At 42.5% G+C, this 144,179-nt stretch overlaps 2 protein-coding genes across 7 annotated transcripts in view; both read right to left on the bottom strand.

The window, feature by feature from the left end:
* Positions 1–16,964, bottom strand: part of CLK4 (CDC like kinase 4) — a 17,740-nt gene extending 776 nt beyond the window's left edge. The window contains exons 1-13 of one of the 5 annotated variants that reach the window (XM_043491166.1): positions 16,937–16,964; positions 11,970–12,127; positions 10,597–10,822; positions 9,286–9,376; positions 8,829–8,895; positions 8,021–8,137; positions 7,754–7,920; positions 7,543–7,637; positions 4,678–4,807; positions 3,637–3,719; positions 2,343–2,422; positions 540–627; positions 1–435 (exon numbers count right to left, since the gene is read on the bottom strand). The exon at positions 1–435 is cut by the window's left edge and continues 776 nt beyond it. In XM_043491166.1, coding sequence (XP_043347101.1) covers positions 295–435; positions 540–627; positions 2,343–2,422; positions 3,637–3,719; positions 4,678–4,807; positions 7,543–7,637; positions 7,754–7,920; positions 8,021–8,137; positions 8,829–8,895; positions 9,286–9,376; positions 10,597–10,822; positions 11,970–12,127 — 1,443 coding nt within the window. In that variant the 5' untranslated portion in view covers positions 16,937–16,964 and the 3' untranslated portion in view covers positions 1–294. The other 4 variants (XM_043491168.1, XM_043491164.1, XM_043491167.1 and 1 more) reach the window with 4 other exon arrangements.
* Positions 16,965–30,010: 13,046 nt separating this feature from the next.
* On the bottom strand, positions 30,011–142,312 carry RASGEF1C (RasGEF domain family member 1C). Of its 2 annotated transcripts, none has more exons than XM_038413445.2 (14): positions 142,145–142,312; positions 77,071–77,253; positions 74,954–75,076; positions 71,606–71,743; positions 60,143–60,355; positions 57,096–57,170; positions 49,313–49,408; positions 46,878–46,980; positions 46,692–46,771; positions 45,122–45,217; positions 36,661–36,756; positions 33,114–33,237; positions 31,055–31,127; positions 30,011–30,584 (listed from the first exon to the last, which is right to left on the bottom strand). In XM_038413445.2, exons 2-14 carry the CDS (start codon positions 77,245–77,247, stop codon positions 30,560–30,562), a joined length of 1,419 nt encoding a protein of 472 aa, XP_038269373.1. In that variant the 5' UTR covers positions 77,248–77,253; positions 142,145–142,312; the 3' UTR covers positions 30,011–30,559. The 2 variants fall into 2 exon arrangements, with proteins under 2 accessions (XP_038269373.1, XP_038269375.1); XM_038413447.2 differs by lacking the exon at positions 142,145–142,312 and adding an exon at positions 89,156–89,281.
* Positions 142,313–144,179: the final 1,867 nt, after the last annotated feature.

The raw sequence follows: 144,179 nt of genomic DNA, 5'->3' as shown, positions 1-144,179 counted from the left end.
CAGACTAAAGAAAAACGTGGTATTTGTTAGACCTCTCTATGAAAGAGTATAAGTATGCCAACAAGTTTAAAAAATTGCAACCTGTTTCAAAATAGTTGTTACTTTTAATTTTTACATTTTGGTATCATGATTAAGACCATAACTGACCAACAAGATAAACATGGCAGTGATACAAAACATATGGACATACTTAAACTTAACTGTACAAAATAAATTAAAGTTTACAAAAATCTCTGCTCTGTTGACTGACACAGTCTATGTAGTCTCCTCGGAGAAATATATAAGATCTCTGAATTATTTATTTTTTAATAAGTCAAAGAAAGGATGCTGCAAGGCTTCATCAAGAGTAATTCTTTTGGCTGGATCATATTCCAACATTCTGCGAACAAGGTCAAATAGATTCTGATGATCTGAGTCATGACAATGCATTAATTCCTGAAAGAAAGAAAGACTCATTTACATAGATCCTTCACAAATATGAATCCAGCTGAGAAAGAAATTAAAGGCTTTGGGGTGTTTATTTATTTATTTATTTTTACCTTTAATGGTTTACAGCGTCTCCTAACATATCGACCTGCAGAACTATGTTCATCCCAGTCCAATTGATCATGCTGAAAATAGCATTTTCTGCATAGAAAGAGTTTTATTAAGCAATATTTTCTAAGTTTGATCTTGGAAATATCTACATCTTTCTAAGTAATTATGAAACAGCATAAAAATGATGTATACTTATCCTTCTATATTCATATCCTTCTATACCTGGATTCAAAAACAGCTTTATTTTCCAGCTAACATACATGCATGAGAAAACCTTATCTATTGCTATAGCAGAATACTGACAACACAGGTTAATTACTCTGTTTTCTTTGGCATTCAAACCACTAAAACAAACATTTAAACTATATTTACACGACTGACAAGTTAGAGAGCCAAAAGCTTCAAAGAGAGAATGACTTGTCCTCAGCTTAGACTGGTACCTGTAAAGGAGAGGATGTCAGCCTTAATTATTTTTATAACTTTTATTAGTCTTGTATCATAATTTTGGTCTCTTACATTTAATCTTTCTAGTTTTTGAAAAAAAGTTGTCAAAGTGAAATTCTTAGTACAACTGGATATTCTCAAAGTCTTCAGAGACTACTCCAAAAACACCTAAAAACTACTGGGTTCAAATAAATGCTTGACAAATGCACTTGTTGACAGCAAGTAGTATGATGTATTTTTGGGGAGGGGTAGGGGAGGACTCAGGAGTCTTATCCAGTTTCTGCCGAATGAAAGCATCCATTCCGAAAAATAACTTTTGAAACTTATTTGTAAAAGTAACCAACAAGCAAGCAATTAATGTAACTAACAGTGCTATCTTCCTGAATCTACAGAGAGACAGCCTTAAAGAAGAAAAGAGTGAGCTGTCTAGAGCTTAAATCCAGGCACAAGCTGTAGCCCAACCATCCAAGCCTGTCTTCTGGAGGTGCCTGTTGTGTTGTGGGGAAGAAATCCTTCCTTCCCAGATCAGACCAGACCACTCCACAATATTGAAATTACTCCATGTCTATTTCTTTAGTCTCACAAATGGAGTAACTTTTGTGCTATTTGCTCTCACTCCACCCCTCACTCCCAACATGTTTGGAACAGATTGGCACAGCAGAAAATCCACTAGCTTCTCACCAGCTCCATCCCCCAAACCTCACTGTGCACAGAGATGCAGGGATTTTATAAAGAACTAGGCTCTGAAGTCCACCCAATGCACCCCACATCCTAGACCCACTACACAGCAGACCCACACCAGTTTCTCACCAGTTACAACAGTGTCCTCAGACCCAGATGACTTGCCCCAGTAGAATTATGAACAGACATCTTTCATCTCAAAGACTTAACTGTGAAGTCCCTTTCTCTAAATCCATCCATCTTTATTTGTATTCTTAACACTGCTATGTGTTGGAAATTTTTGGAATGCTACAGCTATCACCCTCCCATTCCTGCTACCCAAATTTTGCATGCACTTTAAACACTGTTGGAAAGTACATACATCTTCTGACTGGTGAGTTACTGATGGACTTAGGAATTGGTCTTATGGATAATCACTTGCACAATTTAGATTTTCAGGGGCTGTTTTTTGATGCTCTAGAATTCCTCAGCCCAAATTATAGCCCTTTAAACAAACATCTTGCTGCTTAAGCACAATTTATATCACTTCTCTGGCTCTAGGACTTTCTCCCTGCTGAATTTCAAAGTACTGCAGCAAACAACAGAAACATTACATTTTCTCTAAAAAAGTCACAAGAATCAAAAGTGTCTCACAACCTAAATATAGGGGTTGCTATTAGCTCCCTCTATACCATATTTACCTTGATTTCTTAATCATGTGAGTTGGTAGAGGTCCTAACATTCTCTCCATCATTGCCAAGTGTTCTTTACTATCATGTGTCTGTAGGGAAAAAAAAAAAGTCATTACAATTTATACACTATTTCTTCCCTTCCACTTAAGTATACTTAATCTACACATTAAATGTCATCCATTGCTTTAATCACAGAATCATTACACATCACTTAAAAAAAAATCAGTTATGCAGTGCTATAAAAAGAAAAGGAATACTTGTGGCACCTTAGAAACTAACAAATTTATTTGAGCGTAAACTTTCGTGAGCTACAGCTCACTTCATCGGATGCAGTGCTGTACGTATACACTGTGCTTTCCAGACAGAGTAAAGTGTTCCCTGAACAAAGGTTTATAATCTAAATAAGATTATACATACACATTTAATTATTCAAGTCTTGTCAGTTTCTTTATATTCTAGACTGTGTTTAGGAAATTAATATGTACCCACTTTAGCAGCAAAATTTTTTTTTTAAAGATATTGTAGACAAAAGAATTTTCTGAGTAGATCTATATTATAAGAATTTGAATTTAGAGCGACTTTCATCTGAGGAGCTTAAGTTCCTTTGAACATTAAGCTTAAATACCTGTTCTTATTAGAAGCATTTTACTGATGTATAGTCTGAGAGACAGATAGAATGAGTGATGTGTCTGAGATCACTCACTAAGTCAGAGACAGAGTTTTGACTAGAACCTAGAGGTACTGACTCCATCCATGCTCTAACCCATTAAGACATGTAACTACCACATCAAAGATTCTTGAAAGCATAGGAAGCCTTTCAATATCATATCTCCTCCTCCTCTACATAATTGCCCCTATACTCTCCTGATCATATACAGTATAAGACCACCACAAAGTATATGGACTTGTGGCATATCTAGCAATTCACCATGTTCATCGGCATTAATTTTCTGAAACTTTAACATCAACCAAAAGTCTACTGGAACCTAGTTCTATCTACTTAATTCCTCCCTGTAAATCACCATATCTACAAATAAATTATGTAACCTTTGGTGTTTTGCTTAAGTTATAAAAGCTAAGAGGATTTTAAAAAAGAATAACTACTTTATATTTTGTAAGACATTGCATGTAACATCATGTTATCTTTATATAAATGTATCGCTATTTACACTTTCTATTATAATACTTAAATTTGCAAGTATATTTTATGCCTCTTATATTTACATTCTTTTAAGTAGATTGTATTAGAAAATCAAGTCAAGAGCCCATAATAAAATGGTACATAACTGCTTAACATACATACCTGAAATACCGTAAGACCAAGGTAATATTCAATTAGAATGCAACCTATACTCCAAACATCACAGGGCTGTGACCACCCCAGCGCTACAAAGGACAAACAAAAATTCCAAAGCATGTTTAATTTTTAGCTTAGGCTGAAACTGTATAAGTCACCAAACAACCTCCACCTATTGTTTGCCTAATTCCTAACCCATTTGTCCTTACAATTTTTCTCTCCTTGAAATCATTTTGACAGTACAGAAAACAGAATTTGGCTTGAAAAAAAATGAGAACTGTCAGTGTTTTTAATGTGCAGCATTGTTGTAGTCATGCTGGTCCCAGGATAGTAAAGAGACAAGTTGGGTGAGGTAATATCTTTTATTGGACAACTTCTGTGGGCAAGAGAAACAAGCTGTGAAGCCATATAGAGCTCTTCTTCAAGTCTGGGAAATGTACTCCATGGGTATGTCTACACTGCAACTAAATACCTGTGGGCTAGCCTACGTCAGGTGACTCAGGCTTGCAGGGCTTGGGCTGCAGGCCTATAAAACTGAGGTGTGGATGTACGGACTTGGGCTGGAGCCCAAGCTCTGGGACCATACCCCACCACGGGGGCCCAGAGCTCAAGCTCCAGCCTGAGCCCGAACATCTATACTACAATTTTACAGCATCATAGCCTGAACCAGCTGACACGAGCCTTTAATTACAGTGTAGTCATACTCAGAGTATCACAGCCAAATATAAGGCAGAGCACATGGTTTAGCACAAGTAGTTAACATATATTTCAAGGGGGCGTTCAAAGTGAAATGGCCTGTTAACATCTTTCTGGTCATAGGTGGGGAAAGGAATCGTTAAGAATAAGAAAGCGGCTTTTTGGTGAGCTATTAATAGGGTAAGCCATCATTACCTACTAAATTGTAATCGCAGAAAGGACCATATATTAAATAATTAGGATTGTCAACAACTAGTTAGAGCAGTTTATGGAAAATTATGAAGCTCTGGAGTGAATAGTAGTAAAGAAACAAAGTCCAATAAATGAGAAGGTCTGAAAGTCTCTACTGACCTAAAATAACTTCAGGAGCTCTGTAATGTCTTGTAGACACTAAAGTGCTGTGATGTTCATTATCAAAAGTTGCGCTTCCAAAATCTACAACTTTGATGTCTGTATTTTTTAGTGTGCGTTCATCCCGCTTCTGTAACAATCAAAATGCACATTTGTTACATTTTCTTAATAGACATGCTTATTTAAAGCTCTAGGTTCATACACACAATTTTAAAATACCTATAGGTTTCCAGTTGATCTAATGACATGATAAACTTCCAGCCCAGCCCTATAAAACAACACTTCCTCCCTACATTCACTCCCATTCAGTCCAACTCTAAAAAAACAAAACAAAAAATCCCACAATAGACAAAGCAAAAGGAACAAGCTTTGCAACTTGTCCTGAAACTTGTCAGAGCAAATATGGGCTCTGTTCAGGGTGGATTTGATTTAAATCATGATTTAAATTATTAGTCAGGAAGACTCGATTTAATCATGGTTTTCTACATAGAAGTGCATTCTTGTTGGTTGTTATAACCTTAATACATATTCTTCACAACAACTCAGAGATAGATATAAAGTTTCATTTTTAGAAGGTACACACTATCCATTTTTAAATAGTGATTTATTTTGAAAACTTCAGATTAGTTTTACAGCTATATCAGAAAATGAATGAATGATTGGTTATTTCATTTACCAAAGGTAACTGAAGCAGATATTTATGAAGTCATTGGGAGCTGAACTATCTCCAATTCAACAGATTAATCATTAATATTTGGAGGATTTTCTTGCCACGCTGTATTAGGAGGAGATCATCATCAGACAGACATTTAAATTGTTTTATTTAGCTAAAACAACAATGTTAAGTATTCTGGATTTTTTCTTCAACATCAAACATATAATATTTCAACAAAACAAGCATATGTCCGTCACTTCTCACATTTATCTCCAGACTTCTTCTCCTTGTCCAGATCTATTCCGCCCCCAACAATCTTCTATTCATTGAACTTTTTGAAATTTTGCACTTTTAGAGAGAGGTAAGGGATTGACTCTCTGTACACAAATTTGCAGAGGGACAATAGGGTTGAGGTCTGTTATTTCTCACCTCTATATATTTATTTAAAAACAATTTTGCTGTTAACAAGCATGTTACCTCTGGAGACACAAATCCACAGTTTGAGAACTGCAAAACTAAGCATCTCTGATGGTATCTTCTAGACTGAGCACTGAGTCCCATTGGGTATATAGAAAGATTAACCTAAATAATCTATTCAGAAGATACATAAAATTGGGTCCCTAATCCATGAACTATTGGAACTCATTTACAAAACTTTTTCTTAAACATTTTCTTAAACATTACATGAATATATTGTCTCATACTATAGAATTAGAATTTACAATCCCTATTCCATGATGAGATATCTTTGACCTATAATGTATCTTAATTAAAACTATCTTTCAGTGGATTTTTTTTTTTTATAGAATGCTTTTTGAGGAAAAGAACCTGTTTGATTAAAAAAAAATCATTGATTTTTAATCCATCCTGGTTCTGTTGCTTAGTGCATGTGCACATATGCACTAATGAAAATTCCAAAAATCAACATCCACTGCTGAAAATTCTGTGCCTCTGCTGAGCATATCTTAATATTTTATGCTAGAATGTCCCTATTACACTCAACCAACCAATGAGACATAAGGCATAAAGTGGTTTCTAAAGAATGCATGACCCAAACCACAAAGAGTTTTAGATCAACAACTTGAGATGAACTCTAACTTAACTGGAAGCCAGTGCAATCTTTGAATCACAGACATTATGCTTTCTGGGCGAAGCTCTCCTGACGAAGTGGGCAGCCACATTCTGTACCAGCATCTCCAGGTATAGTGCATAACAGCAAGTCAATCTGGATATGACGCAAGGCATGGATCGCTATGGCAAAATCTACATCCAAAATACAATTACAAAACCTTCTTGCTAAAATGCTCATTCAAAAAGAAGGATCAACAGAACAGGTTTCAGAGTAGCAGCCGTGTTAGTCTGTATTCGCAAAAAGAAAAGGAGTACTTGTGGCACCTTACAGACTAACAAATTTATTTGAGCATAAGCTTTCGTGAGCTACAGCTCACTTCACCGGATGCATTTCTGCATAACAGAACACTGTTATTGTTACCTTACATGGCAAAGCTATTAGGATAAACTGCTTGTCTGCCTAACGCTACGCTCTGGGTCTCTCTCAGAAAAGAATGGAAAGCAACCCTCTCCATCCCTGGTCAGGTCCCACTGGCATACCACCGCCTGACAGACCCAGAAAAATACAGCATGGATACTTGTCCTTGTCAACTACCAGAACATTGACCAACACCACCAAACTGTTCTCCATACCATAACCAAATTGATAGAGGTCAAGTAAATCTGAGGCATCATCACTACTGTCTCTACAACCTTCTAAAAAGGTTCCCTGAAAATGGGAGAGTAGATGCAGGACAAAACTGGCACAATTCTCAACATCGAGAGAGTTTCTTGAGCAAGGACCTAACACCATATCTCCATGCTGGACTTTTGCAGCCAGGAAAAACATAAGTTGAACACTCAGTTCTTAGATCAAAAGTTCTCTGTGAACCCCCAGAACCTCAATAAGCAACACTGGCCATGTGTGAACTATCAGATGATATTCTGCTACTTTATAAAGATCGTTTGGTTGAAATCAGACCAATCTTGCCAGTTAAGAGGAAAGACAGCACATCTCAGTGAACATATGGAAGCTAGGAAAGACAACCTTATTTATTACTATAACTTTTACACATGGCAAGTTAATTTTTAAAAGACCAAAGTAAAAGGCAGTGGTAAGGACAGTCCAATGGGAATTGGAATAAAAGATGTAAATTTACCATTTTAGAGTTGTACTTTACTACATAGTCAGACTCCACAAACAAAATATTTTCAGGCTTCAGATCTGTATGAGTCAACTTATTATGATGCAAAACTACAAGAGAAGGAGAAAATGGAATTCAATATCACACACACACACAATATTATATATTTCCTAACATTTTTTTAGACAGCATGCAGACATTAATGAAAACTTTTAAGTTTACTTACAATTTACAGACTGGCAAATCTGATATGCCATCTGTCTAATGTCATTAATATGAAACGGCAAAAAGCTGTTTTCTTTAATAAAGTCATAGGTACTAAGTCCCAGCAGCTCAAACACAATGCAAACATGACCATGATGATCAAACCATTCCAGCATCTGGACACAGCGGCTTTAAAAAAAGAAAAGGAAGTTAAGTGAATACTCAACTCATATGTAGCTCATTTTGAAAATCCTTAACTCTTTGGCTTATATTCCATGTTTATACTTACAACATGCTGCTGGGATCCATGGTGTTTAAATACTCCAATACCTGTATTTCTGAACGGGCTGCCTCACGGTATCTACTAACATTTTTCACAATTTTAACTGCTACATGCATTCCTCTCCTTTGAAATAAAGATTAACTGTATTAGTTCTCAAACAAACATGCAAAATTCTAATACACCCTGACCACCTGGGACACTGGAAGATTGTGGGCAACAGAGAACTGCAGATATGTTTTTGAGCATTTAATTTTAGCACTTGAAGGCAGGACAAGCGTTATATGGTTTTTAACAGGAGCTCTGGTTAATCAACAGGAAGCTAGGTTTTACACTAGCCTCCATTTCCAGATAGCTTCAAGATTTCACCTCAAGCAGAACATGTTACAGTAGTCTAGTCTCAATAAATTTGTTAGTCTCTAAGGTGCCACAAGTACTCCTTTTCTTTTCACAGTTTCTCTGTTCCCAAATGTTGTAAGTGCTGTGTGTGTCTTTTGCATAGCAACAGGATAGAGAAAAAGGTTAAAGATAGTAAAATATAATTGAAGAACCACACAAAAATTGATGGGCAAACTCAGCAGCAGGTGCAATAGTAACTGAAACTACATTTATTTTTAAAGTGTGACTAGACTTTAGGTTTGTGATGTCCCTTCAATACTGATAAGACCAAAGACTCTTTCTCAGAATATATGACGTTACATTTTATCTGAATCTGCATTTTGTGTCAAAGCAATATAACATTTGGACTGTCATTTCGGATCCCAACCAAGGGGTTTGGTTGAGACAGTGCCCTTAAGAAGATAACTAACATACTTACATATTGTGATCAATGCATTCCACTACTTTTCCAAATGCCCCTTCCCCTAACATGGCAATAATTTCATCTAAAAAGAACAAAAACAAGTCAGAACGATTACTGACCTACTCAACCAATGATGAATGCTATTAATGTAAGATTTTATAATGTGCCATTATAAAAGCATAATTAAACTTAAATCTCAGCATTTGAATATGTTACGTTATTGGACAAGTGTCATGGAAACAATTAGCTAACAACTATCTCTTGTTCTAATCTCAAGCTTCAGTTACTACTTTGAACTTTTGAATAATAGTATTTAAATTATACAGAAAACATATGCAAACGAACAAAAAAGCACAAAAGAACAAAACAAAGAACAATGAAGATTTCTTTAGCCCCCCCCCCGACATACTATTCTAAACAGAGTTTCTGCTGAAAAGCTTTTTTAAAACAAGTGTTGAAAAATGTTCTATACATCTTGCTCTTAGTACGTCTCCACTTTCACAGACCAGGTGACCCTCCTCATCATCCTCTACACTCCTGGATCCTTTCCTTCGGTGACTCTTCTGGAAACGGCACCAAGATCGTCCAGCCAATCAATATATCACAGTGAATTCAGGGCAGAATACGCAATTCATTCAGCAGGGAGATAGTCAGGCATTCAGTTACGCACCAGGGCACGAACAGTTGGCAGGAGCAATTTCAAATTCAGTCCCCAGAAATTCACAGAGCACAGTTTATGTTACAGAAGAAAAACATGGCAAGGAACAGATTTTCAGATAAATACTTCAAGTGATAAAGCAACAGAAAACAAAACACAATTGTCTCTCAAACACTGGTTTAACTGAAGACTAAAAGATTAAGACTTCAATGTCATTATTTAGTAAAAGCTTGCTATTAAACAGGAAAAAATAATTTTTATTGTATAGTATAGATATGGTCTTTTAACCAGGGGAGAATTCCTTGACTGACCAGTAAAGGTTTTAAAACAATGGTTCTAGAAATTAATTTTATCAAGCAATATGACTTTTTTCATATTCAGAGAAACAAGAGAAAAATTTACTCAAATAGCCCTTGAACTGCAGTGTATAATCTAAACACATATCTTTCTGCTTCTACTGAAGAGTGGGGAAGTATGAATAACTAGAATCATAAAACTTAGAACTGAAGATATTCAAATGGGCACAGTAAAAAAATTCAGATAGCATGCTTATCCAATCTTCAATAAAACATTGAACAGCCATCAGTCGGACACATGAATGATCAAAATTATACGAGGAGCAAGATATGGAAGTGAAGTGTCTCTCTTTTAACACATTACAGGCATCAGTTACATGTCATGTTTATCCATTAAATTTAAATACAAGGGTACATTTCAATTCTTTTTAGTACTGGAAATCAGCAGAGTCTCAAACTGGCTGTAAAACAGCTGTTTGGCCACACTGTGACAGTTGCATTGTGAAGCGGGAAAGGTGCCTGCATTTGTTTCCAGAACAGAATTTAGAGGATGGCAGTAACCTAACTATTGGCCAAAGGATCTTTCCAATGGAACCAAGTCTTGGATAAAACAGTACTAATGATAAAATTTTTCCTAGTACTATCTGTTTACTATGTACCAAAATTTTCATCTAATAAGTATATATACACACACACTTTATATATGCACAGGAAGAGATTCAGCTATGACCCTTTATATATAAAATATATCTATCCAAGGTACTTGTGGCTTAGGTATTGAAGTTTTAATCACTAATCTATTAATAATAAAGTTAAAAATTACTCATACCGAATGTGAATGGTGACTGGAGCAATGATGTCTCTTATGCTTTCTTTTATGACTACTTTTCCTGCTCCGACCAGAGGATTTGCTATAGTAGTGATGGTGACTCTTTTCATAGTCTCTGTGATAATGCCTGTGGTCATATACTTCACAGAAGTCATTTCTGTATTCCTCAACATATCTCCGGTCGTGATGATCTCTCTCATTTATGGATCTATCATCCAAATAATGACCGAAAATACATTTAAAGTGAATTTTCTCCACTTTAAAAATACTTATGTTGCGACAAGAAAAATTACTTGAGTTGCTAATGCTTAACTGAACACTTATGGCATTTTTATTTACAGCACGAATTCTGCTTTACACCATCTCCCCCTCTAACAAACATCTAGAGAGATTTTCAGGCTAATTTATATGAGGAAGCTGGTTAAGTCATCTGTCTAACATATATTACCTTACTTTGGAACTGGGTAAGCAGAATAACCTGTACAAGTAACAAGAAATCCAGATCCAAATAGGAAATATTTGTCTCAACAGCTGGCATAACTCCACTCCAACAACTCAAAATGTCTCTTTAAAACATACAAAAATCAAGATAAAGTGCAAACCCACCCTTTCTTTCGTATACACCAATGATCCGCTTCCATGTCCTTAAAACACACAAGCATAAAAGACACAAACTTAAAACCAATTTGCCACCCTGAAAAATCTAAAAGGGAGCTCCTGTTATTAGTACTCTGCATTAACACACTAAGAACCAGAGAGATTTTTGGGTTTAAAACTCTCCCCTCAGAAAGCAGGGGCCATGAAAACTGCAGAGCAAGGAAAAGAGCACCTCATGTTGCTGCACATCCACTCCTACCATTTTAGAAGCAAACTGATGAGCTCTTTAAAATGTGGTCTTCCGCTCTCAAAAAGGAAGGACACAGAACACTATATCCCCTCTTAAAGGAAAAAAAAAAAAAAAGAGAGAGAAAAGCAAGACACCTGAACAATGAATGAAAGCAATCTAACCCATACTTACCCTCTTATGAAGTGTTCTAAGAGAGCAAACCTTGACCTCCTTCCCCATCCTCATACACATGAGAAACATTTTATTTGAAATTTAATACTACATATTGTATTTCTATATAAATCCTTGCTATGTAGGTATTCACAGAAACAGATTACATGTTAATATTTTGTATCAGAGAATCACAATAAAATAATTTAGATCATTGTATCAGTAAAACAAATGCTTTCTTAAATCTGGAAAATAATGAGCCAAATCCTAAAGAAATTACCAGTCTTGTCTGCTCAAAACATTTTTTTGGTTTAATTTAAATGAATGTTATTTACAATTAGAGATATCAGTATTGGAAATCCAAAAAGTCTTTTACCTGTCTGAAACTTCAAGATGATGTGATTTATAGGGTTTGCTTTCTTGTACACTGCTGTGGGACCTCTTTTTGCGTTTATGCGGAGCACTATGCTTCCCTTGATCCCAGCTTTTTCTATCATCCCACTCAAAGCAATGACTTCGTTTTGAATGCCGCATCTGTCATGGAAACATTTAAAGGGAAGGGTTATATTTTAGGATACGCTGAAATGATATAGTCTACTAATCCAGATTCAACAGGCTGGTTCATACAGAAATCACAGTTTACCGCCGCTCGTTGGGGGTGGCTTAATTATACCAATGGGAGAGCTCTCTTCTGCTGGCACAGAGCAGCTACATAGGGAGACCTTACAGCAGTGCAGCTGTAAGATCCATAGTGCAGATATAGCCTAAGAGTTGTATATAGTTAGGACTCTGTGTTGTCAAGATACAAAAATGGTTACAGATTAAGTCCTCATCCTACACTGAGGGCTCGTCTTCACGTATAGCACTGCAGCTGTGCTACTATATTGCTTTAGTGAAGGTGCTACTACGCAGATGGGAGAGCTTCTCCTGTTGGAAGTTAATTCACCTCTCTGTGAGGTGGTAGCTATGTTGACAGGAAAAGCTCTCCCATCGACACAGCACTGTCTACAGGGGGGTTAGGTTGGTATAACTATGTGGCTCAGAGGTGTGCATTCTTCACACCCCTGGGCCACAGTTATACCAATATAGGTCTGTAGTATAGACCTGGCCTGAGATTTTCTAGAGTAGACTTCTGCTCAGACAGAGAGCCCCCACTGATTTTAGAAACTCCACACAGGTGCAGGGGTCTTACAATAGTGAACCTCTATGCAAACTTGGAGCAAAGTGCTTACATACCAAAGTTGGCAGAAACATTTTTAAAAAGCTGACCTATTTCCATTCAACTATATATCGCTCAGGATCTGAAAATTATTCTCTCTTTCTCTGCAGATGGAATCCTGCAAAACTCCCAGGGTAGAATTTTTATCCTTGAAGTGATCAAGATATCCGCCACTCTCTAGACAAAATTTCCTGATATACGTCAGCAACAGCTTTCCCCTTCCAACATAAATTAGCTCCATTAAACAAATTCCATTATTTTGTACCCCTTCAAATCCCTCCCCCGGCTAGCTTGCCTCTTTTTATCCTGTTACACATTATTCAGCTGCCCTCTACCTCCCTCCCAACTGTACTCCGAACTACATGCTATGAAATATACAACTTAATATATCTTACCGTTATTAGAGAAAATTTTTAAAAGACATTTTGGAATATTAGTTCACTTCAAAAACTCAAAGAATGTTTTTCATCACTATGCAAATTAAGGAAAATCTATGGAACACAAACCACTATGGACTTTTAAAATGTGTTATTTACAAAATTACAGGTAGCATCAAACTGTTAAGGGAATACTGAGTAAAACAGAGGTGTGCTGCTAGTTGTGACACAAAGGAATTCTACATTATATAGCGGGGGGGGGGGCACCTTGCTTGAAGGATGTTTGATTAAGCATAACAATTTCAAGTTAATTTAGTGTCTAGTCTTTTTATTGAAGACAGGATTTGGATGAATGAAGATTTAAAAACCTATCATTCACATCAAAGTAACCCACAAGGACAAGTCTGCTATTCCGTTGGGGTTTAAACTTCCAGAGAGAAAAGAGTCAGTGACAAAACAGAAAAAAAATGTCTTTGTTTTGTTGGATTTTATTTTGGTGTATTAGAATCTAGAGAGAATAATTCTTGGAAGGCAGCATAAAATTCAAGTGTTCATTGCTTTTTCAAGACAGAAAGAATACTTTCCTAAACGTAAAATAAGGAAAGAAGTGGTAAAGGCTGGAAAAAACAGGTTATCCTAAAACACTCAGGGTTGAGAAAGTGTGGAAGAAGTGAGTAAATGTTTCCACAAATAACTTACTTGTTTTATATAAATGCTTTGTATTTTATTTTTTATTTTTCCTGACTTCTTTAGACTTGGATGTGTACATAAATCTTTTTTTAACCCTAAACTTGTTATATTTAATTACAAGGAAAAATAAAACAGGGATAAGTTGTCTAACTTATCTTCCCTCAGTATCTTACATGTTATGTTTACACTGACATTTGTCTTAAGTGACGACTTAAGTGACTGAAAAAAATAATTTACTTAATAAATGCAGTCTTCAAATAAAGATGAAACAAAACTGCCCAGATTTATCCCTCATGCCTCCATAAAAGCCAACAGCAATACACCTCCTTCCCTCCAGGTTTCTTATGCAATATAAGTCATTGGCCAGTAGAGGCTCACAGGAGCCCTGTAGGTGGAGATGCTAGTTTCAGGCCTCACATCCATATCAGTATGCCTTGTGGAGAGGAGGAAAAGAAAACCAACTCCTCACTTGAAAAAATAAAGTGAAAGAATCAATTTTTCACTGTTCCTGGCTCCAATTCACTAATACAAGGAAAGTGAGAGAACCCTTAAGTCAGTCCTTTTGAGGAGAGCGAGGAATGGACAAGAATGAGAACAGGCAATGGTATGGTGATCAGGAAAAGACTGTGAGATAACGTACATTTTCTTAAAAATATTTATTCATACAGAACTGAAGTTTATAGAAGTCATTTTTATTTTCAAACTTTATGCCATAAAGTAGTGTATGCTTGTAACTGTTGTTTTTTGTGCTGTATATTAACATGGGTACTCAAAAGTAAACAGTCTTCAAACATTTTTTCCAATAAAATCCACATTATAACAAAGTTTATACAATTAGCTCTTTATATGTTATTTTATATGTAACTAATATATAAACCAGTGACTGTATATGTATTAATTCAGAATACAAGTTTTAAGATATTGCACAGATTTATTTCACCAGTCTTATTGTAACACGGAGCCAGATTTTAGAATTATCTACAGAATCACATTCTGAACCCACTGCCTAGGTAAATATGCAGCACTGCAATACTATAATCCATACCAACCACAGTTCTTAAACTCCATTAGCACAGAACTATGCTGGCGTTTTTCAAGTTGGCTGCTCTGCCAGAAAGTAGGGCAGGAGCAGATACAGAGTTTCTGCTGTCAAGTATTCTATGTAGTGACTGCTGAGACAGGCACATGGCCTTACTGACAAGCAGAAAAAAAAATTAGGGAATAGCTATACAATCATGAAATCAAAGTCCATTTGTACATCAAAAGGGGTCTTCTGAATACATATTTTAAAATGTGGAACAAACATATACATACACACACATATATAGCGTGCTAGTAACTCATACAGTATATTAAGACAAATTCTAAAATTGAAGTATAAAACTAGAATCATCATACTTGAATAAGATTGCAATGAGAAGGCAAGTGAATGACCACTCATTCCAGAAACTGATCACTGACAATTATATCAGCAATTCTGACTTGTCTCTCCACACCTGGAAGCATTTCTTAACTCTGAAGTTTATACAAAGAATATTACGAAGTAATAGCATCAGAATGTTGTTAATTTGATCAAATTCGCTTTTTTTGACTTCTGACAATGGTAAGAAATACTTCCTACCAATTTTCTTTCAAACAGATTTAAAATAAATTCACTTCTATCATCAGTTTTTAAAAGAAGAGAAAGCACAGTGTCACGAGAGGATGAATCAAAAGGTATAAAAATTATGGACTAGATCCCGCAAACGTGGTTAACTTTACTACTGTGAGTAGTCCCAGTGAAATCAATGAAGTTACTCAGGGTACTAAAGTTAAGCACATGCATAAGCATTTGCAGAATCAGAGCCTACCTGACTACATTTTCAGGGAGAAGCCATTCCTCCATATACACCTCCACTCCTCACCTTTTGCCTCCATGCCCTACTCCAAAACCATTCCTCTTTATAGCCACGCCTCTTAATTGAGGACATCAATTTTTCTCTTTTTGGGATGAGGAATTTCCCTCTTCCCTTCATTCAGCTGCAAATTAATGAGGATTCCAGTTTGCATCATCACATCCTAACCAATTCAGGCTTGCAAGAGTGAGGCAGCTGTTAGGCCCGGAGTGCACCAGAAAATTAAGTCAGCCTAACTACTTCATTCAGAGGAGTGAAAAATCCACATCCATGAGTTGTGTAGTTAAACTGACCTAAATCCCCATGCAGACAGCGCTAAATCAACAGAAGAACTTGCTACTGCCTCTTAGGGAAGTGGATTACCTACAGCCAAGAAAAGACCCTCCCATTGGCTCAGGCAGCATCTACGCTAAAGCACTGCAATGGTTCAGCTGTGCCCCTGAACCATATCGAGTGTACACAAATTAAACGCAAAAAGGGACCCAGAGAGTGCCAACTGTGCAAGGAAAAGGAAGATCCAATTCCCCTAAACTGCCTGTATCCCAGGTTCATCACAGGCCATCCTCCTCCCCATGAGCTACCATGGGAGCCAAGGAGCACCGTGATGCTCCTGCGAAGGGCCCCTGGATGGGAGAGCTGTGGGGGCCGATGGCCCAGCATGGGTAGGGAAGGCTCCTCTACTGACGCCTGCTTCCTTTGCCAACCGTGATCTACAGTCAGGGTCCAAGGCCCAAGTCTCCCCGGCATTTCCGCGGTGAGGTGCGAGTGTCCGGGCGGTTTTACCAGCAGGGTTCTCACCCGGGGGGTTGTCTGCAAACTGGGCAGGTGCCAGGGCCACTCCTGTGAGGGCCCAACGAAGCCAGTCCAGAAATGAATCACCCCCACGAGCCCTCCCCGGCCCTTCACCCCCAAAATTACCCCCCTCAGAATCTTTCCCTCCCTCACACCCAGCCACCCAAAATCCCCCTCAGGCCCTTTCCCGCTTCAATTACCCACCCCTCGGGCAGCGCCTTACCCGTACTCCGACCCCTACCGAAGCCCCGCGCCTCAGCGCCCTAGTGACCGGCTTCGAGCTCAGCCGGCTCGAGCCCACCACGACGTCGGCCTCCCCCGGCCCCTGACGAGGAATTGGGATGCGGGAGAGGCCACCGTCGTCACTTACGGCAGGCGAGGAGCTGAGCGAAACCCGTCTCCGCCCTCCACACACACACACACACACACACACAAACAAAATGGCGGCCGCCCCCAGCACTAGATGCCTGCCGTTCGCTTCCCTCCCGCCCCCGTGCGGGATGGCGTCACACGCACTCAGCGAGGGACGGGATAAGAAAGGAACAACGAGACTCCACCTCTTAGCGGGAGCGGCGGCAGGGAAGCAGTGAGGCTCCGAGACTCTGCCCCCTGTTGGGGGGAAAGGGAGAAACAGACTTCGCACCTGGTGGGGGACGGAGGAGGAGCAGAGGTTTATCCCCTGTTTGTAAAGCGAGGCAGAAGGATTCTGCCCTGCTGGAGGGGGGGAGTTAAAGGGAGGCTGTGCAATGGGAGCTGTAGAAAGCACTCAGCTGCCCATAGGCCCTTGTGTGCTGTGGGCCAGAACCTCAAAGATATTTTACACACCTAACTCCCATTGAAATCAGTGGGGTTTGGGCACCCAAATAACTCTGAGGATCTGGCTTTGGGGGCCTAACCCACCCTACTGGACTCATTCAGTTACCCACGGACCCGCACCACCAGTCGCTCTCCTTGCCCTTTGGCAGCCGGACCCATGAGGGAATCTGATTTCTGGTGGAAAACAACCCCCCAGGAAGGATGCGAGAGAATTAATACTGTGATAGCTGCACCCAGGGCAGCTGCTGCTACTCACACCAGTGAATAATGCAGTAACATGTCCCTATTGCTCCTGACCCAGGAGTTCCTGAGCTCCTATGCCCTTGGCTGTGCAGGAGATGGAGATGTTTAGTATCTCCACCATCTCTCTCAGCCGATCTACTTGCATAGCTCTGTCTAGGCTGCTTTCCTCTGGGGACTCATTTTTGCACTTCTCTCTGGGAGGAAACAGTTTTTGCTATTTTGCAGAGAATTTTGCTCAGGCTCCATACTGAGCTGTCTGTGTCTGTGACAGCAGAGCAGGACCCTGAGCGGATGGCTGCTAGGTCAATGCTAGAACCTGTACTGGTGCTGCTCCATTAAGTTCTTGACATGCTGGAAGAACTCTATTCCACAACCCATGCTTTGGATTCACACCCTGCCTGGCTGGTGAAGGCTAGTGGGAAAACACTTAGTCCTTTTCTGATGGAGAATGTCATGACCTCCTTTAAGGAAAAACATCCTGATCTTCCATTTCTGGCTAGGATTGTGGAGCAGATTACAAAGATGCCTCTGAGCTTCTCAATCCTTGTCAGTCTGGCTTCAGAACAGGTTACAGCACCTGAAACTGCACTGGTCAATGATTTTCTGGCAATAGCTAAAGATCTGCTGGCCATACTGATATTACTCGATCTATCACACATTGATCATGGACTGCTGCCAGCTCACTTGGGGACCCAGCTGCACTGTGATGGTTTCATTCTCTCCATATAAGAGATCCCAGAGAGTAGTTTTAGGTAATTATTTTTCTCTCCTGAGGGTGCCACACAGGGCCCCGTCACATCATCCCTCCTCTTCAGTAAAGGTGAAGGAAATAGGGAGGAGACATGGGATGAAATCTCATATTTTCTATATGCTGATAATACTCAGCTCCATCTATCCATTTTGCCTGACCCAGAGAGTGTGGTTTAGTTTCATTCTCAATATATGAGCATGGGAGTGAGCTAGATGATGAGTGAGCTAGCTGAGAAGACTGAGGTGATGATGGTAAGCAAAGGGAAGCAACCAGAAGATAAGGTAAAGATTATATCAGCCCCACTACCTGAGGTTGTGTGATCCTTAGAGCATACCAGTGTCAGAGGGCAAGGGCTCACTGGTATCAGGTAATAGGTTTCAGCTGTCCTGACCAACTCACTATGGTTATAATCTGTACCTAAAAGGTGTCATGTAATAGGTCATTGGAAAACAAATAACTCGCTGATCAGTAATGCTCTTGCATGATGTATGCATGAGTTATGGTTATATGCTGGAATGATGACTAAACTGTGTTTAAACCAGGCATATCAGGGAAAATTGGTAAACAGGTATGCCCTAGATAAAGGAAAGCGTATTTGCTTCTCTGACCAATCTGGTTGTCAGGAAGAGACAGTGAAGGTCCATTTACATATTAGGTAAACAAGGCTATCTTGCTAACAAGTCAGGGTGGAGACAGATTCATAGATACTAAGGTCAGAAGGGACCATTCTGATCATCTAGTCCGACCTCCTGCACAGCGCAGGCTACAGAATCTCACCCACCCACTCCTATGAAAAACCTCACCTATGTCTGAGCTATTTAAGTCCTTAAATCATGGTTTAAAGACTTCAAGGAGCAGAGAAGCCTCCCTCAAGTCAACCATGCCCCATGCTACAGAGGAAGGCGAAAAACCTCCAGGGCCTCTCCAATCTGCCTTGGAGGAAAATTCCTTCCCGACCCCAAATATGGCGATCAGCTAAACCCTGAGCATATGGGCAAGATTCACCAGCCAGATACTACAGAAAATTTTTTCCTGGGTAACTCAGATCCCATCCATCTAATATCCCATCTCAGGGGATTAGTCCTATTTACCCTGAATATTTAAAGATCAATTACTTACCAAAATCCCATTATCCCATCATAAAGCTTCTATCAGGAAGAAGAAACTTTATAAAGACAAGGGGTCTGAACATCAAGTGATTAAAAAAATGGAATCAACTGATTGCCTACAATATTATTGTATTATAAAAGTTTATCAGGTGAGGTGTTTTATGAAAGCTTATGACACACTGGTGATTAATGTCATTGTAAAATGTATGTATTAGCACTATATAAAGAATTACAGATACTCACTGATCTTAGGCTTTACAATCTATGTCCAAACAAAGGGAGAAAGAAGGTGGGGTTGAAATCTCCAGAAACTGAATATAGGTGAGAAACCTGCTTAGGCAAAGATCTTTTGCCTAGGAAGACAAGGCTGACTAGCTCCTTGTGCTTCTGGGGCAGGACCTGACTGAAAGAAAATTAGCTATGGCTGGGAAAAGGGAAAATTGGTGAAAGAACTCATCTTGAACAAAGCCTGGCCTGTATCTTGTCGGATTAAATTTTAGACTTTTAGATGTATGTTTTCACTTTTATTTGCTTTAACCCTTTCTAATTTTGTTCCATTTACTTGGCATCACTTAACCTATGTCCTATTGTTAATACATTTGTTTTATTGTTACTATAAACCAACTCAGTGCTATGTTTGAAGGGAAGGGTGTGTTTACCCCAGTTAAGTTAATAAACTGTAGTGTGCTTTTTCTCTTTTTACAGGAGCAACAAACCTTATTATTTCTCTGAGTGGTCCAGGAGAGGGCTGGGGATTGCAGAATACATGGCTTTGGGGAAATTCAGCACTGGGAGTATGTTAGGGTACCCTTGCTGCTTGTAACCATTCAAAGTTTTTTAGCTCAGAACCAACACCTTAAACCATACCCAGAAAGCAACAGGCAGCCAGTGCAGATCTCAAAGCACTGGTGCCATGCCAATAGTGAGATACATGCTTAACAAACAGTATCTCATGCACTGCATCAGCTTTAGATTCTGAAATGATCTCTTTTTAAAGGCTAAAAGGGACTGTACATCTCTAGCTCTTTATCCGTCACCTAGCATCAGTGGCCAATTTATTACTGTCTTTGTCAGGCTTTATAATGAATTGTACAGTCTAAAAATTGTTATCTCCGTTTAAGTACAGCCTCAATTCCTCATAACAAATTGACCAAACATTACATTCTCTCACTTTGTTCACTAGGTGATTCATATTCTCTGTGAGAGCCAGAGAAAGTTTTCTCCTGTTTCTAAATTCTTCTGTGGCAACTTGGTGTCTAGGTTGACTAATTATATATCATGGACAGACTTAAACAAATGGCTAACAGATTGTCCTCAGGGTTTCTCTCCTACATAACACCAGAAGGCCTTGTAGTAATACAACTGATTTCCTATCTAAGCCAGAAAGCTACAACCACTCATCCTCCATGCCATTATTAGCCATTGGAGAATTGATTGGAACTCTAAATAGAGAGAATATATGCATCGCTCAGCAACAGTGAATCAATGAGACCCTCTACTTTTTATTCCTGATGGGGCCCAAAATCGGTGGATCCAGTTGATTGATTTCAGTGGAACTACTTTCAAAATCAGAGAGGAAGGGTGGCAGATTCTGGTTCCATATAACTTGTTATAGAATAGATCAATATTGACCAATAGGCACTTGATATCCGTGGGAACGTGAAATTTTCGATAATGAATAACGTTTGGTATCCTGCTTCCAGCAGTGATGGTGGAGTGGTAAGCAAACCCTTAGTATAGTGCACCTGACCACATGTACAATTCTGTACACTGGAAAGTTTTCTTCCTGACTCCTGTGGCACTCAGCACACACACAGAGCAGTGTGATTTGATGAATCCCAAACAACCCAGTTTTTATTAAAGAAACACTGCACACTGTTGAAAGAAGGCACGTCCAAATGATAGGAAACTGGACCTGAACTATTGTTCAAACACATCAGTACTCAGACTCATTTATTTACAGTAGCCTTTAAATTTAAAATCTCTGAAGAAATTTAAATCTCTGAAGATAAAGTGGATATATTTGGGATTTCCTTCCTAGTGACTTGTCCACAGAGCACTCTGTGGAGATGTCATCCTTGGCATAGCAGGGCTGGCAAGACTCTGATGCATACTCTGGGATTTGCTTCCCCGGAGCAACACCTTCCCAAACTAGTACTGAACAGCTAAGGTGTAGCATGGCTTTTATTATAACTGACTGTATGCCTAAAGTGAAACATGACTTTAGTGTAGGTGCACAATTTCACTTTTACTCCTGCCAGGTACTAGCGAATAGTCATGCACATATTGTGGACAAGCATGGCATTTTAGCTTTGTGCGAACTGTTTCATTAAGATTAAGATTTCCCTGGAGGAAGATTTCTTGGAGGTAAGGCTTTAAACATGGATCCCATCACACTGAAAATCTCATTTCTCCTCTTGTTCTTCAATATGAAGAGGAACTAACGTCTAGGGGGTTGGAGGATTAATTATTAGTATTTATTACCATTACAATGGCATCTACAATATTTTAAGAGCTTTCCAAACATATGATGACAATCCCTGCCCCCAGGAGCTCTCAATCTCAGAAAACAAGCACTAGAAGGAGAAGAAAAGGAGTACTTGTGGCACCCTAGAGACTAACAAATTTATTAGAGCATAAGCTTTCGTGAGCTACAGCTCACTTCATCGGATGCATTTGGTGTTTTTTTTCCCCCCAAATGCATCCGATGAAGTGAGCTGTAGCTCACGAAAGCTTATGCTCAAATAAATTTGTTAGTATCTAAGGTGCCACAAGTACTCCTTTTCTTTTTGCAAATACAGACTAACATGGCTGCTACTCTGAAACCTGTTAGAAGGAGAAGGGCGAGGAAGAAAGATAAAGCACAACAACTTTTTTTTCAGTTGCAATTGGCCTGCTACCTAGCCAATGCCATTGACAATTTCTCATGAGTATCTTCTTTCAGTGGGTCTCGAGGACCCTCGAGCTTGGGAAGAGGAGAATGTAGTGGCATTACAGACTAGTTCACATGTATGGGTGCTGCAGAAGAAAATGGATAGGTATCTGAATTCTCTTCCTGCCTCTGCCAGTGCCTCTCCTGCAGCTCACTTTACTAGGCTCTCTTATGCTGCCTCATGAGTGGGTTTCTGTACATATGATTGTTAATATCAAAAATGTAGCCACTCATTTAATTGGATAAAGCAACAAATTTGAGAGGAGTACTTCAAACATCGCACCTGTGTGTGCGGTATGCAGAACAAAATGCTTGCACACAAACTGTTACATCAGTTAAAAAAGGATCGTAGTATTAACAATAAGGGGAACAAAAATCACATTTGTTTTGATGATTACTATTTAGTTTTCCTTTCTGTTCAGCAGGTGGCAGTGGTGGCACAGCAGTAATGGGAATCAGGCTGCTGGTATTCTAGGAGTGTCGTATATAGAGAATAAAATCTGTGAGCGTATTTTCATGCAATGTGACAGGTGACATGACAATGCAGGCAGAATTATGTATCAAAGGTGGAAATAGCCCATCTACAAATGGCTTTTTTTGAGGAGGCTGTTAGCTAACCATGAAGAAATAAAAGCAGAGGAGTTCTAATCTTGGCAAGTTGGGGAAGGGTAATGCTACGGGATAGACTGTGGAAGGGGGAGAGAGATGGTGGCAGTGTTATCTAGCATCCCCAAAAGGGGCAGGTTGGAGGGCAGTGGGACTGCCACTGCCACCCCTTTTCTATTCTATATAGGTTCTTATACCGCTCAGTGTACTATCTTCTAGTAACAACATGACTACACAGCTCTCGTGTTATTTGTTCTCTCATCTCCCTCTGCAATCACTAGTTCTTTTGCTACTGTCTATGTCTCATAGCCTGCAAAACCTCACTCACTAGAGTAATATAGCTGAAGACAGTGGGACTTTTCACATGAGTCAGAACTACTCAATAGAAAAAAATGGCACCGTTCACACAAGCAAGGGTCACTTGTGTGAATAAGGATTTGCAAGATTTGAAGTCAGTGATTCAATGGGTAAGGACTACTCACATGAGTAAAAGCAATGCAGGATCAGCTTGCATGTTAAGTAAAAGTAGTACAATTAGAGAGGCAGTGTGATTCAGTGGATAGGACATAGGATGGGACAGGCGACTGGACTTCTATGCCACTGACTGTCTGTGCGACTGGGCACATCACTTTGCTTCTTCAGGGCTGACTTACTATGAATGCTTACCACATAGTAAGCATTTCAATTAGTACTACTGAAATGCAAATAATAATATAATGAAACATGGTCGTATGAAGGAATTGTATATTAAATGACTGTAAAATCTTCAACCTTCATACCACCTGTGAGTCAGAAGTTGTTGTGGGTCTGGGATTCATGTTTGTAGCAACATTTTCTTAAGATCTGATAACTAGTAATCAAGACAATCAGTGTTTTGCTTTTATTGTGATGTACAGTGCAGTGCAATCTCATAACTACATAGGAAAAAATAAAACAGTGAAGTGGAAACCCCAGAAAAACTGCAGAAATTACAAGGCATTTCTCAATGTATCTGTTTATTTGAAAACTGCCTGGTGCAATCAGGTTTGTCTGTCTTTTTTTAGAGGGACTTTAGAAGTAGCAAGAATTTGCTGTCAGTTCTGATTATCCAGTTATTTAAGTCTCCTCCAAGAATAAAATTGCATATGCATAAAAAACTAAACAGCTGGACCAAAAACATTTAATAGATTTTTTTTATTCGACACTCACATTACAAAATTTAGAAACCAGAGACAGTTCAGGCAAACTGTTAAAACACAGTATAAATTAGGTTTGTAATATATAAATTCTATACATAGGTAAATTAGTTTGAACATGACTGACAAAAGGGGTCACCACAGCTGTATAAAAAGGCATCGGAGTGGGGTGGATACAATAATCATGAATGCAGGTTAAGACATTTTCCACAAACAGCTCTAAAGCGTACTGATGACCATGCTATTTTTGCAGTGTTTACGCAAGGTATAGTATGCACATTGCCATCAAAATTATGTAAGGTCTATGTACAGTCACAAAATCATAATAGCCATTTTCAAGTAACCTTCCTGTTGCCTGCCTATGCAGTTAATATAGTGTCAATATTAATGAAGAACTCCTATTTGACAAAGGGTGTTACAGGGATACCTATTTGACCTGAATATGGAGGAACTTGGGTTTAAAAAAAACACCAACAAAAAACAAAGAAACAAGTGGCAGGAAAAAACACAGCTACTCAGTACCCGTGCTCTGGTGATCAGGAGACACTTGCATCTTTAATACCATATTTCTTTCAATGCCCAGTTTGGTTCTTGCTTTATAAAAATATCTATCACAGCATAGTGTCCAGTTTTCTAAGCATAGTTGCGCAGGGAGTTGTATAGCAGAGGGGTAAAAACAGAGTTTTGATAACACCACTGGTAAAATTTGGTAGACAATTGGAATGTAGAGCAATGCTTTTGAGTCCATTTAGGAGCCAGCAGTAGCAGATGCTGTCACATTTCATAAAACTTGCTAAAAGTATAATAACTCTTAAATCAGATTTCTGTCCTATGCAAATTGAATACTCATACTTTTTAAGATTCACGGCATACATCCCAGTGTTCTGACGCCGATTTATTTTCCATAATTTTTACACCAGCAGTTTCACTCTTTTTTTACAGACTGCCTCCTCGGGGAAGTTACTAATTGCACATGTGTGAGAATCATATCTTTAAAAGCTTCCTTTAATTTAATAGCAGTGAGCTTGTCCCTTTCACTGAGTGTGAAAAGTTAATGGGATAAGTAAAGAAATACTGAACTGTAACAATTCATCCCAGTACAAGATCCAATACATCCTATTGCCAGATACAGGCCATAGAAATCTGAGAGAAAAGCATACTGTAAACTTTAACCAGGCTTGGTCTGCTATGAAAACACATAGGAGCCCGTATTCGTCAGCTACCCAGGCTACACCTCCATGGGTGTACATCAAACTCCAGAGAGCCATTATCCGGTTAGTCATTCCAGGAAAACAGGAATGTTAAAAGGTGCTCATTATAGGAGTGACATAGTATTGGTCAGATACAGATTCCTGATAGGGTTACAGCTGTCTGGAAAGTACCAGTGCTCCAGTACTTTCTGTAGTGAACTGGGTTTAGATGGCAGCCCACAGTGCCTTGAAGGGAGGTTGGCTAGTTCAAATATTTGATACAGGATGTTTGTGTGTGTGAATCCAGAGTCTTGCCCCCTTCAGCAAGGCCTGGGAGCTTCACAGAAGAAGGAAGATTTCCTGCTGCTGCACCAGTAGCTGAGCTGGCTGTTTGATATAGCAGGTGATGCTCTGAAGGGAGACCTACCCCTGGGTCTTCTGGGCCATGGACACTAGGGTATGATTACAGAGCCTGCATATGTCACAGGAGGACATGAAATGTCTACTGAAGTTTTGGAAGAGCTGCTTCTTAGGCAGAAGCCCTCCTCAACAGAGGCATAGACATCCAGGAGGAAGTTAGCAGCTTTTCTAGGGTCACCCATATTTCTTCAATTTGCAGGGCAACAATCTGAGTCTGCCCACAATGGCAGAAAGGGAGCACAGATGGGAGTAAGTCAGTCTCAAACAGAAATCATAGCTGAGAGGAGCAGACAGACAACAAGAAAAGTCCCAGGAGTTTTAATTGGTCTGGCCTATTACTTAGGGTGACCATACATCCCCTTTTGGCTGGGACAGTCCCTTTTTTAAACCCTGTTCCAGCTGTCCTGACTTTTTTTTTTTTTTTGACAAAAGTGGGCACTTGTCCCATTTGCTCTTGCCAGCTGAATAATGCGAGCCTAGCCTTGCGGGGGGGGGGGAGGGGAAGGAGCAGGCAGGGCTCGGGTGAGCAGCGACCCCATGAACCGGAACCATAAACTCACTGAACATTAAATCTCACCAAACAAGGGTCAATCCATCCTCATCATCGTATATGCCACACCTGAACATAGCCATTATATGAACAACATACCCTCAAAGCTTAATGTCTGTACTTTGACCCATCAACCTTTTACCCCCAGGCGGGAATACTGCAGATTATGTATTCTTTATGCCACCCAATCTTAAACCGAACTTCGCACCCCTTGATAATCTGTATGTTATTCCCTGATAAACAGAAACTTCTGTACTTAAATTCTGTACCGTTCACTTTTTTTTAAAACATCATCTTAATAAAATTTTTAAATCTGCATAAGCAGTTTTCCCAAATGCAAATCCATTGAAAATAATGGAATTAGAAAGCCATAAGAGTTACTATAAGTGAGTTGTCTAGAAGTCTCTATGCTTTATAACACCTCAGTGCCTGGTGCTACTAGCTCACTTTCTTGTAATTCTGAAGAGTTCTTCACCTGTCAGTAATGGGAAACTATTGGAGATTATTTTTTATTATTTTATTGCTGATATAAAATTATTAAAAAACTTTAGGGAAACATCCACCCCCAAACTGTTAATGGAATCTTCTGTTGCTATTGTCCCCTTACTTATTAAACACGTGAGTGAAGCAAGGCCATCATGCTCTCATCTATTATGGGAATTTATTTCTTGGTTGGGCCATGCATAAATCACAGATGTAATTGACAAATTTAGGGCCTGCCCCTGCTCCTGCTGAATCCAGTGGGAGTTTTGCCATTCATGTCAATGAGGGCAGGGCAGGATTTTTAAAGCCTGCAGGCTGCTGAGTGCCCTCACCTCCCACTCAAGTGACCTTGCAGGAAGCAGTCAGTCTCTCTCAGGCTCAGACCTTGACAGCCAACTTTTACAAAGTGCTCAAAGCCTCATGTGAAGCATGGCTTGTCCTCAATGTTCACTCAAGTCAGTGGGAACTTTGGATGCTCAGCATCTGTGCAAAACAGACCACTTAAACAGGTGCCTCCATATGGATTTAGGGGCAAGGTTTTTAAAGGTATTTAGATGCCTAAAGATACAATTAGGCGCCAAATGGATTTTCAAAATCCCCTCAGCACCTAACTCCAATTAATTTAAATGGGATTTAGGCAGCTTGGTTCTTTAGAAAATACCACTAGCCATCCAATTGCATCTTTAGGTGCCTAAATACCTTTGTAGATCTGGCCCTTAGGTGCCTAACTTTAATCACCAGGTTTGAAAGTTTTGACCCAACCATTGATCCCCACAAGGATCTCCTGAGACTTAATTCAATAGGGTTTGGAAAGTTCTTTAAGTTCTTGAAATGTTTCATAGGAATGCTAAGTATTATTAATTATTATTATTATTATTAGAAAAATAATATTTTTAGTTCATATGTTTGGAGGGATAGAATCTCAGCTATCCTAGCCTCCTTCTGATTGTTAAAGAATGAATAAAATTTCCACTTTAAAAAGCAGATCGAGCGATGCTGCAGTTCCAGACAATAAAAGGAGACCATTAGCACAATGAAGTGATAATATGCCTGGTATAAAGATATATACAGTAAAGAAAATGACCATTCAGAGAATACACATAAGCCTTAGAATTGTTACGAATATGTCTATGAATATTGCCCTGGATTTGGTTGGAATTTAACAGGTTTCTAATATCATTTTGGAAATGGTTCAATTTCAGTAGCTGTCATTTCTAAATTTTGGTTTGTAAAATACACTTATTGACTATTTTTACACTCACATACAAAAAAAACTATTAACTGCATCAAAATAATACTGGTTCCCAGGCTGAAATGATTCTGCATCCTCCCTGCAATTAGCCGCTTTGGGCAAAAGCTTGAGTAAACAGAGGAACTCTACAGCAAACTCAATCTCTGACAGACAAAAAGGAAAGGGAGAACCATGGTCCCTCCACTGAGAATGTCCTGCCTCTAGCCCTACGTATTTAGATCCAGAAACTATTAGAAAAGTAGCCCAGCTGACGTCAAACCTCATGACAGAGCACAGGAGAGTGGTGGTCTCTCAGGTGGCCATGACCAATATCCTACAGGCCTTTAATCGATCAAAATCAACAGCCTGAATTGCACCCCAGAAGCCAGTGTAGCATTACGGGAATAAGTGCAATATATAACCTATGGATAACAATTCAAACAGGCAGTCGCACCCTATACCAGATGAAGCTTCTGAATGCCTTCAAGGGGAGGCCAATGAGGGAGGACCTTGCAACACACACAGGTACAGGTTACTATGGCGAGGACAGCAGTGGGAAGTGATGGCTATAACTTTTCTGGCTAAAGCCATACACAGACACAGCCAAGTTTCTCATGAGCCTTGTTTTGTTTTTTTTTTAAATCCAGCAGCAGTTCTGATAAGTTATGCATATGATTCTTCGCTCTTTACTGGGGGAAAGTTACCATTGACTTCAGTGTAGAACTGAATTCTTTATGACAGGTTTCAGAGTAGCAGCCGTGTTAGTCTGTATTCGCAAAAAGAAAAGGAGTACTTGTGGCACCTTAGAGACTAACAAATTTATTAGAGCATAAGCTTTCGTGAGCTACAGCTCACTTCATCGGATGCATTTGGTGGGAAAAAAAAACACCAAATGCATCCGATGAAGTGAGCTGTAGCTCACGAAAGCTTATGCTCTAATAAATTTGTTAGTCTCTAAGGTGCCACAAGTACTCCTTGAATTCTTTATGTTGGTCAGAAAAACAGACTGGGACAGCTAAAATGCCAACACTGAGCCTGTAATCAAAGGAGGAGTTCAGTAGCATGTGGCATTTTTTATTTCTGTTATGCTTTTGTGTGGTTCTTTTTTTTCAAACCTGACCCCTGCCTATCTTTATGTCCTTATGCTCACAAACAGTACCATGGGACTGCACATGGAAGTGAAATAGGTAAAGTCCTCTAGTTAGCTTTGCTCTAGTTTTAGAGTTCTGGTTTGCACCTGGTATAAGCCCAATTCATTTGCAGTCATTTCATGTTTATATTACAGTAGCACCTTGATTTCTGCGAACACAAAGGCAGATGCGGCCCCCACTCCGAAAAGCAAACATCTCCATGGAATGGAAGTGGTGAGCACAGTCCAGCACATAAAAAGTCAGAATAAAAATGGTGTGTTGCCAAGTCTTTACTCTAGTGCATTGGCACACAGAGGGAAACCTCTTCATCTCTCAAATGCACTGTTGAGTCCACAAATCTAGGCTGCTCTTCCTCCCCTGCCCTGTTCCACTCCCTGTGTCCCAGTATCATGTTGCACTGGAACCAAAGCTAAAAAGTGAGGAGACCGAACAAACCCAATGAGTTTCCTCACACAATCACCTTCTATTACCTGCCAATAAGGTAAGGCGCCTTAAAAACAACCCTCTCAGCATCAACAGAATTAGGGAATAGATTACATACTTTAAACAGAGGTAAGTAGGACTCGAAGCCATTTGCTTCCCACAGCTTTCAGTGTAAGCAGGACATCTGTATTTTGTCTCATCTTCAGTTCACGCCCCAGAGAAGTCTGCCAAGATTCACAGTAAGAAAGGCAAGAACAACTGGAGAAAGAAGAAATGACTAATGTTCACAGTTCAAATCATTCTATGTAAAAATTCATGGGGTTTGCATGACTTTTCATGCTGATGTGGTTTACATGAGTTTTTAATCCATGGGCAGCTTATCTTTGCTGAAATCAGTGCATTGTTCAACAAGGCAGGAGGCTGCTGATGTAAAGTAAAATCCTTCTTTCCTTCCTTAGCAATTAACCAGATTGCTGTTGCATTTGACAAAATTTGATTTTACAATACTCAGAAAGGATTTAGGGCACTGCTGTTTTAAGCACCTGCTTCTGAAATGTGCACGCTGCGTCTTTAGTTTTCCAGTGACAACCATTCTCTGTTGCAGCACCATGACTCTCCTTGCTCTTGTTTTGTTTCCTTCTGAGACAAGGTTACAGTGATACTGACATAGTTTTGGGATGGCCACAAATTATCTGTTGTCCTTCCTCTCTTGAGTTATTAGAAAAGCATAACTGTGCATATGGTAAGTCAATTCTGTTAATTTCAATGGATGAATCCAGTTCATCACATTAAGCAGTCCAAAAATAAAAAGGAAGAAAAATAAAAACTAAATCCCAAATAGGCATCTTTGGAATCAGTAGTGCAAAATATTTTTGCTGATTTTTTTCTTGCCGTACTGCAATAATCTGAGTCTTCAAGTCTTTCCTAAAATAGTAGACCTGCAAATATGAAACATTACAATAATGAAGATGAAACAAAGAAGTATGCATAATTAGTGCTTTTTGGTTTTGGCTCATTCAGAATTATCTGTGAAACTTTATTTTCATTTACACTAAAGCCTGTTTATATTGGTCTGGCAGTATGAAGGAGCCTTAAGGTGGATATAAATGACACTCTGGAAGTGTTTTACATCCACTCCCAGGCACCTTTACACAGCCAGAGCAGTCTAAATAAGACCTGGGCCCTTTTTATTTACAATGTATAATTTATATTAGGACTGTTATTTTATCAGTCCAGTTACAGCTTTGCAGACTAGAGCCTTAAGATGAGAACACCTTCAGCACAATCAACAAGACACATATTTGATGCCAATTCTATTAAGAAATTTTCAAACTTCAGTCAAGTTTAATTCTTGACTATCAATGTAGTGCATGTATTGTAATTATGGTTTTATAAAATGAACTCCTACCTTAAGGATTTCCATCTCTCTTTTTCAATTTGGTTCTCCGGGCTTTCACTTTCATAGGAAGCCAGATACAAACCTAATAAAAAATTGTTATTCAAATATCATCAGGAACCCCAAATCCCTTTACTTCCCCAAACTACAGTCATTCACTGCGAGTTTGCTGGCACACATTATCTTCCTCATCTGTTGTCACTATTGCACCACACAATAAGCAGAATGTCTTTAAAAATCAAGGATGGTTAAGTGCCTAACTCTCACCGAAAGCCCTGGGTGCCAAAATCCCATTTGTGCCTTTGAAAACCTGCCCCCAATGCTTTATCAAAAAGTAAAAAAATCAAGGATTGACAGCTGAAGAGACAAGTCCCCAATCTTCTACATTAAATTAAGTTCACATAATTTAACACTGAATTTAATTCCTCCCCCTCCCCCCATTTTCATCTGTCACCTCTTCACATTCCTTAAGAGACAAGGCATGTTAAACAAATAGCACACTAGGTAAGAATGAACGTACAGCAGCCAGAGCGAGAAAACGCAATGCAGAAATGACACCCTCATGACATATATAATCGTATAAACTGGTCTACGTTTACAAACCTTTTTTGAAGAACCCTGAACTACAGGATGCATTTTATAGTGCAAAAATAAGGATATGCATTAAAGATTCCATCTGCGTGAGCTGTTAGTGCATTACCATCTAGCTTGCTTTATGGACTTTTATAAGTAGGTCATAATTTGTATTCATGGACACTTTTGCATTACACTGTTTAGTTATGCTTTATTCTGTAATGCCACAGTCACCTTTGTATTTTATTCTGTGATATAATTCAATAAATGTTTTAATATTCAAGAGTTAGCCCACTATTACTCTGTATTGTGGCACGGAGAGCTTATTTGTTTTATTTGACCGGTCAGCGCTCTCTTTTACTCATGGCGGGTCTTTCTGCACCGCACTTTACCTTTGGCAGTCAGGGAGTCCAGCTGTAGCCTGGCTTCTACTGAGGGCATCTCATGAAGCCGGCATGAATATGACCCTTTATGTGGGGGAGAGGGTCTGCAAGCAATTAGGGAGTTGAGATCACCATGCAGCCTTAAAACAGCCTTTTTGAGATATCTACAACCCCCGACACATAGTACCCTAAGAACCACCTGAAGCCCCCATTCCCTCTCCTTGCCATACATATTGCTTTAATTATTCCTTTTTGGCAGTCATTCCTCATGGGATTGGAGCTTAATTTTCCTAGCTGTATTTTGACTTCTGATGTGGCCTATGAAGTAACAACTATCTGGTGTGATTAACTGGGATGGTTGTAGAAAACTGCCCATAGAATCAAAAGGAAAAATAAACCCAAATGCAGCCTAGCTTATGGGAATGTAGCTGCTGTCACTTGATATGTCTGACATGATGTAACAGGATGAGAATGAAATAATTCCATATGAAATGAAGCAGTGAGACAACCTAGATTCCAAAATGGAGGGGATAAGAGAGGAGATGAGGAAGAGAGATGGGACAGGGACTAATTTTGGAACAGGAATTTGATCATATTTTAGAGTAATTACTATGGAAGATTTGTCTTAAAATACTTAAAACCAAAATAAAATAAAGTGTTTCCTCATTGGAGCAAAGGACGTGAGTTGGACTCTCACAGCCTGGGGCTCTGGAGAACTTCTGATTGGAGAGCTGAAATTGTTGATTGGTAGGGAAAGGTAGCCCTGACTTCAGTCCCAGACCTGCTTTTGGCTAGAGGATGATTGACATTCATGATAGTTCCTGATGTGACTGCTCGGCCTCATTCCTTGGTTGAGAAGCAGTAACATACTGCAGGCGGAGACATGGTGGAAAAGTGGTACAACAATGACTTAGTGGGCCAGAAGGTCACTCTCGCAGTAGCATGCTGGATAGAGTGGTGAGGAGAAAGTTAAGAGGCTAGAAAGGAGCAGCTTGTAGTGTAGTGGTCAAAGTGAGAGATCACCAGAGCACAGATAAGGGTTTTATCAGTGGTGATGGAGAGACAGTCACATTTATATTATTTTGAATGGTTAAAAATATATATGGATTTCTTACCATCTTCAGTAAAGATGGGAGCTGTATGCAAGTAGTGGATGATGTTATGGTCTTGTTCAAATGGGCATTCCACTTGCTTCCATGTTATAAACTCGCCTACTTGTTTAGCCAGTTCCAGGAATTTCTGCAAATATTATAAAGTCCATTTAGCACAAGAACATCATATTGCCGAAAGGATCACATCTGGGCAGAGGCTGCAGATTTCCTAACGCAAACTGCACGGATATGCATTTGCAAACGAACTCCATGAAATTCAGAAGGGAGCATTTTCTCAATAAGACTTCTCCTTGGTTTCCATACTGTGCTGAAAGGGGAAGAAGCAGGGCTGGGGTATCCTACATTCCATGTTCACATAAAATCCTGGTCTACTCTCAAGTAGAAATAAACAATTTACAGTTTCCATACATAAGGTTTGCTCCAGAATAGATGGCATAAAACCCAGTGCCATTCTGGGATGAGTCCCAAGTTTATTATATCTCAGAGTTTAGAATACTGCTTTGTACAAAATGCTTTACAGGAATATATCATATAAGGTTTCATGCAATATATGATAGAAACGACAAATGCACTGGATCAAAAATGGCGTGTGTAAATTGATGTAAATTAGACCTCCCAGACTAGCACAGGCACCCTTTCCAATACTTACACCTGTTCTACCAAGGCCCAAGGATGCCTTTGGTGTTCTGAGTTAAGCTGCATCTACATTGCAAGCTAGGAGTGTAATTCCCCTGCTTGCATTCACCTCCTTGCAGATGCTCGATGAGAACTAGCGTAACTGCAAAGGCATGGGCAGTGGCAGGAGTGGCATGGCCTAGCTGTGTCAAGTACAAACTCTTCTGAAAACGGTGGGTATGTACTCAGAACAGCTTAGCCATGCTACCACGGCTACGCTACTCTTTATACTTGTGCTAGCTCTCAGAAGCTACTGTGAGTATGTGTTTGCGAGCAGGGGATCACATCACTAAGCTTGTAGTGAAGATAGAGCCTGACTGTAAGAGGTCATCTAACTTACAACACCTTAAGCACCACTCACAAGCAACAGGCTTGCCTCACTGTGTGGTGAAAGCCTTCTGCCACAATGCCTCTAAGGGAGGCAGAAACTGAGAATAGCAAGCAAAAGAGAAAAGATGTTTTCAGATGAGATTCAGAAAGCACCTGAGAGCTGATGGAGCAAATTTTCTTCTTATTTATACAAGGGCAATTGTACAGAAGCTGCTTCATCTCTGCATTTTCACAGAAGCTCAAGGATACAGAAGGGGTGATGCATAACGCAATATTAAAAAGTGGAATGCATGTACATTGCATTCAGCATCCTGTCACATTAGTGCAACACCACCCTCTAGTGTATGGACTCAGAATTACTCAATTATTTATATGCAGTCTAGTTGTAGCTGTGCTGGTCCCATGATCTAGAGAGACAAGGTGGGTGAGGTAATATATTTTACTGGACCAACTTCTGTTGGTGGGAAATACAAGCTGTCAAGCCAAACAGAGCGCTTCTCCAAGTCTGGGAAAGGAACTCAGTGTTATAGCAAAATGGACTGTCCAGAGACACTGGATTTATGGCTCACTACAACTAACCCCCTCTTCTTGTTTTATGACTGTAGAGAAGTTATGGGCTATTCTAGCTTAAATGGTCCCTTACAATATGTGCTAACTACTTGTGCTGAACAATCTAGTCCACTTTGTTTTTAGCTGTGATGCTGGGAGTTCCTTATTACCTCACCCTGTCTCTCAAGTTAACTATTTGTGACTATTACCATCTAGTGTCAGGCCTACGGCGAGGACACATCTTTCTACTGTGTATAATGGTGGTTAATGCAAATTCTCCTTTTGTGTAATCAGTAAAGGCTTCCAAGCAGAAGATCATGAGTTTTAACTCCCAGGCCAAACGTGTGTGATTTACCTGATGAACATGGTGACTGTACAGATGAGGCCTTATATAGTTGTATTCTAATATTTACATAATGTTTGCAATTGGTTGACAGGGTATGCCACCTCCCAAGCAGCCCCTTGTGGCCTGAGGTTGCATTGTAGGCCCCTGCCTCAGTTTCCCCCTCTTCAGAAGACTCCTTAAATACACTCCACACAGGCTTTTTGTGGCAAAGCCACCCCTCCTTGGGTCTGGGTTTATTAACATAAAATAAACTCAGAATAAAACTTCAGATCCCAAGTTAAAGTCCAACAAAAGTCCACACACACAAAAGTTTACTCCTGGGGGAATTTTCTGCACTGGTGTGAGGGTGCAGAATTCATATGGCCCACATTTTTCTGTGCCCCCCATGCAGAAAAATGAAAAAAATAATCTGCCGGGGGACATGTGCCTCTTCCCCAATAGCCTGGGCAGCACGTCAGTTCCAGCATGCCTGGAGCAGCCTCAGAGACGGGGGTGGGTCGGGGCACGCCTGCCTGCGTGGTCATCATCGGGGGGGGGGGAGAGGCTGAGTATACGTGTGTGCCAACGAGAGAGAGAGAGAGAGAGAGAGAGAGAGAGAGACTCTCCCTCCCCCTGACTACTGCAGCTCATTGGCGTCTAAGGGTAGGGCTTTTTATTATACAAGAGGCAGGCTAGAGGTACACATAAAATTTCTTCCGACTCCCAGGTCTTCCTACCAGGGGTAGGGTTGCCGATTTTGGTTGGATGTATTCCTGGAGGTTTCATCACATGATATAATCTTTAATTAAAGATTCATCTTTAATTCCTGAAGACTCCAGGACAATCCTAGAGGGTTGGTAACCTGAATCAGGAGCCTCTCCTGCTTTGGCAGGCCACTCCCAGGCCCTACCTGGCTGGAGTCTTCTCCTTCTTACACCCTTGGAGTCTGTTCTCCCTGGCTCTCAACCTTCTTCAGCCCTCCGGCTCTGGTTTCCAAGTCCAAACCCTGCCCCCTGGTCCAGGGTGCCCTGCGGGAGATTCCTGCTCACAGCAGATCTTGTGCACTCTTGGCCCCAGCTTCCTCTGGTTTTCTCTTCTTAAACACAGATTGATCCCTGCATAGGTGTGCCTACTTCATAACTAATGGCCCCTGGCCTCTATCTCTTAAATGGGCAAGCCACGCTGTTAAAAAGCCTGCTTTGGCAAACCTCCCTATTTTCTTAACCTACAAAATGAGAAAACGCTACTGTCCTTGTACACAAAAGTATCAGGTACTGAACACTGACTTGCTTACCTATGGATACATGGTAAATATATTTCTCCTTTGTCTTTGAAAAATTCCCCTTTCCTTCCAACTGTTTGTATAATCATTGATGCTGCTGAAACTGTATTTATACCAGCTAACCCACAGGACTCAAGTTAGGATCTGCCACTCATTCAGCATTAGAAACTCCTTGTTTTGGTTTTTTTATCTCTGAATGGAATGTTTTTCTCTCTATATATGAATTCTTTTTAAGGGAATCCTGGGATTGGTTTGCCCTTCAAGGAAGGTCACACAAGGTCATCCCTTTTGTAGGATCTAGTCTTTTGTCGGACTGCACTGAAATGTGTGCAAATGGTCTCAGATAGTACTATCAGGATGGAGTAGATAAAGACATTTGCAGATCTTACTTCAAAGTTGACGTGCCCATTCGGAAGGCGATTAGCACATCCTTCATTCAAAAAGTAAATGTCTTTGATCAATAGGCTGAAGAAAGGGATCACAATCTGTGAAGGGAATGACACAACTATTATCTTTATGGCTCCGTATTTTCACTGCAGGAAAGAAAAGTTCAGTCAGAAGGAAAAAAAAAAGATTAACTTCCCAATGTATTGTTCTATTATAAAGCAATACAATGATAGACAAGCACCAGGGAAGGAGGGTACAAAGGTATTTTCAATGATCTGGGGGATGGCTGCACCATTGAAATGAACATTCTGTGGGCACTATGGGCAAAAAATGAAGCAATAATTACAACTACTCTCCGATTCCTTCTTCATATTTCAGTGGCATCACTTTCCTGAGCAAGACAAGACTCTTTTGTCTACAGAGTTGTTTTATAAGCCAATGGATTCACCAACAACAATTTAAAGATAGCCAGGAGCCAGGAGCCAAAGAATACAATGAGGAGGGAGAACCCTTGCTACAGACACAGTTAGGTGAACAGCTAACAATCACACCAAAATAAACAAGCATGGAATAATGAAATCTTGTGACTCAGGGTGTGTCTCTGCATGGATTTATTCTCCTGAATAATTCCATGTGCGGACACTCTTATTTCAGAGTAAGAGTGCCATGTTCTTGTATAGATAAACCGGAAAGGGGCCAAAACTCTTATCTGAAAAGCAGAAGTTCTTATGACTCAGATGACACAGAGTGATTTACACTGAACCTTTGGTATAATGCTTTGCCACTAATGACAAAAGGCCAAGTCTTCAGACGGCCTAGATCATTATTACTCCACTGATTTACAATGGAGTAATGTGGATTTACACTGGCTGAGGATGTGATCCACAACCAGCAAAATTATGGCTTCCACTTTACTTCTCCTGATTGGAGAAAAGTAGTATTTTGACCAGAGGTTCTCAACTAGGGGGACGTGTACCCCTGGGGCTACCCAGAGGTCCTTCAGAGAGTACATCAACTCATCTAGATATTTACCTAGTTTTACAATAGGCTACATAAAAAGCACTAGTGAAGTCAGTACAAACTAAATTTTCATACCAACAATGACTTGTTTATACTGCTCTGTATACTATACACTGAAATGTAAGTACAATATTTATATTCTGTGGTAAAAATGAGAAAGCAAGCAATTTTTCAGTAACACTGTACTGTGACACATTTGTATTTTTATGTCTGAATTTGTAATAAGTAGTTTTCAAGTGAGGTGAAACTTTGGTGTACACAAGAAAAATCAGATTCCTGAAAGGGGCACAGTAATCTGGAAAGGTTCAGAGCCACTGGTTTAGTCCATAATCTGTCAGCATCACAAAACGTCATGGACCCCGGGTGCAACACTAATACATCCCAAGATGCTGGTATGAAAAGCTATAGACTAAAAGGCAAAAGGACCAGTCTAGCACCAATTTTATCAAGGCCACGTGGAAAAAGGAGGCAGTGAAGAGATCTGGAGAAAGAAAGGCATTTATTTTATTTCTGGTTTGGTGGAAATGAAGATGAAAAGTCAGAGACACTCCTGCGAAGGCTCAGTAAGGACTATCCTTGGGAATACTGAAATTAAAAACGTTTGGTATACCAAGAAATGTCAGTAGTGATCAGAGAAACCTAATCAAAGAGGCCTTTGAGCACTCAAAACAAGCACTGGGGATGATTGGGGCAAACTGGAAGACACACTCAGATCCAAAGCCTTCCCTCTAACCAATATGATGCACTATCATCTAGCTTTATTTTGTATAGTAGGGAACTAATTCCTCCTTTAGTGTAAATCTTCTGAACTCATTGGAGTTAGGTTAGAGAAGAATCTGGCATTACAAATTCTAAAATTGGATTTAGGAATAGGGTCCTGGTATGAAGCTTTGAGCATCCTGGTATGGTTATAGACTGCAGTGGGCCTTTCTCAAGGTGGGGTAAGGAGCTCTCATGACATAAGGGCCAAACCCAAATGCTGAGAGCTATGGGGCAGACCAGCTAGTGACGAAGCATCTTTTCAGCAAGGACACCAGAACCAGAGCTCAAGTTTGTGTCTTCACCCTTGTTGTGCGGGCAGACCATACTAGGGAAAGGCCACTCAGAGGGCTTGGTCCAGTGAGTCAGTACTAACCTTAGGTTTCAGAGTAGCAGCCGTGTTAGTCTGTATTCTCAAAAAGAAAAGGAGTACTTGTGGCACCTTAGAGACTAACAAATTTATTAGAGCATAAGCTTTCGTGAGGTAATGCATCCGATGAAGTGAGCTGTAGCTCACGAAAGCTTATGCTCTAATAAATTTGTTAGTCTCTAAGGTGCCACAAGTACTCCTTTTCTTTTTGAGTACTAACCTTGTGAACATCTCTTTGTAGCTGCCACATTTGCAATTTAAGTAGCTGAATATGGGCTCGATCACTGTGAATGGACATAAGAACGCGCCATGTGGGTTTCAATATCAAAGTGGATCTACTGGCCACTTAGTAAATGAGCTGAACTATCTCTTAAGTGAAAGTACAATAGCTTTGAGGAAATGCAAGGCTATGGGAATTGATGACAATGAAGGAACCATTTAGTTAAGTGGTAAAGGTTATTCAGTCTCATGCTGAACAGCAGCTGAAGTGGTATCTGAAGTGGAACTAAGGTAGAATGTCACCAGTGATTTTTCAGTCTATAGCCTTCACAATGCACCAATAGGGAGTGCAAGCACTTGATAGATACTAAAAAGGAAATGTAAGCAAGGACTCCCAAAACCAGAATGCTGCTCTTGTTATAAAAACAGAAACCACTTTCTGGTCCAACTGAGGTATTGCATTGAGTGAGCTGCTGAAGGGATGCGTTCCTGTGAGTTTCTTTCTGTGAAGGTTATTGAGGATTTCTTGAATGTAAATGTAGTGCTCCCAAAGGAAGGCCAGATTGGTTTCCCTGGCGACTCCAATACTATATCGATTCATAGAATGGATACAGTACGGGAAAGGGCACACTGAAAACTCCAACACATTGGGCCTGATCCTACAAAGTGCCAATCAATGGCGAGTTAATGGTGCTTTTAGGATTGGTCCCAAGGCTGGCCAATGAACCTGAAGCCTTCCCTACAGGGAGCAGCCCTGAGGGAAAGAGACTTATTCAGTCTAGGGCAAGTCTGCTAAGGCTACCACTTAATGACAGTTGTGGCAGTCTTTTTGTGATATGGAAACGTGTCCACTAGAAATTGAAGTGAGTCACTTAGATCACCATCTGGAAGTGACTGAGATCACTAGTTCTTTTCACATAGGATTTTAATGGTTGCTCAAAGACCAAAAAACCCCAATAAATGTCCCCAATAAGAGTATATCACCTTGTGTGTTTTAGTTTCAGAATCTCTGTAGTGAAAGCAAATACACTAGAGAGTTATATTTGTAAGGCGGGCTATTATTCAGCCACTTAACTAGCACAGAACTTGGGCTAGAGCCAGAAATTCACATTTCATTCCCTTTTGATTCCCCCCCAAACCATCCAATCCACCCACACGCCCACAGAGAGAGAAAGACAATCGCTTCCTTCAGAAGGAACCAAGTGAAGGAAATCAGACAAGCACTTCCCCGTGGTATCAGATAGCAACAATGTACACAGCCTTACGCTGTACAGAGTCCAACATTTCAAAGCAACTTAGACAAACATCATTAACGCAAAATGGTGATTCCCTGTGGAATGACTTAACTGTGGGGATGACACAGGTCAGCTGACTGCATACATGAAAGCAGAGTTAATTTCCCACAAACATGCTCCTTTGAACTCTGCCCAGAATACAAACCCTTTATTGTCACGTGATCTGTCACTCTGCCCTGTGGGGGTCTTATTTCTATTAACTCTGAAATTAGCCACTGTATCATGTCACAGCTCAAAGGGCTGCATTAGCATACATTTATTTAAAGCCTACTCATTCCTAAGCAAATACAAAATACTCTAAATAAAGCATTTACGGAGGGAGAAGATAGCTGGGTCAATGTAACAAGACTCTGGGCTAATTTCCAGGTTGAGCCTCCATGAGTGTGCTGAGAGGATGGAAGCAACAGGGTGCAGGAAGCACCTTTCCCTCACTACACATATACAAGAGCCAGGCAGAATGCTGACACTAGAACTCCCTGAAAGCAAGGTAAGGGGTGATGCCACCACGCCAGATGGTGCTAGCACCAAAGGGTCCTAGTTAGCTGGGCTGGAGGCTGGGCAGCGTCCACGCCCTGAGCAGTAGAGTGCCTCCCCCAACCATGGCCAAGCTGCATCCCATCTCACTCCAAGGAGGCCATTGGGTCCTCTAGCTTCACTTCTGTCTAGCTGCCAAGAAGCAGAAAGCTCAGCAAACTGAGATGGTCTTAGCTTCTGACACACATGGAGGAGACAAGAGAAAAAAAATACAGTGCTTAAAAAAAGAAAAAGCATGGCACCAATGGTGTTTGGGGAGCTGCACATTCAGTTCTTGGTCCCGCCAAAAGCTTCCAGTGCGACCTTGGGCAAGTCACTTAGTCTTGTGTGCCTCCATTCCCCACCTTAAAATGAGGATAATAGCATTGCCCTGCCTCCCTGGGGCGTTATGAGGAGAAATACATTCAAGGCTGTGAGGTGCTCAGATACTCTGGTTCTGGGGGCCAGAGACATACCTAAAACAGACAGAACAGCCAAAGATATTCCATACACCTAGGTATCGTCAGAGGGAGACGCTAGAGAGCCATCCCATGCACTAATTGCAAAGCAGGTACAAGCAAAAATGCCAGAAAATTGGAAACCACTCCAAACAAGGCAGAATCCATGGTAGCCTCCCTCAGCAGGCAGTTGGTCACTATCCCTTTCACAGTGTTTTTATTTATCTTTGGCACACACCACACGGAGAGCACAATGACCTGGGGAAAACAGTAAGCACAGCCCAGATCCTACCTCATCTCAAAAACTTGTGCCTCTGTGTTACGAGGGTGCAGGAGGCAGCCACACTCATACCGTAGCTGGGCAGTGTTCCTATCTACCGTTCCCTAGCAAGCTAGCTGGACAACTGGCTAACATGAGATATGGTCTGAATGTGCCCTGGACCTTCTGCTCAGCTGCTATTGCTGTTTCCACATGGCAGGTTTGCAAGGATAGGATTTTGCCTCACATTTGCAAAGCTGAAACAGAAAAAAATTAGCAGCCAGGCCCGCCAATAGCAGCTGCTGCCCCACGTCACGGTTTCTGTGGCCATTTCTGCTTTTTGCCAGGCCTCTTTTGGAATGCACGGCACATCAAGTGTGCACTCGAATGTGAGCAGCCCATGTGCCTGCTTAGACACCTCGAGTATCTGTAAGGCAAATCAGGCATTCAATTAAGGTTCTAAGTTATTCATCTCAAATGCTCAGCTCTGAAAATCTACCCTCTGATTTAGTGTCAACCTTTCATTCAACACTTAACATTAAGCAAAGAATAAGGCTACAAACTAAATCCCAAACTCAACAGATCACTTAAATTGAAGTCCAGATTGTAGGGATTTTATTATTTGTTCAACCATTCCCAGAATTAATGGTTTTTTAGACAACTAATCCAATGCAAAGTGTCTAGGTAGGGCCACATCTTGGAAAAGGCAATGAGACCATTTGTATAAAGAAGGCAAATAAGATGCAGTGGATAATGCAGAAATCGGTGACAATAAAAGGGAGAAAGAAAAGGAGTACTTGTGGCACCTTAGAGACTAACAAATTTATTAGAGCATAAGCTTTCGTGAGCTACAGCTCACTTCATCACCAAATGCATCCGATGAAGTGAGCTGTAGCTCACGAAAGCTTATGCTCTAATAAATTTGTTAGTCTCTAAGGTGCCACAAGTACTCCTTTTCTTTTTGCGAATACAGACTAACACGGCTGCTACTCTGAAACAATAAAAGGGAGAAAAGAGGATTATTGATGATTGGGTTGTATATGGACTCAGCTCATCCTGTCCAACCTCAGGTGACATGGTCAGAGCAGACATCACTCTTCTCTTTGAATCCCTCCACTGGCTTCTCCTCCAGTGCATCAATCTCTGTTGCTTTGCCTTTAAGACCCTTCACCAGTGAGCCCCACATTGTCTATCAGACCTACTAAGGTATCAAACTGTTAACTCCCCATCTTCTCTCTCCCAGTGATGCCACTCTCTTGTCCACTTGTCCCTCAGGTTCCTCTGTGCTTTCTCCCATGCCATCCACTATTCATTGGACAAACTGCCCACCAAAATTCATAAACCTTTCCTTTTTAAACCCTCCTCAAAACCTCCCTCTGCCCTGATGCCTGGACCTATTTATCTAGGAACATTTTGGCTATTGATGTTGTTTATCTAGCGCCCTCCAGAACGTATCCCACCGCTCCCGAACAGAGGGTCTATACACAGCCTGTAGCAGTAAACATACTTATTCTGCAAGTGATTGGGAGAAAAACATTACCGAAATAGTCCAATTTGAAAACAAATAGGTTTCTGTGGTTCCCAGAGGTGAGCTTTACTAAAAGACTGACAGAAAACCCTATAACACTTTCCATGGGCTGCGATCACATTCTGTTGAATTTTATCCAATGACAATACAACAAAATATCTTGACCAGGTAGCTCACGTATAACAAGCAATGAAATTAGGAAGATCTGGGGTCTGAATTATGTGCTGTGCCATATCTGGGATTTTAATGTACCCAGCAATGATAAGCCACTGAGCCTTAGGCCTGAACACTTTCTTAAGCTAATATGTTATGTGCACAAAGAAAATAGAAAGTGGGTTTTTTCCTCAAGTAAAATAGATTCCTATCAATCTACTAACCTACTGGCCCTTGGTCTTAACTAGGCATAGATAGGGATGTGGCAGAGAACTTCCCCAGGAATTAAGGTAAAGTAGTAAAGCAGCAGGTTTGAATATATATAACTGTCAGCAGAGGAATAGATTGCACAAGGATCTCAAAATGTCAGGTTCTAGATGAAGCATGTGTGAGCTTGTTCAAGGAATTTCTCTACTCTTCATTAATATCCAATTCATCAGCTCATCCCACAGCCAGGTATTGCTTTTCGGAACAACTCTGCATATTTCCCTTACAACAATGGCAGCCTGTGGACCAGATTCTGATCTCATTTCAGGGTAAATCTTGTGCAACTCCATTGGCTTCAGTGCAGTTGCATCAGATTTGCACAGATGTGACATCAGAATCTAGCCCAGTTCCTCTAGCAATGAATATTTAATTTCACATTATGCTTGTGAATGCAGCATCTGCTTCGCTGCACGCAGAGAGTTTCTCTCTATTTATAACAATGTGCTATCATAACATTTAAAAAAAACTGTTTTAACAAAATAAAAATTAGAGTGAATGGGGAAAAACAAAGAAAATCAGAGAAATACAACAGATATAATCATATCTGAAAAGAGATGATAGAAGAAAATAATTCTGAAATAACAACACACTCATAATTAATTATCTTCAAGTTTCATTCACTCAAACAAGGAATGTGTTATTCAAATGTATCTTCCTCTGGCAAATGCACATTGAGCATTAAAAACTCGGCGGGATTCTCTTTGATTCAGTTTGATTTAAAATTAGGGAAACCTTCCATCTTTTTCTTTCAGCACAGGAGATCTGCTCTTAGATACCCAGGGGCAGCTCTCACTTAGTGCAGTGGGAGTCACTGCGTTAAATCAGAGTTGCATCTGGGTATCTGAAGGTAGAATTAGGCCCCAGGTTTGCTGTAAGTGCCAAACTTGCCTACAGTGCTTTGAGCAAGTCAGGGTCACCTACTGTTCACTAACACTCATCTTTGAGGAGAAGCACCTTTGGCTCACCGTCTCAAGTCAGCCACTACTCAAGACGGGCTTGTCTACACAGGGAAACTGACTGGTATAGCTAGTGCAGAATAACTATTGCACTGTAGCTGCACAGACATAACTCCCCCATCTGGGCCCTTTATTCTGGAATAGATAACACCGCTTCAAAGCTGGTCAGTTTCCCTCTGCAGACAAGCCCTAAGTGAATTTTCAAGGGATGTGGAAATGTATGTAATGATTGGGCAGGAGGGGCAGCAAAAGCTACATGGAACACTGCAGGTTCACTTAAGTCAGGGGTTCTCAAACTGGTGGTCAGGGGGTTGTGAGGTTATTATATGGGGGGTCACGAGCTGTCAGCCTCCACTCCAAACCCCGCTTTGCATCCAGCATTTATAATGGTGTTAAATATATTAAAAAGTGTTTTTAATTTATGGGGGGGGGTATAACACTCAGAGGTTTGCTATGTGAAAGGGGTCATCAGTACAAAAATTTGAAAACCACTGACTTAAGTACTATTTTGAGGTTTGAAGTGGGATTTAAGACTTGTGCATAAGACTTAGGCTGGTGGTGATGGTGGGGTTCACCCTAATGGCACACTGAGAATTCCAGTGATTAACCACCAGCTTTAATCATCCCCCATCCATTCAGAAATAAACAAAACAGGGACAGACCTACCTTCTCCCTGTTGCTGTGTGCAGTGAGGGATCGGTGGGCAGCCCCTCGCAACGCAGTTCTGTAGTTATAAAAATTACCAGTAGGGTCCATCTGATGCTAAGTGCAAAATAAAACAATTCCCGTGTATTTGATCAGAAAGGACTTGGATTCTTTTTTCTCATCAGAATTTAAAACCAAGTTGCAGTAATGGAGATCTGAATATGTACGGTCTAGGGAGAGATAACTTGTCTTCATTTTCTTGTCACATTTATGTAGCTTAATGCTTATTTACCAAGACATCCAGATGTGATTTTAGATTAATAGAGATCATCATAATGTGGCAGTGTGGGAGAGCTCAGCTAGCACTGAATGAACCCCCCGAATCCAGTCAATCCATTCGGTAGGGGCTCAGAGTAAAACCCAAGATGGATTCTCTGAGGACAGTCTCTCCTGTGGTTGTTCCAAAGTCCTGGGCGGAGGCCACACTTATATCCTCAGGAGATACATAATTCCACCTAATTCCCCGTAAGTGCTGGCCATGGAAACAGCTAGAAATCTACATGTATAGATTGTGGTTGTTTTTATCTTTGATTTTTACATTAAAATCAGCACAATTTTATTTGACCAAGGTGGCATATATGGGGTAGATATCACAGCATCATTGTACATATTAATACAGGCCATACATAATTAGTACAATAAATCAGGCCAAATTCTTGCTCCCAAATGGAAAAAAATGATGAATTCCTGAATAGGTAGCGCAAAATTATGCACTGTTTATATCAGGCTGAATCTGGCTGGCATCAGGGTGAATCCCTGCAGTAATGCACTGGCACGTCTCCATATGACACTGTAACAGCCCCCCACAAAAGCTACGTGTCCCTGTGTGCCTTGCTTTCGCCATCTCCACAGTGGAATGGTTCGCTTGGGTGCCATACACAAAGCACGATGGCACTATTGTGCAGTGGGAGTTTTGCCACTGACTTCACTGAGAGCAGAATCAGGCTCATGAAAAGATCCTTTATAGAGGATTTCATGCCAATTACATCCACTTTTGGCACATTCCATCCAAGCCACCCTAATCTGCCCTGGTGAGTGGAGGCAGAATTCAGGTGCTGCAGCTCCTCTCTGCATTATAGTTGTTTTACACCTTCTTGATCATGTGTGCCTCCCCAGAGAGACTTTGAACCCTAGTCTATGAAGATCCTCTACTTTAGGGATTCTCAACCTTTTTCTTTCAGAGGTCCCCCCAAACATGCTATAAAAACTCCACACCCCACCTGTGCCACAATAACTGGTTTTCTTCATATAAAAGCCAGAGCCAGCATTAAGAGGTAGCAACCAGGGCCCCATGCCACAGAGGGCACTGTGAAGCTAAGTTGCTCAGGCTTCTGCTTCAGCCCCAGGTGACGGGGCGCAGGGCTCAGGCTTCAGCCCCATGCAAGTCTAACACTGGTCCTGCTTGGCTGACCCCTGAAACCTGCTCGCGGCCCCCCAGGGCCTCGGACCACTGGTTGAGAACCACTGCTTTACTAAGTATTGTGCACCTGAATACATTTGATTAATACAAATAAAGCCTTTTTTTTTTTACCTCTAGAATAAAAAATTTGGCTGTTTTCACTTTTGACCAGGTCTTCTTTAACCTGGAGACGGGGCTCATGTTCATCCCAGCTAGGAGGAAATAAGAAGAGGGGGAAACAGTTAGGAGTCAGGTGTGCTTTTTACAGAAATTATGCCAAACAGAAAAATTCTATTTTGAAGCATCTACCATACTTACATATGATTGCCATCAGTGAATTAAAATTCCCTATGTTAAAGCACTCTCGGGCAACATCAATGAAGAACTCTATGACTTGTGCTCGCTGTTTCTTTTTCGCAGGCTGCAGATTAAATAAATAAATAGTCATAATGAGCACTTGCAAAATCATAGGCAATGCCAGGCTTTGGTGCCCTACCCAGGAAAATCCTATCTTTACAGCTCTATCAGCTGAGTTTTTTTAAAAAGTCCAGCTATTGACTAATTTTGTATAAGCAGTTTGATTGACTAATGACATTTGTGAGTGGCAGTCTCCTGAATAAAGGCTTTCATTGCAGATGAGGCCAAAACCCTTTCACGGCTCACTCAACCATTGACCTGGCACTGAAGCAGAAAGCCAGCCTCTAGAGACTACTGACTGCAGGGACAAGCTGTCCAAATAGCTCTAAAGCTACCAGGTAAAAAAATTATTACACACCTGGCTCCACTGAAATCTATGGGAGTTTTGCCATTGACTTTAGTGAGGCCAGGATTTCACCCCATACAACAACCGCACCTTTGTTCTATGGAAGCTTTGTCTCATAATGTATTTAAAAACCCTTTCTCCTATCCTAAAGGTAAATTTACTGCTGATGAAAAAGTAACAGAAGTGGGGAGTGATCCACAGATGAAATAGCACTGATGAGAACAGTGCAAGCTACCCCAAATTCTGCCTGCTAATTTCTTTCCTTCTGTTTTTCCTCTCATCTGTCTAGGTTTCATATCACACTCATCACCACAGTATCTGAGCACTTGTCTCAGCCCTGACTTGGAAGAACTACATCCAAGGATGAGACAAGAGTCCACAGGTCATTCAGCTTGGCCTTTCTATTGAGACTTTTCACTAGTGTGCCAATCCGAGTTAATTTGGATGGTGGTTGTGGGTTTAGAGACCCATGTCTAGTGGTAACTAGATTGAAATCACCATATTCTTTTCAACTAGGTCACCAAACTGTCAGCAGATGGTAACAATGCTGAGTCACCAACAACTCAACCTGTCAACCCTGGGGTGAAAGGTTCTGTGTTCCCTTCCCCTTCCCTCCACGACACATCCTCCGCATTTTTAAAACAGGTAAAGCATTTGTGTCATTTACAGAATCTAAATTAAATAATATTGAAAATAAAAAAAACTTTAAATGAACGTTAAATATAGATTACATGTGCCGTCATAGGCAGTGCATCAAAGAACCATATGAAAAGGCCCAATGACACAATGATAACTGTGAGCTGTGGCGCTGATGGTCATTGTCATTCAGCTCCTCTTCAGTTTTGCACTGGGATGAGATTGCCCAGAGACAGGGCACTGAGACGGAAGAGGAAGGTCTTAAGAGAGATTCCGATGAGATTTTCACGGAGAATGAGCGTGGTGAGCCATCCATCAGAAGAGATGCAGCAGGAACAGCCAGAGAGGGAGGAGGGGAACCAAGACAGGATCACAAAAACCAAGGCAGGCCAAGATTGCAGGAAGGAGAGTCTGATTTACAGATTCAAAGGCAGAAAAGAAGTCAAAGAAGATGCAGATGGAGTAAAAGACATATGAGATCTGGCCACGAGGACGACATTGTAGACCAGGGTAAGATCAGACTCAAGAGAGTGGAGAGGGCAGAGTCAGATCAGCAGAGATCCATGATGTAGCCGGAGGAGAGGTCTCAAGGCAACAGATGTAGACAGCATGTTCAATGAGTGTAGAGATGAAAGGGTGAAGGGAGATGAGGCAGCAGTTTGAGTGACAGGAGGGGGTCAAGGGGGCATTTTTTGAGCCTGGGGGACACCAGGACATGCTTGGATTGTGCAGGGAATAAGCCAGAAGAGACAGAGGGGTTAAGGTGAAGGGGTCAGAGTGGAGGCAAGAGAGGTCAAGTGACAGGGAGAAGGAGGAAAGGGATTTTGAGGGGGAGAAGACAAGAAGAGGAGCGGGGAATGGAGAAAGAAGGTTACGGCAGTTGTCTCTTCTCGATGAATGGAAGATTGGAGCAGGCTCATTTGGGATTCAGACACATACAGATTAAAAGCATTTGAAAAACAGAAGATAAAGATTTTTCTGCTTTTCATTCTCACTGGAATCTTTTCAAGGGAGTAAAAAGACTTTCATGGCATCATTCAGATTATTTCTCTTACAGAGTTCATTATTCTACAACTCCACACTCGCTACACACTCACAGCTTCAACAGAATGGATTTTTTTTACTCACTGCATCAACAGACTCCCTCCTTTCCCACCTCCCTGTCCCCTACCCCAACTCCATTTTGCTATCAGTTTGTAATTTACCCGGGTGCTTCTGTGAGCATGTTACTTAAACATATGTGAACAACTTAGCCGGGTCATGAAAAATATATCCCTGGGATTGCTTATTAATGTACCATCTCAAACTGGCACATCAGGCATGTGATAAAACACTGCCACACATTTTCACTTACCATGCAAATTTCTGTTGCCACAAGATAGCAGAGTCTATTGAACCATTTCACATAGGCCTCAAGGTTACTAGTCTTTTTTTGCTCATTGAAACAAGACTGGGGGAAAAAAACAAAAGCACTGAATGACATAACTGTATTTTACTTAGATTTCTTGTTTGTTTATATGCTACACAAAGGGAATGATTGTTGCCACTATTTTGAAACAAATCTCTCTCTCGCACACATGCACACGTTGGTTTATGCATTAAGGATGGAGTTCAGAAAGTCAGTGGGTGGGTGGGTATTGGCAGATATGTGCAGTTTAGCTGAGATTGTTGCTTTATACAAATCAAATAAATGTATGAAGAACAGTCCTATTTTGCTTGCAACAAATGCTCCCCAATGCAATTTATGTTGATCCTTGTTCACTGGAATATTAACAGCCACAGTACTGCAGTATTTAAAGAGCAACATCAATATAAATAAGACAAGGCCAACATTCCAGAACACATTCAGTTTGTTCCTTTGACTCCATGACTTCCCACAGCTCAGCAAATGCAATCATCCACAGCGTTTTCCTGGACCAGAAGACTCTCTAATTGGTTAAGAGAAATAAGGGCGAGCAAAAGAAAAGACAGTTATGGCTCACCTCTTTTTGGAAAAAAAATTGTCTATTTCTTTCTCTTATTCTCTTGTCTGTTTGGAATGTCCTCTCAGTTGACCTGGTTCTGTTTGAAGGTTGCCTTGAAACAGGTCACTTGGATCCAAGGGAAACAATCAGCAAAAGGTATTACAAGAGGTATAATTCCCTCTTTTTCAGAGCACAGTCTCTTTAGGCATGGGGACAGATCCTTAGCTAGCGTAAGCTGTCCTAGCTCCACTGACTTCAATGGATTTGTTGTCTTCAGTGGAGCAAAGACAGTTTATACCAGCTGAGGATCTGTCCCTGAGATTTTGAAAATTCAAGTCTTACAAAACCCAGCCATAACAAATTCTGGGAATTTCTTTCTAGGACTCACAGCTTTCTATATATCTCTGATATAGCTGTACATCTATTAGTAGCCACTCGCCAACGGATACTGATTTTTTATTTTATTAAAGAGGATCATTTCCCACCCCAATGCAGTCTAAAACAAATGTAAGCGGGGGAATAGTCCCGCTATTGTGGGGAACTTTCCTGGCTTCTGCACTAGCCTGGTGAAGTGGGCTAGTGAAGGATCCCACTTCCTTTACCCAGTGGCCCCCCTACCCTTGAGGACGCCCCTTCCACTCTCCTGGCTGGCAGAGTCCTCATAACCCCAACAAGGCTGGGTCCAGGATTCCTGGGGGGCTCGAACCCCAACCCTGATGTGGTCACCTAGGACAGGGGCTAGGGTGTCCCCACTCCGGAGTACTCTCTCTGCACTGGGCACTTCTCTGACCCACTGACCATTACATACAAGTTAAAGCAAATGCAAGTTATTTAATCAACAATTAATTTTAAAAAGAATAAGGAATAATGGGAAAGATTAAAGGAAACACATCAACCCGCTCTGTGGCAGGGAACATCACAAACAGCGTCTCTGGAATGTCAGGACAGTTCAGTCTGTTCTTGTAAGCCTCAGGCCGTGGCTGTGCTGTAGGGATGCTGTGGGTTGGACACTTGCTCTGGTGGCCACACGCTCTCAGGCTCTCAGTGGTAGGACCTTTTTTCCCCAGTGTCACCCCCGCCCTGTTGGGGTTATGATCCAAGCCTGGCCTGCAGAGCCCCTTGGCTGAGGCGTCTCCCTGTGCTGGGCCCGCTGCCCAGGGTACCCCTCGCTCTCCCCAGCTGCTTACCCCACCCAGCTCCGGAGTGCTTCAGCCCCAGTTCCACCGCTCTGTCTCTGCGCTGCTGCTGCTGCTCTGCCTCCAGCTCCCTGGGCTGCTTCTTTGGCCCCTCTGGCTCTGGTTGGTGCTCTGCTCCCAGGACAGGGTCTGCTCTCTCTGGGCTGCTTTTCTGGTCCCTCTGGATCTGGCCCAGCTCTACTCCTCAGCTTATCTTGGGTCCCGACTTTCTCCTTAGCTCGGCCCCACTCTGTCTGACCCAGGCAAATCCAGCTCACACAGAAGACAGGACCTCCCTGGCTTCCTGACTCCCTGATTAGCCTGCCCGCCCTGTCATTCAGGCTGACCTGGAGCATTGGCCTCTCCCCATTGTTCCTGGGGGCTGTCAGTCTCAGGGTCCTGGTTTCCCATAGACCCTTTCCCTTTTAGTACTGGGAGCTAGAAAACCAAAACACCCCACTGAATGTTAGTAAGGGGGCAACAGTCCCCTTACACAAATATGAGTAAGAAAGTCAACACACAGAGCTTATCTATGGGAAGCAAATCTTGATGCCTGCAGAGGGATCCGTTGAAGGCACTGGGACTACCCACAGCATGTAAAGTTAAGCAAACATCTGTTGAGCAATGAGTCTTCACAGGAAGAGGGCCTAGTATAATGCCCAAGGTGATTCAAAAATAGAAAATCCTGATCTATGATTTTGGATGTAGAAGAGTTTAGAAATAGAAATCACTTTACTGTATTTCAGGGAAATTCTTTGCAGTTCTGACATTTCTGTTTGTTTTAAAAGAAGAATATAAATACCAATGAATAAAAGAAATGAAACAAACAAAGAATCTATTAAAGGTGCCCCAAGAGTAAGCAGCAGTAAGAGACACATGCTTTTACAAAATTGTTTACAGTCATTGCTTTTGTTATTCCTGGTGGCAATTCTTAGCCCATGTATTAATAAATCTCTTTGGGTCCTTCTGGAAAATTGGGCCTTTCGTTAAGAAACCCCGTGAGCACTCTCACTTTTGGGAGTGTCTTAGGAATCAACTTGAAGTTTTTGTTTAAAGCCCACTTTTGCAAAACTTTACCATTAATAAAAAAATTTAATTCATTCAAAAAAGAAGTAAACAAAACCAGTTTTTGGTGTAGATGAAGTCATCCCCCTTCAAAGTTTGCAGCATAAGACAGCTGGGTTCCAGTGCATAAGAACTAGTGGGTGTGTCTGATTAGAAATTTACCAGACACAAAGATTTTAGTAGAAGCTTTTCTTTATCTAAGCTGTATAAATAATAATATTTAGCACTTCTAGAACCTCTTTTAGCCGCAGATATCAAAGCACTTAATAAACATTCATTAACTAAGCCTCACAAAGCCCCTGTGAGATAGGTACATTAAATATTATCCCAATTAGTGGATAAGGAAACAGAGGCAGAGAAAGGTTTTAGGGCTCCAACCAAAGCTCCCTTAAGGGAAGGTCTCCAATCAGGGCTCTATAACCTGCTTTGCTCTCACTCCATGTAGGAGACAGGAAGGGGCAGGACACAGTGCACAGGACACTGCCAGATCCTACACAGCTGGTGTAACATACAGCAGCCTTTAGGCTATTCTAAATTTCACCTAGGGCCTCAGCTCAACCCAGGATCAAGAGAGAAGCAAAGTGGCTTAGAGCCATCTTTTCCACCCCATCTCCTCTCCTCAGCACAACTGAGGACTGAGCCCAGAATTTGGTAGTTTCACATTACATGTGAAAATTTTCAGGCAGTTGTCACCTTATTCACTAGACCCTTATCCAGCGGGTGAAGACATTTCCTCCAGCTCAGTCAATACTTCAGTGCAACGTAAGGTTGTCTTCATTCTTTTCTCACGCTGTTATTAAGCACTGCAGCAAAGACTGGGGCTGTTATACAACAATATCTCAATAAGCGGATCAACGTTTAAAGAATATGTATAACCAATAGCTATTTATTCCCTTTGTATTTATCTTGAAAAACTCTTGAAAATTATCTTGGCGGGTTGATACAATTCATTTGGATTCTCCACCAGGCCATTATCTATACTTTTTTCATACTCTCTGGCCTTCATTCTGTACTCTGTCCTGTCCTCTGTACCTGATGTTTCTTTGCATTTGCTTCTTATCCTTAATTACTCTTTGAATTTCATTGTTTCTCCACATTGGCTTTTTGTTTTAAACTCCAGGTATATTTAATGCTAGATGACACGCAAAGCCTTTGGGCACACATTAATTTATCGCTGAACATTTCCTATTTCCCCTCAGTCTTCTTTCCCTCTGTTGCTTCATCCAATTCAATTTCACTCATTGCCACGTTTCCCCCCCATTCTTCCAAAACTCACTCCGCTGAAATTCAGTGTCCTCATTTCATCCCTTTCTCTTTTTAATTTTACTTAGTAACCTAAATTATTATTTGCACCTGTCCATTTTCAGTCATGTCCCTCAAGGTCAAGTTCTTATCAAGTAGTTGAAACCTCATCACAATTAGTTTCTTTACATCAGAGACCTTTTTTTATTGTTTGGCTATCCCACTATATTGAATACAACAGAAATGCCAATCACAGTGCATTGGTGTGGGGGGTGCTGAACGTGGACTGGGATTTTCAATGATACCTCAGGGAGTTAGGGCAAAGGCTCTCAATCTTTCCAGACTACTGTACCCCTTTCAGGAGTCTGATTTGTCCTGCATACCCCAAATTTCATCTCACTTAAAAACTACTTGCTTACAAAATCAGACATACAAATACAAAAGTACAGCACAATATTACTGAAAAATTGTTTCCTTTCTCATTTTTATCATATAATTATAAAATAAATCAATTGGAATATAAATATTGTAATTGCATTTCAGTGTATAACATATAGAGCCATATAATCAAGTTATTGTCTGTATGAAATTTTAATTTGTACTGAATTTGCTAGTGCTTTTTATGTAGCCTGTTGTAAAAATAGGCAAATATCTAGATGAGTTGATGTACCCGCTGGAAGACCTCTGTGTACCCCCAGGGGTACACATCCCCCTGGTTGAGAACCACAGAGACTCTACCAACATAGTTCCTCACCATAGTTATGCCAACAGAACCCCATAATGCAGATGACATTCCACTCATGGTAGGGTTTTCTGTAGGTGCAGGAACACTACCTCCCCACACAATGGTAGCTACATCGACAGAAGCATTCTTCTGTTGACATAGCTGCATCTATAGTAGAGGTTAGGTCAGCACAACTATGTTGTTCCGGGGGTTTTCACGCCCCTGACTGACGTAGCTATGTCGACCTAACTTTTAATTGTAGAGCAGGCCTTAGGTGCCTAAATTGCATCGCCTTTCAATGGAACTTGCACATAACTCCTTTAGCCACCTTTGAAAAATCCCACCTCCTACACCTCAGCTATAGAAAAAACATTAGTTAGGGCCAAATACAGCAACTGATCTACTCTCAAAGCTCCCATTGATTCAATGGGAGTACTGCACACAGAATGGCCACAGGATATTAGTCAACATTAGCCACTGGCTCCAAGACTGAAAAACTTTGCTTTAGCTCCAAGAGCAATACTTGGAGAGATATCAGGCCAAATTCAGTTCTGATCTAAGTGGGAACAACTCTTTCCCCATTCTTCTAAGTATATATTGGTCCCACCACTCCATAAAGGGGTGACAAGGGGCTGCCACAGCTCAGCTGGGTAAGGCAAAGGCCATTGCCACTGGAACAGAAAACACACAAACAAGCTGCTGTCTTTAAAATAAAAGGTCTGGGCTTTAGCGAAGCCCAGTGCTAAGAGCCTGATCCTGCAAGGTGCTGAGCACCCTCAACTCTCACTGAAGTCAATGGAAGTAGTGAAACTGACTGTCATTTTTTTGGTGTTGATATTCTTTTCTTCAGGTTTGGAGATGCATAGGCAGGGCGGCGGGGCAAGCAACTCAATCTCATTTCTCCAGCAGGAGTGCCGGGGGGACTGCAGGTGAAAGGGGGTGGGGAGGGGCCCCAGTTTGCTCTGGCCCAGGGCCCCACAAAATCCTAATCCGCCCCTGTGAATAGGAACACAGGACATAGCACTGGAAGGGACCTCCTGCGGCACTGAGTGCAGACTTCTTCTTTTGCAAGCAACCCGCCCTATAACCCCAGCTGTTAAGGGCAATCCCTGTAATATAACACCCAGAGAGTGAGAAGACAGATAGGCAGATAGACAGACTCATGGGTACACACCACATAGGTTTATCTTTTTAAATTTTCTTCTGGGCCAGCATGGGACTACAACTATACCCAAGTAAGGGGCAGTTTAGTGTTTTAATTTGTTTATGGGATAGAGTCAGATCCCATCAATGCTCCAACTTTTCACTGTGTTGTAATTGCTTTGGCAAAAGCCATGCAATACGCAGGTCCCGACTCAGTTGTAGGTTAAAATGGGGCTTTAACATTTTGCTGTCATTAAATCCTGGCAGAGACTTGTCAACAGAAGTTGCTAAATATCCTGCGTAAAATGTGATAATTTTTAGTCTATCTTCCATGCATTGGCAAAACTTCCTTGGAGACAGGAGAGTTATGAGAGTTACCAAGGACAGAAGAAAACTCCCAAATGATTTTGAATCTGGTTTAACTAACTCACTTTTTGCCTATGCTGGTAACAGATGTCAATTCCCCAGTAATCGAAAGCCCTGGCAGTAATTTTTCCATTAAGAAAGTCTCCTTAAGACACTTCTAAGTACAATCAGGCACTTTTGTGATCACATATTTTTGCAGAATCATTTACATCGATTACTTTTACTGTTCGTGGAGTTCTGACACCTCTCTGACACCAAAGCTCCTTTATGAGTATGAAGGATACTATTAGTTCTTATAGTACCAAAGCAATAATTTCACCCAATTTCACTCCCTCTGAAATCAAGGGTAAAATTCCTCTTTACTTCAATGACAGCTGGATTGGGCCCACTACTACACCTATTACTTGGCCAGCATGGAGATGTTACCGCTCCACTGGAGCTGCATTACAAGCTATTTGAATGCCCATTATCTGGCCAACATTAAAAACAGATTATCTGCTTCTATTTCCATCACTTAAGGGCGAAATTCTGCCACTGTATGTGTGTGTGTGTGTGTGGCGGGGAGGCCCAGTGAACTCAACAGGAGCTCCCATGGAATGCTGGACAGCAGGATTTGGCCTTATCTTGACCTTTTCTTTTTTTTGGTGGTAGTAGTACAGAAACATTTCAAAACTATCACTCTGTAGCAGTGAAGTCACTTTCCTTATTGATGAAGCATCAGCAGCTCTGTCAATGTACTTGCTCTGATCCAAACCCCACAGGAGTTAGTGGAAAGACTTCCATTGACTTCAGTGGGCTTTGGATCAGGCCCTAAAATCCCAATCCTGCATGCCATTCCCTACGATCCCTTGGGCTCCAAGCTGTTATGTAAAGAGAAGAAGATGGTGATGATAATGATGATTACACTCACTCATAACAGACCAATTCATTAATATGGTATCTGGACACATTCTGCGAGTATTACATGTATTTTACAGATACGAGAAGAGACAGCTAGTGGCCTGAACACCACAGAGCTACATACCCAGTGATCTCTAAAGGTGGCCAGTCTGAGGCTGGGACATATTTCCAGCAGGAGGGAATTTCAAAGGCAATGATCCACCAGTGAGAATCTTGACCATGAGCTCCATCCACACTGCATCGTTAGACTAAGGGCTTGTCTACACTACCGCTTAAGTTGATGTAAGTTACTTCACTCGGGGTGTGAAAAAGCCACCCCGCGAGTGATGTAATTTACATCGACTTAAAGGGGTGTCTACAACCGTGCTTGTCGAGGATGTAGCGCGGTAGTGAAGACAAGCCCTAAGCATGTGCACTGCCCTGTAGCGTGGCCCTAATCCATATTCCCCAATCACAGTTAGTTTTACACTCTCATTCAAACTAGTTCATCTAGAACAAACAGTCTAGAACAAAACAAATAATTGCGAAAGACACACTTTCCATGGTGACACAGCCTACCTTGGTACTGTCCAAAGAGTCTTTGTGTACAAACGCCTGCACAAATTCTTCAGGCCCAATGTGACTTAGCCTTTCCTTTTGGGAGACAGAGAAAAAGACAGAGAGAGAGAGCAAGAGTAATCCGCAGTATCTCTTATTTTTGGCTTTGCAAGACTTCAGCTTTACCAGCCAAGTTTTGGCATCAGGTTGAAATGGGACTTTAATGAAGTGCTATGCAGCCAGCAAGTTCCCCACTTTAACTTTCATAAAAACAATCAATGTTACTGCAACAGAAACAGGGAAGTGATAAACAGGGGAGAATAAAATCATCTCACTACCTCCAGCCAACAGAATATAAATAGCTTGTGGTGGTGATAAACCACACTGAAGACCTGTCTGTATTGTACATAAAACGGAGGGCTCATGACCTAGTGGAGAAGTCACTGGGCTAGGAGTCATTAGACCTGGGTTCTGTTCCTGGCTTTGCTGCTGTGCAACTTTGGGTGAGTCACTGCCCCTCTCAGTATCTCCATTTCCCTGCCCATAAAAGGGGGATAAACAATGTGATCTCCAATGATAAGTAAAAGCTAAGTACATATTGCTTTGGCCCTTACTAATACTGCGCTCCTAAGGGGGCCAAAGGTACTGACTGTATGCAAATGGAGGAAATATGGCAATGAAGATGCATGCACCTAAATACTAGGAGACCATCATTCCAGTGTCAAAATTAGAAGTAAATAATGTATCCAACTGACAGTTAAAGGACTAGGGATGTCCAATAGCTATAAAACTCTGGTACACCCTCATACATCTCAACTCTCACTGCCTAGGAGGGACAGTAACGTTTTTCCCCCCCATCATGACTAAGTGTCATTAGAATGGCAAGAGGCATTACAGGTTAAAAAAGAAGCTAGTGTTTGCGATTCTGCCTGCACAGGATATCAATTTAGCTCCCCAAAGAATCAGGCTCCCTGACACAAGCTCAAAGGGAGCACAAAGTAATATTTGCTTGACATTAGCTCTACACGTTTGGTCGAAATGAGACATTTCACAGGGAAAGGATTTCATTTGGAGAGGAAAGATCATTGCAAACGATGAGTGCTCCTGTCCTACAGCTAACAAAGCTTCTCCTTGTACGCTGGAGAGAGCTACTTCCTACTGCCCCATATCTTTGTCTCTAGGATTTGATGTCTGTCAATACATTTCAAATGGATTTAGAAAGCATGAAGTAAGATGTGATATTTTACAGGAGTTGACATCGGCATCACAACTGATTATACCAAGGCTGGCTGCTACTAAGTTCTTAATGAACTGAGCCCTACAGGCCAAGTTCTGATCTTGGTTACATTCGTGTCATTCCCTTTGACTTGTACATGTGCCCAAGGTCACACTTTATCCAATATATGGAAGTAGGATAGAACATTAGTTACATTAGCTACCTCTTATTATTATCATGCCAATGTGGCCTAGTGGGTAGAGCACCAGACTGGGTCTCCGGAGACCTGGGTTCTAGTCCGAGCTTTTCGGTTGGCCTGTTGAGTAACCTTGGGCAAGTCACTTCCTCGCTCTGTGCCTCAGTTTCCTCATCTGTAAAATGGAAATAATGATACTGACCTCCTTTGTAAAGCTCTTTGAGTCTACTGATAAAAAGCTCTATAGAAGAGTGTGGCAGCCAGGCTGGAACAACATCCCTTGCCATGAGCTCAGTGTCAGCCTTTAAATAGTTAAACAATAAACTCAAAATCTGGCTGTAGGTGCCTTTAATTATTAAACAAACACAAATGGTAACTGCTTAGTCACAGTGCGTTATGACCCCAGGCTTGTGGACTAGTACAGTGATTCTCAACCATGGATCACTGCAGTCCCATCATCACATTTTAGAGTCAAGTTGATCTGTGGAGAAAAAACAAACAAACAAACCCTGCCACAAAAGGCTTCCACAGTCTCTGGTGCTGTTTAGTTAGAGCTCCAGAAAGCTGGGAGGGCCAAAGTACATATGCTGAAAACCAACCTTTTGGTTGGTGGATCCTATAGATGGAGCCTATAATTCATGGGTTTCCTTCCTAGATATTCCTCTTTGAGGAGTAGAATATGGCCAACTGTGGGATTAGAATGCTTTTGAGTTCCATAATACTCCCCCCAACCCTTCATCCCCACACGGTTTCACCTTTTTTTTTTTTTTTAAAATGTTATTTTCCATTCAGATGAACAGAGAAAAATAGGCTTAGGGCTCCAGAAGTGAACGGTGCCCTCCCAGGCTTAAGCTGAAGGGTATCAAGAGGTTTGAGGACAGATGCAGCGTTGTGGAGCAGCAGTGAGGTTATGATGCACCACCACATAATCTGATGCCGAAATAAATCTGTTAGTCTTTAAGGTGCCACCAGACTCCTGGGTTTTTTTCAAATAATCTTTGCCACGGGGAGGTAGGACACCCATGCGGTGGACCTGACACTGCATGGGAGAGAAGGCTTCGGATCACCCCACCACCTTGAAGAAACTGCCCCCGTCACCACCAGAAGAGGGAGCAACAATCATCAAAAGCCTGCTGAGGAGTGGATTGGGTGGGGAGAAGGGAGACAGTAGGACTGGGTGGGCACACAGGTACCTGAAGTCTCATAAGTTCAGGTCTATGAAACGGAGAAAGGAAAAACACCAACGAACGAAGATGCTTGTGTAGCAGAGAACTGGTTCTGAGCAATGTAAAAGCTTGAATATCGAACAAAATTGGGATGACAGAGGTCAGCCATTCCACAGCACCTTCCATTCAAGGGGCTCAAAGCACTTTGCAAATGGAACTGAACTAAATTCACCGGGAAGCAGATGAGCAAACTGAGGGAGAGGAAGAGGTTAAGTGACCTGCTCATAGTCACAGGACAAAGCACATACCCTGCTTCTCAGTCCTCCGCTCTAATCCACTAACCATGCTTCCTCCTGCAGTATTAATACTGTGCTAACTATGCTGCAGCAGCGTATGTATTTCACTTGGGTTTTGACGACACAGCTACTGCTGGGCTTTAAAATGCCACCTTTGAAATCAAAGTTAGGAATTCCACATGTGCTGCACTTACCAATTCCACATGTGTTAGCTGCTGAGCCAGAGTGTAGGGGTCGCTACAGACGGTCAGGATTTCTCTCTGAATTGATGGCGGTTTACTTTTAAAGGCAACCAGCTTGTCAGAGACAGCAGCATTGATCTTGACTATTCCTTCTTGCCCATGGCTAAGGGTTGCAAGCTTCTGATTCAGGGCTTGCAAAAGCTGATTCATCCTTTTCCAATAGGCCTGGAGAGAAAAAACAAAAACAAAAACTGAGGAGGAGATAAACATACAAAAGCCACAGGCCTCGACAATGGTGTATTTTAATTTTCCTACCCCAAAATATCCATAAACTAACACTGGGCTACCATCTGATTTTCACCAAGACGATTTCAGAACAGCCAGTCGACTTAATTATAGTTCTGTCCGCCAACTCTGCACCACAGAATCAGCCTCCAGGCAAGTGTGCAAGCAAGCTGTGCTCCTTCGTGCGAGCCCAAACCCATTGACCAGCGCCACCGCAGACTGGCCAGAAAGGATGATAAAAGGATCAGGAAAGAGAGGTGGAGCCACTAAAGTAAGCTGCTCCTGATTTCGACCAATTATAATAGACAGCAGAAGTTGGCCCTTAATTTCCATTTAGTAGTTGCCATGCCAAGGACTCTACTTCTTAGCGATGGCTTGTCATAATGAACATGGCTAATGCTATTCATAGTTCTCTCCATCCCTCTGTTTTGTACAACATCCCAATACAGCGGGGCTCGCTGCTTGCAACGGACGGCCTTGTCAGGAAGAACGGAGCACTTCATAGCTGTGAGCAGTTAATACACAAATAGTTCATTTCTTTAAGCAAAGCTAATATTATTGTATCCTATCACAGCAACACACTCGGGAGGCATAGTCATTCCTGGGCAGATGTGGTGCTGCACGTCACACTGCAGCCTAGAGGAGCTGCGGGTCACAAAAGAGGGGCTGGAATGCTCTTGGAACACACCCATGACTGACAGATGCAAATACTGTAAAACTGAAACACCTGGGAAATGGTTTGATGGGTTCTCTAGACAGAGATTTTCATTTAATAAGGCCAGGCCAGAATCGATGGGAACATTTTGCAGCCGTGAAATGTTCCAAGGATGAAAGTCCCTGGGAGCTACTCAGCTTAGCTGCGTGTGGCCACACAAAGCTCTCCTCTCCCCTGCATCCTGAAGCACCGCAGAGCAGAGCAATCTCCATGGGCTCACCTTGCTGTTGTTTTAAGCATAAGTTATGTGTTGATGTTTGTTGATGGCAGCACATCCCCCGGCTAGGGTGGGCTATTCCCTACTCACTTGCACACACCATGCACCATGCACTTGGGGCATGGTTTGCAGGCTGGCTTATTAGCAACTATACCTCACAGCACATTCTAATGTGCTACAGAGGGATACTTATCTGGCTGCTTGTAAGGAGGAGAACCCCCTACTCCTCATCCAAATGGAGAAAATTTAGCCTACATATATTTTATATGTTACTGAGCTAACACAGTGCATCTCTCTTTGTCCCCCTCTATGGCAAAACTAGGTAAAGCAGTTTGAGTCTGCAACTGCCTCTGAGCTTTGATCCTTCAGTTTAAGCAGAAAAACCGTGAGTTTCTAGACAGAGGCCCTGGGTTCAATCCTGCAGATGATTCATTCAAGGCAGTCACTACATAAACATGATCTGGGATCTTAAACACCGCTTTGCAGTTCACTCACAGCTACACTGTAACCACCGGCAAACCTCCCAAACACATTCTAAGAACATTTCACAAGGCAGTTTCCCCTTGGAAGAGACATAATCAATGTTTTGTATTCCTGGCGCTCACATTTTAAACGGACAATACCTCAGGGCCCAGGCTCAGTGGGTGTGGTCCATGTGCTCATTTCTTCAAGGAATAAAATAATGTGCTTACATCCACTCTGCTTTCACTACAATCAAGGTGAGAGGCTGCAAATCCCGAGCACATCTACAGCACTTCAACACCTGCCATAAGACTTTCATTATTTCTCTGTCAGTTAACGGCTTTTCTAATAGAAGGAATGAGATACTGAGTTTGCTCATTCTGCTCATGTGAGTAGCCTGCATCATTCAATGGACTGCAGCAGGTGAACAGGATTTGGCTTTATTATTCCTTAATCAGTAGCTGGGGAGCCTGGATCAGCATTCACGTCACACTCGCATCAGTACCCAGGCCAGGCCCGGGAAGCTAATGATCCAACCAGTGGACCAAATTCAGTGATGAATTCTGGCCACGTGCCAACTGAGGGCTGTTGCACTTACGCTAGGAAGAATCAGTAGCTGATGAGCCCAGTATACTGTGAAGACCTTGAGGGGTGGGTAGGTAACTCTTGGAAATCGCTGGACACGCATTCTATTTCAAAATAACGCTGCTTAGGTATCACTGGGGTTTTTGCCTCTCTCTTCATTCTTTGGCCTTGTCTACACTACAAAGCAGTGTCAGCAAAAGTTATGCTGCTTTAGACTATGTCTATACTGGCAATTGAGTGACAAAACTTTTGTTGTTCAGAGGTGCTAGCCACCCCAGCTCCCGAAAGACAAAAGTTTTGCCATGGCAAGTGTCAGTGTGAACACGCATCCTGTCGACAACGCGAATGCCACTCGTTGTGGGTAGAAGTACTTTGTCGGCATAAACAGCGGCTACGCTGCCCGACTTTCAGCAGCTGTGTCAACTTGGCCGTGTTGCTAAAAGCTGTGTAGTGTAGACATAGCCTTAATTAAAGTGCTTTAATTAAAATCACTGTTGCATGTCCACACTAGCTCCTTGTGTCAGCAGAGCGCATCCACACTAGCAGCTCTTGCATCGACCCAGAGAGCACAGCACGGTGGGTAGCTATCCCACTGGGCAACTGGCTGCCAGGTGCTTTGGGAAGGGTTTGCAATGCCTCATGGGGCAGAGACAGGGTCACATGATGCAGGTTTCCCGATCCCATCGTTTTGGGAGCATCCTAGTAGATTGTCAGTGGCTTTTTCAACTGAAGTGTGGTGGGGGAGGGAGAGGAGAGTGGAGTGTCTGGGGTGGGGGAGATAAACACCCCCCCACACACCTCAGCCCCCAGCTCTGCTCAGCACAGCAGCCCGCTCTGCCTGTCTATGGTCCTGTGATTCCCTCTGAGTTCTCCCACAGCCTCTGCCGGGAGCAGCATCCTAAGCAACTCTGTGAGCTCTCCGTGCTGAGGAATGTCAAAGCAGCCCAGCGGTTCCCCAGCTCCCTGCAGCAGCAATCGACCCCTGTGTTGCTCTTGCCAGGCAGAACAGGAGCATTCCACATTAATGCTTTGCTCTTTGTTCCCCAAAGAGAGCAGCACACTCAGCTGTCAGATACTTCCTGGAGCTTTGAAGGGGGGGCGCATGCCTGCAGGGCAACAGAGATGGACACAGTGAGCAGAGCGGCCATGGCAGGCATTGTGGGATACTGGTGAAAGCCAGTTCTGTTGACAAAACAACAGCGGTGTCTACACTGATGCGTTGTCGCTTTAACTTTTCGGCAAAAAGCTTTATGCTTCTCATTGAGGTGGTTTGGTTTTGTCGGCAAAACAGCAGAGTTTTGCCACCAATAGTAGCTTTGTAGTGTGGACACCTCCCCTGTTTTGCTGGCAAAAGGCAGCTTTTGCGAACAAAACTTTGTAGTGTTGACAAGGCCTTTGTTACTAAAGTTACTTCTATGAAAACAAGAACCTTTGTTTCTTCAGATAAAGATTTTTCCAGCATGCTGCTTACTGGCTCTGATGCAAGAGAGCTCACCAAACTTCTCTCTCATATGTCACCAGGTGCACAGAAGGCAGAGCTTTTGGTTACTGCAGACTGGGCTGGCTCTGAAGCAGTGAAGAGTGTCTGAACGCTTTCTGTGGTTTATGCCCATATGGGCTTGCACATGTCTCTGCTGGTTTTGAACCTCAGTGAATAGATCTGGTTGAAAAATGGGTTTCTCTCTCCCTGCAGAAAATGTTGATTTTTCAGTAGAAATTCAAATATCTAGACATTTTGGTTGGAAATCAAAATATTTCCATTTTTGACTGAAGTATTTTGGTTTTTGGGCATCTGTTTTTCAGAAAAAAAAATCTACAGAGAGACAATTTTTGGAAAAATGTTTCACTCAGTTGAAAATCCAATTTTCCATTAAAAAAATGTTTTGACAAAAATTTTTTGTATCCTACCTCTAGGATAACCAATTCCTGGCTGTTTTTATGCAAAGCAATAAACCAACCCAGCATTGCTTGAACAATTCAGGAACATTAGCAAACCTTTTCACAAACCTTGGTCTACATTTGTAGTTTCCCCTGCTTTTGTAGTGAACATTTCACACAGATGTAGAAATAGGCCACAGAAAACAAAGATTCATATAAATGTCCCAGATAATATATAAAGAAGAGAGTGACTCTAAACATACATAAGCAGGAATATTTCTAAATAAAATTTCTCCAAGAAACTCATTGAAAAAAGAGAGTTACATTAATTTTGCTCAGTGCAGTCTTCTCCAAGAAGCATTTCCTTGTATTTGTGAACAGCCTTATAGCTTTTGCCATCACAGAAGGATTTCCAGCCTTGTTTAAACTGTAATCAGCAACTGAAAATAGTGTTTTAAATTAGATTCAACACTATATTTTGGAATACTCCTGCTGGTAAACATCTTGCCACAAAGTGACACTTGATGATATGGGAGCTAAGTGCTAGAGTAGAGAGCATGCCATCCTACGCTGTTTTGCTACTAGCTTAACAATTAAAAGAAGAGTGCTATTGTTTAATATTTAAACAAAATGTTTAATTCTTAACTAGGAATCTTCAGAAGACAGAGCCCCGCAGGTGGCTCAGGAGCTCAAAATTTTAATTAAAACTTCTCTCTCTAAATGCAAATCACAACACTTGGCAAGCAACCATTCTCAGCATGTGTACCTTTATAAACATTGCACAGAGCCTTTAGAAACCAGACTGTACAAAGGACAGGAGAATATCCTGTAGGGGAAAATCTTGCAGTAGCCTAAGGGAATGGACTAGATGACCTAATAGCTCCTTTCCATCTCCGATTTCTGAGATTCATAGTGCTGGCAGCTTTCTTTCAAACAAGCACAATCAACAGCAGGGTGCCTCTTTCATGCTGTTTCTCCAAAAGAAAATTTGCATGTGTAGGAAGGGAGTTCTTCCTTAAGTTAATTACAGCGTTTGTTCAGGCGTAATCTCTTGTAATTACAGCTCACGTTAATATTTGGAACAACATATGGGCCTGATTCGGAGATGCACTGAGCTCCCCCGGGACACCTCCCAGCAAAGGGAACGGGAGGTGCAGGGGCTCAGAAGTTACAGGCATACAGCAACTGTTCAGGGCTGGGCCCTTCATTTATGTGGCAAAGAAGTAAAAGTTTATATGCCAAAGGCTAATCTCTCTAGTGTTTTTAGCTCTTTTTCAGCACGGCTGCTTAAAATAAAGTATCAATTTTTAATTAGATGTCTTGCAGCAGAAAACTCGTCTGTTCCTAGCCTCCCTCCTGTTCCTTCCTTTCCAATTTACTCTACGACGTTGACATATTTCCGGCAGCTTGTTCCTTTGACTACAAAAGATCAGTGGACACAAATCCCCTTCTTAGTCAACTGGCAGGAGAGTGGAGTAAACTGTTTAACTATCAGCAAAAACCCTCCTCTCCCCTTAGTCAGATAGGAACAACTCCACTGCTCGGAAAGAGGAGCTGCACAGGTACAACACCGGAATCAGAGTGCTCCCAATAATAATAATAATAAGCAACATAGTGTAGCAGTGGCTACTCCACATGCTTCACTGCAAAGCTCATGGCCTAGTCACCTACTCCTACTGACCTTCAGCACATACCTTTCACTGCGGGTGCCTGTAGAGAAAGAGACGGGATGGGGGCACAGTGGAATAGGCGGGGGGTGTTAGAGCCAGAGAGGACATATGCTGCATGTTGGACTCCAAAACTGGTTATTATGTAGCAATTTGGGAGTCTACCTTTAACTCCACTCCCAGACCAAGCATCTACCTGGGCTGTGAGGCACCCATTCGGCAGTACAGACATACCCAATGTGGCCTGCAGTGACCAAGCAGTGATAAAACCTGGAAATCCCATTCAGAGCATGGAAGGCTTTTCCCACTACATTGGAATCAGGCAGGGTTAATGTGGTCCCTTTAAACTGAGCCTAAAACATATAGGGTAATGTCAACCTTGGATTTTTTCCTGGACTCACTAGAAAAACTTAGAAATAGGAGTTATTTCCACTGTGTATTGAGTTTGAACTCCTGTGGAAGAGACAGGCTTTTTGTAAAAGGGTCCTGTTACAGGTAACAGCAGGTGGTTGAATGTAGGCCAGCTGCCTTAGAGATCTTCCTACAACTGCTGCAAATCTTAAAGACGCGTTAATTATTCCAGCCCAGAACATTCATGAACATCTGACTCTCTTAAGATGTGAGAGTTCTCTCCATAACATGAAACTTCATTTGCCATTCAGAATCAGTCTCTCCCATTCATGTATTTCAGGAACAGGGTCTGATTCTCCTCTCCCAGGTGACTTACATCCTGGAATTATCCCCGTGCAAGTGACAGCAAACTCTGTGCCTCAGAAGGATATGTCCCTGCTCTGTTCAGAATAAGCTTATCAGTCAGTATTCGCAAAAAGAAAAAGGAGTACTTGTGGCACCTTAGAGACTAACAAATTTATTAGAGCATAAGCTTTCGTGAGGTACAGCTCACTTCATATTGTAAGTGCAGATCTCAAAGTACAGTCACAATTTACTGCTGCCGAGCTTTAAATGTTATTTTCTTGCAATGGCATGTTCCTAAGACATTTTCCCTGCACAGAGAAGGGAGGAGAAAGGATTCCCACATCTGTTGGGCCCAGCCCTAATCTCAGAGTGGTCAGTGGGAAAACTTCCAGTGACCACAGCAGGAGCAGATTCTGGCCAATTACAGCTAAAAACAAAGGGAAAGTTCCCCTTTGCAGAAACAATGTTAGAAACCCCTCCTGACCCCAACACAGTTCTCACCCATGCCCATCCCTCTCCTCTGGCATAAGTACACTGGCATGCGAGTGCTGAACAAACTTAAACCGAAGTATAAGAGTCCAGAATACCTAATGAGCCAGACCCCCAGCTAGTGTAAACTTGCACAGCTTCACTCCAGTCAATGTGCCTGTTTGCACTACATGAGGGTCTGGCCAGATAGTGTATTTTTTCTGCATCCCCCCAGGTTGCAGAAGATTGTCTCTATTAGCTAAGGGGGAATCTCCATTAGTTTTAAGGGAAGGAGGGTCCTATCCTGTCTGTAGCCGGCAGTCAACAACAAGACTGACACTAAGTCCTGTCTCCACTCTGCTCCTGACCATGCACTGTTACATGACGTCTCACACCTTCTGATGCAGGTAAGCTGAACACTATGCAATTTATTCTGTGGGGATCTTTGTCCTCTCCAATCGCATGGGTATTAAAGACCCCAAAGCAATTTTTGAAAGGTCAGGGGGTTTCCACCAGTGTCCTGGGCCAAAATTTCCCTGCACTCTACGTGCAGCACTCTGTACCCAGGCTGGGGTATGCGCTCCACCCCAGAGATGGCTGCATTTCAATGGAGTGGTATCATTTATAAGACACACTGCCAGCTTTGGGCTGTTAACATGTACATTGCAATTTATAAGTAGCCGTAAAAAAAGGTCAGTCTGGCTAGTGGTTTATTTGTGGAAATAGAGACAAAGGAGGAGGAAATCTGTGAGAGATTTCCCGTCCCAAACTGTGCCACTGGGCTGGGTGAGGTTCCAGCAAAACTGGCCACAGGACCAGCCCAGATACCTGGTGCTGCCTGGAGTGTCTCCTTCATGGGGGTGGGTCATGGCCATGTATGGGGAGGCCTTTATGGGAGCAGTGTGTCCTTGGTACTCCCCCAGTGCTCCCTTGCATCCAGGCTCCATTCAACAATCACGCAGTCCCCCACCCTCACTCTCTTCTCCTGGCATTTTATTTATGGTGGCCTCCTGGCCAGCCAAACCAGAGTAGCGATGCCAGTGTACAACCAGCCAGTGCATTGTCAGTGGCTATGCCAGCCCAGCCCAACAGCAGCTGCTTCCATTTCTCTCCTGTTTCATGTGGATGGGTGGGGCATATTTCCTTTCCTTTCTCTTTCAATCCTGCAGTTTTGTTTTGTTTTTTTAACTGGATTACCCACATCTGTGGCCTAAAGCCTAGAATGAGCCAGGATGCAGCCAATGGACATTGAACTTCTCCACATCCCATGGTTAACCTAGCAGTAATTAAAGACTCTCAATGCACTATTAGCCCTTTTCCTTATCATCTGCATGGGCTTTGTGCTATTTTTAATATTACTTGGCTTCTGAATTTATTTCAAGGCCAGACCCCTGAATCTGAATTCAAGTCCCACAGGCATCCCATCTCTCCACTGCTCTGTTCCACTCTGCCATGGATAAAGTTAATGAGTTTTAAAGGCCAGAAGGGACTACTATGATCATCTAGTCTGGCTTTCAGCATAAAAGACCACGAGTTTCTGTGTTCAGTTAAGAAGTGCCACTTTCTGCCCCCCAAAGAGGCTGCATTTCACTAAACAGTTATAAAGCACCTGGGAAATACTTCAGGTTGTATTACCAGTCACATACAAGCTTTTATATTCCAGGTCACGTAATGCAACACTCATAAAAGACGTTGTTTGGTTTTAGGCTTTAATTTCTGCCCCAGAAGCATATGCATTTGCAAATGACTTAGAAACAGCAAGTTCACTGTTTATTGCAACTAATTGCTGTACCAGATAAAATCCAGAGGTTAATGCTATCTCCATTTGCAGTCAGCATTTTACTTCACAGGAACCTCTGTGTTTCACATCTCGGATTAATATTCAGTACAATGCAGTAGATTTAGCATGTGATCACCACTTACAGCCAACCACAAGTGGATTTAGGAGCATGACTCCCATTAATATCAAGCGGCTATATCTAGGGCATCACGCTGAAAATTTATGGTCTTACAATTAGCATCTTGTCAGGCCTGTGTATCTAGTGTGATGTGGTGCAATTGCAATGGCCAGGGTGAAGCTCAGAAGAAGCATACACCATTTGTAATTACATTCAAGTACTGTTGTTAATCAGCATAAGGAATAAACTTTGTAGGCAAACTAAGAACCTGCTCCTGCTGTTCTTATGCAAAACTCCCATGGAGATCAATGGGGAATTTTATGGGAGTAGCATCTACAGAATCAGATCTCCCCCAGTGAAAAGAGAGGCCCTTATCCAGACATTTTTTGAAGGCATGTCAATGGGGAGGACGGTCTGTTCAGATTATCCCAAGTGTGGTATCTGTGGCTTCTTCTTTCCCGAGGAATTAAATTTTTAAGTGTACACGGCATTTTAATTGCTATAATCCCAGAGTTATCCTCCTGTCCCTGGAGTGACAAAGCTAATTAATGTTAAGGACAGCAGTGGCAGTGCTGGAGTATTTTCCATACTGGCACACACGGATATGTTGCATGCCACGTGTGAAGGTACAACTTGAATTTTTCAAACACATTTGCATTTTCAGTCCGCTATGCCAGGGGATCTTCAGAGGGGAGCTTCCACTGCCTGTGCTGAATCAGAGACAGGCATTCATGTGTTTTGGGTGCTCTCGGGGGCGGGGGGGGGGAAACAAAAAAATGGTCCCTGATTCTGAGAGGCAGCCTGGGCTAGAGAGCGGGGGTGTGTGTGGATGGGGTAGGGGTCCTGGGGCGCCCATCAGGGAACGTCAGGGGGGGGGGTTGAATGGGGCAGGAGTCCCGGGGGCACCATCAGGGGGTGAGAAGCAAGGAGGGGGAGGGGGAGGGGGCACAGTCTCCCCAACCGGCCCTCCATACAATTTCTGAAACCGAATGTGGCCCACAGGCCAAAAAGTTTGCCCGCCCCTGAGTTAGACCCTGAGCATGTGAGCAAGAACCAGCTAGCACCTGTAAGAGAGGATGCTTGGTGCCACCTGGCCCACCCTGGCCATTGTCTCATCTCCAGCCATAGTCATCCTGGTGCTTCACAGGAAGGAGATTTACAGAAAAAAAACCCAACAGAATACACCGGGAAAAAAAATTGCTTAACGATCCAGCTGAAATCCTGAAATATGAGCTATAGGAATACACGACATAAACCAGAAGTGAGCCGCAGGGCTGTTGAGTCCTGCCCCTACCATCACAAGCATCCCTGTCATACAATCATCGTCATAGGTTTGTCACTAGGCCATGCCCTCTCCCTGCCCAGCAGTGCTCAGATTTCAGGTGGCACTGGTCTTTTACTAGCTCACTCCTAGAAAAAGGGAAATGTAGGCTCTGTGCCCCAGTTCACACCAGCTTCTGCCAGCATAACTCAGGTGTGAATCTGGCCTGATAAGTGCTAGGTATCATTCAGATTTTGTCACTTTCAGAGGAGCCCCTTTCAGCTCATTTTTCAGTGTTTAAAATCTCCCCCAAGCCACTCTATTGAGCCAATAAGAGGGATCCCTAAAACGCTGTCCACTCCTTGATGGTTTTATACTGAGCCTTAATTTGTATGGCCTAAAGTGAACAAGATACAAAATGAGCTAACATTCTGGCCCATTGACCTTTCGGTCTTCATTGTGAATCCCAGTGACATAAGTCAGGCCATGATCCGAATCTGATGTTCTGTATCGGTTCTGTTTCTGGATCCCGCCTCTGCAATATTAATCAGCTCAGTGATGAAATCTCTGAGCCAAAACCCCACTGGGTTTGCTAGTGAAAGAAGATGACAAAAAAGGCAAGGTTCGCAGCCTATAGGGGCAGACACGGAGGGGATAGAAGAGAGATGGAAAATGAGGAATATGGGAGAGGGTACAAGGAAATAAGACTGGAGAGGAACATGGAAAAAAGGGAAGGGGAGATGGAAAGAGAATCAGGAGGCAGAGTATGACTGTAAATGACCCCACATGGCTCTATGAAGACTCATCTTCTCTGGGTTAATTAGCTTTACTTCAAACAACCAAGGATTTTATTTAGCCATATAAAATCAGTTAAGAAGATCTATCCCATATATGTTGCATTAAACACACTTGCATGTTCCATTAGTCACTGCTTGGATAGGAAGGATGGTCTAGTTAGGGCAATGGACTTCTCTACTAGTAGCAGCCTCAAGAGACCCAGGTTCCCAATCTGCGCCTCAGTTCCCAATCTGTAAAATGGGGATAATGCTTCCCTACTTCAAAGGGATGTGGTCAGGACAAAAGCCATTAATGACTGTGGGGTGCCTATTCTATGGCTACATGAGTACCTAGATAGACAGACAGACATTGATTTCAATAGCTCTACTATGGGCTTTACCAGCAAAACAGAGCAGAATCTGGGTTCCCTCGTAAAAGTCTTCAGCAGTAGGAACGGATCAGAATGTGTAAAACAGCAGCAAAAAAAAGAAAGGGGAAACTGGGTAGAGGGGTGACACATTTAGTGTCCCCTGTGGACTCAAGTTCCTGAGAAATCTTATCCTCACCTCGTCACAAGGGGCTATCCTGTCAATCATGTCTTTCAAATGGCCAATCATCCGCTCTTCCTGAAAATCATAGGGGAACGTTTCTGTCCATTCTGTCAACAACTGTAGGAGTTTAGGCCCAAATTTTCTGATCCGCGCCTGGAACAGAGACAAGAGTAATAGATACTGATTGAAAACACATTCAACAAAGTTCTGATAAATACCTGCTGAACTGAGTTTGGGGCCAGATTTTCAAGGAAGGCACTTATGGTTGCACCAGAAAAATCTGCTCATATGCAAACAAGTAATCTGGTGCACAAATGACTCATTTCTGATGCAAAATATACACGTGCCTCTCTGCATGCACAACTGTCTGTTTTACATGCAGATTTATGTATTTTGCACATGCAATTGCCTGTTTGTGATTGGATGGACACATTTTGTTGGTGCAACTGTGATACCTTATTTTAAAAGATCTGACCTTTTTAAAAAATGTATATACATACATTCCTCCCCTACCTCCCCCTCTCATACTACAATCATTTTGCTGGAAAAAAAATGGTTGCAAAGTGTTTCTTGAGTCAACAAACAGATGATTCTTTTGCTTCTTTGCTTTCTGGTAAGATACAACACAGCCAATTTGGCAGCTTTACTGCATCTCCGATTACTGATAATGCTGTCCACTTCTCATAGAATAAGCCATCAGGAAGGAGGGTTGGGCAAGACAAAGAGAACACAAACTCATATCATATGGACCTGCAGGCAATTCTGAGCCGGTCTAGATGTATCTGATTATGCGACTGTCAGACAAGTTTGGGGATATTGGTGGGGGAGAACGTCAGAGCAACAGTTTTTAATGCATGTTGCTTCCAAAGTTTTATATTTCCATAATCCAAGACAACAGGAAGAGCAATTTGCTCTAAACCAGTTATTCTCAACCAGAGGTATGCTTACCCTGGGGATGCATCAGCTCATCTAGATATCTGCCTACTTTTACAACAGGCTACATAAAAAGCAGTAGTGACATCAGTACAAACTAAAATTTCATACAGATAACGAATGACTTGTTTATACTGCTCTATATACTATACGCTGAAATGTAAGTACAATACATATATTCCCATTGATTTATTTTATAATTATGCGGTAAAAATGAGAAAGGAAGCCATTTTTCAGTAATAAGGTGCTATGACACTTTTGTATTTTTATGTCTGATTTTCTAAGCAAGTCGTTTTTAAGTGAGGAGGAACTTGGGGATCGGCAAGACAAATCAGACTTTTGAAGGGGATGGAGTAGTCTGGAAAGGTGGAGAGCCACTGCTGTAAACAGCAACTGCATTTTTATTTACAGAAAACATGGACCAAAACAAACAGCTTGCATAGGGAGCATGCTGCGGGGAAACGAACGTGCACCCTGTAATCAGGAAAAATTATAGAGTTATGCTCCACAGCCTTCTGCTTTCTGAAGAAGTTGGTTAAAATGCGTATTTCAGCTTCCCGCCAACAACAGGTTTCAATGTACCACAGCTCTATCAATAGTCATTGCCAGCTAGCATTAGCAGACACATGCTCAAGTACCAGCAAGTGGCTATTATGGAGAAGGCTCTAGTGGGAATTGCAAGGATTTGGGAGTATTTTTTGGTCCAGTTGGGTAAACTGATGCTTACTAAGCTTACAGACTGAAGGAGAGATGTTTATGCTGGTCACAGGACATGACTCAAGAGAGTGTTTGCTACTTAGCCTGGGTGGGAAGGATACTCATAAGCAGGTCTTCCCAAAATTTGAAAGCTTAGCCCTACCCTAGGAAAATCAAATCAATGGCCCCCCCCCCTTTCCCTGCACCTGGACTAACCAAAATGAGCTCCCTATCAAGGTAGATGGGGTAAATCTTCATAATATGATACTTCCTCTCTTTTCTTACAAGCTCCGATGAGCTGTGGAATACTTAACAATGCTCACATTGAAATGACCGTAAGTGGCACCTGGGTTAGCACCCATGTAAATGAGTACAGCACTTCGCATCTCAGAGCCATTGTTTCAGACTTTGCAAACACAAGCAGATATTTCTACTGTGCACATAAGCAGCAATTTTCATGTGCAAGTCAGGCACTTGGAGAGGTGATTGCTTTTACACATGCAATCAGCAGCCTGTGCAAAAGTGAGTGCACAAATTTGGATGGTGGGGATGAGTATCGGGCCATAATGTAACAAAGTGTTCTCAGGTTAATGGTTTCATGCAGTTGCATAAATCTTGAGCCGATGCAGAGATTACCAATTTGAAAGCAAGAGATGATGATCCTGCCAATAATTTTTATCATTCTGGTATTTCAGTAACAAATGACTGATGCACAGTCTTCTCCGCTCTGCCGTACCTGACATCAACCAACGTGCCATCTGGGACAAAACACACCTGTGACGTACTGGGTTACTCCTCACTGACACGTTCATGAAAGTTGTGATGGAATCTGGCACTGGATGAGTTAATCTTCTCAATTCCAACCTCCTCATAGGCACTGCCAGAGGACGAGTGTGTATGGTTACATACCATATCATGGTAAATGCATCCGATGAAGTGAGCTGTAGCTCACGAAAGCTTATGCTCTAATAAATTTGTTAGTCTCTAAGGTGCCACAAGTACTCCTTTTCTTTTTGCGAATACAGACTAACACGGCTGCTACTCTGAAACATACCATATCAGAATCTGCTACAATTCTCTGGTACAACAGGATGAGCTAAGATGCAAGAACAGCTTGGATTTTCTCATTCTATTAGCGTGTCACAACCTTACTATTACTTAAACATGGTTCCTTGTGTGCTAGATATAGCCAGCTGTAAGAATGATCTGTCAGAACAGAGACTGGAAGGTTAATGGGTAGTTGCACGCTATTATGTGGAGATCACAGTGACAGGTAAGCCCGAAAGGAATTGTTACATACTGTACCAGAAGCAAGAAAGCAAAAGGCCAGAGGTATTAAGTAAAAACGGGAAAGACAGTGGTTTGCTGACATGGGCAATTGACACGTGCAGTTTAAATCCTACCTCCTTGCATCCTGTAGGCTTGATCAGAGCCTTAAAGAAGTAAGGAGGGAGATCACCTGCGAAGTCTGAGACAGGGAAGGGAGGTTAGAAGAAGATTCGGAGGGACTAGCGCCTGGAGCTCTGCTTTTAGTTATTGATGGTATTAATAGGATGCCACTATGTCAGGTTCTCAGGAACAACAATAACCCATACGGAACCGGTAACATTCAAACAGGGAGGAGACAGGAGGACAGATGCATTAAGGACAAAATCAGCAGCGTTTTCCATCAGCCCTAGAGCTCTCTGCTCTTTGCAAATGCCACGAACCTTCCCGTGGTAGAACTGAACTAACCTTATCCAGCACCGGGTCGTCCAGTCGCTGCTGCTCAACGCACTTGTGACAAACTCGGGACAAAAGTTCATGAGGTTCAATGAAGAGTCTTGAACTCAGCAGGAATGTAAAGATATAGGCCTTCTGGGGAAATGAAACAGTCAGTCCCACTTTAAGACAGCTGTACAGTGTGTAAGATTTACCAGAAAATATCTTGAAATCCATATTTAGATTTTCTCCTTGTCACCAGACAGAGATGTTGCTGATTCCTCAGGTTACAAGTATGCAGTCACTAGAGTCCACTCTCTGCCTTGAGTTTACATATTTTTGCATACATAAATAGATACAGGCTTTACTTATGGTTGCCCATGAGACATGTGTAGTCTCCTCACTGGCTAAAGGGCAGAAGTTTAAACTGTACTTTCTAAACATCTCTTCCATTACACTGAAGCCAGTGGGATTGCACTGGTGCCAATGAGAAGAGCATATGTCTAAAAGATGCATGGATTTCTGACCTTGACAACTGACTTTATTACATCTCTCATAGGCCCATTATCATATATCTGAGCACCTCACAATCTTGAGTGCCTTTATTCTCATGTCACCCCTGTGAGGTAGGGCTGTGCAATTATCCCCATTTTACAGATGAGAAACTGAGGCACAGAGACTAAGTGACTAATCCAGGGTCAGACAAGAAGCCTGTAGCAGAGCAGGGAACTGAACTCAGCTCTCCCAAGTCCCACACTAGCACCATAACCACTAGACCATCCTTCCTCTCTTATGTCAGTCTTTACTCCCTGTGATTTAAACCCTTCTCCCAACAGCAGCGTGTGCTACCTCTATAACTCTCACTTCCAACTCTTGCCAGCCCAGGCACCCAAACTCATGGCAATGATCTGTCACTAGATTGCAGGGCTCGCCCTGCCGGCATTTGGTAAGATTTACTCTAGCAACTTTCCAGAATTGGTTTTAGAGGCCACGCTGTATGAATGTCATCAGCAGTCCTACGAGTCACTGCCACTGTGGAGGGGCAGGTCTGTGAAATATGCGGTTCAATTGTTTACAAATATATTTGTACAGTGAGTTTAAAGCACATGCATGAATCTCAAGTGAGAATCCTTAAAATATTGTGCAAAGTTGCTTTGGGTCCACAACCCCCAGGCGGCCTGGGTTACCATCTGGCAGCACCACCAATGCTCCTGAACAGCTCACGAAATATTTCACATCATATTGGGACTACTAAAAACCCAATAACCGAATGTGTCCATTACCTAGTTTAATTGCTTTTCTCATTTTTCAATTAATCTGTTTATGTTCAGGTGATCAGAAACAGAGCAATTGCTAATGTAAGACACTGTACCGCACTGATAACTTTATAACTCCGCAGAAGTCAGTCACACTCTATGATTCTTCATAATACAAGTCATCCCGCTGGGACACATTAGCACTAAAAAGTCTTCCAGTCAAATTCTTCCCTCAATTCCTCCGGGGCTGTGCAAATCCACTGAAGTCAATCGACTGCATCAGTGCAAAAGAGGAGGATTTAGCTTCTTGGAGTAGATTCTCAATGCATCAGTGGAGTTACTCTGGATTTACACTGGTGGAACCCAGATTAGGATAGTTATATGGGCCCTTGGGCCCAGAGACTGTAAGAATGTTGGGCACAATACATCCTAGGTGATTATTATGAATTGTCATGAACCGTGGCTCTATTTTCAATAGGGGAATGCCTCTCACACACAGAAGCCTGGGCAATTTTAACAACTGCTGAAGTTCTGCAAATTTACTGCTGGTTCAGGCTTAGAGCTGTTTTTTGCTTCACTCTAGCACTAAACCTCTCCAGGATGCTCTTCTGTTTTTCAGGTGCCCGCACATGCCAGCTCACTAATTCGTCAACACCAGAGCTTTACATCTTGGTGTCTTATTTAAAGCAACAGATCCCCTAAAGCTCTCTCATGGAAACTTAATCACAAAGCAGTTCAACAGCATTTAAAGCAATGCATCAATTTGCCAAGCTTTAATTGTAGGCAGCTTTAAATAAGCTTTCTTGATTCAAAACCCATGCATTTACATTTTTGCATAAAGCGCTGCCCCAAGTCATCAAAATTAAACTGTTTACTATACTATGAATTGCTTACTTCAGGGTAGTAATCAGTTGTAGGTATAAGATGTTGGATCAAAGCATCAAGAGATGCGGAGGCAAGGTTTCCATCCTGGAAGATCAGTCCTCCTTGATCATCTTCTTTTGCTGAGTGCAGATGAGGACTGAAGCCACAAGGGGTGAACATACTGATAGAACTCAGGGTTTGGGGCATGCCTCCCTGAAACAGAGAGAGATTCATGTCAGAGACCAGAGCGATTTGATCTACTCCCATAAACTGGAACAGCTTCCCTTTCCAATTAAAAGGCCCCCAGCCGTTAATGAGACCAAGGAGGGTTTCTGTTTACAAAACCAGCATGATTTCACGGCTGTGTGATGTCCTTCTTTACACACAGCATTGCTTCTGCACCACATCTGCTTTCGGAAAGTTACTGCTTGAGCACAGAACACTCAGCTCCAGTTTTAGGAAGAGAAGACGACGGCACCTGCCTAGGGCATCTGACTGAAGAGAGCGCCCAAACTACCTCGAGCCCACCCCAGCAGACAGTAGTGGAGAAAGTTTGCAGGAATTTGGTACATCCTAGGCCCTTTAAGAAGATCCTGTTCCCCTCCTGCTTTAGGCCCTGGAGATTCCCGTGTAGGAAAGGGGACGCTTGGGCTTGAAACCCAGAACCTCCCAGGAGACAGTTGGAGGCTGTAGGATGGAATTTCCATGCCCCCTGGAGCAGGTGGCAGCTGGTTCTTCATGCCCCGTGGAGCTATTGCTAACATGCGGAGCAGGAGAAAGGAGAGGGGTTTCACCTGTGGCTTACTGGATAAGGGTCTTGGGGGAAAGGCTGATGATTCTGTGCTTCTCAGGAGATGAGTGAGTGGATGCAGGGTGAGAGCGAACAGTGAGGAAGGAGAAGCACGTCAGGTGGAGAGAAGTATGGTAGGGATACTGTGAGAGGGGAGATGGAGACCATGTTGGGAGGAGAGGCAGAGGAACAGAGTGTGGGAGCCGTAGAGGAAAAAAAGGAAGGAATACAAAGGCAATAAAAGAAGGAAACATGGAAATAGAAGAAACAATAGGAATGTGGGAAAGGACCAGAGAAGGCATTAGCATTATTTAGGCCAATATTTTCAAAACTGTATGCCGGAAATTATGTTCCTAGGTCCACATTGAGCCACATAAGTATCTAATTTCAAAAGGTGCTCAGCACCCAGGGGCTTTAACAACAGCTGCTGGGTGCTCAGAACATTTTAAAACCAGGCAACTTATTTAGGGGTGTCAAATGTGGACCTAAAAGCATAACTTCAGGCTTCCATTGTTGAAAATCCTGGCCTTTGTTCCATTCCTATTCTCTGTGCCGGCTGGTGCTCCAGGGGCATCTCTCCCATTGAGATGTATGGAATGATTTGATTGTTTAGACTGTTGACCAATTGTTTAGTTTTTGAGTTGGTGCAAGCAATATGGTAGATTTTTCCAGGTAGGCCTCCAATACACCTCCAAGCAACCCTGATGACACCACCCAAGGTGTCACTCTAGCCAGAATGGAAGCAGTAGCATCTAATTTTAAAAAGAGTGCAGATGTCCTTGTTAGTAAGTCTGCAATAGCCCTCCCATAGCAAATAATTGCTACTTTTTGCACACTCTTCAGACACTGTGTATTAAATGGCAAAAGACAGCCAAATCCCATCTGTTATTTCTAACACTCTCCATGTTATGTCTTGTTTCTATGGCAATAATCCCAAGAAAGATTACATGTGCGTATAGATCAAGAAATAAATCTCATGGATATGGACTATCTGGGCCAGGAATAAAAAAAAGTTAAAAAGCTGTAAATTTATATGACACATTCTTGCGTCAATGCAAAATACAGAATTTGGGGTTATAATTAATGCAAAGCAATTCCTCACTGTCAGCACCATTTTTATTATCTAATAGAAATGTATTTGAACAGGATATTGCCTGAACTGTTGCATCGTTCTACAGCTAAATAAAAATGGCATGTAGAGTTGTTTTACTTCCTTCTTAAATATTGGTAAAGAATTAAGCTCCACTCCCTGTCCTGTTTTGGTGCTCCAATTAATGTTGTGTCTCATGCTGAAACACACTGGCATCCCCCTTTAAGAGATGGGCCACTGGAAGATAACAGCCTACCCAACTGCGACTGCCTAATGCACTTGCTTTTAGCTCAAGTGGCAGAGGTCTGTGTTGCAGTGCTGAAGCCCCTGGGTTCAAATCCTGCTGATGATTCATGGGAGATGTTGCTACAATTGCAGCAGAGTTTGCATGTGATGAAGGATGACTGTACAAAAGACTAACAACTCTAGTAACAAAGTTTTGGCATAAAACTTCCTTATTCATGCTTGAGAAGGTCACTGTCAAGTCGACTTGAGATTAGGGTACTGACTGAGCTGGTTTCAATGTTTTACAAAACTATACTGCTCTTTCCTTCCTTTTTTAATGTGAGCCTGAAGTATCACTTCATTAGCAATATGGAAAAATGAGAACTTCCTTTACAATAAATCTCAGGCAGCATGTATTTGTGCATTCTATCTAGTTTATGAGCGATGCTTTGGGTGACCTATGCTGTCAGTCATAGTAATGAAGGAAACAAAGAGGAAAACGTTGACTGCAGTAAAAACAAAACAGAAAAGACATTTGTCTCATTCTACTTGCCATGATTTATATAAAGGGGCACATGTCTTATCTCAAGGTGTTGCAATATTGTCCCATTCCTGGAATGTGAAAGTGCAGTGAGCAGATATCAATGTGATAAAATTAGGGCTGTCAAATGATTAAAAAAATTAATCGCAATTAATTGCACTGTTAAACAATTATAGAAAACCATTTATTTAAATGTTTTTGGATGTTTTCTACATTTTCAAATATATTTATTTCAATTACAACATGGAATACAAAGTGTACAGTGCTCACTATTTTTTATTACAAATATTTGCACTATAAAAGACAAAACTTTATTTTTCATTTCACCTAATAAAAGTACTTTAGTGCAACCTCTTTGTCATGAAAGTTGAACTTACAAATGTAGAATTATGTATAAAAAATAACGGCACTCAAAAATAAAACAATGTAGGACTGAATGGACTTGTCGGCTCTAAAGTCTTACATTGTTTTGGTTTTGAGTGCAGTTAGGTAGCAAAAAAAAAAATCAACATTTGTAAGTTGCATTTTCATGTTAAAGAGATCGCAAATATTTGTAATAATAAATAATAATATAAAGTAAGCAGTGTACACTTTGTATTCTGTGTCGTAACTGAAATCAATATATTTGAAAATGTAGGAAAACATCCAAAATATTTAATAAACTATAGAATACCAATTGAAATTTAACAGTGCGATTAAAACGGCAAATTAATTTTTTAAATCATGATTAATTTTTTTAATTAATCTTGTGCGTTAACTGCAATTAATTGACAGCCCTCAATAAGATCAATGCTTCCTTTTTAATTGAATCAACTGCTAGTATCACAACAACCTAACCAACAATGTCTTTGCATAAAAATGCACGGTTAGTCCACACAGCTTCTTCTATGGAGTTTGGATACACTTGGCTGCCTGTGGCAATAGCAACACTAGGGCCCTGTTTCAGGAAAGCATCCCTATTCAGCAAGGCACTTAAGCATGTGTTTAAATGCTTTAGTGAACTGAAACTCAACTATGGCAACCAGCACTTGGCCTTTCCTTTCAGTTCAGGGTTCTTCAGACCTGGAAAGTTCTACAATGAGACTTACTGAAAAGACTGGTGCCCTAATGGTGGAAAAGGAGCATGCTGCCAGGCAGTGGATCTGAAACCAGGTCCCACGCTCCGCAGGCTGGAAGTGTTGTAATAACAGCACATATAGTCTCTGGTGGGGATGATGAGGGCAAAATACCTTACATCTCTTGAGTGACCACCTTGGCTGCTGGGCTCTGGAGAGAGTATCCTTGACAGGTGGTCTTGAGTAAGTGGGAGAAGTCCACACCCCAAAGAAAAAAGAATGAATCTGATACAGGCTTGCAGCACAAATACCAGCACTCAAGCCACTTATGCATGGCATAAGTGGTAGATTTAAGTTAAGAGACGTTGAGCTATGTGCTCATTTCTGATCTATTCAAAAGGACGAGGAGGGAAAAATGTGACATTGGGGCATTTTCCATCTTCCTCTTGATCACACAGAAACCTGCTGTAAAGAATATGCTCAGATGCCACAGCTCTGTGGTTATAGAAAAACAAGGTTAGGGAGAAAGGATGGTTCAGTTGTTGGGTACCAGCTAAGACTTGGGAGATCTGGGCTCCATCCCCTGCTCTGCAACAGACTTTGTGGGAGACCTTGGGCAAGTCACTTAGCCTCTCTCTGCTTCAGTGCCCTACCTGTAAAATGGGGATAATAGCTTTGCCTGCCTCACACAGGTATGGGGAAGTTAAATCCATTCAAGATTGTGAAGCGCTTTGACGAGAAGCACTACATAAGGGTTAGGTGACATCATAGAACGTGGGACACAATAGGGAAAATTCTCCAGTGCTCCACACCTTGTGCACTCATTTACACCACCACCCAGGGAATGTAAATCAGAACAGTAGCACTTTGCAGAAGTATAAATGACCACACTAAGGCACGAGGGGAAGGGGCAATGGATAACCTGGCCCACTGCCACCTGTGTTAATCACAACAGCCCTAGATAGCCAGCCCTTTCCTTGCTTATTTTTATACACTTTACTACTAGGTATCTCAGTGACCCCCAGACACCTGGGAAACAACAGCATAAGCTCTGTTGTGGCATGCTTCTTTAACTTTCTACAATGTTAGGAATAGGATGTATTCAAGGCTTCTCCAATAAGGAGATACAACAGCTCAGGCAATATCCTGTTCTAATACGCTAACAGAGAATAAAATGGAGCTTGCTGGAAGTAAAGAATTACACGGCATTTAACATAACACTGAATCCCGTATTTCCATTGTGGAAGAAATGTGGAACCACTTCTGTCTAATATTAATAACTAAACCATGGACTTTTAAATCACACATCTACTCTTCTCCTCTTTTTCCTGTCTCTCTCTATTCTTTTGACCTTCCTTTCATTAGATTCTTTAGTCTTGTACTGAATATTACATTATAATATTTCACGGTATTACATATAGTAAAAAAATTAAGCTATCTCAACAGAAATAAGAGAATGAAGTCAATATACTGATTTTTAGCTTTCTTTCTCCCCCACCCCATCCCAATCAGGACAACTCCATATTCCAATTCAGAGATTTTTATCCTGTGATCCTTTAAAAGTGGCATCTGATGATTTAAAGTTACATATAAACATTTTGCAATTTTTACATAAAGATGTGTACCAATGAGTTGTGCCCGATTAAGCATAAGCCAAGAAAGGACTTAAGGATTTGAACCATTGAGCTAAAAGAGTAGAACCAAATTCCAACTGGTGCTGTGCAAAGACGCCTATTACAAATTCTGCATATGGCAGGAATGGGAACAGGAATTTTCCACCCCAGTCCTGACTTCCCAAAAAGTCCAAGCAGAAGCCATGCAGCAAGCCTTCTGGGAGAGCAGCGGCAGTTTCAGACCAGCAACGTCTCTTGCACAGATTATTCCTGCTCGTCTATGGGTGTTTTGTGTGCAGAGCCACCGCAGACTGGAATGGTTGCCCCTATTAACCAGGGAGATCAAACAGCTTGCCCCGGGTAAGTATTTGGCAGAGCAGACAGTGGAGAACAGACTTTCTTGCTCGTAGGCCTGTGCTTCAACTTGTTACACTACTTAACGTCAGAAACAAGAGAAAGACAGTGGGCTGAATCTGCCTTTGTTTGTGCCTGTATTTTGTCCTTGCAGTCCAGGAAACTATCTGGCTTCCATTACTGCAGGTTCTTAGCACCTCCCCAAAACATTATGGCTGGGAAGTATTTACAGGATTTACCTCACTTTACAGGTGAAAATTCTGATGCTCTCAGCCCTGTCACATAACTGCACTCATACTAACTCCATTACCAGTGCACATACAGACCATCTGTACTAAATGCAGGTTAACCTTGCCGAGATCATCATTAAAGGCTTTGTGTGAGAGCACGAGAGTGAGAGGAACTTCACGTGTGCATCCGTTTTCTTAACAACCCTGCTAACAAGGGTACTAATGGTTATGAGCTTTTTATATTATGTGGACGCAAAGGTCCAGATTTTCAACAGACTTTAGGCAGTGCTTAAGCCGGTTAGGCGCCTACCTCCTATCCATGTCAAATCGAACCTGATTGGGCGCTTTTGAAAATCTCGGCACATCTTGGTGCCTAAACATGTTTACAAAATCCGGCCCCAAAAGCCCCAACGTAGGGAGCGGAGCAGAGCTCAGATTAACGCAGGGGTTGCAAACCCTTTTCATAGCATGAGCCACTGTAAATAGCAAGAATGCCTCCCCTGCCATTGGCATTCTACACACAGTCCCAGAGCATTGTTCTAAGGCTATGACACACTACGGTGCTGGCCAGAAACTGCCACTTGATTTCCTGGCATCAGTCACATGACCTAAGGCCAAATTCCAAAGGCAAATAAATACCCTGCCCTTGTCCACTGACTCTAGTAGCTGCTGTTACAACAGTCCCTGTGGCAACGACAGCTATTGCTTACATGGGAAAAGTAACATGAGGGAAGCAGTTAATTTATTTCCAGCTGGCTTTGACCTGTTAAGTGTTTTATCCTTTTATCCAAAAGTTAATCAGCAACATCAACTTTTGATCTTCATTTCATTTCCCCTTCTCTCTCTCTCAGAGGAAAACAAAGAGAGCCAGCCTCATGTGAGCAGCCATCTCTTACCATGGACTACACTTTGGGAAGAACTGAGTTAAAGGGTTTTCTCTCTTGTAGGAGAATCATGGTCTGAAAGATGGACTCTTCCGCACCAGCTGGCCAGGCTGGCTGTGCTTCTCTGTACATGGGGTTTAACCCAGTGGATTCATAAAGCGCATAGATATGCTACAGAGATCTCTGTGCACTGCAGAGACCCATGTGCGGCTCACCATAAATCTTTTTCCATCTATTTTATTATTATTTATATTACACTAACACCTAGATCGGGTGCTAGATGATGTACAGACACACTGTAAGGAACTATACCTGCCCCCAAAGAGCTCACAGTCCAAATAGACAAGACAAAGAGTGGGATACGAAATAGGCACAAAGCGACTGTGCCACAGATAGGAAGAGACCCCAAGTCTTCTGACTGGCAGTCCAGGGCCCTATTTATGAGGCCACAGTATCTCTCTAGGGACCGAGTTACATTTGAGATCAGTGCATGAGTGGCTTGGAGAAGACCTTCTCCATCATTGCTTTTGTCTACATGAGCTGTGGTTTAGCATTCTACGTTTGAACTAGGTGGAAACAATTTTGATTCCGAATCCGGCATGTCACTTAGGCATATGTTGTCAAAAACGTCCATTACTTTTAACTCTGCAGACAGTTTCAAGGCGAAAACCTGTGCCAGGATTTTTACGCCATTGAGAAATGCATTACTTGGCAAGAAGATTCCTCCTCACCCCTGGCTGAAGGAGAAACATCTTTAAAAAGCAGCCCAAGCTAGTTTTGACTGGATAAATGTGCCTATTTCAGAGAAGCCATGTTGAGTGCCTGTAGGTGTCAGATGAATACACTGGTATTTTCACCCTGGATTTATAGTCACTTTCTCTCCAATGCCTCACAACTGTTTGGAATTAGCTTGATGTTTATTGTGAGGGCCTATCACAAACATTAGAAAAATCTGCTACACTACTAATCTATTTTCCCTGTTATGCTGAGAAGCAGCAGGGGACTCCACGGGGCTGGTGTTTGCCTGTACAGGACGGTTGGAATAAAGATGCTTTTGCTTTTCCCACTGATAGCTAAGCTAAAATTTGTTAAAGCTTTAGCTCATCTTGACAGCGTTCAAACCTTCTGTATCTTCCTGCAACTTGTATTTCCTTCTTGCCGGCCTCCTTCCATAAAAATACACCTTACTCTTCTCCAGCAGTAGATTTCTGGCTACCACTGCTTCTCTCAATAAAACATGCTCTTGTCCAAAGCCGGATATGAGTTACTGCAGAGTGCAAAACAGCCGCTGTTTACTTGTGTGGTCACTGTCCTGACACCATCAATTTGTTAAGTATTTTTGGAATACGAAAGGTATGGTGTGAAAACAACATGCTAGCTGATCTCTTTTTCACTAATGCACATTCATTAACCTCTCACTGAGTCAGGGTATACGTCTGCATTGTCTCAGCAAAGTTAAAATAAAGCACATCTCGGTGTCATAATGTCAAATATGAGCTGTGGGAGTCAAAGATTTTTGTTTTTAATAAAAGCAATGGTTTTAGAACGTGGTGGTACATTTAGATTTTCTAACACAGTCTTTCCTTGGGTAAATTATCAATGGGAACAGGGGTTTGTTTGCATAAGGACTGAGTGAAAGCTAAGAAAGGACCTCAGGATTTGGCCAAAGTTACTGAATCATATCATATAGTTGCATGCAGTAGATATTCATACTAGGAGGGTCTTTCTTATTAAAGAGATGAGAAAAAATGGAAAAATTCTGCTTCAAGACTCGATGTCAATGACAAAGTTCAGCAAACTCCAGCCCTCAGATGCAGAGGCCAGAGCTTCGCACTGGTGCCATGCTGTGATCACGTTTGCATCTCAATGCATACTTTATCATGTCACTTGCAATGCACCTGACATTTCAATATAGCGTGTCTGCCAGACAAGACTTAGGCCTGGTCTATACCTAAAAATTAGATTGGACCTAGCTACATCACTCAGGGCTGTAAAAAATTCCACATTCTGTGCAATGCCCACTAACCCACACTGTAGATGCAGCTAGGTTGATGGCGAGGTGGATTAACTACATTGACAGAAAACCCCTTCCACTGCTGTAGGAAGCGTTTATGCTGTGGCACTATAGCAGCATAGCTGTGACACCCGTAGCTGTGCCATTGTAGTGTAGACATACTCTTAGTATCAGGGTTGGGCACAGTAGACTAATGGGGCAGTTTCAGGCAGGAGCAGGTCTCCGTGTTAACATAGATCCAGATAATGGAAATGGAAGGATGCAGCAGCATGCATGTTCTGGAGAAATTCATCATCTGGCAAAACACTGAATGTGAAATAAAGGAATAATAGAATCACAGAAGGTTAGGGTTGGAAGAGACCTCAGGAGGTCATCTAGTCCAACCTCCTGCTCAAAGCAGGACCAACACCAGCTAAATCATCCCAGCCAGGGCTTTGTCAAGCCAGGCCTCAAAAACCTCCAAGGGTGGAGATTCCACCACCTCCCTAGGTAACCCATTCCAGTGCTTCACCACCCTCCTAGTGAAATAGTTTTTCCTAATAGCCAACCTAGACCGCCCCCACTGCAACTCGAGACCATTGCTCCCTGTTCTGTCATCTGCCACCACTAAGAACAGCCTAGCTCCATCCTCTTTGGAACCCCCCTTCAGGTAGTTTAAGGCTGCTATCAAATCCCCAACTCACTCTTCTCTTCTGCAGACTAAATAAGCCCAGTTCCCTCAGCCTCTCCTCGTAAGTCACGTGCGCCAGCCCCCTGATCATTTTTGTTGCCCTCTGCGGGACTCTCTCCAATTTGTCCACATCCCTTCTATAGGGGGGCCCCAAAACTGGATGCAGTACTCCAGATGTGGCCTCACCAGTGCCAAATAGAGGGGAATAATCACTTCCCTTGATCTGCTGGCAATGCTCCTACTAATACAGTCCAATATATGGTTAGCCTTCTTGGCAACAGGGGCACACTGCTGACTCATATCCAGCTTCTCATTCACTGTACTCCCCAGGTCCTTTTCTGCAGAACTGCTGCTTAGCCAGTCGGTCCCCAGCCTGTAGCAGTTCATGGGATTCTTCCATCCTAAGTGCAGCACTCTACGCTTGTCCTTGTTGAACCTCATCAGATTTGTTTTGAACCAATCCTTCAATTTCTCTAGGTCACTCTGGACCCTAGCCCTACCCTCCAGCATATCTACCTCTCCCTCCAGCTTAGTGTTATCCGCGAACTTGCTGAAGGTACAATTCATCCCATCATCTAGATCATTAATAAAGATGTTGAACAAAACCAGCCCCATGACCGACCCCTCGGGCACTCCACTTGATACCAGCTGCCAAGTAGACATTGAGCCGTTGATCACTACCCATTGTGCCCGACAATCTAGCCAGCTTTCTATCCAACTTATAGTCCATTCATCCAATCCATACTGTTCCTGATCACCTTCCTCTCCTCCAAGTGCTTCAAAATGGATTCCTTGAGGACCTGCTCCATGATTTTTCCAGGGACTGAGGTGTGGCTGACCAGTCTGTAGTTCCCCGGGTTCTCCTTCTTCCCTTTTTAAAAGATGGGCACTATATTTGCCTTTTTCCAATCTTCCAGGACCTCCCTCCCCTGATCGCCACAAGTTTTCAAAGATAATGGCCAATGGCTCTACAACTGCAATCACATCAGCCTGTTAAGGAACAGATTAAGAGAGAGGAATGGAAGAATCATGACCTTGAGACTGACACACTGGGCTATGATTCAGAAGATTTTGGCTCCTCTTCTGAGAGCTCCCACAGATTTCCTTTGTTGTGACCTTGAGCAAGTCTCCATGCTTCAGCTCCCCATCTGAAAAGTGAGGATAACAATACTACCTTTCTCCTACTTTGTCTATTGTAAACTCTTCAGGACAAGGACTGCTTCTCACTCTGGGTTTCAACAGCACCTACCACAATGGAGCCTCACCTCAGCTGTGGTCACTAGTCGCTATCATAGTACAAGTAATGAATAACAACAGTACAACCATTGGGACCCATAATACGCAAGGCTGGTTTCTTGTACGCACATTTTTCACACTAGTTTCATGCATTTTTAAGCTATTCATCTTAGCAGAGAAAGACAGTTTAGAAAGAGAATCCTGATCCCTCTTCTTTTTTTCCAGGAGGGGAGCTGAAGAAGGGGGAAAAGATCGGTGGTGTTTCAGAAACGTGAAGGAAAAAGTCATATTGTACGAACTGTTTCGGCTTGCCAGGGCTGTGGTTATAAATGGCTTCTCAGCAAGCGGGGGAGGTGTTAAGAACATTATTATGTATTTGATGCTGATGTAATTAGGAAGCTGGTGGCAGATGTTGCTTCCTTTTCACCAAGCTATAAAACATTCATTTTACAGACCGTGATGCAGTAAAATGGCACAAAATTCAACCTGTCAATCCGAATAACGTTGGGAATAATTAAGTGAGCAATATACTGAAACTATACAATTTACAAATGTGCTGGAATCACAAGGGATAAGTAGGGGGCAAACCACAGAGGGGAAACTGACATTCTGGTCTATTTCTCCCTTACTGTGACCCCCTAATTAATACTCATACACCACAAAGAACAGCAGCTGCATATCAGTTTTCCCAGTCCAGCTTCAATATGAGGGAGTCAGGATTTAACCCATGGTCCACAGAGTCCCACAGACTTCATTCTAATGACTTCATTGGGTTATCTCTGGTCCTCTGGATAGTGCTAATGTAAAGTACAGAGGGGTTTTGCTCTCTGATACGTGCACATCACTGCATCTGAAGTCAGTCAATGGGAGATGTATGCTTACATATCTTCCCGCAGTATTTGTTCCATCACTGCAGTAAAATGACAATGATCATAGTTGTCACTGTGTTACAGGTTTACGAGAAATATTTTGCAATCAAAATATTACACTGAAAAACCGACTCCCGCCAATTATCTAAAAATCTGCTGGTAAGTGTGCTACTGAAAGAAGCCCAATTTATAGATGATGGTGAGGCACTAAATCAATTACCAGTACATTGCTTGCAAAAGCAAGGTCACCTTGCTGGGGGAATGTTCCTGTTTACGCTCATATCTGTAAATTTTGTGTGATAGGGAAAAACGAAACACTGATTAGCATGAATTTGGTAGCTAGTCTGAAGCAGAATGTAAATCAGAAATTGGAAGATTTACGGCCTATTAAAATGAACTCCAATCAAAATCCCATCCAGGCAACAGTTCCCCAAGGGTTTCCATTTGTTAACATCACTTTTTTTTTAATAACTTTCTTTTTCGTGTATCAGCAGCAGTAATAAAAGCCTTTGGTATCAAGCAGAGCAGAAAACACATTATTTACCTTAAAATGCCGTCACTGCTTGGAAATATAATGAACTAGAGCCATCAAGTGCAACAATGAGAAAACACTCAGGTATGAATCCATAGATGCCAAACTTCTCTCTTAATCTGGAAAGAAATTCTGTTCTGATTAAACTGATTTAAGTCTGGAGTATTTCCATTGAATGCAGTGAAGTTACTTGAGATCAACATTGGTGTGAGATCAGAATCTAACCCCTGATGTCTATACATTTTAGTTCCTATGCTACTCATACCAGCTAGACGGTCTCAACCATAACTTCGTCTGTGTAAGGAACACAGGATGGGGCTCCGCTGTATATTTGTAGCCAATTATTATTAGAATGATAGAAATACCAGAAAGGGTGCATAAACTCCAGGTGCTCTTGAAATAACTTTAAAATACATTCTAAGTGAAGCAGTACACGTCAAGATAACCTACGATCGGTAGCGAGCGGGACAACTAAAAACGTTAATTCACCGTACAATCTCTCTCCCCCACCTATTTTCAAATGCCTGGCAAATAATCATAGGCAATAAACTAACTGTTCTGGGTGTGTATATGTAACAATGATATTTTTTGTTTTGTTTTAAGGAAACTGAAAATTAAAGCATAAAAATGGGAGAAATGAGAGAGCCCTTGAAAAAATGGAAGAATTTTTACTTATGATTTGGCAAGCACTGACAGTGCACTCAGAACTCTACAAAACACGAAAACATGGGCCCTGGTCCAAGGCATTTACAAACTACGCACTGGATCCAAAGCCCACTGCAGTCAATGGCAGTCATTTGATTGACTTCAGCAGGCTAGAAAAGAAAGGTGCTGAGAAAGGTGATCACTTAGGCCAGATCTACACTATAAATTTATGCCCACACCCCTGAGTGATAGAGTTATACCAACCTAACCTCCAGTGTAGACAGCGCTGTGTTGATGAGAGAGCTTCTCCCGTCGACATAGTTACTGCCTCTTGCAGAGGTGGATTAATGGGAGGAGCTCTCCTGTCAGTGTAGTAGCGTCTTCACTGAAGCACTAGAGCAACACAAGTGCAGCTGTTTTAAGTGGAGACATGCCCTTAGATACCTTTATGTAGACAGGAACGCTGGTGATGTTATATCGACCTGGGCTGGTCTTTATATGAATCATGGAAGAGAGGGGGTTTTAAGAAGGATTTAAAGAGATTTTAATTATGTTTAAAAGCTCTAAATTAAAATGGTCTTGGGACTTGTACAATGATATCTGCTTGGCATGCAACACTCTCCTAATTGTTCTTAAATTAAGAAATCCAACTTTAGAATTTTGATATACTAAATAAATGTATATGATGCACCTACCTTCTGCAGCTTCCGTCACACACAGGAAGCCACTGAATTAACTTCTGTGCTTACGTTTCACCATTACATACCCCGCAACCACTATTACTGAGTCAAAATGAATTACAAAGACATAAAAGCAACTGATTTACTGATTGTTTTAAAGGCAGTGTCTTTTAGCATTATTATTTTAACATTTGAAGTCTGAGTCTGCATTACTGCACTGTTAATCCACAGCTAGCCAAAAGATTGAAAATGTGTCTCCGAATCTTAAGAACACCATCCATTTACAACGACAGAAATGTTTCAGATCATGTCTGAGGACATATCCCTGACCACAGCGAAAAAAGTGATCATTTAACAACCCATTTTCTCTTTGAAATGGCTATTACTTTGATAGTGGGAGCTGTCCCTCCCAGCCCCCCAGTCCCTCCCTTCCATTCAAAGCCTAGTTTCGACCTCTGCAGTAAGTTTCTTCTGTTCTTGTTTAGGTTGCTTTTGACACTTTGGTGTTTGCCTTCGACTACTGGGGCCTGATTCTCTATTGCCTTCCATCTTGCCTGGAGTATAAAATGGCACCAAATCAGAGCAGCCACCAAATCAGCAACCTCCACAATGTGAAAATTGCACCTCCAAGCAGTGTACAGTCAGGATGTGTCTACACAACAATAGCTGCACATGGGGCTAGCTCAGCCGAGCTAGCTTGAACCCAGCGAGTGCAGGTAACAGCAGCACTTCAGACAGTGCAGCACAGGCTTTGGCACGGGGGAGTGTCCCCAGCATGGCCCCCGAGTACATACTTGGCTTGCTAGCCTGCGCTGAAGCCCACACTGCACTGTGCTAGCTGGATTCAAGCTAGCCCGAGCACAGCTTTCGACATACCCTCTGGCCCCTAGTCTCAGTTACACCAATGTAAATCAGGGGGTAACTTTACTGAAATCAATGGAAAGTCACACTGGTATAACAGTGCTATGGCTGAAATCAGAATCAGGCCCCCTTATATTACAATGCTGTCAGCTTTGTAGCCGTGCAGATGCCTCTCTTTCCATCTGAAAGAAGGCCAGCTCCACTTGATGCTTAAAGAAATACACCTGAAAACCCATAAATTAAACAAAAACGCAGCGCTAGGTCCACTCTCACGTCAGCTCAGATAAACAGGCCCCAACAAGTATAAAAGTCTTCCGCACCAAGCAAAGCAATTCTACTATTTATGCAGAGGGGAAAAAAGAAAGCTGTATATCAACAGATAATTACAAGCACAGCTTTATCTGTCCCTGCTGATTACTTGCAGCTAGGTTTGATGATTCTGTCATCAAGCAGCAGGTTGCTCCGAAAGCTGCATGTCACAACACTTCAATCACAGTTCTTTCATTTATTAGCACCTACTGTTACCTGTCTCCTAGTTGAAAATCTTAACATGCATTTGTAAATTGGTCTCTGGAGTCGGTCAGAGAGGTTTAAAAAGCAATAAATCATATTATATATATACACACACACACACCCCCACACACATATTATATATATACACACACACACACAAAATATATACATAAATAACTGCCTGTAAAGATTATTTACAACTAATTACTCACGGAAGAGCCAAATCCTACAGCCCACATACATCAATAATCACTGAACAGCAGCACAAACACTGCTAGGTACAGTATGTCAATTTTTCACTATTGTTAAGTATATCATATTGCAATTCATAATCTGAGCAGTTACCTGATTAGCACGGAAATCCTACAGATTTTGATTTTTTTAAGAATCTCTGGGGTTCGATGCATCCCTTAGATTTATGGTCCCTGGAAAATAAGGGGTCTCCACTGCCCTTGTATGTACAGATGCAGATTAAATACTATAAACAATAGCATTTAGCACTCATCATTGATTTTCATCTGTGACTCTCCAAGAGTTTTACAAAGTATTTTAGAGATGGAAGAACAGAGAGGCTAAGAGACCTGCTCAAGTTCACGTGAGCAAGTCAGTAGAGCAGAACCCAAATATGCTGACTCTGGAACCAAGGCCCTAGCTCCAGGAACACACTGGGCACGACTATACTGCAACAAAAGACCTGCAGCAGGCCCGGGTCAGCTTACTTGGGCTTGTGGGGCTCAGGCTGGGGGGCTATAAAACTGCAGTGTTGACAATCTGACTTGGGCTAGATCCTGGGCTCTGGGACCTCGTGACGGGAGAGGGACCCAGAGCCTGGGCTCCAGCTTGAGCCCAAATGTCTACACTGCAATTTCATATACCTGCAGTCTGAACTGCATGAGCCCGAGTCAGCTGATCCAGGCCAGCTTCAGCTGTGCCAGGGGTCTTTTTTCACAGTGTAGACCAGGGATCAGCAACCTTTGGCACGTGGCCCATCAGGGAAATCTGCCGGCGGGCCACGACGGTTTGTTTACCTGCTATGTCCACAGGTTCAGCCGATTGCAGCTCCCACTGGCCACGGTTCACCGTTCCAGGCCAATGGGGGCTGGGAAATGGTGTGGGCCGAGGGATGTGCTGGCCGCCGCTTCCCGCCGATCCCCGGTGTAGATGTACCCTAAGGGCCAAATTCTGACCTCCACCAATGCAAGAGGGACAGTGCAAAGGGGCTGTGCCAGTGTAACCAACAACAGAATTTGGCCTTAAATACAGATTTCTGTTAACGAGGATAAGAACTTATTTTCTCTTCTCATTCCCCAGAGCATTCCAAATCAGAGAGAAGGTTCCTCTTCTATATGGTTGTAGGCAGAGTCTGTAACAAAAACTTGCTCCCAAGCTTCTGGTCTTACATACCCTTCCAGAGCACCATCTGCACCTGTTCTCAGTGCAGCCACCTGTTAGTATGGCACGCTTCCATCCAGCAGGGTAGAAATGCAGGCTCTTAATGAGCTAGCTAACCCATTGCTATTCTAAGGAACAGCTAGCAAGAAATGATAAAGCAGCAACGTAGTCAGTAACCAGCCTGGAGTTTAAATGTATTAACTCTGTAATACGCTCAGCCCATGCAAGTTAAATGATCTTTCGGTCAGCTAAGCAGTCTTCTATTTTCACAGGCTAGATTAAGTATACAAAGAGACTCGGCTGGCATTTAAAATAATGCAGCAAGTTTATAGCTGAATAATAAACCTCCTCTCATTCCCGGAAGTCTCAATTGTAACCCCAAGCAATGAGTCCTTTCTCTACTGCGGCTCCATAATTAAGGATCTATGACTCATTGGAAACGGGCCCAGTGTCAAAGCAACATAAGCCTGACTTCTTTTAGTGTTGGGGATGTTCAGATCTGCATTTGGGGCAGATTTTCCCCATTGGGGTGCAGCAGGATGAGGGTACAGTGAGGAAGTCTGCTATGGCTCCCTGAGTTTGCACTGCTGATGCAGGTTAGACTGCTAGCTTGTGGTCGGTGCTTGTGGTCCCCATGGAGTTCACTTTTAAAAAGTGACGGTTAGAGAATTGCTCTTTAGTGCAAACCAAATAGATGGGCCACTTTTCCGTGCTCATCACTAGAAGTCTGTCATCAAAAAGGACTGCCAGTATCAGTTCTTTGCTTATTATCAGGGCACAATCTACATGAAATTATGGGTTCGCTATTAGCAACTTGGGTCTCTTAAGAACACAGGCATTGCCAGACTGGATCAGAACTATGGGTCATCTAGGCCAGTATCTCGTCTCTGACATAGCCAGTACCAGATGTTTCAAAGGAAGATGTCAGAATACCACAGTAGGCAGATGAAAGATGAATCTGCCTCCCACACAGGTCTTTAATAGTTTGAGACTTGCTTATGATGCCTGAGCTTTAATAGCCCTTCCAAAACGTTTATCGTCATCAGATATGATAGAGAATTCTGGATATTCTTGATATCCATATCAAAATCAAAATCTTTGTAATCTGACCAGCACCAGCCCTTTTAGATAAAATCCAGTGACCCTCATGAAAGCGAAGTGATAGGAGGAACTGAGTTCAAAAATAAGGGGACAAATCCCTCATTGGTATAACTCCACTGACTTCAGTGGCATTAAAATCAGGGATGAATTTGGCCCACGATATGCACAGGATGAATTAAATCTTGAACTGTAATTGCTGACCGCCTAACTCTTCAGCAGTCAAGATGTGGTTTACAAAGCCAATTTCCAGAGGATCAGACTGCATGAGCACACTGCAAAGATTTTTCCCACCTAATCCACATTAATTCGATTCTCTTTTGAAGTGCTCTTTAAATGACGCTGTCAAGTCATGTATGGCTCCAAAATTCTATAGATCATACTAGGAAATGTGATCCAGAAAACACTGTAGTGTTTTTTTTAACTGACCATTCCAGCAATTGATTTATCTAGCCAGATACAGTACTAACATGGTCTCCTTCACCGTAATATCTGAGTAAATGCCAATTATTTAAAAATATAAATAATCTCTCACTTTCTTTTTCCTCCTTCCCATTCTATAGGAGAAATAGCTAGATTAGTTCATAGGGATTGTGTGTGTATGTTCATAAAGAATGAATTATTAATCCTCCAATATCAGATATCCCAATACATCCAAAAATATAGCATAAGTGCAAAGCTCAGTTTATATATAGGACCTACGTGAAATGCTGCATTGTTCATTTGAGTTATTTCTTGCACAACTGATTTAAAAAAAAACAAACCCACCAACAAGCATTACTCCTTGATACTACCTTAGTAGCAAATTTTGCCTGGGGCCTAAAACAGCTTGATATGAAACTCGAATGAACAGCAAAGTTATTACCTCATAGTTAAAACAACTACACTCAAAACTGTAGAGTATAAACCTCAGCCTGTTGATGTGCCAGTACTGCAGTGTGCACACACGCTTAATTTTAAGCCTATGAGTAGTTCACTTCAGTGGAAATGCTTCGACACCTGAAGATGATGCATGTCAGGAAATAGCTGTAGTATTTGCAGAACCAGGAATCTAAGCCTTCCCACAAAAGGTTGGTACCTACAGCATTTCAAGCACCTGAATTTTCAGACAGTATGTACTTGCAAAAACTTGGATTTCCGCATCTGTGCATGCAAATCAGGTAACTAGATGTGTGGATCACATGCACAAATTAGCCTGGTGTACACACACACAATCTTACTCTTTTCAGAGTAGCAGCCGTGTTAGTCTGTATTCACAAAAAGAAAAGGAGGACTTGTGGCACCTTAGAGACTAACTAATTTATTTGAGCATAAGCTTTCGTGAGCTACAGCTCACTTCATCGGCTCCAATGAAGTGAGCTGTAGATCACGAAAGCTTATGCTCAAATAAATTTGTTAGTCTCTAAGGTGCCACAAGTACTCCTTTTCTTTTTGCAAATCTTACTCTTCTTGAACAGCATCTTACTCCACAGGCATTTTTGACTGAAATCAATCTGACTATCTGTAGAGTAAGGTGCTATGCAATGCAAGTGAGGGTATCAGAATCTGGCTCTCTAATAAGTAAAACTACTTGCAAATTAGAACTGCTCTTGAAAATTTGGTCCAGGGCATCACTACATTCTTGCAAAAGCACTAATGCCCAGAGGCTCAGTCATATGATGTGCCTAGAAACATTTATTTGGTCAAATTTCAGAGTAGCAGCCATGTTATGTCAAATGATCATTTAAAATTGAACTGCATTCTAAGAAATGAGCCAGTCTCCTGCTTCAAATAAAGGACAATGAACAATGTGCACAAATTACTGCCCTCACTGACTTGCTTTCAATTTAAGCCAATGGCTATGAGGTATATAGTATATTTCCAGTGTAATACGTAGGAGTTATGCATATGCAAGGAGGGAAGGATAGACCCCAGAGCCTATTTTGGAGGTATTTAACATTGACATACAAAGATAGGTGAACTCTTACAACAGAAATGTTAACAAGAGTTGTATGACTGGTCCTTACTAGTCCACGTGCAAAAGACTCTTTAATTTTGCCCCTGGTAGAGGACTAGAGAAGGAACCACTCTGGACAAATGTCAATCACATGGCTTCATACTTAGTTGAAAAGTCCTTTTATATTGTAGTGATGGGTCGCAAGCATGAATTTTATGTATGAACCTAGTTTGGTAGATTTCAGCTTTAAAAATCTAACTGTCACCATGGCAAATTCATAAATTGACCCCCTTGGTGCAGCCTGAGAATCTGATTAAGAATAAATACTATCACTGTAAAGAAAAAAGGTTACTGAAACGATTGATGTAATAAAGGCTAAATATTCACTGCCTGAAGCAAATATAATAAAGAGATTTGTTTGGAAAATTCATTAAAACCTTTGGGTAAAATTTTCAAAAGTTCCTAACTCAGCTCCAGGGCTGGGGCTGGGGCTGGAGCAGAGGTGCCTCTCACTGGCCGTGGCAAATCCAGGGCTGGGGCCGGGGGAGAGGCGCCTCTCCCCAGCTGCGCAACCCTTGATAGCCTGCTGCACGGCCGCACATTTAGGGGGAACTTGGACCAGAAGGGGTGTAAATTTTAGTCTGTGTTGGTGTGTTTCGCACTAACTGACCCATGTGGAACCTGCTGGCATGCGTTAAAAGTTTCCTAGTGAGTGTTAATGTAGTCCTGTTTCAAACATACTACATGAATGCACACTATAGAACTTTTAGTGTGTACCAGCAGGGTCCACACAGACCAATTAATGCATGACACACTAATGCGGAATAAAATTTACACCCCTCTGGTGCAGACTAAAGCACCGCATAGAATGCCTGTAGGAATTTATGAGCCTAAGTCCTATTGAAAGTCAATGGGACTTATGCTTTTAAGTGCCCAAGCCACTTTTGAAACTAGGACAGACACTTTTGAAAATTCATCTCTATAAAGTGTGCCAACAAAAGATCAGATCCTCAGCTAGTGTAAACTGGCATTGCTCCCTCAGCAATGAATTTTCCTAAATTGAAAAGCAATGCCATTATATTTTGGGTTTGGTTCTAGTTTGTTCTAGTCTTTGGGAGGGCACTTGAAGATCTGGGATGCTTCTCATACATTCTTTTAAATTCCAAGACTTTTTTTCAAAGCATCAGCTATATTTTTTAAACAGTGATGATACTTCCTTGATGACACTCAATTATCAAGTGACCCTGTTTAAAAGGGAACTAGTGTGCTAACTATCCTGAAACCCCTGGAGAAAAGAATACTTGCTATCTCCATGGTGGGGACGGGAAGAAAAGAAAAAGAAAGTGAAAGCTAATGACAGGATAATTAACAGCTCTCCAGAGATATCAGCTTATAGGACATAACCATAGTATATCTATTAGAACTTGTTTTCATATCAAGAGAATTCAGTGGGAGGTCTGACAGCAAAGTGCAGCCTATGTAAATATGGTTCTCTGTAAAGCTGAGAATTTGTTCAAATGTAAAACCAATCTTCCTAACATTTAACTTGGCAACCAACTACTAAATAACATCAATATGTCTATTTGGGGCAGCTTGTGCTGTGAAATCACTTCCTATAGCTGCTCTTTTCTGTATTCTGCATAGTCTCCTGAGACTCAGAGAAATGACCTGTTCTTGCATTTCTCTAAGGGACTACACAGATGGGAATCCCCACTCTGAATATCAGAGAATGTTGAATACTCATATTTTCATGCAGCATGGTAGAGTTGGGAAGATTTGAAACATTTAACAGAAAGAAATTGAAGCTGCCCAGGAGAAATGCTGCCATCGTATGTTATGGGAATAAGAAGGTGGACTGGAATTTGGTTTTAGACATCAAAATCTCATCCACAGCTTTGTTGGATAGGCCTGCAGCCATATCATCATAAACAGTGATCTCATCAGATCTCGGAACTGTGCAGGGTCAGCCAGTTCCAGTCAGTGCTTGGATGGGAGACCTTACAGAAAAACTCAGGAAGCCATGTTGGTGTTTCATGGTGACACTCCTTCTCTGGAGTCAGTACTTAACCTGTTTTCTTCCTGGAAGTAATGAACACTGTGCTGCTGGAAGTTCTGTCTATCTGAATGAGACATAAACTAAAGGGAAAATCCTGGTTCCACTGAAGCCAATTGCAAAACTTCTATTGATTTCAATTGGGCCAGATTTTCACCCAATTTATGATTATTAAAGATCCCACAGCAATTTTTGCAAGAGCAGAGGTGTCGATCCCAGTGCCTTGGTCAGATTCCAGCATTTACCCCCCCACCGATTGATTCATTTTGATATAGATTTCTTCTTCTATTCCTGTCCTAAGCGGTTTTACAATGTTGCCATAGACTATTAAACAGTTGCCGTTTCTCACCTCAAAGAGTGGCTACCATTCAGTAGTCATTCTTGTTTACAAAAAGCTTCAGGATTGACACTTAAATGTAAGATATGACTGTCATCATCTGTCCTACTGAAAATGAGATCGGGCCAAGACACCAAGATGATCTCATACTGTTTTGACAAGCTCCATGGAATCTTTCACCTTCACCATAACCAGAAATGGGGAGGCAATAAGACATTCAGCTACTGTAAATTATCTAAACCTGGCATCGCTGACAATACTAATGATCAATGTCATGTACTTTTCCCACTCTGGTGGGAAATTTTAGAGTTGTATCGCTATTATAAAAATGCCATAACTCATTTCTGCACATTACAATTTTTTACTTCAATATAGTGAATACCCACAAATATACTGCATAAATAATTGGCTGGGGGAAAAAAATCTCTCCCTTATACATGGTCCAGTCTACCAGTAGTGTGGAGACCTACACAGCAAACTGGATTTCAGAAGCTGAGTCATTTCTGAGTGGAGATTCATCGACCAAATCCTCCACTTTTTAAATGTTCCTTTTTATGTTACAATGGCTCTTCATTCCACTCCAGGGATGAATGGCAAACCACAAAAGGCTCGAATCAAAAGGCTCTCCTGGAACTTGCTCAGTCATTATTCAATGACCACCTTCTACAAAAACAGTAAGGAGCGCTTGGTTCCAATACTATATTAGATAATGCAATGTTTGTGATGTACTGTCATATTTCCATATTCTCGGAAATCTGAACTTTTCTCTTTCACATCTGAGACTCTTGGATAATTTTCACTTTCTCCAGTTCAATTGCACTTTTCATTTGCAAGCAAGTTAAGGCAGGAGTCTTAGTGGATGAGTAAAAAGAAAAGGAGTACTTGTGGATGAGTAGTTTCACTATCTACATTTCACTAACACCTTAGAATTGGTCTCCTTCCAGCCAGCAAGCTTTTAAGAATTCTGAAGAAACCTTTGTATTCAAGACCCTGCCTCCTGCACAATTATGGTATTTTCTGAAGAGTGATGCTATGAAAATGACATCATGGCGTGGTATGCTTGTTCTCCCTCAGTGACTTCTGTGTTTGATTTGTTTTGCGCAGGAGTCAAAACTAAGGTTTTCCTAGGTGTCAGCATCACAAGCCCAGCCTCACAGAGCATAACATGGCATTCAGCTTTCTACTTCAGACATCAAAAACATCAGCAACAATAAGGATTAAGCAGCCAAATCTGAGCTGGCCATTTTTTATTTTAAATGATTCATGAGACTGATTAAAATACATCTTGTTCTTCCATAGCTACATTGGCTCTGCACTGCTGTAGGTGTATGATCTAGTTTCCTCCCTACAAAAAGAAAAGGAGTACTTGTGGCACCTTAGAGACTAACAAATTTATTGAGCATAAGCTTTCGTGAGCTACAGCTCACTTCATCTGAAGTGAGCTATAGCTCACGAAAGCTTATGCTCAAATAAATTTGTTAGTCTCTAAGGTGCCACAAGTACTCCTTTTCTTTTTGCGAATACAGACTAACACGGCTGCTACTCTGAAACCTTTCCTCCCTACAGTAACCTAAGGACAAAGAGGAGAAGACAGATGCAGTAATAAGGAGCCCATTTTACAGTCACTTGTCTGATTCTAATGACTCCTTCACTAACTGGGTCTAATGTGATTATTCATTATGAGCCAACTCTGTGTCCTTACTCAGGCCAAGTAGTTTACTCCATGAGTAATTACAATGAAGTGAATGAGATGACTCACAGAGTAAAGTACTCTTCAACATGAGAAAATGATGGCAGAATCAGGCCCTATACATTTAAACAATGTTTAATAGTATGATAGACACATTGGGAGTCACATTACTGTTGAGGTTAACTGGCTTTTCCGGTCCTACCCCAATGGGAAACACGTTTTTTCATTATAAACCCCAAGATACTGCAGTTTATTACATAGCTTGTTTATTTCTAGTGCTACATGATTGTCAAAGGTGGCCAGGAATCTCTTAGTCCTAAGAGAATGGTGACACAATAAAAAGAAATCTTCAGTCTCTCAGAGGCCAAAAAAAATGTTTTAAAACCCCTTTAGGTCTTAGCACCCAGGAGAAGACTGGTGAAACCAATCACAGCCATGATTTTAATTGCACTGGCAATCGCCATCAGTCCAGAACAAGAAAAGTAGGCAGGGGAAATCAGAGTCGTGAAGAGGCACTGCATAAATCCAAAATGGTGGCGACGCTTCCATTGTGAGATTTCATGGCTATACAGCTGCAACTTCCTTTTTTTCCTCTCTTTTTTTTTTTTTTTAAAGTGTCCACAAGCCGCTGGACTATCAATCCTTCATCCAAAGGACAGCACTGGTTCTTCCATATGAAACCTGGTATGATATACCGCTTGAAAACACACCTTTAAATATGAATTTTAAAAGAGATCCCTCAAAATTTACCATGACAACATTTATTTCTAACCAGTTAAGCCCAAATTTTAATGTAGCAGGGGTGAACTTTATTGTTGTTACTTATTTAATAGTCTATGCTCAGAGGAGGTTCTGCGAAGTCATAGTGAAACACAATTTAATTTTTAAATACAGTTTTGCAAGCCGGTCCTTAGAGTTAATTATCTCCTGATAATTGGGGAAACGGCCTTGAAATGCATGTGTTTGAAAGAGAACTACCGAGAATGAGAAATAACTATTGCACAAACTCTTTTAAAGGTGCCAATTCTCCATTTGTTTAAATGTGTCTTAAGACATCAGAACATTCTCCCCATGACAAAATTAATGCAAATCCATGGGGATCACTTGGCAATGTTGAATTACAATATCAATGCAAGCGTGTAGAGACCACATTATAATGTCAAAATAGTGTCAATGCAAGTATGCGGAGACTATATTATAATGTCAGATTACATTGACATTTTAAATATATGTAGACCCGAGTCACTATTTGACATAGTCCTAATCCCCATTACTTCAGTCTTTTAAACCTGGACTGGATTAGACACTAGAAAAAACTGTATAGGGATTGGGCTCACTAGAGAACACAGTGTAGCTCATCCAATTGAAGCTAATATCCTAGACTCGGCATACCCTGGATTCTGGCCAGGACATGCAACTGAAACCACTTTAGTGGCACGGATGAATGATCTCCCGCTGTCAGTGGATCGAGGACAGACATCTATTCTCATCTTCCTGGACCTCTCCGCAACATCTGACGCTGGGAACAATAAAATATGGCTGTCTTGCCTGAGAGAGGTGGCAAAGGTCCAGGGTAGAGTTGGATGAAATTTTTCACCTGAAACATTTGTGGTGAAAAATACACATTCAGGTTTACCAAACCATTTTGTTAATTTGTGTCCATTTCAGCAAAATTGTTTCAGTTGAAAAAATCCTAATAAAGTAAAAATGCTTCATTCTGACATTTACAAAATGAAACATTTTATTTTTTTCAGGTTGAAACAACATTTAGAAATTTCCTTCCATTTTATTTTTTAAAAAAACATTTAAAAAGACCCCAAAATCAAATCGAAACATTTTGTCTGACCTGAAACCAGTATTTTTTAAAATTTTTCTCCACTGCCAGTGAACCAAAATATATATCTCCATCATACACACTGCTCTTGCTAAGAAAAATGCATTACAATGGTGTGACTCAATCCTGGAGGGATGCACTCGGTGATTAGTGATGGGAAACTTCACCTTCACTTCCAGAGCCTCATCTGTGGAGTCCTACAAGGATCAATTTGCTTGTCGGTCTCCAGTCCTATTCATATCTTCATGCAGCCACTCGATGAACTGGTCAGACGACACAGACTCAAGTATCAGCAATATGCAGATGATACACAGCTCTACCTATCCTTCCCCACGTATGACCATACCCCTACCAAGTTGGCCCAGTGCTTGGCTGAAGAATAGCTGGCTGAAGATGAATCTAAGCAAGACAGAGGTGAAAAGTTTGCAGTCACATTGCAATCTCCTTTGGTTCAAGTTGCACATCCACAATCGGTCAACTCAGTCTTAGTTCAGGAGTGCTCCTGGATGCTGAGCTCTCACATAGCAGCAAGTGCAAGCGTAACACTTTCTACAATGTCTAGCTGGCTAAGACTCTGTCCCATCCTGGCAAATGACAACCTAGCCTCAGTTATTCACTCCTTTGTCACCTTTGTACTGGACTACTGCAACGCAATATACCTGGGCACGAAACATTCACTGCTTCAGAAACTCCAACTGGTACAGAACCCTGCAGCATGTCTCCTCAGCAACACCGACTGCCACGAGCACATCAGACTTGTCCTCCACTGTCTACACTGGCTTCCCATAATCAAGGTTTTGGTGCTTCTGTCCCAGTTGCTCAATGACTGGACTCAGGGTATCTAGAAGATTGCCTAAAGCTCTGGGATGAATACCATGGTCCACAACTTTGCTCCTCTGGCACACTGGAACTTTCTACTGTTAAGGTAAAAAAGTTCCCTGTGCAGGAGACAGCACTTTTTTGGGGACAGATAATTAAGGACCATCACAAATCTCACCACCTTCCACTGTAAATGCAAGGTCCATTTCTTTGACCTTGTCTGTTCTACCAAACACACAGAAGTGTGTGTGTATAACCACAAAAAGTCCAAAACACACACTACACTGGGGAAAGCATGAGAAAACAGACACGTGACAGATGTTAGGCATATTGCTGAACGCACTACTGGAAGGCACTCAGATACTATGGTGATGAGAATAATATAACAACCTACATAAAACCAAAGAGAGTTCAATCCTGCATTGGCCAGGGGATGGTATAGAGCAACATACAGCTCTCTTCTATCTCCTTTCCCTGTATTTACACAGAATATAAAGATCATGTTATAATATCACTTCACAACAGCAACACAATTTCCAAGTAGTTTTGCTGAGATTTTGCTATGCTAATCATGAGCAATAATATCTAGCTTTAGTTCATCACTTGTACTAGAAGACAGTTGTAGAATGTATTTGGACAAAAATCACCAGGATACAGTACATTGTCCAATGTGCTGTGATCTTTTAGACTGTATACCAGTCTAGCCCCTTGGCATAACTTAGAATAATCGGAAGGCCACAATCACACTATCTGGGCCTAGAGGTCTTAATAATGGCTCCTCTTCAGACTTTTATGCAAACTGGCTCATGTTTCTGCAACACTCCATGCCTATTACACAACTATATTTCCACATGGAGGTAGATTTACCTGAAGGAGGCTCTTTTTCAAGAACAGGAGTAGTTAAATACTTAAGAAATCTATGTTTGAGAGCGAGGGACAGAAAGGAACTATACAATACAAGATGGGTTATGATGTTGATTTTGTCATAAACAGATGTGACGAAGTGGGAATGTTCTTAATGTTTTCTCTGAATACTGTGTGGGTGCCTCAGTTTCCCCTATGCAGCTCTTAAGTATCTAGGTGGTGGGATAAGGGTGTGTGATTGCTGTAGAGTCCTAGAGAGCCAGTGTGATGCTGTCTGCACAGAGAATGGCCGACACCCTGTCTCCTGGCAACTGATGGACTGGGCCCCTCCTCTGCAAAGGTGCCAACTGAAGGTGTTGGACAACAAAGAGATCAGGTGGCCTCCTGGCCCTGGAAAGAGACAAAGGTGAGAGGAGGGGCAAGAGAGTGGCAATTTGGAGCTGGCTGAGGAAATGGAGGGAGGCCCAGATGGGGTTCTGGCCTCCCTGCCCCCCAAGATGGACCTGACTGAGGGGTCCTGTTCTCTGTACCTACAAGCTCTGTTTTAGACCATGTTCCTGTTGTCTAATAAACCTTCTCTTTTACTGGCTGGCTGAGAGTCACGTCTGACTCCTGAATTGGGGTGCAGGGCCCTCGGACTTCCCCAGGAGCCCTGCCCGTGTGGACTCGCTGTGGGAAGCGCATGGTGTGAGAAGGGGATGCTGAATGCTCTGAGGTCAGACCCAGGAAGGTCGAAGCTGTGTAAACTTCTTGCCCTGGAGACCGTCTGCTCACAGAGAGGAGGCTCCCCCAGAGTCCTGACTGGCTTCATATGGAGTAGTTTCAGAGCATCGCCAGTGACTCCGTGACAGCAAGATAGGAACATTTCTCTGAAAAGCTGTTATTAAAAGAATGTTGGGAACTTGAAATTTGCTCATTGGTTTGTAACATTAAAGAGGTCCCTGCAGAGATGGATTAGTAGGCAGAATGCAGGGGAGCTGTGGTTCAAAGGTTCATGATAAATTTATGACAGAGCTTTGCAAGTCATCACGTGGATATTACCATTACCAGATATCTGATACAAACTATATGTTATGCCATCCTATGGTTCATGGATGCAGGGCCCAAGCAAGAAGACAGCATCTTTCTCATTTTAAGGCTGATTATGTATCTTAATCCTAAAGAAGAATAGTTTTAATGTTTTGCTTTTGTCTTGATTGTATTCTATTACTAAGGATTCTCCCTTACAGGGCCTGATCCAAAGTCCACTGAAGTCAATGGGAATATTCACTGGGCTTTGGATCAAGCACTGTCGTCCAGCTCATGCACAAAAGTAATGTTTTCAGCACATGCTGTACCTGTCAAACAAAACCCTGGCCTCTGCAATATGTGGATCACTGAGTGCAGATCCGATAGAGCCATAGTGTTCTGTGTCTGAGCACACAGATAATGAGAACAAAGACAGCGCAAAGTTCAGGCTTCATTCCTTCCTCCACCTATACTGAGCTCTCTCCTCAAGCACTTCCTGAAAATAGAGTTCTCTAAAGGTAGGTCTACCTGCAATAAAAGATCCACAGCATGGCCATGTCAGCTGGCTCAGGCTGTGGGGCTATAAAATTGTAGTGTAGGCATCTGGGCTCAGGTTGGGCCCACAAGGGGCCATGGATCTCAGAGCCTGGGTTCCAGCCTAAGCCCAAACATCTCCACTGCTATTTTTAGCCCCGCAGCCCCAACCCCACAAGCTCGAGTCAATTGAGCCAGGCTCTGAGACTCAGCACCATGGTTTTTTAATTGCACTGAAAATGTGCCCTAAGTTCCTTTTCACAATAAAGGGGTGCTATAGTGTGATTGTGCAGCTATGTATCATAACACCTTGCTATTTATTGTGCGGTTGTGAACTTACACTTACATTTGACCTAATGGTAATGTTATGTTTATAATGATACAACTGAACCATTCCAGCCTATTGGGCAGTGCCTCGAGACTCTTTGCTAAGCAGAGTGTTTTCATGCCAAACCTTAACAGCTCCAAAGGATCAGATCTGTTCTATAAAAGGTGGCGATAGCAGTTCTAATACCTGGTTAATTAACATGGCGCCCCTCAGCTATTCTAGAGATCTGTCACGACACTGTAACAATGATTTATGTAGAGAAAAATCACAGGAGGTGTCCATTCTCCTCTTGATGTGCACGCTTAAATCCATTAACCTTAACAGGAATTATGCAGCTTGATAGGAGAATATGTAAAAATCCTCATAGAAATAATATTTTCTTCCATTACTTTAAAAATTAAGAGACTGGATACTCATTCTCTTGTTAGACAGACAGTGACAGTTCATTACAGGGGTTCTTTATATACCTACACAGTACTTTATATACAGGATGCTTTCCTAGAAGGAAATGCTGAGCAATATGAACTATGCTTCCCCCCTGCCTGTCTCATATCATCTTTCCATTATGTGCTCCTCAAAAGAAGCAAAAAGGGTGTCCCTCCTAAGCACTTAGCACATGCAGGTGTGAATGACAATGCAAGGGCTAGGGCAGCAGCTCCAAATCCCAAATGCCTGCAAGCTTGTTCCTCCATCAAGGATGGGTGTAACTTAATCAATCTCTACTGGGTAATGCTGGGTACACCAGCAATTAGTTTGCTTATTATTTATGTTCATCACTACCGTTGTGCCTTTTATGATTAAAAAGTGAATGTCATATTTATGACAGGTACCCAGTTCACAGCCCAGGATACTGAAGCCCTACGTTTAACCACACAAACAGGTGCAACATGGCCGTTGTGGCTTCCTCTCAATCTGGGAGGTAATATGGAGCATCGGTCGGTGGCCCACAACGCCTGCCCTGAAAGCACCACCTCTCAAGGAGAGAGGATTCCAGACTCCGATCCACCAGGCAGTTAGTGCGGGTAGTGGTTGGTTTTGTGAGGCAGATACCTGTTCGCAAGGAATTAGAGAAACACCACAAACTAATTTCACACAGGTGACTGAACAGCTGTCAGAAGACACTGCCTTTGGTTTCTGGAAACCCAGGCTGAGGCTGGATTTGACCTCGCAGCTTTGAACTAAAAGTTTAGTAAGTCCATTAATAACAGCTTGAACCACTTTTCCCCCATAATCAAGACCAGAGTTAAGCATCAAAGCCCTCATTTCTAATAGCAATTGGAATCCACAGACCTGAATTTCTTGTGGTGCCTATATTTTAGTCAATTAACATTGTTAGTAACATGCTTTATGTTTAAAATCATTACAATGACTTGGGAAGCCTTTCATCAGAACAATATGTTCTTCTGAAGCTCCATTGTTTAACAGGATTATTCACATCTCTCCCACTGACAAGCTACAGTGTAGGGCAAACTGGCATTAGAGGGGATAAACGTAACTTCAGTGAAACAAACAAAGTAAAATTCTTACTTTATAGACTGAGCTTTTCCTTAATTGCCTTGTTATGTACACCTGGGGCAGATAATAACCTGTGGATGAACTTGTTTGTTGAGAATATTGAAGTCAGTAGGCAAAAGTATTTCACTGTGAGAGCTCTCTACGTAACTTCTGGGATTTTATTTCAAAGTTGTTTTTTCTTTATCTTCTTGAAGTTCATCCTATTACAATATTGGAGGGCTTTCCATTCCTCTTAAAGGAAAATTACAGTAGTTCAGACAGCTTGATAAACCTTTACTAAATAAGCCTAACTAGCCATATATAGTGATGTGCATGTATGAATAGAACCGATTTTTCAGAACTGTTTCTAGAAACGCCTTCTCTCTCACCATCTCCATAATTATGAATGGGGCTATTGTCTCCAGTCACCAAAATACTACAGATGATTATTACTATTTGCATTTCTCAAAGTACCTACCATAATATCTCCAATTTACCAACCTTAGGGTATCTGTTATGACATAGATGGTCAGAATTTGCTTGGTGTTAATCTGAAATAACTCCACTGAATTTACTGGAATTACTTTGTATTGACTGATGTAACAGAGCGAAACTTAGCCCAGAGATGCATCTGACCACCATTGTAACACATGAGACCCACCGGAAGTTTTCAAAGTAATTCTAAATCATGCTCTAGGTTTTAATTCAACGTTTCAATGTGTGACCATCTTCATGTGTCTCTGGATGAAAATAGAAAGAAAGACAGTTGTTCTATTAAGGCAATAAATTACCATTAGGAGTGAGACGTTGGAAGAATTGGTGGAGATCAAGCAAGCTGTCCTAAGATCTCTAGCTTAACACTGACACTAACACTGGTCAACCAGACAGAACGACTAACCAGCCAAGAAGTTATGATGTTGACATCATAAAGTTCAGTAATTAAACAGAAATAATCCCCACTAAGGCAAAAACACAACTAGACTCAGAATCCAGGTTCCATAATCCACTCCATGCCACACAAGCCAAGATGGGTTAGATATCGGTCTCTTCCTCTCAAGGCGGCTTTCCTTAAGATAGAAGACTGGTGTGTAGCAGCACCACCTACCCAGTCTGCCACCAGAGCTGCTGCTGCCTCAGTTTTCCCTCATACACTTTGGTTCTCTGAGTCTTCAGTGCAGTCAGGTTGCTGAGGTAACGTGGTTCTATGGCTAAATTACTGTAGTCCAGCCCAGGGTGCCAGCATCCAGAAGTACATACAAACAAATCTTCCACCAGGCGGAGTCCTTCCTTCCCAAGGGTCTGTGTCACACTCACATATTTCCACTTTTCTCCTGGGCTCCTCTCTAGCCCTTCAGGGCTCTGGTCAGTTCTCACTCGTCCCCTTAATATCAGGGGGTCACACTATTACACCTCACTAGGTGGGAGTACGGGGATCCCAAACCCACCCTCTTCTATGGGTGACTGGACCTGAGGCTCCTAAAGAGTTGGGCTGTCTGCTCCCATAGCCAAAACCTCACTCTCTTTCCCAGGACTTCTTACTAAAACTACCAACCTTTCTGGATGGCCTCCCACTCTTTATGGAGCACCAGCTCCTAGGGCTCCACACCCTGGAATCCCTCTCGGGAGTCTCTCTTAGGTATGCTCTTTCCTCTCCCAGCAGTCCCTGCTGCGAGTCACCAGTGCCTTTGCCAAATGACATCATTCATTACCTCCACCTGAGGAGGCAAGCTAGATCTGTTACAGGTGCAGCTGAGCCCCCTAATGTCTTAAAGAGCCAGCTCATGCTATGACATGGTTACACTACAGTATTCATTTTTCTTAAGGCCTTCCTCCTCATTCCACAGGCACAGATATTCTGTCAGGGGACAATCCACAGTCCATTGCAGTCATCTGAAAGAGTCCATTGCAATAGGCTATGGATCAGGCCCAAGATCACAATACAGAATGAAAAGCTAGAGGAACTTCCTTATACTATTGCTATAAACTCTAGCTTTTTCTTACAAGTCCTCTGATGTTTTTGGATTCAGCTTTGCCTCTCACAAACTCACCTCTGAATTTGGCCTTCGGTCTATGAATGGTTAAAAAGTCTACTTTAGCATTGTACCTACTGCAAAAATATCTGGGAATGTAAAATCTGCTGGGACCTACGGGAATGAACTAGAATAATATGATTTTTATTTTACTTTAATTAACTGTTAATTGTCTAAGGGAAAATGTGTGTTACCCACAGTGTTTTACTTTATTTTAATAAGAAATCCTCTGGCATTAACCCAAAGCAAGTGGGGATTAAATTGTGCTGACTTGCGTGGAAAGCACTCAACATTTCTCGGTCTCATTGCCTCAATGCTGCATCATAAATAAGCTTGATAAAGTGTGGCTTTCTGGCTCAGGCCAATTTGGAGCCATACCTGAGAGATTTATCTCTAGTATCCCCTGTCTTTTGACGCTGCTGGAAAGTACCAACTTATCACTGCCATATTGTTAGTGTTGGACCCTGGATTGTTTGTAGCATCTATCAGTGGTTTACAGCGCCTGTTATATAGCATCACTATAAACAGATGGAAGCTGATTGTTGCCTGCACTCATCACTGAAGAGGTAAAGACAAGACCTAGCAGTTCTTAGCCTTCCTACACCACATTTTCTACCAAAGGCAATTGGGTGAAGAGGATTTTTCTTTATCACTATGTAGAGATAGATTTAGATTTTTCTGTATCCTAGGCCATGGGTTAGAAAAACAATGTGTAACTAAAGAGAATTTTTTCTCTTAGTATTCTATTCTTGTCAAGATCTCTTTTCTGTGGCTTTGATAATAGCATTAAAATGGCCTTCCCCTGCTTTGAACCCGAGCCTACATCCAAAGTTGTTCAGCACTGTCTCCTGAACAAGTCATCATTTTGGCTTTCACAGTGCCTCTGGAAGGGACAGAGCAAGAAGTCAGCTAAGTCACCTGTTCCGATGAGCTGTAGCTCACGAAAGCTTATGCTCTAATAAATTTGTTAGTCTCTAAGGTGCCACAAGTACTCCTTTTCTTTTTGCAAATACAGACTAACACGGCTGCTACTCTGAAACCTGTTCCTCCTGGTAGATGCTCTTTAAAAACTGACTGGCATTTTCAGGGAAGTTAAAGGGCTACAGGTTTTGACTTTGCCAATGCGTGCTCTGCTAAGAGATATTTGCAAATCCTAGATTATGACAGTCATAGTCTGCTCCATTAATTCACTGTTGAAAGTGAAGAGAGCAAGACAAATAAGGTCATGAGATTCTAAGCTTCTACCACAAACAATATATTAGGGGTTTTTTTCCAGGCAGATTCAAACTGATACAGATAAATTGCTAACTGTTTTCCTTTACTCTCATAAAACACGACATTTCAGACTGTAATGGACTGCTTGAGGTATGACCCTTTGGCTTGCTGCTCACTTTATCACTTGACCTCTATCATGCTCACTCCTCTGTGATTCAATTAGCTCCCTACAGCCATGGTGTGTGCATGGAATGTTTCAAGGTTTCCTTATGATACATGTGTAATGCAGCACTTTACGCTATAGTGCCTGGTGGAGTGCTGCAGCTGGGCAGAGAGCGTTATCCCAACCAGGTTTCCATGTTATTTTGGTTCTCCACGAATGGTTCTAATGGAGCCAGACAGAATCTAGCTAGAATAGGTAAATTCAAATGGCAATAAGTACATCGCCAACTAGGACTTCATGGGTGTCCCACTGCTTTTACTCCATGGTTGCAGGAACTTCATGCAAGAGCAGTGATAGAATTCAGAACCTCCTACTCCAAAAGCACAGTCCAACCCCTACCACTGCGTCTGAAGGAGAATCTCAATTGACTGTTAGAACTATATGGGCTGTGGCACAAAGTTCAACAACTCTGACTAGCCAGTAGAAAGAACAGGAGTACTTGTGGCACCTTAGACACTAACAAATTTATTAGAGCATAAGCTTTCGTGGGCTACAGCCCACTTCATCGGATGCAGCTGTATCTATACGAGTTTTTTCATGAAGTTGATGGATTTCCATTCCATACGGCTAAATTCAGTGCCTTGCATAATGACAGATTTCAGAGTAGCAGTCTGGAATACAGTCTTGTTAGTCTGTATTTGCAAAAACAACAGGAGTACTTGTGGCACCTTAGAGACTAACAAATTTATTAGAGCATAAGCTTTCATGGGCTACAGCCCACTTCATCAGATACATAGAATGAACTCGTACAGATACAGCTCTGTATGTATATAGAGAAGATATATATATATCTTCGTACTATATGTTCCATTCTATGCATCCGATGAAGTGGGCTGTAGCCCACGAAAGCTTATGCTCTAATAAATTTTTTAGTCTCTAAGGTGCCACAAGTACTCCTGTTCTTTTTTCAGATACAGACTAACATGGCTGCTATTCTGAAATCTATCCAGTAGGAAGGACTGGTATATAACAGAGAGTAAATAACAACCATTAGTTCAGTTAATCAATATTCAAATCTTGTCCTCTTTCAGGTTCAAGCACTATACCAAATTAGTTTTACTAACTAGTTTAAATAATATACAATTTATATATTTACATTCATACAAGAAACAGTTCCTTGTCACCTGCTGTGACATTGTATGTAGTTTACCAGTTGTGTTGTCTGTCTTGCTTTCTGCCAACACCTTTCATGGGCATTCTCTGTCATGAACAGCAAACACACTCTTCTGAAAAAGTATGTGAGTGCATGTTTACAGGTCAGTTCTTCCCTCCAACTTCCTCACTGGACCAAAGCCTACACTGCTCTCAAATGCTGTGCGTGAATTTCCATTAATTTCCATGTGCTTAGCCCACATTCAGGGATTTACATGTGTTTACATAGTTGATATGTAGCTTAGTTGATATGGATTCCCAAACCAGAAGCCTTCTATAAAAAGCACCAGAGAGAAAACAGAGACAGAAAAAGATAATATTCCTAACATTCACAAAAAGAAAAGGAGTACTTGTGGCACCTTAGAGACTAACAAATTTATTAGAGCATAAGCTTTCGTGAGCTACAGCTCACTTCATCGGATGCATTTGGTGGAAAAAAACAGAGGAGAGATTTATATACACACACACAGAGAACATGAAACAATGGGTTTATCATACACACTGTAAGGAGAGTGATCACTTAAGATAAGCCATCACCCACAGCAGGGGGGGGAAAGGAGGAAAACCTTCCATGGTGACAAGCAGGTAGGCTAATTCCAGCAGTTAACAAGAATATCAGAGGAACAGTGGGGGTGGGGTGGGGGGGGAGAAATACCATGGGGAAATAGTTTTACTTTGTGTAATGACTCATCCATTCCCAGTCTCTATTCAAGCCTAAGTTAATTGTATCCAGTTTGCAAATTAATTCCAATTCAGCAGTCTCTCGTTGGAGTCTGTTTTTGAAGCTTTTTTGTTGAAGTATAGCCACTCTTAGGTCTGTGATCGAGTGACCAGAGAGATTGAAGTGTTCTCCAACTGGTTTTTGAATGTTATAATTCTTGACGTCTGATTTGTGTCCATTCATTCTTTTACGTAGAGACTGTCCAGTTTGGCCAATGTACATGGCAGAGGGGCATTGCTGGCACATGATGGCATATATCACATTGGTAGATGCGCAGGTGAACGAGCCTCTGATAGTGTGGCTGATGTGATTAGGCCCTATGATGGTATCCCCTGAATAGATATGTGGACAGAGTTGGCAACGGGCTTTGTTGCAAGGATGCTAATAAGCGATGGTCACATAAACACCACCCTATATCGGAAACCTACTGACCGCTATTCCTACCTACATGCCTCTAGCTTTCATCCAGATCATACCACTCGATCTATTGTCTACAGCCAAGCGCTAAGATATAACCGCATTTGCTCCAACCCCTCAGACAGAGACAAACACCTACAAGATCTCTATCATGCATTCCTACAACTACAATACCCACCTGCTGAAGTGAAGAAACAGATTGACAGAGCCAGAAGAGTACCCAGAAGTCACCTATTACAGGACAGGCCCAACAAAGAAAACAACAGAACGCCACTAGCCATCACCTTCAGCCCCCAACTAAAACCTCTCCAACGCATCATCAAGGATCTACAACCTATCCTGAAGGACGAGCCATCACTCTCTCAGATCTTGGGAGATAGACCAGTCCTTGCTTACAGACAGCCCCCCAATCTGAAGCAAATACTCACCAGCAACCACACACCACACAACAGAACCACTAACCCAGGAACCTATCCTTGCAACAAAGCCCGTTGCCAACTCTGTCCACATATCTATTCAGGGGATACCATCATAGGGCCTAATCACATCAGCCACACTATCAGAGGCTCGTTCACCTGCGCATCTACCAATGTGATATATGCCATCATGTGCCAGCAATGCCCCTCTGCCATGTACATTGGCCAAACTGGACAGTCTCTACGTAAAAGAATGAATGGACACAAATCAGACGTCAAGAATTATAACATTCAAAAACCAGTTGGAGAACACTTCAATCTCTCTGGTCACTCGATCACAGACCTAAGAGTGGCTATACTTCAACAAAAAAGCTTCAAAAACAGACTCCAAGGAGAGACTGCTGAATTGGAATTAATTTGCAAACTGGATACAATTAACTTAGGCTTGAATAGAGACTGGGAATGGATGAGTCATTACACAAAGTAAAACTATTTCCCCATGGTATTTCTCCCCCCCACCCCACCCCCCACTGTTCCTCTGATATTCTTGTTAACTGCTGGAATTAGCCTACCTGCTTGTCACCATGGAAGGTTTTCCTCCTTTCCCCCCCCTGCTGTGGGTGATGGCTTATCTTAAGTGATCACTCTCCTTACAGTGTGTATGATAAACCCATTGTTTCATGTTCTCTGTGTGTGTGTATATAAATCTCTCCTCTGTTTTTTCCACCAAATGCATCCGATGAAGTGAGCTGTAGCTCACGAAAGCTTATGCTCTAATAAATTTGTTAGTCTCTAAGGTGCCACAAGTACTCCTTTTCTTTTTGCGAATACAGACTAACACGGCTGCTACTCTGAAATCTGATTCCTAACATTGTTTATTGTAATGGTTTCAGGAGTGGTGGCAGGCTTCAAACTAGGATACATAGTTGGCTGGATTTGATGTTCACGTCTCACTGATGCTGGTTGAAAAAGGAATAAGAGCTGAACGGATATGTAGAGGAGCAAAACTTTCCCTTTTGTTTTCCCACAGTTAGAGCGCTGGCTCTTGATAGTATCACTCTCTGCTCTAGACAGGTAACTATAATCCCAGGACCCAAAGCCAACACTGTGAGCATTACTGTGCTATACAGAGTTCCTCTTTAGTATGGCTGGGCCACCATGGAGTCTTCATATTTGCGAGGATAGTAATTTGTTGTCAACGTATTCTCATGTCTTGTAAGATGACATGTGAATGAACTCAGCAGTTATGTGCCAAGGAAAAGGGCAGCGTAAACTTCATTCTCCCAGATGAAACCTTGGGCTGTGCCAACCTGCGCTGCATTATGCATGTTGAACAAACCCTTTAGCTCCACTTTGCATTAGCATGCTGAAGCCACAACTTTCACTTCCTGCCTCAGAGCGCAGCCCCTGCTTTACATAAATCTTTAATGAAATGCTCTGCCTCCAGCACTAATGCCAGAGCACAGACGACAGGGCTGAAGGAAAACACGGTTTTGCCTCCAAAACCAGAGCAGTTCTACAGATAGTAAATGTGATTTTTATGTGCTATGGATTGGTGGGGTCCCTGGGGCTCCATTAGACAGGCTCTAGCATTAAGGGATGTGAGAAGCTGGGAGAGGAATTGTAAGTACTTTCCAGAAAGCAAGAAAGCAAGAATAAGGAGGCAGTTTAACTGCAGTGCCTGGTAAAAACACAGCAGGCTCAGCCCAGTTGTCTGATATGTGCATTTAGTCTAAGCATGTGCAGAAGACGACATTCTAGGGTGAACAGTCTGTATTGCCAAGCTCAAGTGTTCAGAATCCAGGAGTCAGCCCCCTTCTCCCTCCCATCATGAGATTTTTTTTTTAAATCTCATTATTTTTAAGACAAACAAAAAATACATTAGGCAGTGCTTAATTTGTAATGAAAGAGGTGCCAGGGCTCAAGCAAATTGTTTACATTCATAACTGATGCAGCAAGCCCAGAGATGCCAGAGCTATGAACTGCCATGCCTAGAGGTATCAGGACTCAGTCCTGGCAAGCCCTGGTACAAATTACCAGGCTCTTCCTATTTGCCTTTTGGGGTTTTTGAGCCTTTCATATTTCCAAGCTTTTCTCCACAACTACAAGGGCTAGAAATATACTTTAAAAAAGCAGAGAGCATCCAACTCCAGATGTTGGGATTTCAAGATAAAAAACACCAAATATTATGAAACCTAGGCTAAAATTGTGAGAATTGGCAACAAACAAGCCTGCTATGGTGCGGATTGCAAGGCAAGATCAAGAGGCAATGTGTCAGAGATCAAGAAAGCTGCAAATGTAGACAGGAATTTCTTTTTAAAAAACGCAAATATTTAAGACTTCACGCTACAAGGCTTGATTCATGTATTCAAAGACATCTAGGGGAATTAAGATACACATTGTCCATCAATCATACTATTGTTATTTTATCACTACAGCACTTAGGAACCCTAGTCATAGACCCCCTTGTGTAAGGAACTGAACACAGAACAAAAAGATGATCCCTCTCCCACAAATCTAAGTATAAAACAAGAGACCACAGATGGATGGATGGATGGATAGACAGACAGACGGGGGAGTACACAGAAACAATGAGACAATATTAGTCACCGTGATTGGCAGTGGTATTAGCAAGCCAGTGACCTAATCGTGGTCAATTTTTTTTGTAGGATGTTCGTTTAAACCCCTGAGACTGCTTTGAAAAATCTCAACTCTGAAGTCCAAATTGGCTGCCCAACTCCTCATTTAATATAGCTGCTTATAGGCCCCAATTCTGCAAAATCATGTAAGGACGTGCTTCAGCATGCAACAATCAATGGGGCTACTTGTGTCATCAAATTTAAAATCCATAAATGCTCTGCTGAAAAGGGATGGGATTCTCCACAGACTTAAGGGCCTGCCTGAATAGAGGCCTTAAACATTTACAGTAATCACCATTAGGAAGTTAACATTTGCCAATAGCGAACACGCAGTTACAGCACTTTTAATTATTCTAACTATAGGTAAAAACTGTGGTCTCTGAGATGCACTGTATGGCAGCTGCTGGCAAATAGCAGCTTATGAATGAGCATTTGGGCTCCCAAATGGGAGATTTGAGAACCCAGGCCAAAGCCCCAAGCCTGAAAGTTATTGAAAGTTAATTCTCCTTCAACTAGCTCATCATTTAATTATATAATCTGTATAGTAACGGTCCTCAATATCTGATATTTAAACAATATATAGCTTCAAAATAATCTCTCTCTGAATTTCTTGGTTTTCTCTACTAGACAGCACAGGGTTGTTGAAACTGAAAAATAAACTTCAGAAAAAGGGCAATCGTTTAAAAATATCAGCAAGGAGTAGTGGATAGCTTTCCCACACACAAAATAGAGATGCAGAACTGAGTTTCATATACCCCAAAGCACAGGGGCTCGATTCAGCCATTTTTGAAAAAGGACCAACTGCAAAATTTGCATCTAGTCTTGGGTTTCGGTTCCAAGGTCTCCCAGAGTTTGGAAGTATTCAGAACCAGTCCTCTGATTCAGGCCATCTCTAATGCATGCAGGAACTTGTCAATACACTAATGATTCCAAACATACAGGGGTTTTTTACACAACCGTTGCTCAATTTTAATACACAGAAAATCCATGAACAACACTAAGATCCTGCTGTCGTAGCAGTTTTAATTCTACCATTACCTCCAGGGTAGAAGGTGGCAACTTGTATCCAACCCACGAGCCACATTCCACCTTTTATATGTATCCGCATCCGCACCAGCACTCTACCTCACTGCTAGAGCCACGCGCGGATACAAATATTGGATCCACATCCAATCCGCGATCCACAAAGATGGTAAACAATACAACTGCATCCACATCCCTGGATATACAGCGCATATCCATGGATTTGCAGGGCTCTAGACATATGTTACTACAACTGTACATGTGGTTGCACTAAATTAGCATGCAAATCAGGTGTGCAATTGCACACACTTTTCTGTAAATCTGGTCCCAGTCCAAGCAGAGCAGAGAGGAGTTCCGTTTCCAAGATCAAATCCAAAAGATATTCAATACTCAATATATTTCCCTTAGACAGAAAGAAGGACAACTCAAACTGGACAGGATTTGAATCCATCGATTCAGGGAATCTCGGTTGTGGAAGGGCTCAGCTTACAGTAACTGGGGCTGTGCACAAATTCACTTAGACCCTGAACAGACCCAAAATCAGGGAGGGTTTTGTATCCAGCCAAAACTCAACAAGATCACCCTCCCCAAGGCTGGCAGAACACCCAGCACAGGACTAGTTCAATGGCTCCCTGAAGACAGCAATGGTCCCTGGGGCCTAGAGAGAAGCTGGGAGGAATGGGATTCTGGGACAAGATTAATGTCAATGGTGCACACACAGTACGATCCAAACCTCCAAGCAAACCAGCAGGCGTTCACCCACTCCCATCTCCTGTGAATGGTCACTCTAGGGTCTGGATTGTGAAAATGAAACCTCCCATTGACTTTACTGGACAGAGGATTTGGCCCTTAGGGAGCTAACGGAAAGTGCTACAGGAACATTTGAAACATGTCTAAGCTAGTGACACTCTTACTGGGAAAGACAATCATCTCCAGTGCTCCACGCTAGTATTTCCAGCAGATAGAGGTCGGGAAAGCCTCCACATTTACAGCGCCCCTGAGCTGTCATGTTCTAGGCAGTGGTGAGCTGGAACCGATTCGCTGGAACCGGTTGTTAAATTTAGAAGCCCTTTTAGAACCGGTTGTCCCTGGCAGCTCCCTGCCCAGCCCCAGTTCCCCTCCGCTCCGCCTCCACCTCCTCCCCTGAACGCACCGCCCCTCTCTGCTTCTCCGCCCGCCCCCCCGCTTCCTGAATCAGCTGTTCGCGCGGGAAGCCGGGGAGGACTGAGAAGCAGGCAGCAGCTTCATGCTCAGACCCAGGGAGGTGGAGGTGAGCTGGGGCGGGGATCGGTTCCCCTGCATGTGTCCCCCCCACCCCTGGGTTACTTGCTGCGGCGTGGGCGGCCCTCCTTGCACCCCGCCACCCCCAGCTCACCTCCGCCTCCCTGGGCCTGAGCGCGAAGCCGCCGCTTGCTTCTTAGCACCCTGCAGCTTCCCACGTGAACAGCTGATTGGCGGGAAGCGGGGCGGGAGCGAGGGCGGAGAAGCAGAGCGGGGCGGCCCCCAGGTGAGCTGGGGCCGGGCATGGGGCGGGCAACTGCAGGTGGGTGCTCTGCACCCACCAAATTCTCCCCGTGGGGGCTCCAGCCCCGGAGCACCTACAGAGTCGGTGCCTAAGATGCCACTTCTGATGTGATCAGTGGGGGGGAGTGGCCACTCCTCCTGCTCCCCGCCTAGTTATGCTATCCCGCCCCTAGGAGCCAGATGGACCTGCTGGATGCTTTCTGGGAGCCGCCCCAGGTAAGCAGCGCCGAGACTCCACACCTTGCCCCCCAGCAGGTCCCTCTGGCTCTTAGGGGTGGGGTGGGCACCCACTACAGTGGCCCATGAGACCCTTCTGCCCGGTTCTGGGGGCAGTCAGGGGACAGAAGAGGGGGTGAATGGGGCAGGGGTAGGCCACGACCCCCTCGTGGGGTGAGGAGGGCACCGGTTGTTAAGATTTTGGCAGCTCATCACTGGTTCCAGGCAATAACATCTATCAGTGAACAACACTGGCAGCACGCCGCTGCAAGCTAACTTGAATCAGCGTAACAAAGGCATGCAGAATCTCTCTTCAGATCTCTTCCCTCCCATGTGTAAGTTGGACAGTGCCTATGACCCTGTGGGCACGACCAGACTGTTATTACTACTACTGCCAGTCTACCAGCAAAGACAGATGGGAAGCAGACCATAATGGCAATGGAGGAACATCTGCCTGGACAAGGACTTGTAAAAGCACCTTGAATTGAGTGGAAATAAGAGGTTTAGAGAACGGACATCAGGAAAATGTGTAGCTTTGCATTTCACCTATTCAGCACTATGGTCAAATTCTGCTTTTCAATGGGCCAGTATGTAACGTAGTCCTCGAGCTGTCTTTGGTATGCACAGTGCTGTTCCTGAGGGTGGTGGTATAATTATACCAATGTGAAGCAATGCTAAACACGCTGACAAAGAGAAGGGAAGTGACCTGGAAACGACAAACTGAAGCAAGGCAAGGCGTGACGATGGAGCTGCACAGGATAAAGATTCGCATGGTTATATTGATAATGCTCACTGAGGAAAGATGACTGGTTTTGTCTGATATATTCCGTGCAGTGCTCAGAGTCTCTCTGTTTTGGGCAGCAGATTTTTAGATTGGCAGCTGGAAGATTAATCTCATGTCTCTCCAGAAGCAGTGGGGGCAACGCAGCGAAACCAGCTACTTTAGTTTTTTATCACGTACGATATTACATCAAACCGACAGAAATGCAGAGTCCGGAGTGCAGCAGAAGCTTCCCAGCAAAACACATAGATCTGCTGCACGAAGCCCTTCACAGCTCAAAGGAGTACTGAAAAGGAGTACTTGTGGCACCTTAGAGACTAACCAACAAACAACAAACAAAATAAACAAAAGGTGCCACAAGTACTTCTTTTCTTTTTGCGAATACAGACTAACATGGCTCAAACTGCAATTCTTAGGGCTGCACACCATTGTTTTATACTGGGGAGAGACAAAGTCAATGCAAAGGTCAAGGGCTCCTCATATGGGTAAACAATGTCAGCAGTAATATCAAAGAGCAATTCTAAGTCCATGGAGCTATGTTTCACTGATGGAAGTTGTTTAATCGTGAAGACACTAAACAAGAATCTGTTAATTAATGAGGTAAGGTAAATGATTGCACTGCCTGCCCAGTAGCCTCGGTAGAAAACCCTTGGCTATACCAGTACGTAGTAATGGAATTAACATGGTAATTCAAAAAAACCAAAGTACCCAAAAGTAAAACACAGAAGAAGATGGGGCTGTTGGGTTATACACAGACAGCTCTGGAGCCAGCACTCTGAACTGCCTTAGGTGGGTTTCAGACCTTCACGTGGGAATGAACAGAGGCCGAGTTGGCCTCCTTAGCACCCATGGGAAGAGGGGTGCAGGAGACACTATGCACAGGCCAGTTTAGAGCTCTGCTGTTGAATTCAGGATACATGCATCCAGACTGTCTCAGCTTGCATGCTGGGTGGAGCTAGGGAAGACAGTAGAATGGATGTATGCCATCCCCTTTTGGAGGGGCAGGTGAGCATGGTAAACCCAAAATAAACAGAACAATAAAAGAAAATAGGAAATGGACCAGTTATAAGACTAGACCAGTTAAAAAGAGCAGATTTGGTTAATGGGAGGAGCTCCTCATTAAAATCCACAATGCTCCTCCACAGTCCTCCACCTTCAGACCCCTCCTTAGGGTTCACCTCTGCTGTGATGCCAACAAAACGTTTGACAATGGCAAGGCAGTTGGTGTGTGGAGATGGCTGTATATTAGACCAGAGGTGTTTCACTGTTATCGCCTCTCTCCATTTGTCTGTCTTCTCTGCCTCTTGTCTTTTGTCACAGTCTAAACTGGTAAGCTGTTTAGAGCAGAGACTGTCTTTATATTATGTGTGTGTAATACCAATACTCCTGGGGGATCATCGGCTACAGGGATCAAACCAGAGAACCTCTGGATCATAATGCAGGAGCCTCCACTGCCTGAGTTAAAAGATCCAGCTCTCTTAGGGCATGCCTATACTTACAGCGCTGCAGCAGCACACTTGTACCACTGTGAGTGGCAGAAGCTATGTCAGCAGTAGAAGCTCTACTGCCGACATAGCGCTGTGCACACTACCGCTTATGCTGGCATAATTTATGTCGCTTGGGGGTGGTGGAATATTCACACCTCTGAGTGACATATGTTTTGCCCACACAAGTGGTAGAGTAGACATAGCCTAAGTCAAGGTGTAGCATTCTCATCAATTGCTATATGGCTTTACAACCACTAGAGACGGATAGAGCACCAAGCCAAATAGGCCTGGTTTGCACATGTACTCTACCTAATCCAATGGGAGCTTGATCCTTGATTGGGGTTTTTAGGTGCAAATATCATCAACTATTACAATAATTATCATCATCATCCAAGTGCAATATGGAACATGCCACTCTACTCTCCCTCAGTGTAGAGGCCAGAGTCTCCATTCAACGCCATCTCTTACTGCGACACTGCACTTATTTTTATTGCGGTAAATCATTCGCATGAGAAATGTGAGCTTTTGCATATATGATCCCTACTCATTTTAAGGTTCTGAAATTGTTAGTTTTCTTCTCTCACTCGGTTTGGGTCTTTGTCCCAGACCCATCTCCTCACCTTTAGTCATCAGGATGCTGAGAGCTATGCGATGGAATAATGAATCCATCTTCTTGGAACAAAATGTAATAGCCATCAGAACCTTCAATTCTAGAATATCAGGAAGAAGAGTCAATGTTTATCCTTTGGAATATTTTCCTCGGATTTCCCCCCCATGTATTCCCCATTGTTACCAGAAGGCCAAAGTTATGCAAATATATTATCCACAGGATAATCAATATATCAATGCATAAGTGAATGACCTTCAATGCATCTTCCTCTTACTGCACCAATTCCCTGACTTTTTTGTAACAACTGTTTTAACCATTCTGTGCTTTAACTGTACTTCTGTATTAGGTATTCTCAGTTCAAGACCTTTTCATTTCTAACATATCTTATTCTCATGGCATAAAAAGGAGATGTTGGAGTTGATGAAGATTCTCTCTTTCCAAAACGTTCTTCCTTTTGCCTATGATCCCATCTATTCCCAGTCACGCTTAAACATGACTATGGTCTAACAGTGTTATAACAGCTTTTTCCATAGGCAGGAAAAACATGATACAGCTGCATTAAAGAGCCATGCTTTAAACTATGATTCTGTCACTGTTAAAACAGGGTTATCTAAATTTGTTATACAGTAACTCCTTGCTTAATGTTGTAGTTATGTTCCTGAAAAATGCTACTTTAAGTGAAACGATGTTAAACGAATCCAATTTCCCCATAAGAATTAATGTAAATAGGGAGGGTTAGGTTCCAGGAAAAAAATTTTTGCCAGACAAAAGACATGATATACATATACAGTATAAGTTTTAAATCATTTTAAACAAACAATTTAATACTGTACTCACCAGTGATGATTGTGAAGCTTGATTTAGGCAGGGGCGCAGCGGGGTCAGGGCTCGGGGGCTTGCCCCGCTCTGCCCGGCGCTCTCGCCAAGGAGTGGGTGCAGGGTTGGGGCATGGGGGCTTGCCGCTTTCCACCTGCCTGGCACTCCTGCCGGGGAGTGGGGTTGGGGACTTGCCTGCTCCCCAGCAGGAGTGCCAGGTGGGCGAAGCGAGGTGAGCCAAACAACCTCATAATGGAACATTGCGCAACTTTAAACGAGTATGTTCTGTAATAGATCAGCAACCTAATAATGAAACAATGTGAACTGGGACAACTTTAAGCGAGGAGTTACTGTATTAACAAGTTGTTTTTTTTATCTATACAAGCAAGAAAAACTTGGCAGAAGTTGTTCACAACTGTGTTTAAACATGGCTAAATAAATAACAATAGTGATGTAGATGTGATCCTTAGGCACAATGACAGAATAATTGTATCTCTCATTGGCTTATTTGACAGGGCCATTATGATGTTACGCAGCTTTTGTTAGGTTGCCAACTTTCTAATTGCACAAAACCAAACACCCTAGTCCTGCCCCTTCCCCGAGCCCCCACACCCTGCTCACTACATTCTCCTTCCCTTGGTGGTTTGCTCTCCCACACCGTCAGTCACTTTCACTGGGCTGAAGCAGGGGGTTGGGGTGTGTGAGGGGGTGAGGACTCTGGGGATGAGGGAGTTGGGGTGCAGGAGGGGGCTCCAGGCTGGGGGGTGGGGCCGAGAGATTCGGAGTGCAGAAGGGGGCTGTGGGTTGAGGCAAGAGGTTGGGGTGCAGGAAGGGATACAGGCTCTGGGGTGGGGGTTCAGGCTCTGGGGTGGGGCCAGGGGTGAGGGATTTGGAATGCAGGAGGGGCCTCTGGGTTTGGGGAGGCTCAGGGCTGGGACAGGAGTTTGAAGCCCAGACTTACCTCAGGCGGCTCCCAGTCAGCAGCGCAGCGGGGCTAAGGCAGGCTCCCTGCCTCTCCTGGCTCCGTGCTGCACGTGCTGGAAGCAGCCAACAGGTCCAGCTACTAGGCAAGGGGAAGGGGCCAGGAAGCTCCGCTTGCTGCTCTTGCCTGCAGGCACCGTCCCCCCAGCTCCCATTGGCCATTGGTTCTTGGGGCAGGGGCAGCATGCAGAGCCCTGGCTGCTTCCAGGGCACAGCACAATGCCAGGACAGGTAGGGACTAGCCTGCCTTAGCCCTGCAGCATCGCCAACAGGACTTTCAAAGGCCCGGTTAGCGGTGCTGACCAGAGCCACTAGGGTCCCTTTTTGACCGGGCGATCCAGGTTGAAAACTGGACACCTGGCAACCCTAGCTTTTGTACATGTCAACAGAATAATAAGACCGTTCATAACAAAACCAAAAATATTTTCTCATAATTGGAATTGCCGTGGCAAACAATGCCCTAGATCCGGGGTTGGCAACCTTTCAGACGTGGTGTGCCAAGTCTTCATTTATTCGCTGTAATTTATGGTTTTGTGTGCCAGTAATACATTTTACAGTTACAGGGGCCGGCAGACGGAACCCTGGACTGGCACCGGGCTGAGCAGGGCCATCGGCCAGGACCCCAGGCCAGCAGCAGAGTGCCACTGTAAATCAGCTCGCGTGCCACCTTTGGCACGCGTGCCATAGGTTACCGACCCCTGCCCTAGATTTCCTATAAAATTCCACTCCACAGATTCAAACAACGGGGCGGACACTAATTTTCAATCCCAAGCCCTGCTTCACTCACTCCGTTCTGGTCTACATTACAGAGCTTACTCTGTAAGCATCTTCACTACAATATTGCTCCCGCCGATGTAAGTCGCCTACTACATTGACCTAATAACTCCACCTCCACAAGAGGCATAGTGCTTAGGTCAATGTAGTTAGGGTGACACCGTGTCTGTGTAGACACAGAGTTACTTACATCGCCTGTTGGCTGTCAGCCCTGGGCAGGCTCACAGCTTGCGCAGTCGCCCCCCACCCCAACTGCCCCATTTAAGTCGGTGCAAGCCCATCTGGTGAGGAGGCACACCTCCAGCAGAAGGAGGGCAGTGTGGACATCAAAAACCACAGTAATTACAGCAGTGGCTGTACATCGGCCTAACTTAGGTCAACTTAATTTTGTAGTCGAGACAAGGCCTCAGACAACTGCTTTGTGGTGCAGACTGCAGAGATATACAGAACTGGGCATCTTGTTTAAATGGCTGCTGGCAAGTGCATCTGTCATAGGCAGAAGATGGTTGGATGTCCACCTAGGGTCTGATCCTCCTATTTTACATCAGAAAAACTAGTGTAATGAAGTAGAGACTTAAGCCCCTGGCATTTCACATAGGTTCATTTAAAACCTGTTTTGTAGAAAGCTGCCTCCATAGGAGTTTGGCAAGGCTGTGTTCTGTCATCACTGTTGTCCATCATCATCGTTACTGACTGGTTGATGGATAAGTATCATGAGGCAGCTGTTGCTGCTGTTGAGTTGAACACAATTCTACTCTGAGATCTCCAATATGCCAACAACACTGTCTTCCTGGATCCATTAGTGGTGAATCGCTACAGCTGATGGCCGATCTGGTCAGGGAAGAAGCAGCTTTGGTCTGGCTATAAATCAGAATAAAACTAAATCCCTGGCCATTGTCATTAAGCAGCCTCCAACTCAAAAATACAGCCAGCTCAGTATTCCTGTTTCTGGACAGGATATCAAGAAGGTGTCAACTGCCAAATATTTGGGTAGCCTCCTAGAAAGCACTGGAAGATGCTGAAAGATGTGGGTTCTCGTTCGGGCCCTTCATTGTGACATCAAGCTTGCTATGAAGCTACAGAACCACAATTATACCAACTCTGCTGGAAGTAAAAGGTAGGCATTGAGGAAGGCTGGAGAACGTCAGACTGACGTTTTCATCTCTCATTGTCTTCATCTTCTGCTCTTACATCAAGTGGAAGGACAAGATCAGAAATGAGGACATTCAAAGCCAAATCTAGCAACCACTCCCATCAGCACTGGTTCAGTTTCGGCAGCTTTCTGGTGACAGATATTTTATTAGGATGGGAGACCAATGAATTCCAAAGTGTGTGTACCAAGGAATGCCACGACACAGCCAGCATTCCCATGTGCACCAAAAGCTTTGCTGGCACGATGAGACTGCCAGTGATGGCCATAAATTGAATATCCGGCCAGACCACCATCAGGACCTTGCCAGAGATCAATCCAGGTGGTGCTTGATCTGCAAAGAGGCAACGGCCCTTTGGGATCTGCCTTGACGATGATTGTAGAAAGCTATCTGCACTCCCACAGTAGTTTGGAAATCAATCTGTCACAACTGAGAACAGGTAGAGGAAAGATAACAAGGACCAAAACAATCTTTTCCAATATTTCTTATCCCCCCAACCCAGGTACTTTTTGTAAAAGCTAACTTTTTTTTTTTAACCTAGTTGTTTTTAAAATGGAAATCTCCTACCACCTCTGATGGAGATGTCTGGAAAGACACTCTTTCCAAAGCTTACATTTGTTTTGTACAGTGGGAGAAATGAGTGTTTCTACTGTCTATTCAGAAATTATGATTTTTTTCCCTGAATATAGTTAAAATAGTATGAAAATGCATGTTTCACAATACACCATTTAAACAAAAACACATTTCTCCGACTGAATAGAAAAAAAATAGTGAATCCTTTCTATTTAAACACCACGGTGAACGGACACTTTAAAGACACATACAGAGCGTTTTACAGTGGTTTGTGGGAGACAAGAAATGTAAAATTCATAGTTACTATTCCTCATGGAAATGAGATGGGGTGTGTTTATTTTATACCCTAGCTGACGCAGAACACATTTTAATCTATATCAATATAAATAAATCAGAGGCTGATCATCTCTGCATTGGAATTACCATTTCATGCAGAAGTCAGGACATAGCTGAGATGTGCATATCCTTTGAAATCCATGCAATAAATAAAGCTGACTCTGAAGACTGAACCATGCATTAATTCATTACATCAATTCGTTTCATAGCAGGCTGTTGTCATGTAAGAAATACAATGTGGCCGGACAGAGCAAAGCTGCTGGCAGTGACAAAAGACTAAGGTGTTTTTTAAAATCAGAACTCAGCAGAAGATGTTTGGGGGGAAAAAGTAATCACACGGAGTGACGCTATCTGTTGAATGACAAGCAGAGAGCAGTTCTGAGAACACTGTGCGTGTGAATGTGAATTAATGCATTAGCAAGCTGTCCTGTCATCTGCAGCTCTGCCAGCCACAAAGTTGCTCATTTGCAGAGCAGGATACAACTTGCCATCAGACAGAAGGAGTTCAATATCCATTAACAGCAGTGACCGCTGTGTTGCATCGGCTTTGTCGGTTTCCCCACCTGCTGTGTATGAGCACTGCATTTGGAGACGCCATGGAATACTTCAGGGTTAGTCCTGAAGAGAAGGGATTTTCATGCCCTAGTTTCAAAGCTGGGAAACTGAAACAGCTTTTGGGAAATGAAAGTCTAAATTTGGGGTTTGCAGGCCATTTCCAGAAAAAAAGGGGTTTCATCTCCTACATTTACTGAAAGCAATCCCTCCACATACTAACTCTATGGCGTGTCCTCTTCAAAAAAGAGCTAAGTGAAAGGACAGCATCTGGATGAGCAGGATTCAGATTAGGGAGAATGTACTGTAACAGGTTTCAGAGTAGCAGCCGTGTTAGTCTGTATCCGCAAAAAAAAAAAAAAGGAGCACTTATGGCACCTGAGAGATTAACAAATTTATTTGAGCATAAGCTTTCGTGAGCTACAGCTCACTTCATCGGATGCAACTGCATACCTCTGATGGAGTGAGCTGTAGCTCACGAAAGCTTATGCTCAAATAAATTTGTTAGTTTCTAAGGTGCCACAAGTCCTCCTTTTCTTTTTGTACTGTAACGATGAGACTTACTCAAAATCCTCCTAGGCAATTCTCTGGTGTTCCCCTGGGCATGTAACTCTTTTGTTGCCAGTTGCTGAGGCTAATGTGGTTGATTTTGCTACAGGCAGCAGAATGACTAGACACAGATTTAAGGAGAAAATACAGTGAAGGGTTTGGGACTGGCTGGAAGTACGAAAGGGGAAGGAGATGTGCCGACGCTGTTTACTGCAGTGCTCTTTAATGTGATATGCTCCCCTTTTTATTTTGAACCAAAACAGCATGGCATGTCTGGGGGAGAGGATGGCATGGACACTCTTTCCCAGCTACCAAAAGCACCCTAGGTCCACTCCCCATAGCCCCAACAAAAATAACCTCTGACATCCCCAGCCATCACTAGTAACTAGATTCACACCTGTAGGGGGTTAAACTTGAAAGATGCTGATTCTGCTTCTGGCAGGCAGCGTGTAGTGGATGGCTTTGGACCTGTAGAGTCTCTAATGGGAGTTCCTGTGTCTGCTCCTGAAGGCTGAGCTCACCTTTCTGCACTCAGGATCAAATCGTGGTACTATTCAAACAACCTGAGCAGCCAAGCCATGCACAGAAGAAGGGGGGTTAGAGAAAGGATTCTTTCCCTCAAGGGCAAAGCCCTGAGAATTCATTAGCACAAACACCTGCTCCCAGTGCCATGGGGGAAGAAACAGCTGGTCTATCTACATAGCTGTCCATAGGGTCAATCTAAGCAGTCAGCCCTAACAGAGGTATAGTAAGCACTGAAAACCAAAACATGGACCTGAAGCTTCTACTCCAGTGCCAACAAACCCTTGGGAATGTTTATTTGTCTCTAGCGTTTGCCTGATCACATGTGGTATTGTTGCTGTTTTTATATAATTTCTATGAAAGTGCCACATTTTTCAGGTGGGGTCATAAAATGTGAGGCAGTCTGAACAACAAATGTTGAAATATTTCCCCACAGCAACATGCAATACGGGGGCATGGGGAATATTTACAGCTTTTCATTATTTTATTTTTATATGCAGTAAACAATCTCTACCCTGAAATGATGTCTTACACTGACAATCTCTGTTTTTGCTTTTCAGAAAAGGAATACTGATGAGTGGTCAGAGAACTGGCAAACGTAACTTGTGAGCACAGACTTCTCTGATCTTTCCAAAGAAAAAAGGTGAGATTTGTTTCTTTCTTAATTAATTTCTGCCTATTCCCTTTTTAAATTGATGTTTCTAAACCAGTTCTTTGATACAACATTTAATTTTCTGAATGGTACATATCACACACACATTGATTAGAGAGAGAATCTGAGTCTTGGAATGCAACTTTTCTGTAGTTCTGATGACTCGAAAGATAATTGCTTGCAGTACTTTTGCAAGAAATTGCAATAAGTCAGGCACTTCTAAATCAGAAAGCAATTTTTTCTGCTTACTGGTGCAGGCCTAATGTTTGAAAAAGTTTAGCAGCCCTGAAAACATCTATACTCAGATGGCAAAGAGCCTCTAGCAGCAGCCCTCCCAGGTAGTGAGATTTCAGACCTTAGAGTCACACCTTTCTGATTACCATTTTTTCTGCATCAGTTTTGTTATGAACCACTACAATTAGAGACTAATGGTACATAGTATTAATTTCTAAATGATTAGTTCAAAATGGCCAACACTCATGTTTAAATTCAAGTGGGAAAGAGCAAGGCTACAATCAGTATAACGGGATACTAAAAGCACAAAATCTCATGACCTGGAAGGGCAAGAAACCAACACTTCAACATTGGATTCCCAGAAATTCTACTGAAGTATTTCAGTTTTTCTAGCCCCAGCAGGTCATAAAATACTGGAACCTCAACGTTTTCAATATTCCTTTGATCTAGTCACACTCTTTTTATGCTGGTCCATTATCAATAGTAACATCCTGAGCTTGCTGAGTCAAGGTGAAACGCACAATTCAGCCTTTTCTTTACCCCGTTGCAAATGTAATGTGTCCTTAAATAGTCTCTACTGACAATCACACACATTTTACCTTTTCCGTATAATGGTTCTGGTTAAGACAGTGTATGTGTTTCTAAATAACACCGAGCAAGTTGATATCTTTGAAAAAATTAAACAGTTTCTCCCCCTCCGCCCCCTCAAAATACACACAGACAAGAATAAAATAGTCTAATAAAGGAGAAAGAAGATGGGTAATATCCCAGACTGAGCCCCTGGCTGTTATGGTGGAACAGCTCTTGCTTTCTGGCTCAGGATATAAATAACTTCCAAAGGCTTCTATCATTCATTGCTAATATTTAATGTAGGGTTCTTCTACTCTATTAACATGTCTTCAGTATAGCACCAAAGAACCCACTTACAGCTACTCAAAGTCTAGTATGAAACAGCGTATTATTGAAAAACAATGTCACTTGTAAAAGTGTTGTATTGATTTTTCTGTGATTAAAGTTCCAGGTCAAGTCAATACAATGCACAGGTTTCTTGGGTGTCAGCATGTCTGTATTGTATTCATGCACAGTTGGATAACTAGTGCACAGTCTTTTTAAAAGAGGCACAAGAAGTGACACTGGTACATGAGTTCTCTGTGAATGTGTATGTGCTGAGCTGCAGACAGTAGTGTTTGTATTTTAATGAAAGCCTGTTTAGTTTACCCTGTCCTATGTGGATCTCTATTCCTGTGAGCAGTCTACACCAAAACAGCACAATGTCTTCACTGAAAAGTTAACCTGTGGCTGGGTACCTGAGTTAGCCTAGCCCAAGTGTGAGCATCCACACTGCAAATCCACATTTGAGCCAGACTGAGTAATTGTGTCCACACTGATGCCACACTCATCCATGGAGTGGGGGTGGAGGCTAGGACTTCTGGGGCACATTCCATGGTTCTTAGTGCTGCACTGAGTGGCACCATTCTATTAATCATTTCGCAGCATATTGTCCAAGGCAGGGAGCTGTGACCTTTGATCGTCTGGTATGTTGTCTGGAGGGCTTTGATTTTCTCCCTGCACCAAGGTCGTGTCTGCCAGCTAACTGAGATTTCAAATATATCTCCTCTAATTTGGGCTCTTACTGACCTCACACCAGAGGTCCACCCGAACCTTGGCGTCAGTATCTGGCCAACTGGCAGCACTCAGGGAGGATGATTTTCCCATCTCTGTTTAAGTGCAGCAGAAAGGTAGCAGGCAAACATGGGGGTTTAAATGCTGAACTGGTGTGCATAACTGAGAGGTGACATCTGCAGCAGAAGGGAGTAGGCAGAGAGCAAGAAAATATGGCCCTGGTGGAGTTTGGGGAAGGCATTGAAGGATTATCAGCACCTGAGTTAATTCCCCTGCATCCACACTGCAAAGTGGTCTGGTTGCCAGCCTGAGCGAAAGTGGAGCCAGGTTCTAGCCTATATCTCTAGCCAGGCCAGCTAACCCAGGTTTAAAGCATGGATCAGAGGTTTGTGTGTACGGACAGTAGCTGGGCAAGGGGCCACATCTGAATAAGAGCCTGAGTTAACCCTGCAGTGAAGACAGACCCTCAGAGAATGGGAAGACTTCCTTGGCCTAGTTTAGCAATCCTAAATACTGCAGCATCAAAGGTCCATCCCTATCCCCAGTACAGACCCTGTAATTACTCCCAGACCTGATGCCCCAAGACCGCATGACAAGCTAACAAGGGGATGAATGCTCGACCTGCGGACGTGTGGAACTGGGAGGTTCAGCAGCCCAGGAGGAGTTATAAACTATAGGCGATGGCATGAAGATTAAATAAATCCCTGCGACAAACCCAGGCATGAATCTCTCTGTACCGATTTACAGCAAGCCCATCTTCCCCTCTCTGTCAGGATAACAGGACTGCTGTTGGCTGTTTTAAGAACTTGTTTGGAAAATAGCACATCACCCCTGTAGCCATGGTCACACAGAGGACATTAAACCACAAATCACAGGATGACGTGTACCCTGGCCTGGCACAATTCACTTCATACTCACGGAAAGGGAATAAACCATCTGTGGTTCTGTGATGTGTAAAAGCCAATTGTTCAAACCCATCCCCTTTGGAATGCCACTGGCCCTGAATTTGGCCCGATGCTCTGACAAAGTGCTTGTTTTCCCACTGACACAAACAGGCCGGTGCAGCGACAATTTTCACACCTCCTGCACTATCTGGAGGACTCGTGAAGGGGACAGTACTTGTCGACTCCCCTCAGCCAGTGCATTAGAATGTTGGGGTCTTCACCCAGAGCATGCTGAATGACCCCTGTGATGGGGCTGCCGCCCACCTTTCCCTTGGGAGGCTAAACGGGTCTCACCTTTAGACAGTTTTTCCTGCTTGCCATCTGCATTTCCCTTTACTTAATTTCATCCCTTTGTGGCCATAAAGTGCGAATATATTTCTATTACCACTGACATCAAGATGCTCAATGGGACTTTTCACTATCAAAAATAGTTAGCATACCGCAGCTGTACCTACACAGATGCGTTTGTCATCTCAAGAATAACATTTGCTCCTTAGCATGCATATCATTTTACAGGGTGCAGTTGTCATGCATTTCCTCAATCCCAACCATTTAAAACCCTTTACACATTCCTCGCTCCATGTGCTCATAAAAGTCATTTGCCACATGGATTTTTTTTTAAATTGACCCTGTGAAAACATCAAAATCAAAGTTTTTCTACTGACAGAACCTTAGATTTCTCATTTTATCTCCTTAAATGTCTATGAATGTGGCTGTATAGGTTGGGTTGTTTTTCCTTCAGCATACACCCAGGGTTTTTAATTGTATTTGTACACTTGCGTGAGAGATGTGACATATGCAAAATGTAATGAACCAAATTGTAGAGCAACCCATGTGCACAATTAAGCCTATAAAAACGAACACAGGTATCTTATTAACAGCAACTATTAGAAAGTAGGTACAATTTAAACAATATCTTTGAAACATCACTTGGCCAGCAATGCCAGCAGAACTTTCTCTTTTAAAATACAAACATTCAAAGGGGTATTTACGCTTTGTGAGAGAAACATTTCGACTTTCATTTATCAAAGCTCAAAAGGCCAGATTCTAATCTCAGTTACACCAGTATAAATCCAGAATAACTCCAATGGATAAATAAATCGCTGGACTGACTCTGGATTTACATCAATTTAACTCATGCTTTGCAAGAGAAATACTCCTGACGACATGCTCTTCCTCACTATGACATTTAAACTCCTACTCCGGCCCCTGCTAGATCTGTTGTGTTGATATTTACTTCCTTATTGACTCCAAAGGGCTGATCAGGAGAGTGCTTGCCTCAGTATCTCTGCTGAAGTTCACTTTTAATGACTTGATCCCATTAATGACAATGGAAAGATTCAAGAGATGGATGAAGTTGTAGGTGCTTAGGAGTAAATCTTCCCATCTGGCCATGAATATTAGAAAATCCGAACTGTTTACCCTATCAACGGTATTTTTTCCTAGTACAAAAATGCCAGATCTAGGGCTTTAACAGAAAGTTTCCAATATGCTTGTGTTTTAGAATTCAAATGTAATATACAGGGCTCGATTCTCCTCTCGTTCACACTGGTGTAATTCAGGAATAACTCTCCTGAAGTCAATGGAGCTCCCTCAGTGCAAAATGGATGAGAGGGAAAAGTTAGGTCTATCGTACACCTCACCTAGTTTATGCTTTATTTCTGTTTTATAAGAATAGCCTGGATTAGACTGTTAGTTAAACGTGCACACTCCCCTAATGGCTGCTGGATTTGTATTTTATGTTTAGAGTTAGATTTTATGACTACATTTTCTCATATCACTGTTGTCATTTGCAGTTCCATTTACAGAATGTACCTTGCGATAATACACAAAACTATTAGCTCCCAAGAGAGAGTTCCCACAGATATATCCCAAGAGAGAGTTCCCTCTGACTGATGCAATCAGTGACATTTCGTCAAAACCGCCCCTTTGAAACATGTATATTTTTTACAATAGATTCTATACTCCTGAATATTCATGTTGGTTTACATGACAGTGTGGTAAACTCTCCAAAGCATATTAATTTGCAATCAATGACCTTTAAATTACCTAACAACAATAGCAGCATCACACAATGCTTTCCATGTGAAAAGAATCCAAGTTATTTTCATTAGTAAGGATCACTCTTGGATGTGTGCTTTTGATGTGATCAATCCACTTTTGAAAGGTACTTAATATTATTAAATGGGTCTTTAGTATTAAAAACAAATACAAACTATTTAGTAATACACACATTTGTACTGTAGTGTACAAACTAAACAGTGTAGATTACATGCGTTACTGATTTACTATGCAGTATTGATAAATAATAAGATTAAAAGCAGAAGACTATGACTTCCTAATTGTATACATGTATTATGTAATCATATCTTATAAACAATTACTTATTCTAGAGATGAAAATTAAGGAACCTACATTGTATCCGATATTATAAAGAATGTATTTAGGATACTAAAGTTAATGTGATTTATGCACGTTTAATTTTGATAAACGGGGGAGGGAGGAGGACCTGAACAAATGCTTAACATTAAGCAGGAGCTTAAGTGTTTTGCTGAATCAGGGCTTTAAATCACTCAGTCATCTGGTCACAGAACAGTTTTTTCAACAGATGCATTACAATCTTCATGTGCCTGATCTTCAGTAACCAAGGGATTCAGTATTTGCAGCTGTCTGTGTAACTTTGATACATTATTTAATACAATATGAATCTAATATTCCAACCATAAATGATCCATATGACTGAAACTTCAGCCCCCTTCTCCCATTTGTACACATGGATAAGAAGATTCTACCGGGTTCCCTGTCCACAGATTGGGAGGGACAGAGTAGAGAGGGCCAGGAGGTGTCTGCAGATTCTTCCCCACTTCTCTCAAGTCCATGGAGCATAGTAACTTATACTTATTTCCCCTTATTGCGTGAAACTTTCTTAAGAGTGGTTCCAGGGGCAGCTATGGGATAGTAGAATCCCAGCAGCATGACCCCTGTAGGAAGCAAGCATGCTGTCCAGCGATAGCAGGGAACAAAGAAAGGAAGGGAGCTGTCAACAGTCCACTGAGCAGATGCCATTTGCCTCTGGTGGATCCCCCATCCAATAGAAGAATTAGAGGGAAACTCCATATATGCATACCCCAATACAGGTTATCTGAATGATGAGTATCTCGACATAAAGAAGCATCAGACCTTCAGTTTATAACACTGCAGAACTTTGTATCTTCCTGTATATGTGGATTTCTCTTAAACCTGATTTGATTCATATAAGATAAATTGCTATAAATGTTTAGCATGGAACATGCTGTCCATACCACACATGCTGTATGAGGTTTATATGACCGCAGATGCAGCACCTATGACCTGGAGTGAGGCAAAAGCAGGAACAGCTGGGGGTCTGGGATAAGGAGGACAGGAACCACGAGCAAGCAGGAATGCAGGGCTCAGGAGTCAGGTAAGCAGGAAAGGTCCATAGTGGCTGGCAGGTAGGGATTCCTCTCCTTGCTCAGATAACTTCTTTCCTGTGCTTCTTCCTAACTTATATAAAGCTCCCCAGCCAATCACGGGTGCTGGATATTTTCCCCAATCAGGAGCTTCAGGGGAAGAGCCATTTGTGAGCTAGCAAATCACTGGTTCCCTTCTCCAGTTGCTCAGGTGAGCTGCGGGATGGTCACTGTGGCCTAAGCACTACCTGGGGACCCATGGGCCAGGTTTGAGGTCACATGCCTAACTGCAAACATCATCTTAAGTTCCATCTTAAGATCCTTTCTTGGATCAGGACCATGGTAAGACCCTCAATTCAGCATTTAAAGTTCCTCCTGGAACACACTGTACAACACCAGTTAGCTGATAAATACTGTTCTCACAGCTGACATCTTTGAGCTGCTAGGGCAGAACCAAGATTATAAACATAAAGAAACAGTTACATTTAATGTGCATTAAATAAGGAGAAACACGATCAATGTTTGCCAAATGGGGAAGGACAAAATCAGCTGGGGAAACTATGGTGAAGCTTTTAAGCTATGACAGAGGTAGAAGGGAAGTCTCTCTTCAGCCAAATAACCTGGCATGTACTTCTAACAGGAGATAAAAGATTAAAGGACTTTTTTTCCCCTGAAGCAACAGATGAAAAATAAGATGAATATTAATTACTAATGTGTCTATTCATAAATGCCAGGTGCAGAATTGCAGTAAAGAGCCCGATAACTAAAAATGCTATTAACTGATGGAGTTTATGATCTAACAGGCACCACTGAAAGCCCATTGGGTCATATATATAACTGGAAGTTTAATTTAGATGGGAAAATGCTCTAAAAAGGTAGAGGCGTGGCCACAGTATTCATAATACTAGTTAACATCGGAGTGTACTGAGCAAGTCAAGCTGGATGTTCATAACCCTAGTATGGGCATAATTAGAACTGGGTGAAAAACACAATTTCCACCCTGTGGAAAATTCTGAGATTTCAAAATGTGGTTTTGTACCAAACTGGGATGGAAAAGTAGAAATTTTGGAATTTTTTATGAAACTAAATATTCCTAAATATTTCATTTCAGAAAGGTCTAAATGTTTCCTGTTGCCTTTGTTTCAACTTTTATGTGATATAATTTACAACATTTTAACTATATGTATATTGTATAATGTTACTTTTACGCTACAATGATAAAGTCAAATGAAACGTTTCACTAGCATCCCATAAAAATGTCAGTGAAATCAGTACATTCCCACAAAATTTGTTGACATAATCAAATCAATATTTTCAGCAGAAAATTGTTCGGTCTGAAAATCTTCGACCAGCTCTAGACAAAAACCTTCATATCAAACACAAAAGGCGAAAGGCACTTCTGGGCATCACAACTTCCTGGGATTCCAGCAGTTGAAGATTCTTAAGTACCTAAGGATTGTGAACCTTTGGTGATGGAGGCAGACCCCATGTCTGCCGTACACTCGTTCTAAATGTCAGGTATGAGCATTACAAAGTGTGAGCAATGCAAAGCAAATTCTTCTGCATTTAAAGTTCAGCCATTCTCTTTGTATATATTCCTGGAATGTGCTGAAATAAAGCAAAGGAAAACCATGCAGAGAGGCAGCTCAGAGCCATAAATGACTTTAGTTAAATGTCAGAACTGGAAACAACTATGGTTTGCTTACCAACCTTTAACACACACTCGTGCATGCGCACACACATGCCTATTATATATATATTTATATGTATATATACACTAGCCCAGATTCTCTAGTCTGCTTTGCAAGCAGTATAAAGTGGCCTTACACTAGCCTGAGATCCCAGCTGAGAATTTCCCTTGTACGGAGGAAATTTATACTAGTGCCAGATATCTCCCCCTCCCCAGGTAAAGGGCGATAAAGGAACATATCGGGGGCTTGGCTAAGATGAGCTCTGCTATGTCTGATCTTCTGCTGACCTTAGGAACCTTACACCTGCAGCAGAAAACAAAAGCAAAACACTTTCCTCTCTAAGGTGTCCCAGGATCAGGGAGCCCTGAATCAGAGATCACCACCACTCCTTGCCTACTAAACCTAAGCAAGATTCAGCAGGGATAAAGGTTTATCATTTGATAGTATTTTAACATGCTTGTTGATTACCACTGCAGGCAGAGAGTATTTTGGTTTTGGGCCTGTTCCAATGGACACTGAAGTCAATGGGAGCCTTTTCATTTTTCATTCATTCCAATGGCGGATGGGTCAGGCCCTTTGAGAGCATTTCAGAAATATCAAGGAATTTGCCGTTTTGACTCACTGTCACCCCTGATTTCAGGGCAGTCGTGGTGTAGTACTCGTAGCACGGGTTTGGGGATAACAACGTCCACGCGTCTCATTAAGGGGCTAATTAGTGTTCGTAAGCACTTTGAAGATGAAAAGCACTAAGCATTAATCAGGAGAGATTTCTGGTCCATATGGACATTATTTGAAATATTCATATTAATTACTCTTTTCATTGAACGTAGAAGGAGGTCAGTTCTCAACATTTAGGGAGAGCAGACTTGATACTGCCAAGGTGCTGAGCACTTGGGTCATGATGCAGCAAAGCACTTTAGTGCGACTGCTCACATGCAGGAAATTAATCACCGGGTTAAGTGCTGTGCTGGATCAAGGCCAGAGTGCTTAGCACTTTGCAGGATCAAGCCCTGAAAGCAGAGAATAGTGTTCCTCTGTTCTGAAACACAAAGAAAGACCAATGTCAGGACATGAACTAATACCGTACCATGCCAACGAAGCATCGAGTTGGCTAATTTCTGCATTCCTAAAGAAGCCCATCTGCATGAGGGATGCACAGGAGCAAGTTTACTTAGACAAAATATTTCCACCGTAACCAGCCTAACGACGTTTAAATAAAACTATAATTCATCAAGGACAGAAGCAGAGCAGAAAGCACACTGATCTCACCATGCAAATTTAATTTACCCCCGGAGGACTTAGATACGATGGAGCTAAAAGACCTTCTTGGAACATAGGAATTGCCACACTGGATCAGACTAACACAGGTTACCTATTCCAGAATCCCGGCACCAACAGTGGTCATGTTTCAGATCCCTCAGAGGAGGTGCTGTAGACAGTTGTGGGATAATAAACTTGGAAGGAGCTCCCCTTAAACATCCATAAAACAGACACATTATCCTCCTGAAAACTCTCCTTTGCTGTGAAGTCTACAAAAACCTTGCCATTGGCTTGGTTGCTGGTATGCTGAAACCACAGCCTATCATGCCAGCCAATGTGGTCTTATAATTTTCTTGTACTCTTCCCCCATTGATCTGTCTGTATCCATTTGTTGCCTCTTGTCTTATACTTAGACTGTAAGCTCTTTGGGGCAAGGACCATATTTAGTTCTGTGTTTGTACAGCAGAGATATTGTAGCGCTCCTAGGTGTACAGTAATACAACTAAATAATAATAATAACCTGTCCCCTGCAGGAAAGTCTTCTCTTAACTCCCTGTAGTTAGACACTGGCTTAAACCCTGAAGTAGGAGGTTTATATCCCTTTCAAAACTCTTGTTTATCTTCATATTTACTATTCTAACTTGGGATATGCTTGTGATCCACGTGAATGTCTAGTCTCTTTTGAATCCTGCTAAACTCTTGGCCTTGATGATATATTGTGGCAATATGTTCCATGCGCTAATTGCACATTGCATGAAGCAGTATTTCCTGTTGCATCAAACCAGCCTGCTGATTGGCTGATTAGTGTCCTCTGTCCTTTAGAATAAACAAATAGCTGGCCTCCAGGTACAATTCTGAAAACTCTCTGCTAAAGAACTATATAAAGCAAAGCCTTGGGCAATTCAAGGACCAGAGTAGAGAGCCTGGTTGCTGAAAGATCTGTAAACATTATCCAGATTACACACAACAGTACCACACTCAGCCAGTGATGTGAAAAACATGAATCACATTCTTATCCAGCTAAACTACCCAAGACTCTAAAGAAGCCTGCTAATTATTTCTAAGGACTTTTAATATTACTGTCCCTAAACTTGATTAAATACCTCTCTAAATCCTTTCAACTGAACATCATTAGAGAAAGCTGGCTTGATGGGGCAATAAAAATGTTTTCTGTTTCTCATCGACTAATGGCTCTTCTTCAGTAAAATGTGCTATGTTTTAACATCACATAGTGCTCTTCCTCTGCTAAATTGGGGGAGCTGTGATATAGGGTTCAATAAGCTGATCAAATTAAGATTATTTAAAACTCTGTGCTTTAGGAGGACAGCAGGGTCCAATGGAGAAGTGTTAAGATCTCCAACTGTTCTAAACTGACAAACGGGAGTGGGGCTGGAATTATATCATTTAAAACCACTGCAAAATGTGAAGGGCAGGTTAATGCAGCAGCAAAGTAGAATGTTAAATTTCCCCATCTTCTTTCCAAGAAATGTGTCGGTCCCAGGGCAGAGAATTTTTCCAGTATAAAACTAATACACTCTAGTGCAGAGGTTCTCAAACTGTGGTTTGTGGACCACCAGTGGCCCGCAAGCTCCATTCAGGTGATCTGCGGATAGTTCCCTATAAGGTACACACCTGGGCGGCTGCACATGAGAGAATGAAGGGCCACCTATCACCAAATTAGTGGAACCGCACAGGCATGGCTCCACTGATTAGGTGCCTGGACCCTGGAGAAGATGCACATGTAAAGTGAGGTGGTGGCCTTGGGGGGAATAGGGGGTAGGGGGCAATGGGGTGATACGAGGGGGGGGGAATTTGGGATGGGCAGGGCTGCAGCAGCCAGAGAAAGAGGCAACTTGCCCTAGCTTTGTGCGTGGATCTAGATAGTGGGACAGTTCAACGGACAGTTCATGCTGTTAGAATCTGGCAGGGCAGGTTCTAATCAGTGGGAGTTTTGTTTGAGCAAGGATTGCGGGATTGGGCCTTTTGTGTTATGCTGGGGTAGAATGGAGCAAGATTATATGATGTAACGTAATCAAATAATGGATCAAATTTTCCTCTTGCATACCCCAGTGTAAATCTAGAGCGATTCCATTTAAATCAATGACTACAGAGTCACTCTGGATGTCCATCAGTGTAACAGAATTTGGCCCAAACCATGTATCCCATGAAGCTACTGCAGTGAAGAAAATTTTAAATATACAAAACTCCTGAGCAGCAGTTTTCTTCGCTCCAATGTAGATTTTTCTATTTTAGAATTCAGTTAAAAACACACACACAGGGCAGAGAAAATGTAAGTGTAAATATTATCTTCCCTCCATTACAGACAGCTATGCCAGAAAACCCATATTAAATTAACATGGAGTGGCTTAAACCAACAAAGACTTAAAAAGGGTTCGGAAAATATAGTCCAGGAACAAATTGTTCCTGTGCATCTCTCATGCCTTGAGCTTCACACTATGCTACTGTCTCTTTGAAGCCCGGCTTCCCGGAGTGGATCTTTCACACCAGGCATCAGAACATCACTGGCTATATCGTCTCAATCTCCAGCACGTAGTATTCAACTGATTACAGGCAGGGTCCACTGCAGCCGCTCCTGTGGAGTGTAAATTAGTACTAGGGACTTGCTCATAGTGTAAATGTATCTTTGAGAGCCACAGAGATATACAACGTAAAGGTAAATCCAGGGACTGAAACCACTTCACTGTTAATAGTAATGTGCATATTACAGCTGTTCTAAACAACTGCAAGTGCCTAGCTGGTGATTTTCAGAATCTAACAAGAAAAGGAGTACCCGTGGCACCTTAGAGACTAACAAATTTATTAGAGCATAAGCTTTCGTGAGCTACAGCTCACTTCATCGGATGCATCTCACGAAAGCTTATGCTCTAATAAATTTGTTAGTCTCTAAGGTGCCACAAGTACTCCTTTTCTTTTTGCGAATACAGACTAACACGGCTGCTACTCTGAAACCTGTCAGAATCTAACGTGTCCATTTGGAGGGTTTGTTTTAAATAACAGGAGCGAGTCAACCACATTATAGATTAATCTCCTGAAAAAAACAGCAATAGTAAATCTATTAACAGAGCTGTCTTTAAGCCTGAGACAGAGAAAACAGCCCCTGAAATGACCTTTTTCCCCAGTGTTTTTCTCCAACAGCTGGGTCAATTTAAATCAAATTTGGTTTAAAGAAAATTACTCTCTGATTGAAATTTTATTTGTCAGGGTTGGGCCTGAAACAAATGTTTCGAGCTAAGTTCCTGGTAGCCCAGGATTCCTAATGGAAATAAAGCTAAGCATCAGAGCAAGACCACTGGCTGCTCTCCCAAACCCTCACTAAAAGGACGTGTGTGCAAAGAGATAACTGTCTATCAATAAAAGAATACCGCACGGTCAAGATTTTGGAACTGGAGTTAGAGCAACAGAAATAAAAAACTTGGGTGAAATGCCAGGTGTTTCCTTGTGAGTAGGCAACCCGAGCACCTACAAACTGGATCCACACATCCCTTTGAAAGAGGTGTTTGGGACCCACAAAAAGAAGAACGCGTTTCTAAACACACACATACCTAATTCAACAACTTCAGTGCTACCAGGATTGATTCCCCCCCCACACACACTTTGATTTAATTACATCCAATCAGCCCCGAACCACTGGAGATCCTCCAGTCCCACGCGCTTCCCCCGGATTTCTCACAACCGTTCAGCGCGGAGGGCAGTTTCATTCCCCCTCCAATCCCCCGTCAAACTCCCCATCTCTCCGGCAACAAATGACAATGCATCGCATCCCTTTGCTAATCGGCTTCGGGCTGCATCATCCGTGGATGGAGGACTGCATCGTTAAACCCAAAGTTTACCTTCCCCACACAAGACACGCCAGAAAGCTACTGAAAGCGGATCTGTGCAGATCGTCACCCATCTCTAGATCGCAGCGTTCCCCATGCGGGTCAATGCCCCGCCCGTCTGCATGGCTCCCCGCCCCACCGGTTTGCAATCACGCATTTAGAAACATGCCGCCCGCTCCCAACCAGGGCTCGGAGAGCGCTACAAGGTGCATCACAACAGATGTTGGTCCCGTTCACAGATGCGCGGGGGTGCATTTTTTTTTAAGCAGACAGGCCAGCTTTGCAGCCCTACCAACGTGCATTTAAAGCCGAGGGCAGGGCAGCTCTGTCCTGCCACGTCTGCAGAGGGGGTTGTTGGGGGTTTTTTTTTTTTTTTTGTAATATTTTTGGGTTAAAAAAACCCCAAAGCCAGGGACCGGCTCCAGCGAGGGCGCTGGAGGTGCCGGTGTCAGGGAGAGCGGCAGCGGCGGATGCTCACCGCGCCTCCAGGCAGCGGGACCATCCAGCGGAGAGAGGCGAACGCTTGTACTCACCGGAGCTCCGCACGCGTCCTCCCCCGGCTCCAGCCCATCGGAGACAGCCCCGCGCCGGCTAAATCCCCGGAGCTCGGCTGCCCGCGCTCCCCAGCCCCCGGCCGAGCGCCCCGCGGCGCAGCTCCCCTCCACCGCCGCCGAGGGACCCGCTCGCAGCCGAGTGGCTGCTGCCGGCTCCGCGCGGCGCCTCCCAGCCCCGGGAGCCTGGGGCGCGGCAGCGAGGGCGGAGCGCGCCGCCTGGCCGCCGCGCTGGGGAGCGGCTGAGCCCCCTCCCCGCCGCGCCCACCCCACCCGGCTCCCCAGCGGGGCGCAGAGCGCCGCTTGCTCAGCCCCCGGGCAGCGGGGGGACCCCGCGCCGCCCCCCCGGCCCCAGCCCAGCCGCCCGGGGGAAGGGGGGCACTAGGCCCTGGGCAGGAGACAGGTGCAAGCGCCGCATAGGCTCCGGCCCTGATTGCACCCCTTTGGCGCTAGTTGCTGTCAGTCAGCTCCCGCCTGGAGGGGGGGGGCACAGGGTGCCTGTCCCAGACGGCTGGGAGGGGGGAGCCCTTGGGCAGGGGTAGGAACTGGAAGCAGCTGCCGGTGTCTTTGGGGAGCAGGGAGTCTCCCCCCCCTGGCATTCCCAGGCAGCCGGGGCACCCCCTCCAGTCCAGAAGATTAAAGAGGCAGGAAGCCTGTGTGTCTCCTGTGCCAGGGCAGGGCGCAGGCGGGTAAGAGGCTAAGGCAGAGCCGGTCCCTCATAGAGTCAGACCCTCTCTCTCTGGTCACGGGGGCTGGCAGTTGAGCTAATCAACATGGGAGTTTGGCTACTGTGCAGAGTTAGTGCAGCAGGCGAGCAGCAAGCTCAGGGGCCAACACAGGCACCGGGGCCTTCTTCACACACAGAATCCCTTGTTGGAGGGGAGGTGCAGGTGTAGGATGTGACAGGAAGGGAGAGAGAGACACTACACTGAAGGCTTCAGCGTAGCAGCCCTGTTAGTCTGTATTCGCAAAAAGAAAAGGAGGACTTGTGGCACCTTAGAGACTAACAAATTTATTAGAGCATAAGCTTTCGTGAGCTACACAAAAGCTTATGCTCTAATAAATTTGTTAGTCTCTAAGGTGCCACAAGTCCTCCTTTTCTTTTTGCGACTACACTGAAGCTGACCTCTCCTTGCGGGGATGGGTAACAGAGTTGAAAACCCTGCCCCCTGGCTGGGATTTGGCACACAAGGCAATAGAACAATGAGCAGATTTTTTTTTTTTTTTTTAAGGTTCACATTCTTTTAAAAATATATGTAGGGACAAGAGCAGAAGCCTTCACTTTCCTAAGCATTTGCAATAGCTTGAACCATTCTCTGTAAGGCTAATTTAGTGCTAGAGAAAAGGTTCAGCCCTGCAGCCTGAAGTTACCTCTATCTAGAGAACAGAGGCTGCCCATGTAAGGGGCTCCTTTACTCTCCATCACCTCTGAGCAGGAGGCACTAGCTCGAGGCCTGCACCGATCAGTTCAGTCCCTATTTTCATTCAGGCCTGGGTCTCTCTTTAGAGACTGCCAACAAGAGCAGACCACGTATAGGGTGTAAATGTTAGAAAATGGGCCAGGCCCACTAATTAATTTCACGTAGGCCAAGCAGTCAAGGGAGGGTAATGACTTCTGAGCAGTACTGATCTGGACCAGATTTCTTTCACAGGGTGACAGGGTGAAATGCTTCTGGTTCTCATTTTCTGAGCTATTGAGGACCTGCTGGAATGGGACTTTATAAATAATAAAAAGGCTTAGCCAAAGGAGAATGCACAGGGGGCCTCAGCAGCCCTGTGTTGGAGGCAAACACCAGCAACAAGGGTGTGTCTGGGACAAGGCAGGAGTTCTCATACTGCACATGACTACCGCAAGTCAGGGTCAATTCAGGTTGCAGAGCTACCATGGAGTAGCCCTGGGAGGTGAGGCTGCCTTAAGCAGGGCAGTTCCTGGCTACTCTACTCTGGGCTAGTGGCCCCTGGGCTGTGTCGCCTAGAGAAGCCCAAAACTTGAACTTTTACTTAAAACAAAAAGTCA

Source organism: Dermochelys coriacea, chromosome 8 (genome assembly GCF_009764565.3).
Source record: "Dermochelys coriacea isolate rDerCor1 chromosome 8, rDerCor1.pri.v4, whole genome shotgun sequence".
In the NCBI taxonomy this organism is placed as follows: Eukaryota; Metazoa; Chordata; order Testudines; family Dermochelyidae; genus Dermochelys; species Dermochelys coriacea.
Note: the sequence above shows the minus strand (reverse complement) of the source record. Positions and strands in the feature narration are given on the sequence as shown.

Bases quoted from the DNA above. Each gene is read 5' to 3' on its own strand.
- RASGEF1C (XM_038413445.2), bottom strand. From the start codon at position 77,247: ATGCCCCAAACCCTGAGTTCTATCAGTATGTTCACCCCTTGTGGCTTC. The intron at 46,772-46,877 runs GTAAGTATGGTA...ATTTCCTCCTAG, and splicing joins TTCACTGATGGCAATCATAT to CTGGGATGAACATGAGCCCC. The intron at 36,757-45,121 runs GTAGGTCTGTCC...TTCCCTTCACAG, and splicing joins CACACAGCAACAGGGAGAAG to ATTGTGATCCCTTTCTTCAG.